The sequence below is a fragment of the Vidua chalybeata genome, chromosome 2 (assembly GCF_026979565.1).
Source record: "Vidua chalybeata isolate OUT-0048 chromosome 2, bVidCha1 merged haplotype, whole genome shotgun sequence".
In the NCBI taxonomy this organism is placed as follows: domain Eukaryota; kingdom Metazoa; phylum Chordata; class Aves; order Passeriformes; family Viduidae; genus Vidua; species Vidua chalybeata.
In genome coordinates this window covers 27,627,006-27,769,013 of record NC_071531.1, presented here as the reverse complement: position 1 = coordinate 27,769,013, position 142,008 = coordinate 27,627,006, and the positions used below count along the sequence as shown (strand labels likewise).

The window sequence follows — 142,008 nt, the reverse complement described above, 5'->3', positions numbered from 1 at the left end:
CATAGATCCTTTGAGAAGCTGTGCTCAGAAGGCTGGCTTCTGGGCAGGCCCAGTTCTGGACTTCATGTTGTGCTCTCTCCTCTCTGATGGTACAGCACAGAAAGCGTTGGTAGTTCAGGCAACATGCTCTGTAGGAATGCAAAATGAAGAATTCCATCTTCAGAAGAAGCTGTGCTTCACAATGTTCACTATGTTTCCATTCAGGAGAGTGTCCTACCATATGTGGGTAAGAGAAAAATTGTAGCCATTTAAGTTTAAAATGGTGGTTAACTTTCAGAATATATTTAATTTTCATTGTGAGAATTTCCAAAACAGAAATTCTAAATTTCAGTTAAGACTAATTGTGAGCATGTGGCAAAGCACCCTTTGAAAACATTTTGTACTGTCAAAACAAGACTCTGACATTGTGGGATTACACATGTCTGTAGCAGATCTGGCAAGGCAGTGGCAATGTAGCATTATACCATGTTAGCTTTTCCTTGCTGCCATTCTGGAGGGTGACAGCCATGAAAAGTCAGTCCACATTTATTTCTTAGCCCTTCATAGAAGATTCCATTAAGACATTAGCTTCTCAGGAGGAAGGTGATGGAGTACAAAGCACTTGTACATTTCCTAGCAGTGCTTGTACAAAGCACTGCTAGGAAGACTCTTAAATGAATTACAGAAATGGCAACCTCAGCTGCTATTGACAAGCTATTGACATTAATTGGTACAACATAATACATTAAGCCAGTCCCACGAAACAGAATTGAAGTGTCTGGGAAACACAGCACAGGAGATAGGACACATTAACTGTACCAGCAATACCTTTCATCAGCAAGGGGTGAAAGGGTGGATTATGCTTGATAATAAAATTTTATAAGAAAAGTTCAATCTCAAGTTGGACTCTTGCAGTTGGATGGACACTTGGCAACTTTGACCACTCTCTGCCTGTAGCTCATTTCCCCCACTTTAAATAAGGAATATTTAAATAAGGAAAAGGATCATTGAAACAAGGTTAAGACTTATGTCATTCTCTGTCACTTTCAGTGACAATGGTGGAAACATCACAGGTTCATCAAGTATAATTTTCTGTATTCAGTTTGGGTGAAATGTGTTTAACTAGGTCCCTCTGAATGACAGAAAGAGAAACACTGAATATCCAACTACTGCCCAACACGAGGTTCAGTGCAAAACTGTGTGTGAGCATATAATTAAAGATTTATAGTGGTTCATATGTGGAAGGGGCCATAAGGACTCTTTCGAAACTTCTGAAGTGTTCAGATTTGCAACTTGCACATTTTTAACAAAGCTATTTTTTCAAGTTATCTTGAATTTCAGCACAGTAGCACAGAAAGCAAATGAGCAAATGCTGCTCCTGACAAGATTGTCCATCTGTCATGGTTTCTCCATGTAATAGTGTTAGGAAATGTCAGCTGCCATTTGCAAGTGAATGTGTGCAGGCTCAGCTGCCTGAATTTATCACAGTGGGTGACAGACCTAAAGAAATTCATCCCAGGCTTTGTTTCTAGCAGCTGCCACAGCTTTGGATGCAGCATCTATCCTCTGTGGGTCTGACTCACAACTGACTCACAGTCTGTGTGTCTGACTACACATTACAAAGCATAATTGGGCAGCAACTAAACTTCAGCCAGCTCCACTGCCATGATGCAGCTCTCCTCAGCCAGCTGGGCACATGCAGTTGGGCCAGCTTTGCACCAACCAGTTTCTCAGGATATTTTGCTGATCTTGGCAGAATTACCTGTAAGACATTTTCTTAGACTTCCCCATAGAAGTTTTCCTCAGATGAGGTGTGTCACCTCATCTCATGTAGATTATCAAGCTAACCCTAAAGTTCCAAGTCAAAGGGATAGTTTTTAAGTGCTGCAAGCAATGTAGCCAGAGAAGGGGACACCACAGGACAAGCTGAGCATAAATAGCCAATATACTTATGTTCAATCTGAGCCCCTGTGGTGCTGTCCCAGCTACACTACCCAAAGGAGAAGCAAAGAATAAAATAAGGTTTTAGAACATGAGCTCTTCATGCCAGTGTTTATATTTGAGTTAGCATCTGTTTTTCTTTATTTCAGATGAACATAGATCCCTTAGGGCATAAGCATCCAGATGAATTACAAAGTATGACATTTTGATGCTTATCAAAGAGTGTCCTGTGAATTTAAGAATGTTTGATAAGCTTTTACCTTCTGTTTTATATTTCTGGAATTGTCTCTGTATTTTTTGACTTGCACCCTTTCTTCTATGCACTCCTCTAAATTTAGAAAGGAAAACATTGCAGGAAGTTCTTTGTAACTGGTGACAGCAATGGCTGATCTTATAAGAATCTTCATAAGATTTCATATACTGACTTTGCTCTGACAGATGAAAAGATACAAGTATCCACTAGCTTTTACTGCCTTAATGAACCTTCCAACAAGCCCATTCTGTGAACTGGAGAGAAAACAAGAGCAAAATGAAAAAAAATTAGTGAAAAGGAAAAAAGAGAAGAAATTATTAAAATGGGTATAGTATTTTAAAATTATTCCTGATCTTGTTATGAATTATTATTTCATGAAAGTGTCTGTTTTCTCTTTTTTGCCACTTCACATTTTGTCACTTCCTGCATGTTTGTACAAGGTTCTGCAAAGGTAATCTCAAGAGACAGAGCTCCAAGTGGCTTCCTGAATTTATTTCTGTAATAAAGCAACCCAAAGCTCCAGCCTCACACAGCTCTCTCTGAACTGGGGTTGTGTCCTTAATGCAAGATCCTGAATAATGACTGATGCATATTTTTGTTAGACTCTGCAAACTTTCTCAACTGAGGTTCTGGCTTCGTTTTTCAAAGCCAGATCAATATGCAGATATTGTTAGATAACAAGAGATGGACTACCACCTCCTCTCTCTTTGCTGGCTCCAGGTTCTCATAATTTTCTTAAATTAATTTCAAGAAATCTCTTCTCCAGTCACCATTTCCTATATGTTCAAGTGTATTTGGTCCCATCAGAGCCCATAAGCTGCAGTTTTTTGCATCCTTTATGCCTTCTTACCAAGGAAACACAGATGTTTCTCTGTTCCTTTCCCTCGTTTCCCAAGGAAACAAAAGCCTGAACATTTCAGTTTCTCACTTCACATAAGGTGATACCTACACGCTTTCTTCTGCAACGCTTACTGTTGGGAAAAATACAAAATCTGAAAACTCTGACCACAAATGGTACAAGTACAAAGAAGTCACGACAGTTTTTCCATATTTATTGCTTTTTGTCACTTTTCTACACTGTTCTCACATTGTTGATATGACTGTTTGATACTGCTGGCATGTTTATTGCGGTTGAATCTTTTGGTATTGCATTTGCAACACTTTTTTGCATGAATTGTCTTGAAGAAAACTACCTAATACTCTAAACAGATACAGCTAACTGAAAAAAATACACTCAATTTCATGTGTATGTATTCATCTGAGAGAATTCACCATCATTCAAGACATGGTACAGAAAACTGGGTTTTTTGGTGAAAACATCTGACAATCAGAATGGGATTTGCTGTGAATTTCAGCCATCAAACCCCTTCTGTTGGTCTGTGTATGGATGGACTCTGACTTCAAGAGCCACCACACACCTCAGTGCAAAGCCAGAAACTTTGTAACAGTGCTCAGAGCCCAAGCCTGCTCTCTGAGATGGCAGTTTTCCAACTTACATCAGTAACAAGGCAATTAGGAACCAGACAAATTTATTTATATGGGTTAGTAAAGACTTGTTATGTGTGGTAACTTTCCCACAGGAACAGCTTTTGAGATAGCTGCCAAATGAAAATTGAATGCCATGATATCGTGTTTGTTTATGCATCTGTTATCACTGATCTTATTTACATGATCCTGGTAAATTTTTCTGTTTTGCAGTGCAGACACATTTTTATTGCACGTTTGAAGAATTAAGTTCATATTGACGGAGATAAATGGTTAAAAAGCCATCTGTTCAGCCCTTTTGAACAGAATATGTGTTCACACCTTTCTCACAGGAGATGAGAGTTCACAGAACTTCAGAAGCTCTGCGTGCTCCTCTGGTTTCATTTCAGTTTCATGTCATTCCATTCTAATTCCCATCCATGTCTGCATCCATATTCCACCTGCAGGTGGTGCCAGGAAGGTGAAGGGAAGTGAGATATCAAAGCTATGGTGTTGATACTGCAAGTTGCTTATGATGAAAACTTCAAAACCCTTGGGAAGGTGTTATGTCGAAAGAACACAGCAGAAATTAATCTAACAAGGGTGATAGTGCCAGCTGAGAGACATATTAGGTCAGGCACAGCAACCCATGAATGTATCCATACTGTTCTTAGGTTCCACAGTTCAGAATAAACTCCACTGAAGGGATAGATATCCATAGTTTACATAGTTTAGTAAGAAAAGGCTGAGGAAGGATACAACTCCTCTGTTAAACTGCTTCTGTGGGGTAGATATTATGGGAAGATGAAACATTTATGCAAAAGAGGAAAGCTGGCATAAGACCAAATGCACAGATGCCTAAAGTCCTAAAGTTCTAAAGTCTATTCAGCCTTTTGAAAGGGTCAAAACAAACAATTTGAAGATTGAGTTATACCACATTATGAGAGAAGCTGAAATAATAGGTTTTCTAAGGAAAGCAGAAATGGAACCTATTAGATTGTTGAGTCATTCCAGAACGATATTTTCAGATGGTTCTGGCACTGGTAATTGATTTTCTTTGTCTCTACAGCATTATTTATATTCTTATGTTCTAAATGGTTTCCCACAGTTTAGTGGGAAAATTTTATAACTCAATTAAGAGTGGCTTGTTTTAGACAGAAGAAATTAACAGTAGTATTGTATTGCACTGGCTAAAAACCCCTGAAACAGCACATTCTTTTGGCTCCAACAAAGAAGAGAAAAAAAATGCCTACAGTCTATCAGATTTTCAAAAATACATTTTTTTAACTGGTTTTCAGGAAAAATATAATTTTAGCATATATTATTTCAATAAGTAGCTATGAGATTTGCAGTTTAGATTAAGATAAACTGGACCAAACAGGGTTCCCAAAGTTTGCTTTCTCTGTTTCATCATAAAAAATCCCCTAACTTAGTTTATAGGCAAAACTTTGTCTGCTAAAGTGCAGTGTGCATCAGATGACCGGTTCCTACAAAGATTTTTTTTCCATACAGAGCATCTTCTTGATTTGAGAATTTTCCAATTTTTCAGCATGAAGACATTTGTGACATTTATTTTAATTTTATTTTTTAAAGGCTATAAATGCTCCTTATGCAGGGTTAGCTCCAGCAGAATCCAGGCGTGAAGTTTTTCACCCACAGGAAGGGACAGAGCTGCATGGTGGGAAAGGCTGAGCTCTGGTGTGGCTGAAGACACTTGAGCTGGGAGCAGTCAGCTTTGGCTTTGTGTTAGTGAGGGCAATGAAAATTCCTGTAGAATGTAACAGCTGGATCTGAGTATCTCATTCACACACCATTTGCATTTTGGGGGGCTGTTGATGACTAGGCATGCTAGATATGCTCTGGCTATGTGTCTTTTGGTTTCCTGTCATCTGCAAGAATGATTCCATTTAAAATGAAGCACAGATAAGTCGTGAAAATTGGAATAATTCCTCCAAAAGCACACCCCTGACGTGAAATGGAACACAAACGCAGACCTTCTGCATGCATTGCTGTCATTTGTAGGAATTGAGGAATGTCTAAAGTTTTCTTGTCAAATTCAGAAAAGAGAAAGTGTTGGTATTCCTTTTCTCTTTGTCTCATATTCCATGAGTTATCCATATTCTGAACGCCCATGTGATGCCAGAGGTGTGGAGGTTTGTGAGCAGCAGCACAGGTTTCTGTGCTGTGCCTTGGAGTGAGCACCAAGGCTACAGGAGAGCACCTGGCATGACCTGCTTTTTCACGGTGGCAGGATGCTGCCAAATAGGTGACATTGCCAGCAGGGCATGAAATGACATGAAAGCAGGCCAGTGTGTGCCTCTGGCAGACTCAGCAGCTACAGCTCATGCAAGAAAAAAAGGAAATACAGATCTAGGAACATTTTTCACCTTCTTCTGGCATGACCTTATTTGATGGTATTAATTTATCAAAAAAAGAATCATAGGGAAGTTGTGAAAAGCTCCAATTTAGCACTGAAGTTGAGCCCTCTACTGCCAAGGAAAGTGGCAACAACTGCCACACCATGCACCTCCACCTTCCCACTGGAACTCTGCCTTGGAACAGAGGGAATACAAGGAGCATGACGTGTGAAGAGAAAGTGCTTGAAGAGTGCACATTTCATGGAGGAGTTGTTTGAGATTCTGCTTTTGCTTTAAACAGCGCTCCCTTCAATGTAAATGGAGAAGAAGGCCTCAAGGACCAATCCAGGAATCCAAGGACAGCTTCAGCTTGGATGAAGGCTCCTCCTGCTGAATTTGTTCAGGTGAGAACACTAACTTGTACTGAGGCAAAAGGGACTTCCATGTGAACATCTCCATTGCAGGGAGGAGTGATGAGGGCTGACTGGCTCAGTGATGCTAACCAGGCTGTGATAGTGCAGCTCGTTCCATAAGCAGCTCAGTATCTCTGCACTCTGTGCAGGGACAGCAAACTTCTGAGACACTGGCCTGTGTGAGCCACTCACTGCTTGACAAGCACTGCTCTGGATACATGCAGAAACAGAGCCAGAGAGGCTTGAGAAATTTCCCATCAAACAAAAGTTTGGAAGCCTTCTGGTTTCAGTGGATGTGGAGTGAAGGTCTCAGATTCACGCATTTGGCTGTTGCAGCCTAAGTCCTGCCAAGCTTTTCTTTAGATGTAAACTTTGTTTTCTTAAAGCATACTTGATTGGCCCTATCCAGTTCAATGGAAGTGGTAACAATGACTTCAGCACAGGCTTGGAGGGACAAAGTGCTTCTGGAGGAGAATATTGATCGCTACAGGAGAAGTGATTTCACCCTGCTCTGCTGGCCACCACCACTTTTAATTAGCAGCTGGAGTCACACAAAATCATCAAGAGTACATCTGACTAATTTATAGAAAGTTCATCTTAATAGAAATCTATGACTGAAACCATGTAATTTGGTTAAGTGCCTATTTTAGCTGTACTGCTAATGCAAATACTGTGAGGAAAGCTAAATGCAGAGAGACAGCAAAAGAAAATGTAATCTCTTGCTAATCAGATGGAATTTAGCAATCTATAGTAGGTTTTTACTAGCTTTTATTTCTCAGCTTAACTGGAGCAGTACTCTTTCACTTTTTATTAGAAACTGCAGACGTTCTTCTGACAGTCCTCTTGAGAAGACCAAGAGAAAGCAGCTATTATTCTTCATGATAAATGGAAATCTTGGAAATCTTGTCCTTGATGGATAGTCAGGTTACGAATGAAGTCAGTAGAACTTTGAGGTGGAATTGTAACACCTCTTTCTTTAGTAGTCTAATATAATATGGGGTGAAGTAATGGAGAAACAAGAACCAACAGTGAAATTTTGTAATGCCTATGGCACGCTGTACTCAGATTTTACACAAATAAAAGGTGGTTTGGTTTCTGTTCCAGTGGGGAAAACACTCTAGGTGCAATAGGCTGCAAATGAGGAACAGACTATGTAAGCATTGAAAATCTTGGATTAAATCTAGAGTTTCATGAATGTTCAGAGCTGTCTGTCAGTTTTCTCCAGTAATTATTTCTAAAAAAATAATTTCTAAAATTAAAGTGCTTGACACAAAATAACCCATTATAAACCCATATAAAACTTTGGGAATGAAAAAAAGTGCATCAACCTAGTTTATTTTTCCAGATGGAAGAAAATCAGGTTCTTAAATCAACACCCAAGTGACATGAAAACTTGGAAAGAAGAAGTTAGTTCCTTCATTTTTCTGTCCAGTTGCTTTGGTGTCAGGCATGAAATCGCAACTAAACATGCCAAGGATTTTTTCATAAGTGGCATTTTTTAGGCCTTTTTGTCCAAATCAAAATGCTACAACTCAGTAGATATATATACACACTTAGGACCACAAGCCTGTGACATAGAAAAATGTTTCAGAGTAATTTTATTTTCTGTTTTTTACCTTCTCAGGTTGCTGTCATGCCAGTGGATCCTAGGGGAAGACTCCCAATAATTATGTGTGTAGAAACCTTGGGTCAAATTGCATCAAGTGTCTATGTGTTCTCCGTCAACTCTGGTGTGATTCATATTCAGGAAAGGGTGGAATTAGGTTACAAATAGAAGAAAAACTGCACTGAAGAAGAACAGTTCTCCAGTCTGCAAAAAGAATAATGTGTTTCTTTCACTTTGCAGAAAGAGGGAGGTCCAGAGGTTTGCTTTCTTTCTGGAAAGAAAGACTTTGTTTGTGGCTGGAGATCTGATGACCCTAATATTCAGCTTCACTTGCATTCCCACTGGAAGCTCTGGCTGGCCAGACTCTTTATGCTCACTGCCCATCAATAAATCTCTAGACAATATTTTCTGTGTTGAGAATTATGTTCAAGTGCATTATCTCATTCCATGTGCCAAGGCTTTATTTCCACTGAGACTGTTATTTCAGTGTCACTAACAGTCACAGCTACTCTCAGATTTACTTTGACGGTTAAAAATAACCAAATTAAAAGAAACTGATGGTGTAGAAAACTTTCTAACATCTCTTGGCTTGAGTTTGATTTATTAACCCTTTTGGAACTCATAACCTTGCCTGTTTTCCCTGGCATCTCCTCAGCAGCCCAGAGGTTGACTGCTTAACCTCACAGGGCCAAAGCTCTGTGCATGAGTGATATTATTCTCCTTTGTCTCAAAGAAAAATGGGGCTGCAGTCAGACCCCTCAAAGAGTAAAAAGCAGATGATTGTGTCATCTTGGTTAGGTCACAGGTAAGGGATGAGGACTTACAGGACCCCTTAATTTCTTCTGCTCCTCAGGACAATGATTGTTCACACCATTGGTTCCTCTGCCTTGATTATTTTCAGTTTTTCTATAGCCAAGATGTAATGATCATGTAAACTTGAACAAGTTTTACAGATAATAGGGGTTGAGTAGCCTCTTACACACAGTGATCATATTTAACAAAGTTCTGCCATCAATAAAGTATGAAGAACCTTTTCGGTAGAGTGACCTAATTTTGTAGCATCTTATAAAATGATTTCCTGAAAAGCTTGAAACTCACTGCTTGTTAGTACAAGCAACTTTGGCTGGTCTCTCACACCCTGTCTGGATCAGCTGAAGATCTTTACATTCCCATGCAATAATTTTTTTCTCCAGTGCAAAACAGTCTGCCATTTGTTTTAAGCTGAAAGCATTTTTTCCCTAGTGTTAAAAGATTATGAAAACCAGTAAACAAAAAGATTTACTGAATGGTGCTGGTGAGAACCTGTTGCCCACAGTCCCTATGGGGACTCTGTAGTGATGGTAATGGATAATCTATGAGTTCCAGGCTGCTTGAACAGTTTTCATCTGAGTGCCATTGATGCAAGTGGCATCAGTGGCATCACAGGCATGTGCTCACACAGGCTGAGAGCTGGGACTGGTGCATTGATCCAAAATCAACAAGTGCAGACATCTACCAGCATCACAGATGAAGTATTCAGCGCACAACACCAGGGCTGCATTTACAAATTGAAAATAAGCCCTCTTAATTACTCTGATAGACCTCAAAACGTCAATCAGTATCCAGGAGGCTTTTTGAGCCTCAAGGCAAACAGACAGCCGACCTGAGAAGAATGTTTTCTTCATCTGAATTAGCCAAGTGACTCTGAAAAGCTTTAAAACAAAGCTAGACAAGCTATTGCACACTAATACCCTTAAATCTAAGTACACTAATGAAGTGCATGTATTATTGCAGTCATTGATTAGCTGGTTTACCTACAGAGGTTGCAAGATGTCACCTGGAAAGTAACTGCAAAGACTTTAGCAAAACCATTAGTGTTGATAAACTTGGGGAAAAAAAAAAAAACCTGGAGGGAAAAGAAAAGACTTCATTTTTTTTTTTACTAATTAAGATATAAACAACCTGATGTGTTTCATAGTGTCAGCTAAGCTACCTGTTTTGTAAAGCTAGTTGCAAGGGTTTGAGATCCCTTATAATGTGGTCCAGAATCAAAGGCAATTATGTACAGAAAGTTCTAGTACATCATGAGTCAACTCAGGCTGAGGTTTCAAATGTGTTTCACACCTGCAGGAGTGCTTTGTGGCATTTGGAAAAAATTATGCAGATATCCAAGTAAAGGATGCCAAGAAGGCAGCAGTTAAGAAGCTGGATAACTCTATTGGCCTCACTTTCTACATTTCTGTGATTGAAATAATGCTGATCTGCATCTCATGGGAATGGAAAGTTTGCTGCAAGTGATTATTAAACAAACAAACAAAAAAATCTATATAGGTTTCACTGCAGAGAAAACTCCTGTGGAGTTATCAAAATTTTCCACATCTCTACTTTCACATGTCCAAAATTATCAGATTGAATTTCAGGACTGACTACAGCTGTGAGTTGATGGGAAACACAAAAGCATGTGGACAAAATCTGATTCTAATCTCTCCAAATTATAGCTCAACAGTTTTAAATTAAACTACTGAAAAAATACAATAGCAATTATTCTTACTTACAGTATAAGCACATTTTGGTATGATTAATATTCAGCAAGGATTAAAATGAAATTCTATCTACTCCATTAGAGGTTGCACTTTTTTTGCTTCCTCTCAGAAAGGGTGTTGAGTTGCAGCCTGTGATTAATCCCAAGGCTACACCTCGATGCCGAATAAAATGCTGCCATCTTTTGGCTGCACTCAACAGGAACAGGTAGAAAAATTGCTACAAGATTTTACCTTCAGAAAGAGAAGAAATCATTGCTACTTCTGCAAGGGTATTGTTATTGGCCATACCCCATTATCTTTGTCATCTGTCATGGTCTGTAATTCCATAGGTGCTAAATAAAAAGTGTCCCTTTTTCCAGATAATGAAAAAAAACCAAAGAAGCGACCCAAAAGAAAACCCCTATCAACAAAACCAAATAATGAGGGCAGGGGGTATGGATTCATGGGAGAATTCATCTAAAGGCAGAAAACCTTAGGATATAAGGAAAAATGCAAGGCTGTGTTTCCTCTCCTTACATTCTGGAATCCAGCATTTATTTCTTTTATGTTAAATAAGGTTTTTCTACTGCACACTATGTCACTTCTCTCTCTAATAGATCTGCAGCATGCTACAGCAAAAGTATGTTTTCAGAGCAAAATAATCCATAAATCCAGGGGATATTTAAGCACTACCATTCAAATATTTGTTATCCTTTTGCAAAGGAGTGGATAGAAAAAAAATCAAATTGTCCACATTTTGTTAAAATGTAATGGTCAGTTGTAAACTCATCAGCACTTAACACCTGCCCAGCATATAAATATTTCTCAACCCTCCTTTTACATTCTAATACTGTCAAAGGACCCACTCTGTCAGAAAAACTAAAGCCTGTGCTTTGCAAGGATCATGGTTAATTAGGTTAAGGATTATTCCACATGCATATACCTGTATTTGAGGGTTTTGTAGAATTTAGTTTGCTAGTGGTTGGGTTGAATGCATCAGGGTTTGGCAAATTATCACTGATGTGCCTCCTGCAAGCATTTAGGGATCCTGTAAGGTAAGCTGATATATTTTGAGACAGACTCAGAATAACACTCATCTAGAAAAATGTATTCATTTTAAATATACATAGCTCAGATTTATACATGTATTATTCCATAGGTACATATTGGTCTTTTTCCTATTTTTACTAAACATAGCCTAATCTTGGTCATAAAGGCTAAAGTCTCCCTTTCCTACCACCGAATCTATAAGTCAGCAAGAGATGCTCCCTCTCAACCTGTATGTGTATCTATATCCAGGGAACACTGTGTTCCAGGAGGAAATAGATACTGTGCTGTGCTTCCATATTCCTGGCAGAAACCTGGCTGAGAGAAGATGTTCTTCCTTCAAGCCCTAGAGCCCAATCTCACTTCTTCTCCTAGCACAGCTCAGTTTCTAGGATAACCACAAAGAGGACATAAACTCAGTTCTGGGAGAATGAATCTAAATCAAACCCCAAAGAAATCCATTCTTTTTGATGCTCCAAGTCCAAAGACACCAACTTTTTAGTGCTCTGCTGCACTCAGGTCATGGAATTGAAATGAATGGCAGAAGCTGTGGTGGTTGGCACAGTAGTAATACCTGCCTCTGGCACAGTCCTGTTCTCACAACAGCTCATCAGGTGACTGGAGTTGAGTTCCATCACTGGCATAAATCAAGAAAGCGATATAAACAGAGCTGAATTTCAGAAACCTCAGAGTCCCAGTCCAGGTGCTTGAGTACCCATTAATATTTGCAGTCTGGGTCATTACTCTGGATTAAGAGAGGAATTTTTGTCTGATGACACATCCTGAGACATCAGAGCAAACCTGCCATCACACCTTGTAGCAGATCCCAGTGCAAGGGAAGTGGGTCCTGGCCTTCCACTGGGTCACTGAGGAGACAAGGAGGGAAACATTGGGCATTTCACGTGGTGTTTGCCACACAGGTGATCACATGGCTGGTTTCCTCAACCAGCCATTTCTACTGTGGATTTGCTGGTTATTGTTAAAGTTATGACAGGCTTGGTAGACATTTGACAGAGATGTCTGTTCCCATTTTCAGAAAGCGGCAATGCTAACTATGGAACATGACAAGTATTCAGCAAATTGGTTTTTGCAGAATGTGAATGGCGATCTCATTCAATTATGTTTTTGGCCAGGATTGTCATAAAGCCTCCAAAGTATTCTCTTAGGGATTTGTAATCACTAATGCCAAGGAAAAACAGCTGTCATCTTGCTAAAAAATCTACTGATTTCGTAAGAAACTTTGGTCTTATGGAACATGGCTGCTCCTGTTGGCAGCGTGTATTACATCTGCTGCAAAACCTTGTTCTACAGCTAGATCTAAAGGTAAATAGAAAGCAAATAAATATTTTACAAATTATGTCTGCTTAAAACATGCTTCTGAATGTGTAACACTGAAATACCTGTAATATGGTGGTTTGTTTTTTTTTTTTTTTTCCTGTAAATTAAGCACAAATTATTCCTTGGCTACATCTGAGAGACAGATGTGACCTGTGTGGGCAAATGCTGACAGACAACTTCTGTCAAAAGATGAACTTGATGCATAGATATATTTTTCATGAAGAATGAAAACTAGTGTTAGTTTTATAGGTATTTAATGAAATTGTGAGAGACTGTAGATTTCTAATTTTGGAATCAAAGAAATAGCATCTCTCTCATTTTCTCATAGAACAAAATGCATGCTTAGCATTGACCAATTAACACTGACTTTTAATTTAATAAAAATTAAGAGACCGTTAGTTTCACTGTTCATCATGTCTTCACAGACCAGCTGCAGAGTTATCACCTACTACAGCTTCACAAAAAAGTGATTCAGAAATATGGCAAACATTACTTTTCCTGAGTGGGAGAAAATTGATACTTTTGTAGGACATAATCTGATACATTTGTTCTGAGAGAAACATTCTGAGAATGAAACCATCTTTGTCCTCTATTTGCACCAGCTTTATGTTTTTACCATTAAACTTTCAGAGAAAAAAAAAAATCATTTTATTAAGCTAAACTGAAATTTCATCCTGAATATTGAAAGTCAAGATTTAGTCTCAATTCATCACAACAAGCTTATAAGATTTGAGGTTTTACCTGAAGAAGGATAACACAGGAAGAGTAAGGAAAAGAAAGTTTGGCAGAGACTATAGGGGAAAAAAAAGGCAGCAGTAAAGCAACCAAAAGACATATGAGAGATGTATTTTCAAATTCTACTTATAATTTTGACAAGAATGAAATCATTGGAAGTGATCAGAATAATGACAATTGTGGAGCTGAAAATATTCTTTTTAAATTCTCTGAGATACCAGTTCGTAAGAAGTTCAGTTTGTGTTGCACTGGAAATCTTGTCACTATGCTTTGACAGACTGTGCTTTGCTTTAAAGTGGATGGAAATAATTTTCATCCTCCAGAAAGAAGAATGTGTTGATGGAAAAACCCCTTCAGGACCAATTGCTACGAAAGACAAGAATAGGACAGCACTTTAGAAAAATTGATTCTGCTCCTGACTTATATAGGAAAATTTACTAGCTGGTAATTTTGAGTCCTCAGCCAGATTTTAAAATATTAATGAAATTCTCAGAATGACACAAAATGTGTCTTTTTACATGTGTATAAATCAAATGAGTATATCCTCTGCTGGACTTGTTGCACATTGTTCCATTTTAAAACCTATAGTTACTTCAAATTCATTTAATTTCTGAGGCTTCCAGATTTACATAATTTGACTTTTCCTTTATTTACCTTAAAAAAAAAAAAGTAAAGCATAATATACACAACTAGTAATTTTGAACCTCTTTTTCTGAAATTTTCATGTCAATTTAACTGGTGTCACGCTTGAAGCATCTTTAAATAAGTAAAAGCTATTTTAAATGAAATTTTTGATTGTCACGGGACCAAATTAAGCTGGACACTAGAGATTTAGGTAATAAAATAAGAAAAGAAGAAAGAAGCCCAATGATAAGCATCTCCTCTTACTAAGGAAATAATGATAAAAAACTACAGTACTCATCATCAAGAACACAAGGAACAAAAGGGCAAAAGTTATACCTCTACAGCAGTTTAAATCCTGAACATGGACATGACCCTTTACATCACCCAGAGCATAAGCAATAACAGCTGCTGATAAATTCTAAGGGGGAGATCCCAAAACGTTTGTGCCCTTTTTCCCACTAGCTCCATTACTACTCAGTCATGGCATTGACATGCCTGACTCCATATCTCAGCCAATCACTGCTTGCCTTGTGGCTTCTGGACATCCAGCCCAGGGATATGGACAGGGTAAATCAGGACAAGCAGCTGATTTTTATGCTTAGTTCTCCTTCCAGACCAGGATATAGGAGAAGGCAGTGATTGTGAGCTGAGATCTTGTGTGGATATTAAGCAAGGTTTATAGTCTTGGACCTGAGGGCATGGAAGGTGTCTGTGGGTCTGTAGCTTAGACAAAGCCAGAGTGTCCTATACATGCAAGAAAACCTACTGAAATTGAACGGGGCAGCTGCCTGCTCTAAAATGTACCTTATCAGTGATGAGAAATAACAGAACTGGCTTTAAGTGCATGGCACAGGTTCCTTCAGCAGTGAAAACATGGCATCATATATTTCAGGGTTTTATAGAACTTGCATGGCCCAGATGGTTGGTGCCTAAATCAGTGTCTCACAAAAAGCTGCTACCAAGAATGCCCAGGAACAAGAGGAAGTACCCACAGGGTACAACTGAGTTCCCCACTCTAATAAAAACAATACTTTCCAGCTACCAGATAACCTCCATACTGTGAAACAAACTGAAGATTCTTGCCAATCTTTCAATACATATAATTTCATCCTCCTCTGTGATGACCTCCTTTCCTGCACCCTAGTCTATTCTTCAGTACATCTGATCTTGGTGGGCTCTACACCTGCTTCCTTCCTTTTGCTGGAAACAGTCTGCCAGTTGAAGGAAACAAGTCTCACATCTAGTATGAAATGTATCTACTGTAAAAAAAATCATCTTTGATTCAAAGGAACAGCAAACCAGTTGCTAAGAAAACTAAGATGTAGCACTGTGGCCAGCGCATGTTCAGAAACACAAAACAGCTCAGAGCCCTACCTTCTCCCTGTGGCAGATCTGACATTTGTGTGCATTGCTAGCTTGAACTGACAAATTGCTCAGTATTTTCCATTAACATTCCTGCTGGCTTGTGTTATAAGTAGGGAGATAACAGATTTCAGCTGAGCTGGAGATAATGCTAGAAAGCAAACTGCCTCAGCCGCATACCAAATTACTGACAAGCTCTGACTGGTACCCAGTTGCCTCAACTACTGATGGAGGGTGAGATGGCCAGACAGAACAAAGCTAGAGAAAAGTAGTGCTTTGGTTCTTCATCTCAAGCAGTGCTTTCTGAATAAGAATTAGGAAACTCACAAGTTTTGTTCCCTTTCTATTGCCCAGGAGAAAACTTTTCCTCAAGGAAAAATCAGGTCAGAAAATGGTTCAGGGGTGAAGAGATCTGGATTGGTGTATTAGGCTTCTGCAGTCCCTTGGGCTTTGATGAGATGGATGCAAAATTCCTCAAGGTGCGAGAGGGACTGACACAAGAATTTGGGAAGTAGACATGATTGATGAAAATAACTGTTGGGTTATGGTATGACTATAAAGAAACAGACACAGTAGAGGCTGTTAAGGCAAAGTTTCTAGACAGAATTTCTAGCATCTTTTATTAGGCCAGATAATATACTTGGAAAAAATAGATAAACCTCATGCATACAGCTTCTAGCCTCTATTACAAATAATATATTCTATTAGACTGGTTTTTGGAGACCCACACTTCTCTGGCTTATCTCCTCTTAGAAAAGAGTTGGATGGGATTTTCAAGGATGTCTCAAACACATTAGATACCTCTGTGTGGGTAACTGAACTTAAAATTGTTTTTAGGTGAAGATACTTGGCTTTGACTCACAAATTCTCCCTTAGTTTATATGAAATTAAAATTATCTTCTTCCACTTTGAAATGCCTGTTCTGAAGGCATTTCAAAATCTTTTAATAGTGGTTTTAATATGATGTAACGTGTTCTTATCTTAATTCCAAAACAGGAATGATTGTATTTTTAATATATAATCCTAAATTTCAGTAGCTGCTTTCAGTCTTGCCTTCATATGATTTCTGCAGAATAAGGAGATTATGAGCAATTTCAATCTTGGACTCACATCTAGTGTTCTCTCTCCAAATTCACAAACTGTGGAATCTGTGCCATCCAAAACATCTAAATATGTAATCCAGGCCAACGCATTTGTCATCTACTGTGATTCTTTACAAGCAATCAATGAGTTGATTTCCTAGGCATAGGTTGTGGGAAACTGTGATAAATCTGAGGACACTTTGGTTTTGCTTCATTGTTAAATTCCATCACAGTAAGGATTTTAAGAATTATTAGTGCTTACAGCTATGGACAAGCAGAAAAGGAGAGTTTCCTTCCCTTTCTCTATATTTTCTCCTTATTTTGTTACTGTCATGCAAAACAAAATTATTCCAATGTTATCACAGTAGCTTCTTGGCAAAACCATTGAATGCACCCCCACTCTTTAGTGTCTTGGGTATGCACAGCATGTCACTGAGCCCAGAACTGCCCTACATCATATACTGAGCCAATGAAACCATAATGGCTGATGGTTTTTTTTTTTTTTTTTTAAGTAAGGAAAGAGTCAGGAAACTTTTTTTTTCTTTTTAGAACAGCATAACAGAGGTTACCCCTAGTGCTAACTGGGGTTAACCAGTTAGCCCCTAGGACTAACTGGGTCTTCCTCCACGAGTGAAGTTGGAGAGATTATAAATGAGAATATTAAAAGCAGTTCCCATAGGAACATAAGAAAGTAACTTAACTCTTACATGCTTTCAAATAACTGGACACAATTTCAACTTCCCACATGCTGTACAGATGTAGGTGAATGCAACAGCAGGTGCTCTCAGTACTGCTCCCCACTTGATTAATTTGCTGTCCCTTCTTCTGTATGATATTTGAGACTTCACTAAAACTCACAAGATTTGTTTGAAAGCGAGAGGTAAACAAGAAATTCATGGGAGATGCTGGAATTAGCTATTTTTTTTTTCAATTAAACCAAACCAGGAATTAAAATCAAATGCTCATGTCTAATTTCTGAAGCACCACCAGAATATCAGAATTACAACCCAAATGGACACTATCAGAATTACAACCCAAATGGACACCACCCAGAGCATGGCAACTCTTCAGTGACACACCCTGGTGATTAGTAATGCTGCCAAACTGCTCTGAATCTGTGACACAAAAAGAGATTCAATGAATGTAAACTGTCTGACGATGTTTTAGTATTGACAAGAGTTGGTTTTTTTTTTGCTACTACAATCCACTTTTTGAACTCTTCCAAGTTCATAGCAGGTAAGTTAATTTCAAATTACTTTTTTTTTTGTATTTTTAGTAAGCAGTTTTGTCTGACTTTGCACCAAGTAATGAAGTTCAATTTAACACCACATATTTTCATGCAGTTGAAAAATTATTGTAAATATGTGCAACTAGTGACTGTGGTTGTTTTTGTAACTAGATGCCATAATGAAGAATTTCAGAGGTAGGCATTTCACAAGTGACATTTTAAAAAATGAACACTCTTAATTTTAATTTTAGTTAGGCATCTTTAAAAGAGGTACACTCCTGCTCTCTCTCTGAATGTGACATCGACACAATATTTTGGGCTTCGTTTTTTTTTTTTTTTTCTGGGAGAAGCAGTTCTTAGTTTACAGTAGAATTCTAATCAGCAAAATTGTGATACAGTGTGTTGTCTGAAAATGATGGTATTAAGTATTTTCCTGATTTATTTCTTCAGAAAATTCTTATTTTATTTAATGAAATAGTTTTACTTAAGCTGAATTGTAGAACAAAATATTGCTATTAATACAACTGATGAGGTCTGCTTAGGCTTCCACTGGGAAAAGATTTTATGAGTAAAGTTCACACCACTTTTTTTTTTGATGGACTGTTTTTCTATAACAAGAGGTACATTGGCAGATCTGTCTTGAAGCCAGAGATGGTGAAAAAACTGCAAGTGTGATCAGATAAGAGGTTAAATTCAGATAGATTTAACCTCTTATAATATGACTATGATGATTACTTTACAGGCTTTAACTGTAATCTACAAATTTAAAAGACTCATTAGAAAATCAGCAAAAACCAGAGCTAAGAGATGTTCAACAAAGCAAAGTGTACTCTAGTTTTTCTCTCAGTGGTTTTATCTAGCAATTCGTTCCCCATGGGCACTTTTTTCCCCTCTGGAGGAAGACCAGAGCAGTATGTCTCAAAGAGCAGTATAGTAGTATGTCGGATTCACCCCCAGATTGGGGTGACCCCGGGTGGTGGTAAAGTCTCTCCTCCAACCCGTGCCTTCAAAGAAAGACTCAGTAGTCTTCAGTCGTCTGGTCTCAAGGCAGTTTATTGCATGTTATCTCAAGGCACACACACTCCCTGGCATTCTCTCTGACTCCTCCCTCTGCATCTCTCTCCGTCTCTCTTGCCCAGGGGGCTGGTGCCATCTTTTATATCACACATTACGTATTAAATGTTTATAGTTTTTCCCCAATGCCTATCACCTATATTGAACAGTGACTTCCTACTCTAAACCAATCTGTGAGTGCCAACATCACCAAGAACATGAAGGATAGGAAGGACTAAGAAGGAGGACAGGGCATGCCCAAATCTCTCCATCTTAGAACTTCTGACCCCCATGTACAAAACTCAGACCCCTCTGTCCAAGGCCTAAAACCCCCCTGTACAGCACTCAAAAATCCTACCTTTCACTTTGTGACTACTTCTATTATAATATCTAAACTTTTGTGATTTCTTGTTCTTCCTGCAAAGTTGGTAAATTGTTCCATGGGTCAAATTCAAAACCACAGGGGTTTCCAGCTGCCTACCAGGGTCTCAGAGGCTTCTGACCTAAACCCGGAACATCCAAGAGTGTCTGAGGGACACCTTGGGTTCCGATAGTAGTAGGCAGTAGTAGTGACAGTACACATAGCTTTTCAAGCCACATGCTGTTTCTGAGATACACAGACATATTTCTGAAAACATTGGTTCCAGCAAACAGCAATCACAGTGCTTGTTCAGTCTGTAAATGCTTAAAATGTAAAGATTTCTGGAAAACACAGACAAAGCAGATGACTGATAAATTACACACAAGATATTCTGGTTTTGGTTTTGTCAAGTCAAAATCGCCAGATTTTGACACGTATTTAAACTGCGTTCCTGATCGCTGCCGAGCAGGTATTTATACCTGCTTGCTTAACAAAACCAGAAAAAGTGCTTCCCAGCAGTAAGCGTGAAAAGAGCGCCCAGCCCAAGCTCTCTGTGCAGCCGTGCTGGCACCACCTGCGCTGGGGGAGCCCCGGCGCAGGAGGGGCGGCCGGGCTGGGTGCGGAACTCGGGGCGCTGGGTGCGGATCTCGGGGCGCTGGGTGCGGATCATGGGACGGTGGGTGCGGATCTGGGGGCGCTGGGTGCGGATCATGGGACGATGGGTGCGGATCATGGGACGGTGGGTGCGGATCTCGGGGCGCTGGGTGCGGATCTCGGGGCGCTGGGTGCGGATCATGGGACGATGGGTGCGGATCATGGGACGGTGGGTGCGGATCTCGGGGCGCTGGGTGCGGATCTCGGGGCGCTGGGTGCCCGCCGTACCGGGCGCCCCGGCTGCGGCACCGCCCCGGCGCGGGTGGAGCTTGCGGGGGCTGCGCCGGGAGCCGCGGGCGGGAGCGGGACGAGATGCGCCTCGCTCGTATTCTTTAACTTAGCAAAACCATCCGTTCACTCTCCCCCGCCCTCTCGAAGCTGGATGTCCTCGCAGCCCACCGGGGAGGGGAGAAGGAGAAGGATGTGAGCGAGCCGGGCGAGCCCGCCGCCTCCATCCCGCGCAGCGTGACCGCTCCCGGCAGCCGGCGACCACCGCCCGGGAGGGCAACCCGGGTACCGGGGCTCCTGGTGCCGCCGCTCGGGACGTGTTTGCCGCAGACTTGGGTGGCTGTTTTCCCTTTGGGTTGCTGTGGATGAAAGATACAGGTGGGTTTTTCTTCCACCCTCCCCTCCCCTCCCAAAGAAATGTAAAAAAGTTGAAGAATCCTCAGCGGAGGTTGGCTGGAGAGGCTTTTGCCTGGTGCAGTATTTAGAAGCCTGGGGTAAGCCCGGGCATTCAGGAGGTGCTTTCAGTCCCCGCTGCTGCCGCCGTCCCGGCTCGGGCTCTGGGACGCTTCTGATGGCTTCAGCCCAGCTCAGGAGTGGATGTGTCTCATCTACTCACAGCATAGATATTTCTGTGCATAAACTTCCTCTTTGTACGTAAGAGGGGTTGCCTTAACTTTCAATATACTAAATTAAAGTAGCTTCTTTTTCAAAAGCTTGGGTTTGCCACACTTAGATTTCCCCTTGAGTAAATAGTACGCCATTCAAACGTGTGAACTTCATCACACGTGTTTTGTACTTACGTTGTTCTCATTTCTATGTCTGTGTCATGAACGTGAACTGCTGAAAGTAAGTCTGCTGATCTGCATACAAGAGATTCTTCCACAGATGGGAGGTTTTGGGAGCTGGGAGATACCCAAACTTCTGAACCATAAAACCTCCTCTCAGTCTTCTAGCTTAGTTCTAAAGACCTCTCTCTGGATCTCTTGAAATCTTGCAGTGTGTCTTGGAGCATGGAAAAATAGTCCAGAACAGATGGGAATTCTCACTTCAAGTGCTGTGAAGTCCCATGAAGACCCCCATCTTTCAGCGGTGTTTTAAAAGAATTGTTTTAGATGATACCTCTGGTTTTGGATGTTTTCTGTTAAAAACAATTCCTTTTCTCATCTGAAAGATGAGGTTAAATATATGTCAACTTAAAAATACACTATTGCTGTCATAATTCTGTTAGCAGGTCAAAAAAGTGATTCTTCCTTCATAAAATTTCATCTGGGATTTTCTTTGAAATGTTATGTAAGGGGGTTGGTTTGGATGTTTTTTGTTTGTTTGTTTCTTAATTTAACTTTTCACTAGAAATATAAGTTGTTAAGTGAAGGAAAATAACTATGTTAAAATTGATTTTTATATGAAGTAAACAATGAGTTGATTTAGGTTGTGTGGATATGTAAATGTAAAAGGGTTTTTTATAGCTCCTTTATATTCCAAGAGAACAATGCAGATATGGTGGAAAAGGATAAGGGTGTTTTTAGTAATATGAAGTTTGATTTTATTCATTTTATGCATTTTCTTCAGATTTTAAATATTTAAAGTGAATTAAGCATCAGCTTTGGAATGTTGCACAATGTTGCATGAGAAGATGGTAAAGAATCCCCCAGCTGGAAACCCGTGAAGTTAATGTGTTCAATAAGTTATTTGGTAGCAAAGTGAGGAAGGAAACAATCCAACTTCACTGCTCAAACTAATGTGTGGTGTCAAGTGCGAAAAGAAGCCTCTCACTCTCAGTATTAAAGCCTGTGCTCCCAGAAGCTGATCTAACATCTTCTGAAACCTTATTTTTTTCCAACTGACTACTTCAGAGAAAATACAAGCAGTGATGGGTGTCTGTGTTGCTGTATCTTTAGACTTTTACTGTCAGAACCAGTTAACAGATGCAGCATTTCATAGCTGGTGACGTTAAACAAACTTTTGGCCCATTTCACCTGGCCATATGTTTTGTATCACTTTGGGTATGTTTTCCATTCCCTGTCAACTCTGACAAATTCAAGGGGACAAACTGGATGCTTATTTATTTGCACTGGGTGGAATAGCAGGTTGTATTGTTTTGGGATTTTTAAACATTTTTTTGAGAAGCAGAATTGGCAATCCTTTAAGCTCCTGAGTTTGCTAATAATTGGGAGGGTTCAGGTCATGGGTTCAGGTCCTTCTAGGTCATGGAGCCCTGGGGAGTGCAGAGTAAGACAGGGTTTATAGAGTTCCAGAGTAACCTCTATTAAAAAAGGAAAGTCAAGTGAAACTTTGAGCACAAAAGCTCATCTACAAATGTTTTTCAACAATAATGTGTATTATTTAGTTAGATGCTAACATTAGGTAAACTTGGACCCATTCTTCAAGGGATTAGTATGGGATTTTAGAAGCTTTTTTGAAATCTGAATGTAGTTTCTACCTAATCCACATAAAAACTTAGAACTTTATACATGAGCTTCTAAAAAACACTTACTCCCACATAGCCCAGATCTTCAGATGTCTTCCTCTGCAGACCTATGTCTCTTAAATTCACCCAGAACTTTTTGAAGCTCATTTTTGTGCATCATGTTTGTCATCTTTTGATGTCGAGTAATATAATTTTAAAATGTGTCTTACACTGAACTTTCAGGACCTGCATGTCTTCCTGTGCATTAAGGTATCATTTCCCAACACACCAGGGCAGAACTTGCCCAGATAAAGCTGTGTAGTAGTGAGAGTGTAAAGTGTGAGTAGAGTTCAGTGGAGAAATGATCTGGACACTGGGCTGGGCCTGCACACTTGGTGTCACACTGCTAAATTTTAGTCAGCTGAGTCCCATCCAGGGCGTAAATATCCTTTTATAAGCACTATAAATATGAACTCTTGATATGTTTTTAAGAATGCAGGATGACTGTATAATAGACCTACATTTTATTATTTATGTTTTGGACTAAATTTTTAATCATGGGATAATTTGTGCTGGAACAGACATTTAAAGGTCATCTAGTCCAACCCCCTGCAATAAGCAAGGACATCTTAGCTCAATCAGAGTTGAAGACTCTGTTCAGAGCCCTGTCCAATCTCACCTTGAACACTACCACGGATGGGCATCTAGCACCTCTCTGGGCAACCTGTTCCAGTGTTTCACCCTACCTTGTTGTAAAAAATTTCTTCATTATTGACCCTAAATTGACCATCCTTTAGTTTTAAACCCTTACCCCTTTGCTACAAGCTCTGCTAAGAAGTTTCTCCCCATTTTTCTGAAGTCCCCTTTAAGTACTGAAAGGCTGCAACAAGGTCTCTCCAGAGCTTTCTCTTCTCCAGGCTAAGCAACCCCAACTCTCTCAGCCTGTTCACATTGGAGAAATGCTCAGAAGAGTATTTTTAAGATTTGGGTTTTGTTCCACTAAATTTTTACTCTGTTCTTTTAAACACTATATACAATTTAGAGTATATTGATGGTGAGACCCAGTTAGTTTCCTTCTACAATCTGTAAACAGAATTGGGTAAGAGATTTTTTTTTTCCAAAATTGTAGGAAGAGGACTTAAAAAGTTCTTTCTCTTATATATGCTACATGGGAGCCTTTCCAACATAAATTACCATGTACCTCGTAAAGGGGGAGGAAAAAATCATAAAGCATCAGTGTTTCAGATTCTCAATGACTAAACAGTAGAAGGTCTGTGACGTGTACATAATTTACTCACCAGAAAAAAGCCTTAAGACAGTCTGTATATGTTAAACTTTAAAATCTCTGCAACATTTAGCACAGTGAGTTTGTGAAAGTAAAGAAATAGAAAGACAAAATACTTATTCTAAATTCTTACCATGACACAAAGATATAAAAGAAAAAAGCAAGCAACCACTGAATCTTCAGTAAACTGAACTCTCAATTTTCCAGTTGCTAAATACATATTTTTCTACAAGACAATTTCCAGAAAACAACAGTTAGGAGTAATATAGGAGATGCTTCATTTTAATGTGTGTGCAATCATTCTAGGAGTACGTGACACGTGACAGAGAATCTTTCAAATTTTTTTAGTCCAGCAAGCTAAGGGTAATCATGCATTTCTCACTGAGGAGTGGAAATTCATATATATATAGATATATATATACACGCACACATATAGACACATCTCCATTTTTATGGAAAATTCTGTGCAGAATTTGCCTGCAAGCACAGAGAAGGTAGGCTACGTAGTTATGGGTCCACATTAAACACTATTGTTTCACAAAACACACAAGCAATGTATTCACTGCATGTGGATAAAATTTACACCTGTGATATGAGAGATGTGAGGCTTTGGGTGTCGGGCTGCTTTGTAAATAATAAAGGAAGACATCTATCCACTGGTAAACATGGGAGGAGGGAGATTGTTATCACAGATCTGCAAACCTTTGTGTGCACATGAGAGCTTGAGGGACTGCATTTGATATTTTTCTTTCTGGGTAAAGAAATACCTTCTCCTCCTAAATTTGTCATCATTTTAATTAAGGTCAAGCCAAGAATGAAACTTCACTTGGGGTAGATTGACTTAATGGGGAGGAAAACAGAGTTCTTCCTCTGGGAAGCTGATGCAAAAGATATGTTTTGCCATGCATTTTCTCATGTGAGGAACTTTACTAGGAAGGTGCAAACAACCTTCTCCATGCTAAACTGTGAGCTAGGGAAAAATTGCTTAAAACATCAAAGGAAATGTAAACAAACAGATGTTTTGGTTAAAAATCAGAATAAAAACGGAAAAAAATTAGAGATACTTGTTACAGTTTAAAATAGGAGGGACTGTTAGTAAATTATGTATCTATTTTTTGGTTTTTGTGTGGAAAGAGCTGTAACAAATGGTTTTAACCATTTGTCTTTTCTGTATTTTCAGAACGACATCAATTGTCAGAGGAAAGGTGGGTAGCTGCCATTGATAGGGCTGTCCATCTGCTCTGAAGGAGGAGATCATGCTGAAGCATCTTTTTAAGATGCCTTCCATTCTGAACATCAAAAAAGATCATCTAATATTATCCTAGGTTTAAACAAGAAAGATGAATTTGAGGTGATTGTTCACTTGGTTCTGTTGCCCTGGAGTTACTGCAGAGCAGACCCCTGGAAAGACACAGTGAAGGAAAATAGTTCTGTGCTGCAATACAGTGTTTCACACCTGCATAACCATCTAAGAGATATCTCATCTGAGCAAAGATCACAAGGCTCCTGAGAGGATTTAATCTGTGATGGAATGACTTCTGGGAAACGGCCCTTTTGCAAAGGGCACCCTGCTTTTCTGCCCTCACTGATCCAAAATGAACCACACTTGGATGTATAACCTGAGCTTTGGTGCACCTGCACATCCTGTTGAGCCAAGGGCTGGACTCTCACGAAGTGGGCACACAGTAGTGGCTGTTTTTCTCGGATTAATCTTGTTTTTTGGTTTCTTGAATAACTTGATTGTCCTCATCCTCTTCTGCAAGTTTAAAACCCTGCGTAACCCAGTCAACATGCTTCTCCTGAACATCAGCGTCAGTGACATGTTAGTGTGCATCTCAGGCACTACCCTCAGTTTTGCGTCCAACATCCGTGGCAAATGGATCGGAGGGGACCATGCTTGTAGGTGGTATGGCTTTGTCAATTCCTGCTTTGGTAAGAGTTCAATGATGATTCTTTACTATTCTTCTTTTTAACACTGGTGCATTAAGCAACATGATTAGGGAGCTAAATGCTCTTCTGTGGTGAACAGAAGGATACTTTTATTACCTTGTTATGGTCAAGCACAAGTGACTTGTATCTTTTAAAACATTTAAAAAAAAAGACTTTATGAAAGGGTAGCATAGATCTAATAAATAATTCCAAACATATCTCATTCTTCAAAATTACTTATTTCTTAAGAGCTAAAAATGGAATCTAATAAAAGGCAAGGCACTGGAGAGAGTTTGATTAAGTGTATGAACATATATAATAATTCCCTCTTTTTCAGGAAAATCTGTGCCATTGCTGAACTGCAGGTCCCTCAGTGTGCTTTCTGTCATGAACAAAGCTTCCTGAAACTACTATATTTACAATTTTTAATTATCTCTCGATCTATAATATAAATTCCTCATGTCTCAGATAGCGAGTTCTCATTAGATGATTTCTGTTCTGCAAAGCAAAATATTCATTTTAGACTTGCAGGCTTGCAGCTTCAGTAGAAAATTAAGTTGCAGGAATAGATTTGTCAGAAGTGATGGAAAAAGTATTCAGTGTTGTTCTCGTGTCCAGACAAATTTTTTTTGCAACCATCCTTTGCACTGCTAGATGTAAGTGTTGTAAATGGATTTTTTTAATTATTAAAAGAAGATAAAGGACAGTGAACAGTCAGAGGGCAGTCTTCATCCCTCCAAAGATGAGACCTGTTGCTTGAAGATGCCTGTTGCATCACCAAGCAGTGACCCTTTCTTTGTTTATTCCTACATTCATAAAAAGATCCACTGAAGAATGAACTGGCCTGTGGTGCATGTCTAGATGTGACCCTTATCTAACCCAGACCAGGGGATTTGGCACAGCTCCCTCTTGCTTTAAATGCTTGCTTTGGTGCCTCCAGGCCAAGAGGACAGGACAAATGCATTCCTGGTTCTTCTTCAGCCGTGGATTGCAGCACATCTTGTGTAGGCCCTTTGACCCAAGAAGTGCTCCCACAGCTCTTGATATAAAATCAGGTGGTGAATTCAAAAACATGTTCTCTACCTGAATCATAAACTCTCTGCTACTTCCTGTGGTGTGGTCTCTAGTAGCTGTCCCTTGCTCAAATGTGTGCTCCACTCATGACCATTAACTCATCCTGGCAGCTTCCCCTGGGAAACTGCTGCTTTGCCCAAAGTGAAGTCTCAGGAGTTAGTATTGCTGTGTAACATAAGAACAATTACTTTGGCCATCCAAAAATAGACTTTATGGTCAACAGTACCTTGGCTTGTTTTGGTAGGTTGTTTTCAGTTTGGTCTGTGCTGAGCAGAATGACATGTCTTCCAGGTTTCATTTCCATTTTTCTGTGTTTTATATATTCCAATATTTCTGTAAGTGGTTTTCTCAGGCAGAAAGATGTCAGGACTGGTTTTTTTTCTCCATACTTTGAGCTTTCTTTTTATTATTTACCGCGAGGGGATTTTATTTACCGGAGGGGGGAATAACATTTGAAGAGAGGGGGAAAAAGAGGCAAATGTTCAAGGGCTTAGAAAAAAAGGTATGTTAAAGTGCCCTTTCGAGCCTGCTGGCTTCTGTCTGAATGTGAGTTACCATCCCACTGACTGTGGAATAATAAACCTGCAAATGCATAAGTTTCTCCCAGAGTGTTCTGCTTGTGGAATAATTCTTCAAAGTCAGATCTATATGAATTGGATGCATGGCAGGAGTGCAGATTTCTGTGCTATTGTGATACCTGTTTTCATGTGATAGTTTCTGCTATAGTTCTTAAAATTGATTAGATCATCAAGGAACACACAAGCAAACAAAACAGCAACACCCGGAATGCCAAAGGTGTCCCCAGCTCCTCTGAGGGATGTTGATGCTGTCAGTGGGGTATCCTGGGAAGCTGAGGCAGCCTAAATGCAGGTAGTTATTAAAGTGTGCATAGTTCATGTGAAAGTCTTGCAGCACTGACATGTGTTCTTTCATTAGTGTGTATAAAAGGCATAATGAAGAAGTTTGCTTGCATAGTTATAATTAAAAAATGTTGATTAGGATATAGCATGGGTAAAAGTAAATAACAATAGGAGTTTGCCTAATATTTATGTGTTTTTAAAAACAAATTTTATCTGCTGATAAATATCATTATTCATTCTTTAGCTATTCCTAAAAAATTCTCATACATTTATTAGCTTTCCCTCCTTGGTTCTTCGTGTCTTATTTTGGCCCATCAAAGATAAGAGAAAGGGCCCTAATGCTCAAGATCCAGAATAGAGGTGTGTAATAGGAAAGGTAATTAAGATGAGCTGAAGTTCAACATCAAGGTTGGTAAGAATAAATGCTTCAATATTCTTATCTGTTTGGGGTTATTTTTGTCATGGGGTAGATGATCCTATTAGGATTAACAACAGTATAGGAACATACAGTTAATGATGTAAAGTGTTAATGATGTTAAGTGTTCATGATGTTAAGTGTTTAAGGATATGGTTTTGGGGCAGTTACGGTGGTGCTGGGTTGCTGGCTAGACTAGATAATCTTGATTATCTAGACTCTTCCAATCTTGATGATTCTGTGATGCTCTGAGTTCACTGGCCCCGCTAGAATTGCACTTTTTTGTACTAAATGAAGGTATGTGCCTTTTTTTTTTTTCTAACTGCAGTATTTTTCTAAATCATGAAGAAACTTTAAGTGGGCAACTAATCTTCATGACTTGGTGATTATTTCATGATGTGTAAGACACACCTAAGCCATATTCAAACTGTTAAAATATTTATAAATGCAGTTCATTCTTGCAAATCTTCTGAAAGGACTGTATTTTAAAGGTCATTTCCCCTTCTCCGACTTGTTTTATGATACAGTGAAAGCCTCCTTTGTGTTTTAAACCAAATGGAGAGTGAAGGTGTTATCCTTCAGGTCTGTGGCTTGAATGAAACCTGAGGGAATGAAAGTAAGAAGCTGAGATTTGTTTTAAATGTGAGCACAAGGTGAGAGATCACTTTTTTTCCCCTCTTAACTGTCTTACCTTTTTTTAAAATCACATGCCTGGGAGGTGAAAGCAGATCTGATGCCCCTCCCAGCAGTATTGACAGTGTGATGTACGTTGGTGTCACTTGGTAGGAAATCGAGTAAGCTGTTTACCAGGCAATCCATTGCCTACCCCAGGCACTGAAAGACCCTACAAGAATGAGCACCAGGGGGTTGCCATGGGCACAGTGGACAAAAATGATGGACAAAGAGTAGTTTTTCGGTTTAATTATTCGCTGCTGTCCCTATATCTGCTTTGTGATTTCAAATCAATCATGTGGAAAGCATAAGGTTTGGAAGCTAATGGAAGTGCAGATGCTGATCAATAAGCATGTAATGGGGATTTTAAGGAGAAAATTAAGTACTTTGAGATCTGCTATGGAAGTATGAGCTGTTGGGTCTTGATTTAGGAAAGCACCAGGAATGGAGCTAGAGGAGAAATGTCATGGTCTGTTCCCAGAGTAAATGATTTTACCCTGGTGCTCATCCTTGGTTGCAGCTCTGTTAAGTAGGTCACTGCAGTGGAAATTGCACATCACTGAGCTGGGATGGATTTTTAAAATTTGCTGCCATTACACACCACTTCATTGCAGTTCAACTGGCTCATGGTTATACATTCAAGCAAACATGAAAAGTCACACAGGGACAGGATCTATTTTCACAGCTGAACTCTCAGTAAACTTTGCAGGCAAGGTGAAAAAAGGATGCTTAAATATATAATGAAACGTCTAAGCATTAGATTTTAATTTAGGAAAAATGTATTATTTTTAAGGCACTCCCATAGAGACCACATACACAGGAAGTGATACGCCATCCTAAGATGAGGATTGTCTTGCAGTTTTGATGATCTCACATGTAATCTCTGCACAGTGCCTTATTAAACATTTCAACCCTCTGGACAGATGCAAACTTTCAGAAAAAAAATTGTCTTTTCTCAAGATACTTGCACTTATGTAAACTTCCCAAACATGTAGGACAGGCAGAATTTGAGCTCAGAAGACTTCTGGAGTTCAATCTTAGAATCACTACTCTATGCCATGTCATATCAGGATTAAGTATTAAATAGATTGATACATATGAGAAAGACAAAGCTGTCTCTGGCTGCAGAAATCCAGCATTAGATTCTAATGCTGGAAAAGTTCCAAGGCACATTACTAGCAGGGAAATTTTTTGTGCCTGTTGAACTCTTAGCTCTTGTTTTCAGCTGATTGTTTTTCTCCTTCTTAACCTTCATGGTGGTTAAAATATCTGGCAGCTTGCCTGAGAAATTGTTTCCAATATTTCATTGTAAAAAATAAATTCTGATTAGTGTTGTGTAAAAGAACATCGCTATTCTAGAGGAGCCAGAGATGCCTATGTCATGCAAAAGCTGTATGACTTGGTGTCTGTGTCTTCCCACACAGCATCCTGTCAGTCCTGGGTGCAGCAGAGGGCTACAGTCCTATTTGAACCGAAGTAAAGCATGCAGATGTGTCCTAATGTCCATTGATAACTCAAGGTCATACCTAAATGAGGACTTAATCTTTTTAGAAACCCTGTACTCAACTCGGTGGGTAGATAATCTTTTCAGTCATATGAAAGCAGTTATCGATTTATTCCCTTGTAAACTGCCAGAGAACACAATGAATGAGAAATGGAGCTGCTCGTGATTTTGCTTTAAAGTTCAGCTGTCTCGTGACCTTAAACAAATAATTTTCTTCTTAGTATTTTACCTTGATTTTATATGCTGTGTCTTAGACTTGCTGCATTAAATTAAGGTACCTACATTTAGAGTATAAACTTCCAGCATACTGGAAACTCTCTGTTTATGGGATGCAGTTGAGATCTCAGATGTAATAAACGATCCTTCCGTGAAAAGATACAGGTTTTTCCACAAAAATACATCATCTCAATTGGCTTGATCCTGCAAGAGCTCATCTGATGTTTTCTGAGCTTTGATGCAGCAAGTACTCTTCTCCCAGTGCAAAACCACTATTAGCAGCTCCTTACCTGCCCACTTATTGATTGCTCCTTTTCCAGTGGGTTTGAAATGGCATTAAAGGTGATACTTCTATAAATAAAGCTGGTAGTAAACAGAACTAATCAGTATTGCTTAGGAAAACATAGTTCTGCAACAGACCCTGAAAACATTCTCTGTTTGAAGTACATAGACTCTGTTATGCCTGCAGTCACTGTGACCCATGCAAGCTTTCCTCAGTAGTTGGTCAGCATCAGAAATAATCTGCTGGTTCAAACAGAGAGGGGGAAAACCAGTGCCTAACTCATGGGCATAAGTCAAAAGTGTTTACAGTCCCTTTAAAAAAAAAAAAAAAAAGGAGAAATGCTGTCATGACCTAGAGGGATTTAATTATTTTAATACAGTGTAACAATTGACAGTTTATCCTGAATTTTTCTATGTAATCTCCGGCATCTGATATGTATTAGATTTTATAGTAAACAAAAACATAAAAGTAGTTATTAGGAAGATATGTTATCCGAATTCCTCTTTTGTCATCTCCTCTTTAGAAAAACGGAAGTTAGCCTGCTATACTTTTTATTTAAATAACTAATCAATGAGGTAGTTGTATATTATTAAATACACTTCTCAGGGCCATACTTACATTAAAAAAATGAAAGTCTCAACCCCTTAGAGACAGATGGGAATCTTCTGACTAAAACCAGACATTTTCCAATCCCCAAGGCTCTTCTATAATCAGTAGAAAACCAAATCTGTACTGCAGCATGCAAACTGTTCAACATGTCTGAGACATTCTCTTCAGGGTGATATGAGATGTGTCCTCCATATGTCCACCCCTTTATCTCCATGGACTATGAAAGGAGCCCAAGCTCAGGGGTAGATACCTGCTCTGTGCCTCTCTGAAGTAATGAGATGACCCTCACAAATGGGGTGCTTATTACTTCTTTTTTCTTTCTCTAATTTTCTTACTTTTGCTAATAGTTCCCTCCCCACTTCAGTATCCTCTTCCAGGATGTTTCCAGGAATTTCTATTTCCTATAGGCATTAAACACTGTACAAAGTTGAAATCACCTAGAATAGTTGTGCAAGAGTGAGCATTTTTAAGATGTCTGTTGTGTTTTCGTGAAGAGGTGTCCTAGTCCTCTTACCAGTTTTACAATCCCGAATTCGTCATGTAGGGAAAATGCTGTTAGCTCTTTCTACAGGTAATGTGTAGAGCATGAGTACTGGACTTCTGCATTCAATTTACATGCTTAAAGCAGGGAGACAATTTGGGCAAAAATTTTGGAAAACATGGTAAAGAAGGAATCATGCCTTGAAAAAGAAGGTGAAAATGGAAGACCTAATGTCCTGCTTTGAATGTTATTCCTGAAATCAGAAACTTCACTCTGGTAGGCACTTTAACACCTTCTTGAGATAAGAGAAAGTTTTGCCTTGGTTACAGCAGAGTATCACCCGAGATGTGTGCTGGGCTGGAGATGAAGCACTGTGCAGCCCCTTGATCAAGCCCTCCTCTCTTCTCCCTGTGGAATGAGGAGGAGAATCAAAGTAAAATATTTTGTTGAGATAAGAACAGTTTAATAACTGAAGATAAAGTAAAATTCAATAATAATAGTAAACAATAACAATTATGACAATATAAGAGGGGAAAAATTGGTGCATAATGTGGTTTCTCACCTCCTGCTGATCAATGTCAGACCCTTACCAGCTGCCTTTCTGGGTAATTCCTTTCAACTTATATATTGGGCATGTCGTTCTATGGTCTGGAATATCCCTTTGGTTAGGTGACCTATTCCAGCTCCCTCACAGTTTCATTTGTGTACCTCCTCAGTGGCAGACCACGAGAAAAGGAAAAAAAGAAATCTTTGACCTAGGATAAACATGATTTAGCAAAAATCCCCAAATTATCAGTGTTATGAACACCATTCTCATTCTGAATAGAAAACAGTATTATGAGAGCTACTGAGAAGAAATTAACTCTACCCTAGCTGAAAAGCAGGACAGTGTCATTCAATTTACCCATTTACAAGGTGTTACAGACTATAGCTGTTGATGCTAACAGTGTTAAGATCCTGTGGTATGCAGTAGGTTCTGTATTAGCAGCCATGGTTGCTTCTCCTTTCCCTGGTCTGGGTAGCTCCAGCTGGATCCCATCTCCACTCCAGAGTGCAGTAGGACTGTGAAGTGTACCAGAACCCCCACACTTCCCTCCTCTTCCTCCCTCCTCTCATCTTTCATCACTGCAGAAATTCAAGCAATGGCTCAAACAGGAGCTGGAGAGTGCTCTCCAAACATCCTCAGGTACCCTCAGTTTGTACCAGCAGCCACATGTAGATGGAAACATTGTTTCCCTTAGCTGCCATCCTTAATGTTTTCTGATATGTTCTGTTGTATGATCAAGAATCTAGAGTCCATTTTCCTAATGCCTGTACAAAAGAAAACAGCAAAAACATGCAGAAATAATAACAGTGAAGGATGGACAACAGTTTGTGTGAGTGTGTGTGTCCCTGAAAAGAGAGACAGAAGAACAAAAGAATTCTGTAAGAAAATCGATCACCCCTTTGGCATTTTTTGTGTACAGATGTCAGCTGTCAATGCAAAAAAGTGTTCTGCTTGGGCCCAAGGTCTGTTTCTGTGTATGTGCAAGCGACTATAGATTTCTGCCAATGTTTGATCCTTTCCAATTGGGCAGCGATGCCTGCAGCACAGTCACATACTTTTGGTTCTGTGTTATAGCCACACATTGCAGAATGCTGGAGACTTTATGCAAAGAAATATACAAACAACATCAGTTCACATGGACACCTCAAACAGGACTTTAAAGGCAAAGACCATGTTGGATTTCTTGCAGAATTATCCTGATGATGAATTTAGTCTAAAAGGTCATGGCTCTAAGCCCTGATGCAGACGATGAAACAGCATTTCTGTCAGGGTTCAAGTTTAATCGTTGATATTTCCAGGCCCTTTTCCCTAATCCTGGGTCATGACAGTAACCCAGACAAGGCTATGCCTGATGCTCGCTTTCTTTTAATTTCAGAAAAGGCAGAAACCAGCTCTTTTGGTAGTCAGGTCACATACATGTGAAAAAATATGTCATTAAAATGTAGCTGGCTTTTTGGCCCCTCAGTGGGTATAACAAAATAAAATAGAGGCCAGTAAAGAAGCAATAGTCAATCAAAACCCCCCCCATTTGAGAGCAATGGACTTTGCTTGTGAAGGGCTATTAAATCCTATTTTTTTAACTATGTGTTTAATAATCTTGAGGAACTGTTAAGACCATCCACATTCTGACAGATCTGAACAGAATTCAGTATATTTTGGAAAACTTTTAAGCTTTCTTTGTAGCCCCTGAAGTATGCCAGAGAGAAAGTATTATCTTTGGCTGCTCATATTCAAGTTATATATCTAATGACCATTTCTTAACATTAATTTTCTGTATCTTTTTCTTTTTAGGAAGCATTTAAGTGGAGTCTTCCAGTCCAGTAAGCACATCAAACTTACAGTCTTTTCAGTGATAAGAAGGCTACAGAGCCATTGGCATAGTTCCAAATAACGACACAATCATAGGTGATAACTATAAAGTTCTTGTTTTCCCCTCATCTGTGGCAATTTCTTCATACTTAGAAGTAATTATTAGGGTTTGTATTCTTTTTCCTTTTCCTTGTGGCTTTTTTATGTTAGTGTTTCTGCTATGTTTCTAATGTTAAAAGTGTATTAAGTGAGAAAATAATTTTGTTAAATTAGTGTGCTGACACTAAAAAAGAAAAATAAGTATATTTGAAAGCTGAAGCTATTCTGTTTACATTTGTGATTTTCTACATATCAATACTAGCTGAGAAACTGCTTCTGAAACTGAAAATTCAGTAATATCAATAAACTACAGCCTCTACTGAATTGCAGACCACTTAATTGCTTCTGTGGTTTTCTCAGCTAACATGATTCACTTCTTAAATAATCCAAATGCCTCCCAATACTGGGAGATTTGTGGATTTGGTTTTGTTATGGGTTGTTTGGATTTTTTTAAAACTAACTCAAAATTACCTCTGTCTGCTATAGACTTTCCCATAATTGATGCAGGCAGGAGGAACATTTGGAATCTGCAGACAGCAAATGCAAGGAGTACCACTCTGAGTAGGCATTTCACCCCCATGACATGCCCCCATCCCATTTCTGTGAGATTTTCCTTCTGTGCTTTCCCTCCTGAGCAGCGTGGGACCTGGTTCCCCTCTCTCTCCTCCATGCTATGCTGGCTCAGTGAGGATCAGGGGATGCAGTCAGAGGATCACCCATGCAAGGGTGAAACCTCGGGTTCCTGGGGCTGCTTGACTCCCCCAGCATCTCTCTGTGATCTGGATGGTAATGACTCTAATCAAGGTCACCTAGGTACCATCTTTTCTACCATTGTGCCAGACTTCACCTGCTTCAGCTGAGTGCTTCTCATGTCAGCTATCAGCATCAGGCTCAATTGCTCTGGGTTATTTCAGCCAACAAGTCTTCCCAGCATGTTAGTAAATTATGTTACTTATCCTATTTGTGGTTTCTTAAGTTTATTTCACAGAAGATTCCAATATGATGGAAGTACAGTCTCATCCTGTGGCCAGATACAAACTTGTGCTGTTCCTTAAGAAAGTATAGCAGCCACAAAGCAGAAGGCTAGGGACTCACTGGGCTAAACTGGAAATCTTTACATCTATTTCACATATTTTATGTATTTTATTAGAGGAAGACATTTACTACCTGCTAATTTTTTAGTGTTGTTTTTCTTCTATTGTATCTTCTATTGTTTCTGTCCCTGGCTCCAATTTTTTATTGTTTCTATTGGTTTCACTAATGCAATTAAGGGCAGAAATAGTAGATAACTATGGCAAGAAGGAATCAGAATCAACAGGCTTCAGATGAATCAAAAGAAGAAAACTTCTTTATGTTGAATTATTTTTATAGAGATTTATAACAGTAGAAACTTGTTCAGGACCAAGTGACTATCAGAAAACAAGGTATCAAAAAGAAGACTTGATTGTAAAAAAAAAATTATAAGGAATAGATCACCTTTACAAATCAACAGCTATGTAAAACTTTGCTTAGATTAGGACTTTGGTAATTTCTAAAATTCAAAACCATTAGTTAATTCACGTATATGGCATTTTATTGCTTAATATCTAAGGGTTGTCTGAGTCTAGTACAGACCTCTGAGTACTGGAATAGCACATTAACATCTGGCAAGATTTGCTTTCAGCTAAGAAATGGTATGAATTTTACAAAACCATAGATAATCCCATTTAACTTGACCTTATAAGAATTTTAGGACACATAATGGTTAGACTTAATCCTTCTGTGCATGTGCATACTGAAGCATTCTTGTTTTTCAGATTTACAGTTTGGGGGTTGTGTTTTGCATTCAGGCTGTTTGTGGATTTACCAGGGGACCTCTTTAGACTGACTATTTAATCACCCTAATGAAATTAGGCAAGCTGTTTGGGCACTGGCAGCAGGCAGCCCAAGGCAGGGGAGGCAGGCACTGCTCTCCCCTCACTGCTGGCAGCAGAGCAAGCACTGCATGGGAGGCTGATGGCCATCCCTGTCTGCCTCAGTGTGAGTTCAGCAGGAGTTAACTAGAAACAGTTCTAGGGTAGGAGTTAATATGGTAGTGATGACAAGTTACAAATTCTGCCTCTCAGTGAAAGAGTGGAGTATGTACATGGCATTTGCGTGTACATTTTCAATATGTTCTGTACACTGACTATGGTGCACCAAGTAACTCTTCTCCATGCAATTCTTTGTAACAAATCACAGCAGTTTAAAAATGCGGGTGTTGGGGGATGTTACAGCAGTTTTAATTTATCCAAACTTTTAAATTTTGCACTGTTTTTAAACTGCTCAATTTTCAGAGAAAAAAATGTGTGGCAGTGCAAGAGGGCCCAGGTCCAGCAGTGGCTGCATGATTTTGCTGAGGATTGCTTTACTGTGTGTACTTCTCAAAACTGAAAATGTATTTCTGTTTAATATCCTTGTGAGGTAAAGACCACATCACAGGAGTAGAATGAAAGGCTGCCAGGTAAATATGCCAGTCAGAATTTAAATAGACTTTTTCTAATGGGTAGAAAGCAGGTTATGAGGCAAGATAAAGCCTTAGCTTAATATACATTGAGATAAGAGCAGTAGATAGTAGCATATCACCATCTGGTTTGCTTCATGGAACAGTTTTTCTCTATAGGTCAGTGCACCAAATGGTGTTTAACAAGGAATTTGAGAATGAGTAAGAGTTTTACAAGTTAATATCTTTTCTAGAGTTGTGGGCACTCAGACCTTTGGAAAAGAAATACTGATATCAGATACAAGCAAGTATTAGCCTCTTACTGTACTGTAATTGTTTTTTCTTATCATTTTAATAACTAAGTTATGCCTTGCAAAATGTTTTTTGTATAGATATCAAGATTATGCCATTCACAGTATTTTGCCTAGCTATTCTTCTAGAATACTAAACTTAAAGCTGAGATAATTTTCAGCATCCAGTGATATTTTTTCCAATACATAGTACCACAGCCTGTGATTTGTGGTGTAGGGGCACCTATCTTCCCTGAAGCAGTACTTTTGAATCGAATAGGTTTTCCTGTGTTTCTCTTCCATTCCACTTGCTCTCAGGAAACCTGCAAAATTTTTGTATGCACAATATAATAGATAAAGGAATTCCACTTATTAACTATGTACTATGCAAAGAGAAGTACCTTCTCCAGTTTGTTTATTCTGAGTCTGCAACCTGATGATTTAATTTGAAAACCTACTTATTGTAGGAAACAATAAACAGTCTTTCCTTGTTCACCTTTTCTCTTTCTTTTCTCTATTTTCCTTTTCTAAGTTCTGATGTTTGTTTTTCTAAATGCTGCTGAGCATTGCTGCTTAGTGGAAGTGGTTTGTGTAAAGTTCTCTATCATAATTCTCTTTACAGAGAAGTAAGTCAGAAACAATTGCTGTGTATTCAAAGCCAGGTCTATTTTCTTCCACATATGGTAGTTTACATCAGTATTGCATCTCATCTGCTTGATGGCTCCGTTTCATGTGGTTGTGCTGCAGTACTTCACAGTCAGTTTTTGTTGATTTTGAGTTATTCTGTGTAGTATGATCTGAAAACTTGTCACTTTTCCCCATCTTTTCCAGATCATTTATTAATGTGATGAATAGCCCAGGGCCCAGGACAGATCCATGGAGAACTTTGCTGTCCACAGTTTCCACTAAGAAAACTAATTTTTTTCTCCTGTTTTTTATTTCCTACCTCTATTTAATTATTTATTCACATGAAGATTTCTGTTATTGCATGGCAGCTTACTATCCTTAAAAGCCTTTGGGCTAGTCAAAGTTGTTTGAAAATCCAAGTAGGTTTTATCCAGTAGGCATCAGCCCTATCTGCACGGTGCTGTCAAGGACTGGTGATGAATTAAATAAGGTATGGTTCCCTCCATGATAGCCACGCTCGCCCCAATATGTCACACCTCCACTACTACACTTTCTAGGGCAATTTCCACTGATCTATCCAGTGTTCAAGATTAGACTTATTGGTTGGGTGAAAATGTACTGCAAAGGATTTCTGTCTGCATCGGTTATATTTAGTTTTTTAATGGATGTAGCAAAAGATCTTTCTCTTTGAGTTCCTTTGGAGGGGTTAAGGAATGGGTTAAGGAAAGGGAAATACTGCTTTTCCTGTTTGCACATCCTTCAGCCATCACAGTGATCTTGGATAGAAATAGGAGCAGCCTTCTCCGATGTTTCAGCTCACTTCCCTCACCATGTGAGATTGTGGGGTTGTAAAACTGCACAAGAGCCAGGCTTTACACTGCCTGGTTCAGAGGCATTTTTTCAGAGGCATATTTTGAGACTGCATTCATAGTATCAGATATGACTATTTATTGACCAGGTAATATCTAATTAGAATAAAAACCAGTTTGACCACTAGACATTATGAAAAACTTGACTCAGAAGACTTAGTATTTGTATTGTGTTCCATCCCTAAGAATGGTAACTGCCAAATAAACCCCCAAAATTATAGAAAATCTTTAGAAATATACTCTTAGTATTAAAAATAAGCAGCTGGGTTCAGTGAAAAAGGAGGAGTTCATTGGAAGGCCATTGGCTGTGTGCTCTGGTGGATGCTTGGCTCACTGGCTAGCGGATGCTAACACTGTCATTTCACCTCTTAGCTGATTTGATGCTATGTCCCACATACAGAAACCCCCTGAGACTGCATGTTATGTATTACAGCTGTTCACATCCTCACCATGAAGGAGGGTCCTGGGGATGCCCCCACGTTTCAAAAGGAGCAGTCCTGGCAGGAGATGGGGGCCCTGCAGGATGGCATGGGCATGGGGATGCAGCAGTGAACCTGACTGCCCTGAGAACGTCCTCCTGCTACACCAGGGCTGCACATCCATCCCTGCTTTTCTCATGAGCACGAGCCCCAAAGATTTTTCCTGAGATGTTGCTGTACAGGAGCTCCATCTAGTGCTGACATTTCTTATTCCGATTCACTAAGGCAGCAGAATAAATATACTGATAAGGAGGCAGCCAAGTTAGGAAGCTGAATTTGGCACGGCCAGCCTGCTTTCTAGAATGCAAAGGGTCCTGCAAAACATATGGAAGTGAGACAGAAGTGAATGTTCAGGAATGATTTTGTATCATTGAGATGCAAAAGGGAATTCTTTGCACTGTTTATGCCACTGGGAGCTTGTTGTTTGGATGGATAGGCATATTAATAACATTGCAGAAAAATAGAGTAGTACTCAGTGATGCACATTAAGTCACCAGATACAACTAGGAATTAAGACCACTTTTAAAGCACAAAATAAAAACCTTTAAAAATTCAGCAAAGGAGGGGGAAAGAAAGTGGAAAAACCTGAGATATTGTGTTCCTGTTAAAAGTAATACATGCTGTCTGTATTGAAGATACCACCAAACTCTAAGGAAAGGGTATGTTGTACAAAGGATGAAACATAGAAATGACCACTGAGAAAAAAACAAGAAAGATTTATTGAACAGGATCAGTAATGCTCATTTTCATATTTATCCCAGCAGCATTGGATCCAACAGAGATTTCTCAGTGCAATGTTAAACTGTGACTCCCATTAGAGTTAAACAGGAAGATGATTCTTTGGAGAAGGGAATGATTGCCTGTTCTAATGGACTCATGATTCCAAGTCATCTTAGCAAAAGAGAACAGATAATTGCAGGCATTAGATAAATGGCAATTGGTGGATTTATTTCTATTCAAAGTGAATGGTTGATATCTGAGGTAGCTTGTATTTGGAAAATGGTTGTAACTGCTAACGTTCAACAAATGATTGTGGGAAATATTTTCTCGATTTCAAATAAGTAGAAATGCTTTTAATGCATTAAAAATCAAAAGAAAATTGTGCTCTGGTCACTAAAATGTGACAGCAACTAGAATAAGAGTCACCAAATTAAAGAATATTTGATTTTTTTACCATTTAGTCTATGTTTCTCATATAAATATTTAATAGGCATATCCAAATAAAGCAAATAGTGTTTTGGAAGCACACCCCATTCTCAGCTGCTTCTGTCAGTTTTTGAGGTATCCATCCACTCCTCTGTAGTTCATATCATTTATATTAGCCCTGAACTTATCAGTTATTATATTCACATTGTGGGTTTGCTATATCATGAAAAGTTCTGCTGTGATTTCTTTATTCACTGAACTTCAGGCAAGTCAGGCTACTACTGGTTGGTTGTCCACCAAGACCAGACCTCACTTTGAGTCCATTCATCTTAACTTTGAAATATCTTCTAGGTTCAGTGGGCTTTCTTTTTAGCTTTGGAAAGGTTTGGGGTCTTCTGCCAAAATCAGTTGGATGCAGGCTCATTAAATATGTATCTCTTTTTTTTTTTGTTGTTTGTTTTGTTTTGTTTTGTTTTGGACAGAAAAGGAAAAAGTGAAAAAATAGTGAAAATTCTGGAGGTTTAGTGAAGGAGCAGTAGCCATATATGTCTGCCACTCTCCAAACCTGTTTGAACCCTTTCTGAATATTAATTTCTATTTCTTATCTCAAAAAAATGGAAAAAAGCCCCTAACACAAACCGCCCCAACAAAAACTAAAACCTTTGATAATAATATTTTGTGAAATCCCATATTCACAATCTCTCATGTCTGTCTCTCAAATTTGCTCATTTTATGGTACCTTCCCATTAGCCCTATTGGTAACAAAAGTTGCTGTCTAACTTAACTATGTTCTATCAATTCAACTGAGTTTGTTTCATTCCAGGCTGCCTACCCCAGATTTTGCAAACCAATTAACATTTTCGCTGCCACTTTTTGGCAATTCCAGTATAATGGAAAAAGAAATGTAACCTGCAGAACCTCACTGGAAACCACATATGACATAGATTTTTCCTGAGCCATGAAATGAGACTCAGAGCTAGAAGGCAAAATGGAATTTTATTTTTTATTTAAACAATTAAAAAGTTTTGTTCTTTTTTTCCTCTGTGGTGCTGTGACTTAGGAGTTTTTCATATTTCACTAAAGTGCATATGTGTCCTGGTTTAGGGCAAATTCGGAAGGAAACCTCCCAAGAGGTCCCTCTAGAAAGCAAATTCAAGCAGCCCCTCCCCGCACTGGTTCTGGAGACATAAATCTCCTTCAATAAAAGTGGGAAAAACTGTTGATTTAACAAGCAAAGCATTCACAAACATGAGAAAATGAGTAATATTAAATAATGGAACCTCTCGTTGTTCTGAAGAGATGGCAAATTCAAAGAGAGTACTTTTGTAGTTCAGAGTCTTTGTTGTGGGTGTGTCCTTGGCTTTCTCAATCTCTCTGGGGCTCGGGTCCAGTGTCCTGGCCGCAGTGCAGCTTGGGGGGCCCCTGGACGATAGTCCTGGTGTTCCTGGGATGAACAATGGCTGAACACTTCCAAGAAAACCTTCTGGCCTCAGCTAACGAGAGAAAAAGCAGCGAAAACAGCAAAGGAAAACTCCCCATTTGTATGCAGAGCAGAGAACTCCGGGAGCACTGCTTATCTCTATGTTTTGAATACAGCCCCCCAAAAAATTCCACCGCTTTTCCTTCTCCCTGCCTTCACTCTCAGATCTAGTTTTAAAGGTGCAGAATTTATTAGTGGTCTAAACAGACATTATAATATTCTTACCTCCTCACTTGCAAAGAAATCTCTGATGGCAGCAGCTACTGGAGTGAGTACCACTGTATTTTTGTGGAAGAAATATATTGATTTTAATGGACGCAGAGCCCGATAGTTCTACTTATCAGTATTAACATTAATAGGTATAAAAAAATGGAAACACGGGTGATGATAGAATGGATTACTCTTACAAAGTCTCTGATGCTGTGGCAGTTGTTAGGTAAGATACTTCCCCCCAGAGCAACAAAATTGCTCCTGAAGAATAAGCAACCATTAGAAAAAGACTTTCTTTTTTTTTACATCTTGCTGCTTCTAAACCTCTCTTGTGAATACTAGACCTGCAAATCGTATTTCATGTGTAGTCCCTGGCAGATGATACTAAGATATGTTTTCAGAAAGACTTCTTAAGGAGATACAGAAGTACAAATATGTTGGAAATGCCATGACTTTTAAGTTGCTTAATTTTTTAATGTTTTATTTTCATGTGTGGAGTGTTTTATTTCTGTAGAGAACTATCAGAAATGCTTTCATTTATATTCAGGAAGGTTATTTCCCTTGAAAACAGTACTGAGTCACTGATCAAATTAGTTTTGTATAACTCAATAACATATTTATGTAATACCATTCAGTAGCACAACTTGTAATTAAGCTCAAAACTTGAGGTATTAAGAGGCTTCATTTGAAGAGAGCTTTTTTTTACTGCTTTTCTTTTGCGTTTAAGTCCTTGGGCAAGCACAAAGAAAGATGTCATCCAGAAGAAACAGCAGAAGAATACCTCAGCACAGGATTCCCCAATATTCCCAACTTGGGGTGTATCTCCATCTTACCTACTCCATCTTATTGTGCCACAGAGCTTTTTAGCATATTCTCCAGCTAATGGAACAGAAGATTTAGCAGCTGAAAAATGAGGGACTAGAAAGAAGGGAACATAGCTATGTTAGGATGCAAAACATTTCTGAGAGACCTACCTGTTGCTCCTGTTAGGTATTTATCAGCACAGCATTTGTAAGTGGAGACCAGAGCATGCCTCTTCCACGTCTACCAATGTCCTTCTGGCACGGTGCTCTTCCTTGCTTGCTGCCTCTCCAAGCTCACTGTTCACCACTGCACAGTGGCCTGACTTCAAAAGGAAAGGTGCAACTTTTGGTGGGTCCCAGCCTGCCAGCTGCTGGTTCACTCTCCTCTTGCACTTCCAGCTGCATGATGTTCTTCCCAGGTGTCCTGGCTGTGGAGAGGGGACACAGCTCAGCGGTGTTTGGATGTGGCCAGGTTGCTATTCCATAACATACACATTATCACTGCAGGCATGGTTTTGGGGGAAAGAAAAGGTGAGTGAGAAAAATGAAAAAGAAAGAGAAAAATGACACCCCAGAAGTGTGTCATTTTGTCTCACTTTTCACTGAGGGGATTGCTGGGATCAGCTGTGTGGACCCTGTCCTCTGGCACCACTGCCTGTCTCCTTCCCAGTTCCTCCAAGTCATGGCTTGGAGACATGGTTCTGAAAAAGGGGCAGCCTTGGCTCTAAGACACTGGGCTGAAAAGCAGCACTGGTGCCGGAAGCATCTGTGGGAAACAGAGGGGTGGAGGGGAGCCTGGTCCCAGCCAAGCTGAGCCGAAAGGAGCAGAACGAACAACTCCTTGTGTGCAAAGCACCTTCTCTTTTTGTATACCTATGTTATTAACATTGCTGCTATTACTGTGCTTTTCTTGTTCCATTGCTACTTGCTTTCAATAAATTATCTCAGCCTATAGTCCCTGTCTTTGTCCTCTCTTGCCAGAACGGTGGGGGGAAGAGGAGTGGCTTATTTCAAGATTCATTTCTGGCTGGTGTTAAATCACCACACCAGGATATTAGGTGAAAGCTGCCCCCTAGGAGTGGGTATTACATGCACACATATATATAAATGGAGTCTTGTGAATGCTCCATTGTTTTCTCTTCATTCAGCAACACATTTAAGCAGCAATGGTAGGAGTTGCTGTTGGTTAACCTCTGCCACTGGCAGGCCCCTCTGCAGTAATTAGAGGATCATGTAGATGGCATGTGGGAACTTAGTATCACTTACTATCCCCTTGATTCCCCCTCTGCATTTTGTACTGGCAGATGGTCAGATGCACCCCAGGGGTGCTCAGCTTGCACCACCCTGCAATGGGGCTGAGCAGCAGAACAGCCAGGTACACCCTGATTCCATGCCTTGTACCAGGCTCTCTGCTGCATTTTGCCCTGTCTCTGTCTCAGGAGCTAAGTTTGGGCTGAATGTGGGCTGCAGTGGTACTGGGGCATGTATGGACTTGCTGTGGGGGTGCTGTAGTGGTTTTTGCTTCACTAATCTGAGTTTTCCAGACAATGCACCAATTAGTGTAGTGGGTTTAGTGCTGGCCAAATGCCAGCGGACCCACTAGGACCCACTAGAATTATTTACTCATTTCCTGCTGTGAGATATGGGTTAGGAGGAGGGCAAAACAAGTTCAAAACTTTAAATGGTGTAAAGAAAACTTTATTAACAGAGCTAAAAAAAAATAGAAATCAGAATAAACCTTCAGAACTCTTCTACTCCCCCACACACCCTCTTTTCTTTCCCATTGACAACATAAATAGACAGAACCTAGAACTTGCAGTCAGTTTACCACCTCTAGGATAGTCTTTCTTCAGTTTACTTAGGGAGGGGAGTCTCTCTTGCCATGCCACAGAGCCTTTGCCACAAGAAACAGTTCTCTCATGGCTTCAATGTCACAGAAAATCAGCCGCCCAGGAAAGGAAAAAATCTGTTCGCAGTGTTAAAGCCCCTCCCATGCCTTGCAGCTTTCCCACAGCTGCTTTCATGGGCCATGTCAAGTTATTGGGGTGCTATTTTAAGGATAAGTTGTTCTAGCATAAAAACAAAAGTTCTCTTCTTTTATCTCTAGGAACACAGGATTTCTTCTTGTGTCCCTGGGGCACTGTTTCTCATCTGTCTCATCTCTCTCTGTTCAACTTCTCATTGAAATCACAGCTACTGCAACATCTATTTATTTCAAGACTGGTTCTTCTGCTCACAGCTGTAGTTAGAACACTACATCCCCTCAATGCATTCCATGAATTACTGGGAAAAACAAAGTCTGATATACCAAATATATCTTCACCATAGCCTTACAAAAGAAGTTCAGCCCAAGACTAAGGTATCTCCTGAATCCCATCTAGCATTTCACTCCTTCTTCACTGACCTCAGTGTCCCATGTTATTTCCTCTACATGTCTTCACCCTTTCCTTTTCCTGATTCAGGTGGGAATTGGTGTTCATAAGTTTGTTTGTTCTCGAGCTTTATCAATTGAAACAGTTCTTACAGAGTTCTGCAGCGTTTAAAGGTTGATCTCATCCAAGCCCTGCAATAAAGGAATCACTGTGTCTTTTGCTGCCAATCCTGTGGTCCCTGCTGGCACCTTGCAAGCCACGCTGGCTGCTGGTGCCACCCCACACTTTTCTTTCATGTGGGGTGCTGGAAAAAAAGAAAAAAAAACCTGCTGCCACTGCTTTTGTCCTTCTGTCAGCAGCATAGCTGGCTAAAAGCAGCTAAGCAAACGAAGTCTATTGCAAGTCATGCCGAGATAGCCACAGCTGCACAGTGCTGCTGCACTTGTGGCGATTTTGGCCACTCAATCCCGGCAGTGTGGCCACTGCTGGACCAGGCCGGTGGTGGCCACTCCTGACCCTGGCTGCTCCTGGCCTTGGGGCTGCCTGCAGTGCTGGTACCGGAATAAACAAAGTGCACTTGCGAACCATGCTGAGATAGCTGCGGCCGCGCGCCGCTGCCCCAGCCGTGCGATTTCAGCTGAGCAACCCCAGCCGCGTGGCTGCTCCCAGTCTCGGGGCCACCCTCAGCACCGGCCGTGCGGCCACTCCCTGTGCTGCTCCTGGCTGCATGGCTGCTCACAGCATTGGCATAGTCCCAGTGGCATGGCCTGGCATGGCGGCAGCAGAAATCTCAGCTGAGCCATGCACTGACCTGGCCATGCAGGGCCGGCCTGGCCAGCGCCACAGCAGAGCCCAGGCAGGCCCTGCCAGGCCAGTGCCCAGTTACCTGCTCAAAGGCTGGAAGCCAGAGAGCTTTTGCCCAGGCTTTGTTCACTTTTAAATGTGCTTTTCCACAGAGGCGTGTTCAACTCTTTTAAGTGATTTAACCAGGCGTCAATCTTCAAAACTAGCCAGGTGATCAGCTCTGCCAGGTCCCCACAGGGAACCATCCCTGCAACCTGTGGACTTTGTCCCCCATCTGAGAGCCAGACTTCATTAAACCACAGCAGTTACTGAGATCGGTACAGAGGATGCAGGGAGGGAAAGGTGCTGCAAAGGCCTGAAGACAGCACAGCAGAAGAGTGAAAAGAGCTTGTGCAGGTAACAGAGAATTCTGTTTCCAGCAGTAAAAGGTATTGACTCAGCCAAGCCTGAAGGATTGTGTGCTGCTAATAACAGAGTATTATTACTTGTGGGTGGAGGATCCTGCACCCACCAAGAGGAGCACGACCTCAAGGAAATGCCAACAGGGAGCAGCAGTCTTGCCTCAGACATACAAGATTTGTACGGGCAGGATTTGTGAGCAATGATGGGTTTCATGACAGTGGACTCCTGAAGTGCGTAAAAGCTCTTTCCAAAACTCCATTTGTTGCCAGGGAGGTACATATAAGCAAGGGTTTTTATGAACTGATATCTGGAGTCTCTTGTTCTCTCTGTTGCACAAAAGAAATTCTAGAGAAGACCTCTTAAGCACAGACCCTGTGGGTGTGAGATTGTGAGTGAATGAAAACTGTAAGACAATGCCTGTGAGTGGGTAAAATCAACCTTCATGGGAGTTGGGTGTGGGAAATCTATAGTGGATTTTTGCAAGCCCTTGGATTTAGTTTTTTGTCCATTAATTTCTTGTTGAAGAAGGTGCTATTGTATCGCTTCATTCTCAGTCTGCCTAAGGTTACCCATGTTTTCTTTTCATTGCCCCTGATCCTTGATAACTGGAACATAGTGCAGGTTATCCCTTTCAACATACAATCAGGACTGCTCCAGGAAGCCCCAGGACTCTAACCATGATATAGTCTAATGACCTGCAGGCTATTTAAGAGGGCAAATATATCTAAGTTAGTAGTCAAAATGTTGATCCAGTGTAGGCTGAATTCCTGGGATTCTCAGCTTTTCATAGCCTCCAGACCATGGATGAGCTGCATCCCCTTTCCAATTACTACATCACTGAGCAGCATAAACCATCAAAAATGAATAAGAAAATGTAACGCTTTTAGCTAGAACCCATGGGAACAAAGTGTAATGATTTGCAGTGTCTTTCACAGCATACTCTCTGCTATGCTGCCAGGGAGAAATGTACAGATCCTTAAATAAAAGTAAATAATAGATAATGTCTCAGATTATAGCCCTATAAATAGATGTCTGTCCTGGTTTATGACTTGAAATTTAATTTCTTGTACTCTACTCACTGCACCTAATTGCTGTGTAGCAAGGTTTATGCTCCACACCCAGCTACTCTCAAAGTCACTTATTTCCATGGTTAACTTTTGAATAATTATCTATTCCTGTAATGCAATCTGCATACAGGAATTTATGACATTTTTCAGTACTGTTCAGTGAGAATCTCATTTTTGTTCCTATATATGCATGAAATTTTGGGGGAGCAAATTACATTTCTCACTGTGATTGAGTCCTGTGGAGTTATTTGTCTAGGTACCAGCTTGAGGCTCTAAATATTTGTTGGAAGCAAATTCCATTTAGATTTGCAATTTGTGAACCTAATTTTGTTGCAGTTGTAGAAAAAAAATACTCATTTGAAATTAATATACACAGTCTACACAGTCATAAATGTTACTACTCAATAAGAATGAAATATTGGCATGAAGAATTATAATTATTTTCTTCCTTTTATAACTTGCATTAATTTTTTTAATTTGTTTTTTTGGTAATTAAGGCTGTGGAGATTGTACTCAAGTCTTTTCTTCAGAGATAATTCTAAAGTATTTAATTGCTTTTTGTTTTTAAGCTGAGATTCTCACTAGTTCCTCCTACTGCAACAGATAATGCATGAAATAGAATACCAGATAACTGCAAGATTTCTAACAAAGGTCACAACAGTTAAATGCACCAGGCATTAAGAAAACTCTGTATGCAAAGCTAGGAGGCATAATGAAAACTGGGAGGCTTTATTCCACTTTAGCCAAAAGAGATTACAAGAAGGACATGAGGAAAGGCTGTGGAAACTACAAGCCTGTTAGTCTAAAATCAGTACCTGGAAAAATTATGGAAAGGATGACACTGGGTGCTAAAGAAGAGCATGTAAAGGACAAGGCAATCAGCAGTTTTTTGCAGCTCATTCACTGCAAGCTGACAGGTCATGTACACCTGATCTTCATATTTTATTTCCAACTATTGTTAAATTAAGTACTGAACAAAAAACCTGCTTTTGCCTTTTTTATGAAATAATGCTGTTTCAGTCCAACACATGAGTATCTATCATAATTGATGAAAGGATAGTGGTGTATTTCTAGAATTCAGTTATTGAACTAATAAAAGAGTAAGATTAAAAAACCTGTTTGGTTGGGGTTTTTTGTTAATTAAAATGGTGAAGATATTCGTAGCAACCAGGGACACTGGAGCTGCTCTGTCCCAACATTGCAACAAGGTTACTCTTGATGTGGTTTGTTTTTGATCAGTCTTGGCTTCTGTGTTAAGGTGAAATGCCCTCCATCAGCAAGGTTAGATGGAGATGTAGTGTTGGGGCACATCTTGTGACTTTGTGTTCACTGCCCAATGTCACACAAAGTAAACAGAAAGGGTTACAGTGGCCTCTGTTGTTCCTGCTTCTTCCTCACCTGGGTGTTTTAATTACTCGCAGCCAATTCAACCAAATGTATCTCACTGTTGAAAAAAGCTACTTGCACTTGTTCATTTTTTATTTGATTTTGGATTTGAATTTATATTTTTATCTTTCAAAGCACTAGTTCTTTCAAAGTAATTCTAATTTTTCTGAAAAGTTAGCTGGATTTACTAAGTTTGAACCATATAAAGAATGTTGAATTCTTTTATCCCTTATGAACTGCCTCTTCAGTGTACTCATTTTCCCTTGTCTTGAAAGTAATAGAATTCATTGTGTAGTGGTATTAAAAAGTTCAAACCTTGAAGTCTTACTGTACCAAACTCAAAAATAATGGAATTTTTTTCCTGAAATGTTGTGGTCTGGGATTCCATAAATTACCATTTTTGTCCTACAGAGAAAAGTGTAGTTTGTGTCATGTCAATGGGACTCATGGTGAGTGAAGATGAATTGGCTCCTGCCAAGATGTGCAATTAAATGTCATGAATTTTCTTCTGTATAGAGAAGAAAATTATTTTCTACAATTTAAGGCAACTTTTTGTCTGATTGCTAATATTTGATTTATTCTTGACTGACATCACCATGATCTTAATTTAATATCTGAACATTAATTCTGTGCTGGTGTAAGACAGAACTTTTCTGCATCTGAAAACAAGTAATCCTGCATTCATGGTCAGTTGTCTTCAGAGCCACACCATAGAGCCATCCATCGTAAATACCAGTGTGAGAAAAGCTAAGCATCTGCCTTTGGCAAGAGGTGAAGATAAGAGGAAGTGTAAATGATGCCATAAATCATGACAATACACACCAGTGGAAGCTGCTGGGCAGTAGCACAGCCACGGGGATGATCGGGCAAAGCTGGCAGCCAGGCTGGACCTGAGAGCCCAAAGGTGAAAGCAGAAATCCAGGCCCTGAGCTAGGGAAATCTGAACATCCTGTCTGGGTTTTCTAGGCAGCCCCACACATGCAGGAATGTAGGATATGCTCAACAAAAGTACAGCTTACTTGCTATATCATCAAAGTAGGGAAAATGCAGTTTCAATTGCCATGAGAGGTACAGCAAGAACAATAGATCCTTGCTGTAGAGCACTCAGCTGGGAAGGGAGAGATTTCTTGTTCCTGAGACAGTTTTCTAATAGTCCATGATTTTCTAATCTAAAGTACAGAAATAGATCTGTAACACCTGACAGAGGCCTAAGTTTCAAATATAAAATCTGGATTTTTGCTTTAGGTGCCTACATGAGCTAAATGTTTTTGATAGAGAGGAGCTCTTTAGTCAAGCAGATAAAAACATGGAAAGTGGCAAGACTAAGAAAGTGAAGATAATTAAGTGTGGGCTGGGAGCATGAAGAGAGTAGTAGATTCTTTGCTTTCAAGTCCAAGGGCTTTCAAGAGCAGTGTTATGTAGGAAATTAGATTAGGTGAGGGATGATGAGAAATTCTCCCCTGTCTCTAAAGTAGCCTAGCCTTAAAGCAAGTTTATAAGTCAGCTGAATTTAGTGGAGCTGTTACAGCTATAAATGTATCTCCTCTTTAGGACTGACTTCTCAGTAATGTACGGAAAATAATTTAGTAGACTCTTGTAAAAAGAAAGACATTTTCTTCTTCAAAAGTTGCCTTTTCCTCACACCCTTTTGCTTTCTTTCCCCCTGAGAAATAAGGCAACCTATTTCAGCAAGCAGTGCTTGCATTTCCCATGGGTCCTTTGCCTACCCAGCTCTGCGCTAAGTAATTGCAAATTGTCAGGATGACAGAAATAGCTGTGCCTGCATCCAGTTAACTCTGAAATGAGTCACTGAATTGTAAGGAAAAGTGGAGCAAAATTCTGTGCCTGGGGAGAATATCCCACTGTGCCCTGTGTGGGTCTGTGTGTGGGTTTTTTTCCCAGGTAAAGGATAGAGTAGTGCTATTCCCAAGGGAAGTCTCTGACTCACCTCTATTCCATGCCTGGGAAGGAGCTATAGGAGAAGCTGACAGTTAAATGTAGAAAAAGGATTACAGCTATGGATTCCCCTGAAGAACACCTTTTCTTTTAACCCATTTGCTGGGAGTAGGTACCACTCAAAAGCAGAGAATTTTAGCAGGCTATGTATCTCAGTGCTACTGTGTAGTTGGCTGTTGCTAATAGCAAAGATTAAGAAAAAACTCACGGAAAGAGCTGGACTGACATTGATCTATTCAGGTTTTTCTTACAGGACCCAAAGGAAGGGGACTGGAAAGCATTGGAAAATATTGTTTTAAAGCTCTTCAAACAAGTTCCTTCTGTCATAAATCCTGGAAGTTGTATCCAGTGTTGTGTCACCAAGAATTTCAAGGAAGCTGCAAGGAGAACAAAGCCATAGGAAATAACAAAACCCTCTCCATTGAGTTGTGACTAACAACCTACCATGGAAAACGATACAGTTTTGAAGAGGGGGTTGGGTCCCAAACCTTGAAAAAGGGAATGGAAATATCCTACGACCCAAATTTTAAAGCCTTCCTCTGCAAGATGTAATGGGTTTATGACCCATAGGTATATGACCTAGGGCTTAATATGAACCAAAATCACGTTTAAACCTGATTGTGTAATATACATGTAAATAAAGTTGTAATTTACCATATCCCAGTCATGATGTGATTGTATGCTTTTTTCATATATGAGTGGTCAGAACTGAAGGTTCATCTAACTGATGGGGAGAGCAAAAGAAGCAAAAGCTTCTTTCACTTTGGGGCTCCCTGTCTTGAATATATGGTGCCTTTTTTTTCTTTTTTTTTTTTTTTTTTGCCTGTAAAAGTCAATACGCTATTTGAAAATGCTCATGGATTTTAAAAATTGAGTAGTTCTTATTAAGGGAATCTTTCACCATTTTATTAGCTCATATAGAAAATGGATTTCCCCTGAGTAATACTAAAACAGATAAAGCTGAAAACCTGACTAGAAGATGAATATCTGTCAAGTATAAAAATCTTCCAATGTAAGAGAAATCTGAGTTAAACAAAATTTGACAAGATGAACAGAACAACCAGGAGCAGTGAGGATTAATGCATAGAGAATAATGGAAATAGTTTTCACTGTTGCTTCAAATGATAACCAAAAATCATCTGCCTACTTGGGATTTGGAATACATGCAAAATAATGGAAGTAAGCATTTTTATTGCTTGGTTTATTGCAGGCGTTGTGTCCCTGATCTCCCTGGCTGTGCTGTCCTACGAGCGCTACAGCACTCTCACCCTGTGCCACAAGCGCAGCGATGATTTCCGCAAGGCTCTGCTGGCAGTTGGTGGTTCTTGGATTTATTCCTTGGTCTGGACCGTGCCACCTCTGCTTGGTTGGAGCAGTTATGCGGTAGAAGGCGCAGGCACAAGCTGTTCAGTACGCTGGTCCTCAGAGTCAGCTGAGTCCACGTCCTACATCGTCTGTCTCTTCATCTTCTGCTTGGTTGTCCCCGTGATGGTCATGATGTACTGCTACGGGCGCCTCCTGTACGCTGTCAAACAGGTAAGCAGCTGCCTGCTCTCATAGTGCAGACTGCTCTCAGGCATGTTCTGCATTTCTATTTCATCAAATTTGGAAGTTTTGATGGTAGAGAGAAAATCAGCAAGCCAAAATGAAATTGGAAAGACCACAGAAATCCTCAAGGAAGGAGCATGAGGTTTTCAACAATCTTAATTCTCCTGAAGCTCCCAGTCAAAACAAAGAGATAACATCATACAGATATGGATTTTGTGGTTGGTAATACTGTGGAAAACAGTATATGGGAAAACCAGCATATCAGAGTGAAGTTTGCATTTGTGATGAAGTAAAAATACATGTTTACCTGTTTATGAATTAGACATCCATGCAAATACTTCTTCCTGGTTTTGGAGAATAACATTTAATAATTTCTGCTCCTTAATCTCTGGAATCTTAACTCTATAGTAATGTAATTCAACTGTGATTTTTTGAGTTATCCCAAGGATCAGCTTCTCCTTGTAATTCTAGGCCGCATTTAAATTTTCCTTCTAACTACAACCACCATTACCACTACTACTATTACTACTGCTCCTCCTACTACAATGATACTTCTCTCGGTGGTTTAAGGTGCATTGCAGATATTCCAAAATGAAACAAGAGACCCTGAAAAGGGTGTGGTACTGTGAAGTTTGAATACTCCTGGGACAGTAATGAAATGGTTTAATGATGAATGATGAGAGAGGAATTAATGTATAGGTGTTCTCTATAAAGCAATTCTCTAAAATGTTCAGATGAATTAACCAAGGGTGTTAAAAGGAAAAAAAGCAGTAAATCCCTGAATTGAGGCTCTCCTACAGAATTAAAGTGAATGTAGTTTGCTTTGATTAGTCATAAGGAATTAAGTTTGATTGTTTTACACAATTTGTCAAAACTTTGAGAAGAGTTAAAGCCCAAATGGGAAATCTTTCCCTCTTTGAGTACTGAGTGGGCCAGTAAAATCCCTTTTATGAATCACACATTAGTATTCTTCTTAAAAGTTGTGTAATATTAATATGGAAAAAAAAATCCTGTGATTGTGAACCATTCAAGTGAAGTATCAGTCCATATCTGACCTCTGGACAACAGTTTCTTTTCCCATCACCTCAAAGTAAGAAGCAGGATCTTGGAATATGTGGTACTAAAAACATGCAGAAGATACATGTTTCTTAAAATTTTGGCTTCTCTTTCCTTCAGCCCTCACTGCCCTTGCTGACAACAGTCTTCATCCACAATATACAGTTACTTGTATGGATGAAGCTTCTGTAGCACATACTTAGCCTCATGCTAAATGTAGACTTGTGTTTTTCTCTTCACTTTTTTTTAATATAAATTCAGTTATATCAAAGGCATTCATAATCTCACTGATCTGCCTAATTGGTCTCAACAAATTGTGACAAACATTCTGAGGGAACAAAGTATTATAGAAATTATATGTGTACTCTATAGCCATTTTGTATTTGGTCATGAAGACTGGGTATACTGGGTGGAAGATTAGGTTGATTGATGAATCAACTGTCCAGAGGAAAAAAAAAAAAAAAAAAAAGGGGGAAGGAAGAGCATTTTCCACAATTCTCTCTCCACCATTCTTCTCATGCCTTCCAGAGTGATCTGCAAGCCTGTGGGGTGCTGAGGTAAGACAATTCTGAGAAATTTTGTAAATGGAGGAAGTGAAAGAAAATTGAACCTGATCTTGCATAACCTGTTGGAGGGCCAGGTCTTAGGGACTAATACTTGTTAAATGTAAGGCACTTCAGTGAGGATTAGACCATATCTTTAAAGTTGTTATGACTAGAGCTCCTAAGAGCTGCCTGAGTATTTGTGAAGTCTTGAATAGCTAAACCCTAAACTTTTACACAAAATGTCTAATGTTTTCTTAGTGCTTATAAAAGATTTTCTTGATAAGTTATATTCACCAAAGAAAATCTAAATCAAAAAACTTACCAGTCCTTAGCTTTCTGTGATGTACCAAGAGCTATTTTCACCACCATAATCCTAAAACCTTGCATTTCATATTTTTTTTGTGACATATATAAAAATTCTAATGAACATACCATGACACAGTCACTGAAGTACAGGCTTCTTTCCTTTTGGTCTGAGGTCCTTTAACTGCTCTGTAATAAATGGGATAGTTCATGAAATGTCTAGTATGTCATGTTTCAAACTAGAGGAAGAGATGAGCAATATGCAGATGAACATATAGTAGTCCTTATATAAAAGTACAAAGAGTAGGTAGGATAATTTTAAAAAGGTTGAGAAAGTTACAGTCATTGTAATTCTGTAACTTTCTGGTGTGGACAAAAAAAAATTAATTATCTTGCCATTTTCTGGCCTTGTACATTAAAGTCCTTCTGTTAATACCACAAGGACTGTGGTATGTATTTGAAGAAATATGGGAGCATGACAAACATTGTAAGTGCATTATTCCAAATTCAGCTCCTTGCTACATTTTCTGACTGCATTTCATAATTTTGCCACCTCTATAGACATTTTCTATGTTAGAGCATTGAAGCAATAATGGTATTACACCCAGAAATCAGGAGTTATGTCATTATTAATAGTACAGTGTAAATTTATTGAGGTGGAAGAAATATCTTAAGATATGTGGGATAGTAATGCAAGAATTGTCATGGTGCCTTCATTTTTTCTTTGTGTGGACAATGATTATAGGTCTGCCTTTCTCTTTTTCTTCCTAAATTTAGTCAGATGCTGTAGCATATTGTCACTTGAAGCATTAATAGATCCCATGAAGTCAGATGCAACCTGTGTAATTGTATAAAGGATTTCGTTAATACAGGTTTTATGAAAGATCATCTTTTCAAGGAATTAGAAGTCAATAACATCCTTGTATAAATGGTGTTAATAACAAATGCCATTAAACAGCATTAAAACACACTCCACCACTATCTCAGAGCTCTTGCCATTTATCACGCTTGAAGATCCTTAGGTATTACATTTTTCTTTAAAGTTATGGGGTTTTTTTTCCAGACTGGCTTTATCTGGATGGTTGAATCTGATCAAAGGGGCAAAGTTTTCTCCCTCACAAAATTTATTCACATGTGTTTTATTCATGCACATTCTACAGCACAAGAGAAGGAAATTAAAGATGGTTTATTTTTCCTTACACAATCATGGGAATATTTTTTTGAGTTTTTGGCTTATGATGCATCTCTGTGACTCTACTCTTTCATTCCCTCTGGAAAAATGTTCTTTCTGAAGTCAGTGTCAGTTGTTTACACTTTGAAAAGTGGGCTCCCAAATGTGGAATTACAGAGATTAGCATTGTGATCACTGTAGCACAAAAGACACGATGTGATTAAAATCCTCCACTGAGGGGCCCAGAGAACTCATGTGAACCAGCCTAATGAAAATTAGGAAAACTTTTAAAAAGAGATCTTTTCAGCCCACATTATCTCCTACTTACATGCAAAAATCCTGCCCAAGGACAAGAAGAGTCCCAGAAGGATGTTTCAAGAAAAGTTTTCAGTTTGGTTTTATAAAAGACTCTCATTTCATTGTCAATTTTCTTCCATTGAAAGTCATGCCTGAACAAAGCTTAGCAACTTTTCATGAAAAGTAGCTAGGACATAGAAAACAATAAAAAGGACTGTAAGCAGAGCACAAAGACTTAAACATGCAATTCTTACTCTGCAAGAGACTGTGTGTTGAAGTGGGCAAAGGGCCAATATTTTATGGGGTTCTGGAGTAGATGGACTTACAATGCGACCTGATAGTCCAATAGTGTGAAGGTTATTGTTTTGTTTATTTTTCCTGTCATTATTCCAGTTCTACTTTGAGTTCGTCTTTGAAAAACAAGAGAAAGAAAACAGAAAAAATATTTAGGGAAAATTTAAAGACTATATGAGGCAGAAGTTGGCCTTACCAGTATGTCTGGTCCTCTATCCTGTGATGCACCTGTTCTTGCTTAATTCCTCAAAAAATTCTATTTTTAACTAGTGACCAAAATGTGAGTCCAGGTAGTGGAATTACCCAACTATTTCCCTTTACAGCACTTTTTTTTGTTTCTTTTGAAAAGTGCCACATGATTTCTGACTTCCAGATATCATAGGAGACCCAGATAACCTTTTATGGTCCATCTCCTGACATTTATGAGTCTTGTCATCTTACTGGGGAGCTGGGAAAGTCACAGTTACACAGTAGAGAGCTGTCTATTCCTCTTTCTTACTCCTCTTCCAGATTTCAAAGTACCAAATTTAGTGGATAAAAAGTGCTTCCATTTCTTATGTAAGAAGTAATGCCCTAGAGTGAAATTATCACTTGGTTATATACTCAAGGAAACTAATTTTTGAATCTGTATGGTGAGATTTTTGACTCCAGATCATTTTTTAAAGTTTTGGGTATACACAACAGTGGTGGTTTTGAAATCTCCTGTGCTAACACAGGAAGTCTAAGAGAAAAAGGGATGAAGAGAGGTAATTTTTTATCATTTCTGATTCCTTAATCTTGTTTTATATCTGTACTATTTGGAACAGTTGAACAATATCTGTAAAAGCATTTATTGTATTCATTAAAGTGGTCAGGAAAGGACAAAAAAGTGGAAGGACCATGCCTGTGAACATTTCCAGTTTTCCATCTCTTTTGGAAGAAGAGAGCACATTGGGGAATAATGCCTAGTGATTTAACCTGAAAAAATTTTCACATAATACAAAGAATAGGATGGGAACATAATTATTGTTCCATCCTTCCTTCATGTGCTTCATATGCCTATTTATAGAGAAACTTGATTTTCTGAGGGTTCATTATTTGATGGCACTGAAGTTATGTTTATTTTGAGAAAACTGATAAAGCAATTAGGCACATTTAAATCTTAACATCTTTGAACCCTAAATAAAACCAGGTTTGTAGCCATAGAAGTAAAATTCAAGTTTTTTCTAGTTGTTTAATTAAAAAAAAAAAAGTCCTAAGAGAAGTAGTTCAGGTGAAGATGATGTAGACCTGGTTGTATGGTTCCTGTAGATGGTCCCTTTCAAGTGTGATTAAGTACATTCAGGATTTTACTTAATTTCAAATATGTTTGACCCTTCCTGCATCTAAGCCTAAACACACAACTAAACTCATTAGACAGCTATATCTTGTTATTTTTTACCATATATTCATAAATTTTATTTCTTTCCTTTAGATCTTCATGTACCCTTTCCCTCCTAGCTTCTGGGGGCATAGAAGAAAAAAGGATAAATAGTTTTGCCTTTCATTTTTAAACCTTGCCATAAATATAATTACATCTCATTCAAATCAAAAAGAGATTTAGCTTGCAAATGAATTAATTGATGTTTTCTCTCACATCATCATGAAGAAAAGGGAGCTTATTAAAATAGAAGTCTCAGTTTGTGAGAATTTTAATAAACTTACAAAATGTAATAGAAGGCATTGGCTGGACTATCAACTGCTGTAATATAGTCTATAATAAAAAAATAATAAAAATAAATATTTCCAAATTTCTGTACAGCATTCATCAAGCACCTAACAGTAAATTTTCAACATCTGCTTACGAGGCAGTTGTTTGACCTTTGCCAAATGTGCGAGCCACTTTACAGCCAGAATGCAAAGCTGGCAACAGACCATTTTTTGGATTCTGTGATAACAGGAATATTTTGTGATAACAGACACTGTTTTTTTATTGTTTGATTCTATGGTATTTGAATGGGCTTTAAGAGAGCAATATTATGGTATTTTAATGGGCTTTAAGAGAGCAATTTACATTCCTGTGTAACACTGTATTGTTTTCAGAATGTCTAGATCATATCTCCAGTAGAAAAGCTGACTGCTTTTTGTTGTTTCAAAGTAGAGGAGCACTGAAAGACATTAGACTGCATATAGTATATATCTGTGATCAGTGATCAGTTCTTTGAAGTTCTGATTATTTTCAAGACTTCTTGGCTTCTAAACATGATAAAAATTATTAGAATTCTGTAGGTGAGCTGATATCTGGAATAAAAAAGTCATGGAATACTTGGGAAAAAAAAGCTGTGTTTCACGGTTTCTTAATAAGTTATTAAATTCTGTTGAATATATAATTTATTTAGACTGAGATTGCAATCTGTATTACATACATAAGAAATCCTTGCATATAAACTCTTTCTGTTTAAATTTTTTTCATAATTTCTGTAAGCACTCTCATCTTCACTACTCATGAGTCCCATTGCTTCTTTTATCCTTTACCCTCACACCATTCTTTACATAGAATGATCTCCTCCTTCCTTCCTTCCATTAGTAATTTCCATACATTTTTTCCTTTGATGGTTTGAAGATGCTATGAATATACACTGATTTTCCAAGGCATTGCAAAGCTGATACTACTATTTTTATTGTGCTGAGAAGAAATTTTGAGAAATTACCTGTGAGAATTCAAGGCATTTTAAGATTCTATATAGCCTATTTTTTTACTCTGTGTTCTTTCTGTACTCAGTAGAGAAAGAAAATCATGTCAAGGAGATTATTCTCAAAACCAGCAACTCTTTTTCAGCTGCTGGTACATAAGATGAGTAGCATTAAAAGAAGCAAATTATAGCAAAACAAGGAAATAGTTTGACCTTGAAAAGAAGATATGGTGTATCAATAATTATTATTTTTTTATGGTACCTGTTTTCAATTATTAAAAAAAAAGGCTGTAATAGTTAAATTATTATGCCATTATGTCATTGTTATTTAATGCCAGGTCATAACATAAAGTACAAACATAGCATAACTTTTCAAGCAAAATCTGTAGCATTCTTATACTAACTTCTGACATTCATACTTTTACATTTTTGTTCAAGAATATTTCAGTGAAGCAAGTGCTGATTATTCCTGTTAGCTGATTTTTTTTTTCATTTCATTTTAACAGAAAACCTGTTTGAATAAAGTGTTCATTTCATTAGCTAGGAAGAAGATTTACTAGCATGCTTAATTTGTAAAGCGGTTACTTAGTCTTGTACTCTTTCATAACTATCAGGGTTTTCCCAGGAGTTGAAGTGAATATTAGGTAGCTATCATGAAAACACTGTAAATATATTAAGTTTTGGGGTTTTCTGCTTTCAACCGTAAAAAATATTTCAGTTTTGTGCACTACATTTATACCAGTTTTTATTAAAGGATTCTGTCTCAAGGAAATAAAGTTCAGTGTTTTCTGTAAGAGTGGAGAAAAATGTCAAATCTTGAAAAATAAAGGAGAAAGCTCACATTTTATTTTCTTCACGTATAGCTGCAAGACTTATAAGTCCACCATCTCAGTTTTTAGGAGAGTTAAGATACAGTGAATCAATCCTACATAAAATACCTTTCAAAGTCTTTAAGGACATCAACAGCTGTGCTTGCACAGACACCTCTAGCTCACAAGTGACACGTATATTCACTCAGGGTTGTTCTCAGTATTTCTGATTAAAAAGTGTTGACCGAATGTTATAGCATGTCATCAGATTTGTCTTTGAGGTCTGATCATTCTGGAAGGGAAACAGATATGAGAAAAGATGATTATCTTCTTTCCCCTGTCCTTGCAGAAGTATAAATTCTTAGTTAATTGTCTGTGTTTTGCAGAGAAGCAGTGATAAAACTTTAGTGTAAATCAGGCACTGTACAAATTCATTGTAAATCAAATTAATGGCTGGTCAGAAAATAGGAATTCATTATGTTTGCCACTTTTCATACTTTAGATAAACCAGGGAGAAAATAAGTCTGTCATAATCTTTAATAACAAGCTAATAGAAATTTAAGACCTGATCCATTAATCTCCGGATGCATCATGTCCACAGAAAACAGCCTGTGGTTTCATGAGTCTTTCAGTTTATAGTAAATGATGTATATCAATACCAAGCACTCATAACAACTCAGTTCAACAGTTCAGGGTATGATATAGTAAAGCTTTTTCCTGATAAGAAAAAGCATGAGCTTTTTTTTTTGTTTGTTTGTTTGGTGGGGTTTTTTTGGTTGGTTTTTTTCTGTTTTGCTCACCACTTATAAAACTAGAAAGGTTAAATGTACAGAAGGGTGTTTTGCACTGTAAAACATGCAGAGTTTTGTACTCACATTTCAGCATGCGAGAACTTAGCTACACTTATTCTTCTGTAGTTTAGCTCCACTTCAGAGACTAACTTGTGACCTCAGGCAAACTCCCTGACCGAAGACTTGGAGGAAAATTAATTGTCCGACATGTAGCAGCAATGTGGCATTGTCCCCCAGAGAAACACTTCTGAAGGTGTGTCTGCAGACCAAGGCCACTGCCTTGGCCACAGCAGAGAATTGGCGCAGTTTGTGGGGGCCAGGTGGCTGCTCCTGGGCAGATGCTTTCCTGATGGGAGAGCAGCTTCCAGCAGAGTGAAACCCACCCTTGTGAACTATGTAGAGTAGAGGCTTCTGAGGCTTTTAAAAATTAAATACTAACATATAGCTTTTCAAAACTTCTGCTCCTGCTGGAAGAAAAGAGGTACAGTTCAGGCACTTTCCCGTTTGCCCCTGATACTTGCTTTATGGGGATTTTCTTTTACTGAAGGAGAGTTTGTCCAAACCTGCCCAGGAGAAATGATACCCATCTATAACATCATGCAGACAGTTTTACATTTCTACTTATTAGGTAGATGTTTCATTTGAATTTTACTTTATTGGTAATGCAGTTGTTAGATGAACTCTTCAGCTGCTTAATTATAAAGATCTTCATATTAAAAAGCTCAGGAATCCTTATGCAGTAAATCAATCTCCCTGTGCACAGGTAAAGGATAGGAAAGAAAAAGATAAGGTCTTAATTAGCCAATGTTTCCTTCAGAGAAATATGCATAAGGTGTTTTACTCTACTTCTCAAGTTATTTTTGATCTCTTGGCTCTCCAACTTTTCTATTTCATACAGTTTTCATTGTAAGTTAACCACTGTCCCCTTTGTGCTCTTTATTCATTCTTCCCTTGTTATTTCAAGGTATAAAACTAAGGAGAGTGAACATTCACTCTTAATTTTTAATGTTTAGGGTCCTGAGACTTCACTTCCCTGTTAACTAAGCATCCTTTTTTTCCATGGTTCTTCTTTTGAAATGTCTACACCACATGCATCTTAAAACAACAAATAATGGTCTCTGGTTTGAGGTGGAGTCACCTGGGTTTACAATGAATGGGTGATTATTTGACTTTTAGTAGTACAGCTGACATCTGCTAAGCACCTTAATTAATCACAGATGAATAGGTGCTACAGTTGCCTTAGGGTATATTCCAGACCTTCTCCTGTACTTGGGAGTGGTAACCTGAATTTAAATGGGAGACCTGTCAACTAAAAAGCTTCCAAGGTAACAAAATGCATGTAAGGTATTTTCTAAGGGGAATCTCAGTAATATTTGTTTAGTTTCTGGTCACTTACATGGCAGAAGAAGCACAACATTGCAGTTTCAGAAGGCTGTAATATTAATTTTATCTGGTAATATAACACTTCACTTGAAATTGCCTCAAACATGGCAAGATAGATTTCCATTTACCTGAAATCTTGCTACTTATATCTGTCCTATTAAAGATTAAATATAAACTAAGTTTGAATAAAACTGACCTGCACAGAAATTAAAAAGGAGGAAATTAATAAATATTCTGAGACTAAATTAAAAATAACCAGACAAACAAAAATCGAGCAAACACTCCCATACAGAATGGAAATTTCTGTACCTGGATCACACTGAAGTATACACATTTTTTTATTCCCATTAAACATACTCAAAAATTTGGTTATATGTCTGTAAAACACTGCATACAAGCTATTGCCTTGCACAGAAAATAGAATTAATATTGCCACTAGTTCCTGGTTGCATCTATCCCTGGTTAAATATCAGTAGTACTCTGCTCTCCTCTGATGCCCTCAACATGGAGCTGGGCATTTAAAAACACCTATCTCTGGGAAAGTTCATTTAACAAATACACCTTGAATATTTTTTTTCTACTTTCTCTATTGTTATGGCGTGCAAGAGCTCAATAAAAGTCCTTGAAGGCCTTACCTGATGCTTTTCTTTCTCACTTCCTGAGCAACTTCAGGATATTAGTTCAGTTAAAATGTCAAGTTGAAACAATTTACTTTCACATTGCCGCAACCTGGCCTTTCTGCATCAATCTTTAATCTTTCTGAAGAACATTTGTAACTGTGGTTGGTAGTCTGGTTTTGGCCTTTTCTTAATTGCATGCTACTGCTGGGAGAATTTTCTTTTTGTGTGTTTTCTTTCACTATTCAGCAGTGTAAATGCTCTTCTGCCCTGCTTACGCTTCTGTGCTCCAGGATGGTCAAGGCTCAGTAGGTGCTTAGTCATGTCAGCCTGAAACATTTTGGATTTTCTCAATATATAATTAAATGGATTTGCTTTGGTCTCCATTGCTTGCAGAGTAAGTTCAGGATGTTAATTCAGTCTAAATGTCAAGTTAAAAGTAATACAATTCCAGCCTGCTGAATCATCTTGTTAACTCATTCTTCCTTTTACTTTGACCTTTCCTTAGGTAGGTACAGGTATTGCTCGATTAGTTTCAGCCTTTCCAGAAGAGTGGTGGAATTTTATATGACTACACGATCTCTGAGATCATTAAATTCACACCGGACAGGTTTTATACTGGCTCTAACTATATCTATCCCTACTTACTCATTGCACCGCGAAGAATTCTTCAGTCCCAAAACTCAGAAATGAAAGTGCTGCTCACAAGTGAGCTGAATGTGCAATATCTTTATTTAATAAATACTGACTTGAGAGGAACCATTGCTAGAATAGTATGGGCGCTAATTGTCCCAGATGCATTGACCCTATTGAAATTAGAATTAGAAGGAATCTTAGAGAATTATTAAAAATATCTGTGTAGATTTTTCCTGGCTGTAAAAAAAAAAAAAAAAAAGCATTAAAGCATTAAAAAATTGTTCTAGTGCCAATCTCTTCCTTGCAAAATGAAGGATATATTATAGAATTGGAAGTAGAATTAACTTGCAGATTGAGAAAGTGAAACACAGATCTGACTGCTTGCCATGTACAGAATGTCCATCCTTAGTGTGTGACATCCTCAGTAGTTACTGAGCAGACTTTAGTTACTTTAGCAGAATTACAGTAAATACCCATGGAGGTCATCAACTGGGAAGTGAGTGAAATTGATTAGGAAAGCAAGGCACAATGGCCAACAACAATTGCCTGAAGTAGGAAAGCTGAGAACAAAGCATGTGAGTAGCTTTGTCAGCAATGTCACAGATCAAGGGTGAGGTGGGCAATACCAGGTGATAACAGCACCTGAGGTACAGTTATTTCTGCAAAGTAACTCTATCATACATCATATATATACATACAGATATGATAAAAGGCTCTTGGTTACCACCCTTCAAAGACATGGCAGAGTTCCTCTATTCAGGAAAATCAAAATAAATAAGATGTTAGAAATTGCTAGGAAAAGGATTGAAAGAAACATCCCCAATGTTTTTATACCATTTGTATAAACTTGAATATTGCAAGGAGTACGGGTCATTCATTTGAAAAGAATATAAGAAAAACAGAAAAGGTACAAACAAGTGCAATCAGAGCAACAGAAATAGTGTTCAAGGAGAGATTAAAAATGAGAGAAGTCTCTTCAGAAACCAACATTCAAATATTACCATCTTTCAAGTATGGTACTACATTTCAGACACTCAAGGTGAAATCCCAGATTCCAAGATTAATATAATATGATTAATATAATATGATCCAAGCTGGAAAGCATTCTGGCCCATAGAGAGTACCACTGAGAAAACTGTGTATATAGGTAGTGTTTCAGAAGCAGAACATGAGCTCTGAATTTCCAAATACAACTCTGTAAGTGAGCAGGAGTTGACAGTATCACACCAATTCCTTCCTTCCCCTTCCCTTACCATTTTCCTTTCCTTTGCTCCTCCTTTCCCTCCCCCCTCCACCATTTTCCCTCCTCTTCCATCCTCTCCTGTCCTTTTTTCTCCTTCTCATTCCTGTTAGTCTCAGGAAGAAGCTTGCTGATAACAATTGTTTTCCTCCAAATTAAAGCACATATTAAGGTATAGCTACCTGATCATGTTTGCTGACTGAACCATTCTAATGGAACCCCTATATTAGATTCCTCTTAGATTGCACCTGAAAAAAACCTGCAGCTGTATGAACTGATGCCTTCTTGGACACAGTCAGTGGTCTCACTGGCAGAAGACCAGTTTGCCATTTGTTCAACTGCCACTTTACTCTTTCAGGATTCTAATCACTACCAAAAATAAAATCAAAACATGCTAAAGAATAACCACCATAATTCATAACATTCTTCTACTGCACCTTTGTCTGTCCCCTTGGAGTATGTGACAATACATGGCAAGTAGCTCAAATGAACCATTACAGAGTTACAGTGATTATTCTACTTGAATACAAAATTTGGAATCAATTTGGTATTGATTGTTTTCAGTTGTCATCAGTACTGTGTTATTCATCGTGTTCCCCTATAACCCAGAAATCTGCGCTACCTGAAGAAATAATGTATAAAAATGCTACCTTTTGTACAGCAGCAGAGTAAAAACAATATAGTTGTGTTTGCTATACTGCTCCCCTTCAACAAATGAGGAACAAATTTCAGGGAAAAACAATATTATTTAGAAGTAAAGTTCCAAACCCAACGTATCTTGTATCCCAGTCATCTTCTAAGAGGTTATTTTGTTTTTTTTTGTACTGAAATAATTTCTTTGCTAGAATAATACTCTTTTACAGGCTCAGACCTGTCAGGATTTAAAAGAATTTGTAGTATCAAAGCCAATATAACCTGATAGGCTACTGGTGATTTTCACTGTTTTCTTCCAAAGTAAGTATGCCTATCAGGAAGACGTGTTTTACTTTATACATGGTTACAGTTCACATATAAAAATGAAATGGAGCTTGCCAACTAACCAAGTTTTGCAAAGTTGCACATTTTATTTTTAATATGTAATCTATTTCTCTTCCCTATCAACAGTACAATTCAGCATCAGTATACTTTACAATTTTGTGTCCGCACTATCTGTATTGTGCTCTTTCTGCAGAGAAATGACAGGGATTTGTCTAAGTCTGGTGAAGTTAACACAGCTCATCACTTTCACAAATGCCTGGTTTTCTCCTAGAAATGCCAGTAGGATGCCAGCTGGGCTATTAGTGCTATAAAACTGCCACTTATTGCCTAAGTGATGATGGTGACTATAAAAATGACTGACCTGCCTTTAAGCAAGCTTGGTGAACTTCATTTCAGTGAAGACCATTGATAGCCTGTTGCAAAGTCAGCAGGAAATACCCAGTAGATCCCCACTTCTCAGACGAATGCTCTGTGCTATGGCAATTTTAACACTTACTCAGCATTAACCGGCTTAGTGGTGGCCTACTAATCCTTAGTAGGATTCATAAGAGAAAAACTTTATTTTCTCTCCATCAGTCTGGCCATTTACTGCAGAAATATCAGTCAAGGAGTTTTGTTTCTCAATGATCCACTACCTGGACATTTCCAATTACCTCCTTTCTATGGACACCCCATTAAGTCATAGTTTGGCAACACCAAAAAGGAGGCAGAATGTGTTTTTTAAAGTTTTTTCTTCGTCTCACTACTCTAAAATAGGTTTGAAGTCTTTGTAGTTGAATATTCTGAATCAGAACTGCCAAAATGAGTTGCTCAAAACTTGGCCAGAATCAACTGTACTCACATTTTGACAAGTAGAGGGTGAAAGGGAAACTAGCTGTGATGCAATTCAAGTGCTTTGTACATGACATGCCCTTAGCAACTAGGTAAATACTGTCCTAGAGGACTCCCTTTAAGGTGCCTATTTTGTAGAGATCTGTCAAGTGCTTTCAGCACTTTCATTAATGATATTGGCCTATAATTAAAATTCAGTCAATGCAAGTGCAGGGTTTTGCACAACAAGAAATCATGCAAGATGAAGAAACACAAGCTGGGAATCAGTACAGTCTAAAGGATCTAATTTGAATAGTGAGTCCCACACAATGTGTGGGTTTGGGAACATTATACCTTTGCAAATAGAATAGATCTTATTGTAGGACAGGTGAGCAGAGGTGTGGAACACCTGACCCTGGTTGTGCTCTGTTCTGTCTGCTTGGTTTTGTTAAACCAAGATATGCACATTTTGAGAATAGATATGTGAATAGTTTTCAAATGTAAAAACACTGCTACTAAAGAGAAGCAGTTGTGACTTGTGGTTGTGTACCATTACACTAATGGAAAGACACAAGGAAACACTTTCTAGAAATTAAGGTCTAGATCAGATGTTACTCAAAGGTTTGTAAGGATATAAATGCTGAAATCATGGAGAAAGTTGTTCAGGGATATGAAATATCTTTCTCTTAGACAATAAATCTCAGGCTGATTGAGGAGTATTTGTCTTGCATTTAGTGCATATGGGGGAAGGGGGAATGATGGACAACACCAAATCTCTTGAGAATCCTTCCAGCCCTCAGGCTGTAAGATTTTAAATGCATTAAAATTCATGGAATTCCTAATATTTATTTGCAAAGATAGTAAAACCACTTCATCACGGTAACAGGAAATGTACGGCACTGGAGTAGTTTATGACAACATGAAAATGAGACAGTAGGAAAGCAGAGAAATTCAGTCCTATGTCTCCACCAGCTGCTATTTATTTTAAGGTGCATCTGACAAAGTAATATAAACTTTCAGAGTGCCAGATTTGTGAATATGTAACAACAGCTATAGCCCAAAACTTCGCTGACTGTCACACTTGGCATTTGTTTTCGCTTAGAGAATATTTTATGGCATGTTTGTTATACTTTGGGATGCCCCATACATATATCTGGTTTTTTATACTCCTTTGCTCTATTTTCCAATGATGATGCTGACTCTGCAGGGAAGACAAGGATGGCTCCACTTTAGGCCATAATTTGGTGTAAAGACGAAATAAAGAAAAAAAATGGCATATATATCCCTCCCTCAGCCATATGTATCTAGAACTTATAAGTTTTCAAGCATCATTGCTTCCACAGATCCACAGTCTTCCATTAAAGAGGATACTGGGACTAGAAATTGGAAGTCTCTCAGCAAGCTAATCCATTTGAGCATCTGTAAGTATTTGGAAAATTAGAATGTTTTGAGCTATACAAGAAAGCATCTTATTTTTGTTAGTTTTGTTCAAAATTCTAGCAAGGAATAGTATCTATCTGCCTATTCTGTATTATGTTGGAGTCACAGTGTGTTTTTACACGTCATGCTGCATATCACAAAGCTGTGCTCAGAACATATAAATGCTGGATCTTGCATGTGTCAGAGTACTGGGCATGGATAAACTCTGGTCAATTCTTTTAGACTGGGAACTCTGGGACTTGTTTCTCTAGTCCATTTTTTTTCATGTCATATTGCTGCCTACCAACCAGCTGCCTTATGCTATATCTGACACCTTCCAAGTCTTTCCCATCATTTACATTGGGGTTTTTTTCTGTCACTTTTGTGTATGGCATGTCTTAAATTCCTTTAAAAGGTTCCTAAAAATTGAGTTTTTGGATTTCTGCAAATAGATCCATATCACATTTCTGAAGGCATGATGATTCTGAGTGCTGCAGGCTTGGAGGAGTCGCTCCCACGCAGTTTCCTACATCTTGCTTCCAGTGAATCAATGTCTGGCTGCCCACAGTGAACATAATACCCCCCTCTTTAAAGAACATTTCTGACAGAGTATGTTCATTCCCATCAAAAGGTTGAAAAATGCTGCTTTGAAGTGATCCTCAAGGTAGTTAGAGGGGTACACGGAGTAGATGTTCCCAGACTGAAGTATGAGGGTTCTCCCAGAAGGCTGCAAAGTGCCAGTGGGAAAGGCAGCATCACAAAAGGCAAAGCCTGTAGCACCAGACTAGAAAAACCTTTGTGGACAAATCACTAGAAAAGGCCACATATTTGCTAGAGAAAGGATGTTACTTATTCCATGTCTAATTATTTGTTCTTTCCTTACCTATATCCTGATCTTTTTCTTATGCTGTCTTCACCTTGTAATGTCAAATTTTGGTCTAATGCTATGAATATCCCAACTCCAATAGAACTTTTTTTAAAATCTGTTTTGTGGGGGCAGGAATGAAACTTTTAACAAGAAAAAGGAATTTTGTTGTTAGGTAGTTTTTGGTTTGGTTTTTATTAACTGAACTTATTCTAGGGGGATGTAAAAATCAGCCAAAGTACTTCATGCCCTGGTTATTTCCAGTAGCCACTGATTTTACATAATTCATAAAGGACTGTCTGTAATCCACAAGCGACAGAAAAGGAATTTATCTTCCTTGTCTTCCTTTTCTGTGTGTGAAGATAAATAAATGGTTATGAACACCAGGCTCGGTGCAACTCACTAAGCCTTGCTTACCCTCTCACCTATCAGAGTGAGGACTAGAGACACTTAACTTCTTCAGGTGCAACACGGTCCTGAGTACACCTCTCCCAAGGGAAAAAAGTATGTATACCTGAGCTTCAGTCTTACTGATTAAATTTAATTTGTCTAACTTAGCTGTATACATTAATTTCTATGTCCAGTTTATCATTCTGTGTTGAAAAAAAGATATTATGTTGTAGACTGGGATTTAAAATCAGGATGGTATCAAGGGTCCTGGTAAGAGAAGAAGAATTGAAGACTTACAGACTTTTCAGGTCAGGTTGGTTTTGTTTTGTTTTTTTTTATGAATACACCTGTGCCATGGCAAATGCATAAGAATTTGAGGGAAAGTATCTGGAGGAGAATATTTTCAGGGTATTTTGGCATGATTCCTGTATTTTTAAAGATGCCAATTAGATGAGAGCTTTGAAAACACTTTGTATTTATATTCTTTGTAGAGTCTATAGGATTTGACAAGCAGATCAAAGCACATCTATTAGGCTTATTTAAATATAAATAGCTACATGTCAAAAGCATACCCATGTGTCCTTAATAATTCCTTGCTTTATGTCAGCAAAAATTTTCAGGAAAGTGGAAGGGGATCCCTCAGTAAACTCCACCCTCTTCCCAGAAGAAAGGGTAATTGTGGTTAGGTACTGAAAGACTGATGATGCCTGAGAGATTTTATCATCTTATTTCACTGTAAGGAGTGCAGCTACCAATCCAAAGGAAAGCAAAGCTCAAGTTCTCACCCACATATGCTAGCCTGGTGAAAAGTAGCATTAAATGTGAGTGGGAGTTTACATACCCACAAAAATGGACCTAGGGGAATAACCAAGCTCCATTTTCAGGGAAAACATTACCCTGACACGTTTTTTTTTAAATTCACGCCCCAGATTCAAAGAAAGCATTGATATTTAGAGTAGAAAAGGTTGTGGTTAATTTAATTAATGAGGTAAAGAGGGTAGTGAGTAATACTTGCATCACAGCTTGCTTTTTCCTAACTTTCTTCTCCAAACTTGGATGATTCTGGTGTAAAAAAATTCACATAATTATGGAAATATGTATGTGGGTGTGTGTGTATATAATGTGTATATATATATTTGTAAGATATATAGTGTGTGGTGTGTATATGTTTTTTGCACAAATACAAATACACGTATATACATATTTCAAAATGTTATTTTTTGTCATTGATTGAAAAAAAATTTTCCTTTAGGTGCAGGAAAGTGTGCAGTCCATTTTCTATGGTAGATGGTAGGATATTATTTTTTAGCATAAAGTAGCCTTGAAAGAAACCTGGAAAAAAATTTACACCTGTCAGTTGATCTGCTGTTGAACAGTTCAACTTTATTAGTGATGTTGCATATATACATACTACATTTTGCTGTCTCTGGAAAAAAGAACACAGAAACCAAGAAGGAATTAAGGTCTGACATTTTCCCTTCCTGCTTCAGAAATTCTTCAATGCAAAATACATCAAAGTCAGCTTTAATTTTCTTTTCATTTTTCCCTTCCTTTATTGTCAGGTGGGCTGTTCAGTCAGTCAAAGCCACCACAAATGTTTTTTAAAACAACAATAACAAAAACCCTAACTCAAACCAGAAGATGGTTATTAAATTATTGGTTAAAAATATAATTTGTTGGCAAACTTTTCAAGAAGAGGAATGTTAAACTAAATTATTACCTTGATTTTCCGAAAGCAATCTCAGCACCTTCCACCTTCATAATAGCAAGTTGTGTTGCAGAGCAGCAACACATGTAGGAATGTTATAATACAGGTTCACATCTTCCTTGTTTTAGGGACTCCAGGACTGGATGCAGCACTCCAGGTGGGCTCTCATGAGGACAGAGTAGAGGAGGAAAGTCACCTCCCCCAACCTGCTGTCCAGTCCTCTTTTGATGCAGCCCAGGATGTATTTGGGCCTTCTGCGCTTAGAATGCACATTGCCAGCTTACCTCCAGATTTTGATCCATTGGAATCCTGAATTCCTTTTCTACAGGAATGGTCTCAAGGACTTTTCCCAGTCTGTAGTAATTTTTGGAATTTCCCCAATCCATGTGTAGCACCTGGCGCTTGGACTTGTTGAATTTCCAAAACTTTGTTTGGACAAATCTGTCAGTCATATGGTGCGATTATTTGAGCTGCCCTGTGCAAGGGCAGGAGTTGGACTTTGATGATCCTTGTAAGAGTATCTAATGGACTTCTCTTTCTAAACCAAACTGTTAATGCAACCCAAATGATATTGAGCATATACACCGTTAATCTTCTCATGCACACTAATGCTAGAAAATACACAATAAACAAAGAAGGTCAGGATAAAACATGAATTATCAATGACGAGAGCGACACCATGAGCTTCTTGTTTAATATATGGGAATGTGTTCACTGTGATAGTCAAATTGCTACTAAAAGCCCTTTAGCAGTAGAGAAAAAAAAAAATCCTGCATCTAAGAGGATTATAGTGTTCCTTAAGTCCACAATAGAACTTGGCTGATTTTAGCATCAATAGCAGTTATGTTTTAAGGGCAATGTACAAAGCCATGAATTTTGTATTTAAAGTATCACTTCACCTTGAGGTATTGAGGCAGCTAATTCCTATTTCAATAACAAAAATTTACAATAAAACCAGTCTTCAGCTGATAAAATATCCTTCCTGTGGACTTAAATTCCTACACTTAACAGTGACATAAAGTAATTAGCTATATGGCCCCTTGTGTGGTTTTATGGCTTCTGCCTTCTGTATTTGCTGCTATTACCTCATTATGTGGCTCCAGCTGAGCAAAATGTTCATGTGCATGTTTAAATCTCAGTTTTCTCACTGAATGTATAAGTGTAAATGCTTTGCAGAGTCAAGGCCCATTGAATTCTAAGATGACTCAAAACAGATGTTTCTGTTCACTCTCCATTTCCACAGGACAATACATCTCTTCAGTGTTCACTCATTTTGAACTGAGCTACCTAACTACTAACAAAGGAAGCATTTACTTTTTAAGCCAGTGAACCCTCTTTTTCCAGGACTGCCTATTTTAAACAACAAAGTATTTAATCCCTCTTGTTATTAATCTGTACAGTACTGGATCTGGGGTACCTCACACTAAGAAATAAATTACTTGGTAGATAGATGTTTCCTACAGCTATTTGGAGCTTTACATGCTTTGGAGGTGTGGTTGGTTTTTTCCTCCTTTTTTCCTTGTTTTGACCAAGGACAGAATCCACAGAGATGGGAGAGGAGAAAGCTCATCACAACTGACATTTCAGTCACTGCTTAGTTTGACTACAAGGTTTAGTAGAGGTTTATTCATACCAATAAATGGAGGCCATATCTGTTTTTATTTTTCTTTTTGTAGTCTTACTTGACTGGCTCATGGTGGAAGAAGAATGATCTTTTGCCAGCTTTTTCCTGTACTGCAGCTTTTGCATAAAAAGTCTAGATGCCTTCTGTTCATTTCAAGAACCCATAGCAGACTAAATGTTCAAAGATTGGCAGACTTCCCTCAGATGGTTATGAATATTTTACTTATGTCTGGTTTTGGTAGTACTGTTGAATACTTGATCATGTCAAAACAAGTACTTATAGCTGATACTGAAAGATGCTAGTGGCAACAAACACTGCTGCTCATAAATAGCCTTTTCTTCACTGTGCAGTTCTGAAGTAAACATGGTTATATGAGTGTAAGATGCACAAATACAGATCCAGGAATAATGTATCAGCCGTGATGAAAAAAGCCCTTTATGCCCTGTTTCCATATTGCTTGTTTAGAATGAGCTACATAAAGGATGTTTACACCATCCACTATTTAGGTACACAGAGTATAGTAACTGATACTATTTTCTGTCTTAATAAATAGCTGGAGAAAGTGACTTGAAGGACAAAACATACAAACAGGATCTCTGATTTCTAAGATGTTATGATGTACATGTGCCCTACTTGAAGTGGCTCTGGATGGTGCATATTCTATCCATCTAGTGGTTAGATGGATGGGGCGCCATATATTCTTCATAACCTTTCAAGATGTTCACAGATGAAAATGGGTGCAGCTAAAATATGAAGGAAATGCTTAATGAGAAAAAGCACATAGCTGCATTAAGTAAGGAGGAGAGACTAGGGTAAATGTGAAAAAGAAAACACAGGGGAATTCAAAACAGTCAGGTTAGATCTTCATCATTGAAGCTTCCCTTTCTTAACAGCTCAGTTTGGCCCAACTCCCTTGCCTTACATATAGAAAAAAACCCAGCTTGCCCATGGGTAATGGGAATATGATGGACTGACTGGATATGTGCCTCTGGCACTGTGGGCCTTGCAGTTGCCTCACAATCTCAGTGCACAACCATTCAGATATTTCCTGGCACCTGTGCCTTCTTCTGAGTGGAGGAAGTGCCACCAGTATTCCCATAAGTCATACACAGATAAATCCAGAGAGAGCTGAGCAAGGGGTTGCAGTAGGTGAAACTTTTGGCTCTGGAGCACAGGAAGGGCAGGCTGTCCCCTTGGGTAAGGCACTGCTCATGGCTCTTCTCCATATGAAGCTGTTTGATGCCTAAAAACATATATTTAAAGCAGTAAATCCCTGCCCAGAGGCAGGTAGCTGCTGTCTTTTGTCTGGGCTGGAAAGCTCCAGTGTTTGGCCTGACAAAAGCCCATGGACTCAGCTGTGGTTGCCAAATGGCTGCTGCCTCCAGGAACAGGCTGACTGAACCCATTGACTTGGACACTGACAAGGTCTAGACTGACAGCCACAATGTCTAAATTGGGTAACCAGAACCTGTTACCTTAAAATAATTTCCTATGACCTACAGTCCTTTTATTATCTCCCATACAATGTACAACTGTACAACAGTGTTTATGTATTTGGAAGGTTTACTTATTTTCTGCAAAGACAGACCCATCCTCTTTTCTCTTGAAGGAAAAGACAGACTTATTCTCCTTAGAGAAAGTCAAGCCTTCCTCTAGGTCATACATTTTCTGTGGGTCCTTGTTGTGACAGGCCCATACATTTCCTTGCATCCAGTTTAAAGGCTTTTCTCTCTCCTTGCAGAGTACCTGTCACAACAGATATTTTGAATCCTTTTCTTTCATCTCCAGCCTAACAATCTCCAGTTACAGCAAAAGCTCGTTGCATCTCTTTTTACTAACCCCCTCCATATCCACATTGTAAGGTCCCCTTGTCTTTGGTTTATGACCTCTCCAGATTTTCACCAGTGCTGTTGAAATTTTCTATGCTCTTTTGCAAAACATGGAATAGTAATGCAGCCCATCACTTGGCGAGTAATGTATCTGCTACATCTTGTCAGCTGTGGATGCGGCTTTTGAGGTCAACCAATCAATGTGTCACTTGGCCTCCTTCTGAGGACACTTCTACCATGCCAGCCTCCTCACTGAAGGCCATCCTGGCTGCCCCCATACTCTGTGGCCTGTCACATCTAATGTATGTGCTCAGCATGCTGCCCTAGTAAGCTACGTGGTGGTATTTTTTGTGTCAGATTGACTCAAAAAAATTGTTGGGCATATGTGAGAGATGTAGCATGGCTGCAGGGCAAATCCAGAGCAGAGCTAATTGTGCCACTGTTACACTCAGTGCCTGAGATTAGACAAGCTTGCCTGTCGCTGCCTCCAGCTGAGTTCTGAAAAACCAAAACATTTCTGCTACTTCCCAGGATGAAAGTAGGGGATGAACACAATTTCCTCATTAAAAACCCCTCAACAGCCAATCCCTCAATCTTCTTTTCATTAAATATAGTGGGAATATATATTAAATATAGGTTGGGAAACAACCTTTATATTGCTAAATTTGGCAGGAGATGATCTTTGTCCCAGAGAAAACAGCTGAATTTACAGCAAATCCTACATAAGTAAAATCTGATCCCAATGGGCCAGTATTTCTTGTGCCACTTTAAAATGTGGTTTAGATCTTCTAAGTATTTTAAATTCATATTATATATACCCTGTATGTTCACATTTAGAGAGAGATTTACAAGCTCAGCTATTCTAGAATATTATTTGAATCTATTTTTTGTCATTACTATCTGATACTCTTCTACCAGCAGGATATCCAGGGAGGCATTTCCATTTGACTACTGAAAATACAATGTAGCAATTGTGTTAAATCATCCAGTAGTTTTAAAATAACAAATAGAATTATTTTAACATTAAAATTTCTGCTGCTATTTCACCTGCAGAAGTGTAATCTTTCTGTAGGTTACCTGAACCCGAGTTATATTTTGCTGGATGCCTTCCAGTACCTATAAACTGACAAATTTTTAAGGTAACACCTTCTAAAGGTAGGCTGCAAAACTACAAAGACAATGAAACCAAGAGTGTGAGGACAAACATGGTACATGATTTCAAAACTTCCCTTCCTATGGAAATGACCTAAAGATGTGAAAGTGGAAGGATACATGCCAAAATCACATCCATAGCCACTCTACTTTTAGGCATCTTTCCTTCCTTCATTTATGGTCTCTATTTTGTCTGTGCAGATGGTAAATTATTGAAAACTCTTCTAGACACGTATTTAAACTCAGAGGAAAAATGTGTTACCTGATCCTTCTGTGTTTATTGAAGATCTTCAGCTGTGGATGCCATGGCTAACTGGGGATTTGCATTCCTTGGTTAATATTTAATTTGTAGCACAGCTGCAGCTTACATGAGATCCTGGATTCATCAGTCAGAGAAATTTCCCATTAGTCATGAAAAATTTAGTTCAAATAAACAATACAGGATTGGATCATTCTCTATTATTAGTCATTTTTTCAAGCTAAAGTAATTATAAGAAAAACAGGTTGCAGTCTTATAAAAAAAGTAGTCCCAAGTCTTCTCAGAAAGGATAGACTTTATTTTGTTATTGTCTTTTTGTGGAAAATCATTAAAAAACAGTCAGGAAAAATATTTAATAGTTTTGGGCAGGCAAAGTTAGTGTGTGCTTTATTTACAGGAACATTTCCACTGAAACTCCACATAGAACCAAGCACTCTAGAAACCTAGAGTCATAATGAACTAAAAAGAAACTGTAACCATATTACTTTGCCTTATAGAGTCACTATATATGTGTTTAACTCACAATCTGATACATAAACACATACTTTATGCAAAAAGACCCACTCTACAAAGAGGTAGAAAAAGCTCTATTTCCTTGGCATGCACAAAGTATGTGTCAGGTAACAGCAAATGACATCAGACTGGGATGGTTGGTGGCTTCCACCTTAAACTGTGCTCTGTTCATTTACCTGTATCAGTTTAAACCTATTGATTTAAAACTTTTTTATTATTATTTGATTAAGTAAAGTTTGGATGTGTTCCATTACACAAAGCAGCTTTTTTGCTTATTTGTGTTTATAGTTTTACATGGGCTTAATTCCCATGGGTGCAATTTACTCTCAAGTGCTGAATTCAAGAGGCAGAAAGACCTTAAAGTGGACATAAATTAGATTTGGCTGAATAAAAGGCTCAATCAATATAGTTTAAACATTTGAATAGTCCCTGAAGTCCTGCTGGCACATCTGGGTTTGCTAAACACATGCTGGGGTAAAGCTGAGGAATCAACTATAACCTCAGGAGACCAGTGAGCTGAGTTTCCATCCAGAGTCAGTGGAGAGGGAGTCTCCAGAATTAACCTCCTTGCAGAGTTTGCTTTTGATTTTTAGGGAATGAGCATTCCTCACTCTTGCCACCAATGCACTCAGCTGCCCAAACACTGAGTTGGTTGCAACAAGAGCAGTGTTGTCTACAGAAAAATGTATTCACACTAAGGCTTAAAAATAAAAGTTGGCTATTATTTTAATGTTAAAATTTTATCTTAGAGCTCTAGACTCCCAAAGGGCGTGATGCTTCAATCCAGAACAGGTTAAAGGAGAATAAATTTTGAAGTACAGATTATAAATACTTCCACAGCAGATTTGCCTACACGCTGTAACTACTAGCAAATTCATAGTTACAAAATAGACTCTTGTACCATCATTTTGAAACTGCTTATTTACATCTGCTTTTCCTGTTTAGCCAATTCTACTCTATTTCCCTGAAAAAAAACAATGAACAACAATGAATCAGCATTCAACACATTTTTTTTTAAAAAGCACAAAAACCTATTTCTGATCCTTATGAGGAGTGAAGCTCTTTTACCAAAATGGTTAAGTACCTGGATAAAATAGTCTAGAAGGAATGAATCCTACCACTTAAAACTTCATCAAGTGATTCAGGAAGGCTTCTCTGGTCTCTCACTCCAAGTATGACCATGGCTAACACTATGCCAGGCCAGCTGAGGCTTTATCTGGTGTTGAAAAGATCCAAGGACAGAGATACTAAGCACAGTCCCAATGTTGCTCTGCTATTTCCACACCCTTAACAGAAAATATTCCTGGTGGTTCAGATGTGCTATGTAAAGCTTCTTCATCTCAAGCAAGTTCTGTGTACTGGCATAATTTGAATGAAAACATGGTACATTTACACAAAACTCCATACCTTAAAAGCAACTGCAGATGACTTAACATCTGTTAAGGGCTAGATGGTTTGACACATTTCTACATTTGCTCCAACCTTCAGTGGGACTCTGGTTTATGCTGGCATGCAGTGTGATCTCTGCAAAGCTTCCCCTAGTGCCTGATGGAGATGATGCAAGCCTTTTCACTGCATTCAATCACTTTTGGGTTTGTGTTCGTTTTGCTTCTGGAACTACAGTGTTGATTGTTATTGCTGATCCGAGACCAATAGTCCCAGGTTGCTCAGGCAGTCAATCCAACAGCTCCGCTTGTTAAATTTTATCTCTTTTTAAACCTTTCTCTAGGTTGGAAAAATCCACAAGAATGCTGCCCGCAAAAGGGAATACCACGTCCTGTTCATGGTGATCACTACAGTTATCTGTTATCTGGTGTGCTGGATTCCATATGGGGTTATAGCATTACTTGCAACATTTGGCAAACCAGGTGCTGTGACTGCAGTTACAAGCATCATACCTTCCATCCTAGCAAAAAGCAGCACTGTTTGCAATCCCATTATCTACATACTTATGAATAAGCAGGTAAGACATGCATTATTTTTAACTTGTATATTCTTCAGGGTCTATCAGACATTCTTGACCATTGTGACTACCAGTCTTATAGATGTATCTTTAAGGACATTGAAAGCTTGTCCAAACAATACTACTGGAGTCTTGAGGTGGAAGTGTTTGCAAACAACAGCATATTGCTAGATAGGAAGAAAAGAAAAATGATGAAATGTTTGCTTACTGAAATTGCTTGTATTCTTCTGAGGGCACGCTGGGTATTAATTTGTATCCTTCAGAGTTAGTTGCCAAAAGTATTTACAAGAAGAATACTCAAACATTTGGTGAGGTTGAGGAGTGTGGGGGGGAAATGGACAAGGAGACAAAGGGATTTAATGACCTAGAAAACAAAATAAAGGGGACCATTTGTAAATACCATTATCATGATAGATCCCCTTGAAACCAAATATAATTGCAGTTACTGGTTTTGTGGACATCTACATCCTTACTGTTAAATTCACAGTTCAGCAACATGCCAAAATACATAATGAATTTTGTCTCATGAGCACCAAGGCATAGTCTACATCCAATTCAGGTCCCTTATTCCTGTAAATGCCATTGTCAGTACTCCAAAGTGAGCCTCCTAATGTTTCTGTGTTGACAATTCTGACTCTAAGGTTTGATAACGGCAGATCTGGAAGTTTTGAAAGTATTTGCAGTAGGAAATCTGCAAAAAATATGCATAGTTTATGAACACTTTTTTTTATTAGATTACGTTAGAGGTTGTTCTCAGTTTTCTTTCTTCATTATGTCCATTATATTATTCCAAAGCGAAGAAACACCCTTTATCTTTTCTTGCTCAGTGTATGCTGGAGCCCACCTTTAGTATTTATCAACAGCAGCAATATATTATTATGGAACTGAGACAAGGGAAGAGTTAAATTAAAGTTAAAAAAAAGTTAAAGTAACAGCCAAATATATTAAAGTTTTGCTACAGCCTGAGATCATACCTGGCCTGCTTCATCTAACCTAAATTTCTTAAACAACAAAAGAATCTACTCTTGGAATTTGAGGGCAAAATCTCAAGCAAGCTGTGAAACCTCCTTGAAATCAGAAGGAGAAAGTTCTATTGCCTTCCCCAAGACCAGGGCTTCATTTCCAAAGTCTAGTTTGAGCTGACACTGAAGCAAATAGAACATTCAATTTGAAAAGTGTTAATGCTGAAGAAAACCAGTAACTGTTCCCCCTTACCTTTTATGATTCTTATGAAAACTTCTCAACAGCAGCATGTGTCTTGCTTCTTTATTCTCTGAACACTTTGTCTGAGGTCCTTGACTGAGAGATAATCTGATTGTGCTGTGATCACTGGAGCAGGTTATATAATATTGATAGCAAATACATTTTTGCATTGTCTTTACACATGAAGATGTGATAAGCAACCCTGAAGGGGAGGCAGTTGGTCAGTTTTGGGATAGATACTTTTTACTAATCAAACCAAAATGATAACTAATGTACAGCATTAACCTGCAGCTCTCCTCTGATATGCCACTGTGTATTAGCAGTGAAAATAATTGGTTTTAACTCACACTGAGAAATGTGCTTCACTCAAGAAGGTGAAACCCATCCCTTTTGTCTGTTCCTCCTCCTTTCACAACGGGAACAATAGTAACATCCCCATACAATGCATCATTGGTGTTCTTGGCACCTCTGTAGTTGTTCTCACACTTTCTTGTAAATTTAACACCTCAGGAAAAGAATCTTCCTGGTTAATCTTCCTGGCACTCAGCTTTCCTCTCTTCATGCTTAGCTGAGAATTGTCACGGAAGGCTGGTGCCTCCTAACACAGAAATTATCTGGCCTGCATTTTTCACAGTTCCCTGTTTGCAGATGTGAGATAACACAGTAGGGTATTTTCTCCTGCACCTTAAAAATAAACAGAACATACGGCATAATTTTTAGCTCTCTATGTATTAGTCTTTTTGCTTTGGGAAATGCCCCAAAGATTGGAAAATGGTGTTGGTTGACTGCAGTTGTGGTTTTAGCTTCCAGCTGTCATATATCTGTGCAGAGTATTGTGAACCATCAGCCTCTGAGTCAGCTTTAAAACTCATCCTACAGAGCGCATCTTTAAATTAACTCTCAAGCAGTCCCTGAGTCACTTTCATGGTCCTGGAAATCTAGAGAAAGAGTTTTGTCTTTGGCATTGCCTACTGCACTGTCCTGAGGTGGTAAATCACTGAGGAAAATAGTGATTTTTTTCCAGCTGCAGGAATTCCCTCAGATGGGATGGCATGAGGTGTGCTGCTGTCCTCCTTCCTGTGCTGTCCTCCAGGAGAGAGATGCACTGTTTAAGCTGGAGTGTTACTGGGCTCATAACATGCCAGGCAGACATCAAGATTCAGGGACAAAATTAAAGCACTAAACTGTCTGAGACCAAATGATGCTGGGGTGAAGCTGGAGGAGATGGTAGAGGAGATCCCATTTTCCCTGTTGTCTCTTTATGGAAGGCTCTTTTGGCTCTTGGCAATATGACTGTTTGTGCCTGGGGCAGCTTCCCCAAGGGTCAGGTCCCAAAAAGGCTGCACACAGCCAAGTAGCTGGGCAAGGTCAGTGTGCTTACACTTTCAGTGCATCAGTCCTTTATAATTATTAGTTAATGTAGTTGTGCAGATTTTGTTTCATCTTCTCCTACCTCTCTCAGTGTCTTTTATTCCCATCACACATCTCTGTCAAGTTCCCATTGTTCAAACTTCCACCCATGCAGCCACCCCAAACAGATTCTTAATGACACCTCTGACTACCTTCCTTTCACCGTGGTGGTGCTGACAGAAACCTACTCTTTCACATGTTACATGCAAGTATTAAGCATTCACTCAGGAGATAGGGAGTTTCTCTGTAGCCATGAGTTTGCTGCTGAGGAGGTGATCACTGGGAGAATCCTGCTGTTGCATGTTCCACAGAACAGCACGGGAACCCCAACATGGCTGGTATAACTGTGCATGAGGACATACTGCACTAACAGGTATTATTAGCTGGCTAGCCTAATGGTGTGGCAGCTTCAGAGGTGTCACAATCTGCTCATGCGGGGTTGTCAGGGTATCGTGATGGTTCGTTAACCGATCCCAAAAGTGCAAAAAGGCAAACAGCAGGGGACCATCAGTTTAATCAATGCAAATGCACCTCTATTTAGGTACCAACAGCAAATGAAATAGAGGGGACAGAAAAGGGAAATAAAGAATAGAGAGAAAAGAGGGGAACAGGAATATAGATACCACTGTCAAGAGGAGATCCTCAATGGTCCAGCCACATAGATTCGCCGTCATTCATGGGGGTGCACCAAAGTCTTCCCAAAAAGTTACAGTTTATATAGTCTAGCCAAAGCGAGTGGCATCTGGCCAGAAGGTGGGGAAGATTGATGGGCCACTGTGAAGAGCCCGTTGGTCTGTGAAGCAGGTGCTGGCACGCAGGGACAAGCCACCACTTGTCACAACCTGTTGGAATGCAGCGTTCTGTAGAAGCACAGCGAGTGCACCTGCTAACAGTCACTTGGCAAGTGTCCGTGTCCAGCTCGGCCAGGCCAGAACTCCTGTCAGGGGTCTTCAAGGTCCTTGCGACGGTCGTGAGGCAAATGAGGGAAACTTCAGACCATCTCTCACAAGAGGTTAACCTTGTTTTACATACCAGAAATTAATTTTTTACTGATACAGAAGTCAAGGTACTAATAATGAGTGTTCAAGAAGGTGTGGTTATGGATGAGATCACAGTGTGATTGAGTGAATCTCCACTTATTTCACAAAATTTGAAGATGACACTCAGAGAAAATAGAAATTTGCTGCATTGCTAGTGACAGCCAAATTTAAGTCAAGTTTAAACCTGTGTCACTTATAGATCTTGGGAACCAATTGTTTGAAAACTACAGATGAGATTACATGTCAGAATCTTTGCTGAAGCAAAATAGCCTTGCTCCCCTGCAGCTCATGAGCTTTACACTAATTTCTTTCACATTTTTTGTTGCTCAGCTAGTGTACCTCAGTCTCCCTGGACTACTGAAACTCAGGTTAGCACATCACTCTATTGCATATTACAATTGGATAAAAGGTCCACTCACACCATGTGATCAGTAATGTGCTATTTTTGGTGTCAGAAAGTGCCTCTGAGCAAAATAAGGAGGGAGAGTGTGACTAAAAGGGATGTATTAAATGTGAATATAAGTCCCTGATTAGTGATTTGATTTCTAGTGTCTGTTTTCTTGTATTAAAATCATTGCACTTTTAAAAAATAGGTGACCCTGTCATTTTCCCCAAGGATCTTGAGAAGTGATGCTCAAAAGAATATACACATTTACTTGAAAGTCATTACTACTGTGACCTTTCCAAATTTTTCATGTAATGGAGCATGATGGGTAAGGGAGAAATTAAGGAGAATGATAAAAATAAGACTTTTTTTTTTTTTTTCCCCTGAAGAGATTTGAATAATAATGATAATTATGTACTTAGGGAATCTTCCTCAATGGGACCTGAGCCCAACATCACACATCAGACACCTCCCAGGTGCCTCTGCTGTGGCTCTGACAGCTCCCAGGAAGCTATGTCACCTTCTCTTACCTAATGAGTAGCTTGTTGCTCAGGCCAGCCCCCTCTTCCAGGGCCTTCGTGGAACTTCCCAGCTGCCAGATGAATAACAAAGAGTTTTTCTGTCCATAATAATAATATATAAACTAATGCAGATGAATGATGAAGAGAAATACAAAGAGGATAAGCACATGTTTTAAACTATATAATGATTTTCAATTTGTGGCTAGGGAATGCAATAATGGAAATGAAATCCAGTTAAAAGATCCTTCTTCTGGAAGACACAGAAAGTGAAGGGCAGCAATATCTCTTTAAATCTTATTTTAAACAGGATCTAATATGTTAATGTCTCTTCCTATGTTGCTCCTTTCATAGCAACAGAGAAACATGAAGCTTCACAGAAGTGGGAAGACACCTCCACATTAGACAAGGGGAAATCAAGGGGAAATGCAGTGAGCAGGGTTTGTAGCAAAGACGATGGGATCCTTTTGTAGTCCATATCCATCCTGCAAAAGGCATTTCTGAAAGGAGAAGAGAGGAGACTCCAAAGAGGGTGAAGCTGAGGTGTTGAATTTGAAGTGACTATAAGGCAGACAGATGGAGACTTTTCATCTGGGTCTGTAGTGACAGAAAAAGGGGTAATGCTTTTAAACTGAAAGAAGGTAGATTTATACTGGATATAATTTTGTTTTTTCTTTTTTTTTTTTTACAATGAGGATGATAAGAGAGGTTGTCCAGATAAGTGTGGATACCCTGAATTGTTCAAGGCCAGGTTGGACAAGGCTTTGAGAAACACAATCCTGTGAAAGATGTCCCTGCCCATGGCAGGGTGGTTGGAACTAGATCATCTTTAAAGGTCCCTTCCAACCCAACCCATGATAACATTCTATGATACAAGAAGTAATCTTTTCATATAAGGTATGTAATAGGTCTTTTCTTGTCTCTTCCACTTAGTCTTTAAACCTGGATGGACTAACCTATTGCTCCAAAGGTTTAAGTGATCAGTGTAATTTAGATTAAGCCCCCTAGGTATGACGCAGGTAATCATTTTGTTATATTTGGACCAGGCAAATTTCAAAACAAAAGTATAGCTGTTTCTCTGTTTAAGAGGTTGTGTCCACTCTAGTGGATGTTGATTGTGACTAGCTTAGAGAAGAGGGAACATTGCCTCAATTGCTTCCTGACAACCTGGTAGGCCATGCTAGTCAATAGAAGGGGTCAGAGTCACACTAACCCTAGCGGATACAGGGAAATAAATCAGCATAAACTGCAATGATTGAATGACAGGAGATTTACATTGCTGCCTGTTTGAGGACTAGCAAGGAAATAGGTGTAGGCAAAGACTTGACCTCTAGAATCATTGTCACTACTCAAAAGGCAATAAAACAACAAACTCTTTAACCATTCAGATAAATTTTAGGGTTACACATCTCAAATTTTCTCCAGTACAGGGAAAACAGCTTCAGTCAAATAGTTTGCCCTTGCCTATCATGATCAGCCTACAGCTGTGCTGGCAGTTCGAGAACTACATTTACAATCAGCTGTTTTTCATACTCTTCCACCTATAACATTAAACCTGCAGGATAGATTGATAGATAAAAGGAAATTTCCAGTATTCAGAGCTTACTGTAGAGCAAGAAATGTGGCATGTTCACAGCTAAAAAAAAAAGGTGTTAGGATTTTTGTAAACAAGGTCCCTTGGTAGCCTCATTGCTCTTGCAATAAGACTTCATAGGAAGCTCGGCCAAAGTGGTGTTTCTTTGCTGGCTTCACAGGTACATCTGTTCTCAAGGGAGAGTCTGGATGGTCAAGAGCTCAGCCAGTCCTGAGAGAAATACAGAGGGGAAAAGGATGAAATAATAGCCATTGTGCTTCACACTTTCCATTACTTCAGTGTGATCTAGAAGTTGTGTGAAAGCATTTGGCAGTTAAGTTTTTCATTCTGAACTGATTTCCAAGTTTGGTGTGGACAGTTAAAGTCCTACAAAGGCATATGTGATCCACAGGTAGTCTAAACTTGAGCTACTTTTCAAAATGCCATTGCCAAGCCACACTGAATGGATGTCACAGGATCTTCTCTTGCAGTGGTCTAAACTGCAATGGCAGGTCAGGGATCAGACTCAGTTTTAGCCCACAGCTTGCTTTGATTAAGGTCAAGCATTTATGTAGCCTCAGAGTTCCCCATTTCAATTCTAATATCCCTGTTTTTCTATAATATGTCCAATGTTATGTTTTATAAGTAGGACTCCAGTTAAGCATTTGGTGCTACTTACCATTTCAAAGCTGAATATAAGCACAGGTCAGGCGAAGAAAACAGAAAGCAACATTCTGTAATGCAGTGCAATACAGCATATTAGATAAACAAAGAATTTAGTTGCTTTATGAGGACAATCAAATTCAACAGATGAAAAAGTATTGAAAAAGTGTAACCCTGGCAGTGACAGAGCCTCTAATTTACCTCTCCTGTTCAATAACAGAGTAATCTGTTGTCATATGGTAGTGGCACAATACTAAAACTGCAGCACATTTTTTCTCCATATTGTGCCAGTTGGGATTACGTCTCAGAGTTTTACTGTGGGTACCAGGCATATCTTTACAGTCATGTATCTTACTACAAATTGAAGCAACAATTGTTTCAGATTAGATGGATGGAAAACAACCAAAATTAGTTTTCCCAGACAGAGAATATTTTTCAGCATTTATGTAACTTTCACTAAATAAATATTTTTACTTGAGTTAATCCTTGGTATCCTTGTGAAGCATATGGTTATCATCATCCTAGTCTTATAGCATGAAAAATTTGAGGATTAAAGGTTAGATCAGTGCTCAGACCCTCACAAACTTGCTTGACAATTCTAATTCAAATCTGTAGAACTTTATTTTATGATTTTATCCTAATATCCTTCTTCCTCCAGGGCAAAAAATCTGCTGTAGTCAAAGAAATAATCATTGACACAGTGTGGAAATTACAAATATACAAATATAAATACAAATATACAACTGTACTGGGCCTGTAATTCATTAAAATAACCCCCTTTTCATTATAAACTGCATCTTTTAATGCAATTCAGAAATCTGACTGTGTCCAAAGGAAAATAAATTTGAGGTTCATTGTCTTTTGAAGTAGAAGCTATTACAGAGTTTTGTTCCCCTGATGTTTAGTATAATAACTGCTCTCAAACTAAATGCATTTGTATCTAGTTTATAAACCTGTATTCCTCAAAAAGCCCTTCTTCTTTGATAGTTGTCTTTTCCTCATACTGGGACACCATAAACAGATCACTTTCTACCCCCACATTGCTAATGTGAACTAGTTTAGTTCTTTTCAGAATTTCATGTTCAAAACAAATATTCAGATAATAATCTCGGTACTCATGCTTGGAATTGGGTATTTCATTTGGGAAATGTTTTAGGCATTCACTGGATGTTAATAGAGAACCAACACCTCAATGTAGTAGGAGTTATTTCTTGTTTCTGTCTTGTTTGCAGTCTAACTCTGTCTAACTCTCTTGATTATTATCTTCAGAATCTGAACTGAAAACAAGAATATCGGCTCTACAGTGGCCGCTTAAATCCCTTTATCTAAATTAGAATCAGATTTTCAGAAATGGCTGTACAGAAATATACACAAGAGGTCTGCTACATAAGGAACAGCTATTGTATGCTGAGTACTTTATGGATGACCTTACTTCAGATGTAATGTTCAAATCCTGCAGGGAAAACACTTATTCAAGACCTTACAACTCACCCAAGGCTTTACAGAACTTCTGTGTTTGCTGGCTTTAGGCCAGTAGAAATTCACTACAAGTAGGATTCAAAGGTCAACCAAAAATTTATATCATTTGTCTTCCATTTCACTTTCACCACTCTTCACCTCTCTCACAGCAAGCACTAGCTTCAAAATCGAAGAATTTCTATGTGAATTCGAAAACAAAAAAACTAGGCATGTTTGTCACTTGTTAATCAATTAGTCAATTTCCTAGCAAAGCATTTTCTCAGTGTGAAATGCAGCTTCTTCAATATTAGAGAAGCTGTTAATTTAGCCAATTTTATTTTCAGTGGGGAAAAAAAAAAAAAGGATATTTCAGCCCAAATCTCATGCTTAAGCTGCTACACCTTGGTTCTTGTCAAAAGTATCTTCAATGAAGAACACTATCCTTCACCCAGCAGATCAAGCTCTCTTACCAGACTGCATCCTCCATGTGCAGGAACAGCAGTGGCTCAGTGAGGGGCAGGAAATGCAGTGAAATGTAGCCCAGCCTAGTGATCTAATTTATAGGGGAACAGTCAGAATGAAGTTGAGCTATAGATCCATAAAGACATCTACTGGATATTTTGACAGTCTGGGGTTTTTTTCTGGATTTTTTTTGATAATTTGTTTTGGTTTTGTTCAATAAGAGAAAGAAATTATAGAAGAATTAAAAATTCTGTCAGAAAAGAAATTCTGATTTCTCAGCCCAATGGATTCTATTATTGCATTAGTCACACATAAAACCAAATATCTGCTACTAAAACACAGTCACAAATCAACCCCCTCTCAGTAATTTCTAATTCTGCCTTAGGTAAAACCAATACCTAATTGCCTGCAAACCTAGATAAAAGTAAAACCCAGGGAAGACTTAGTCCTCATCCTTTATACCACCACTTTCTCTACTATGGTTCTCATTTCTTGATAAACTATTAAGTGTCCTCATCCAGCAGAAGAATGCTTATCTGGCAATTAAAAGGTTCTTCCAGCATTCCCATATCAGAGAACTTCCTATATCTCATTCATAGCAATTGATGGAAATATAATTTTGGGCAACAGAAGCAACAGGGCAGGTAGTCAGGAAATCTGGGGGAGAAGGAGGCTTATAAGAACCTATGTTTTAGCCAGAGGTAGGATTAATTAGTGCCAAGGAAGAAGAATCAGTAGGTAAAATGCCCAAGAGCTGCTGAAGTTTCTCTTCACACTTTGGATTTCTTTGTGCAGTGCTCTGGGTCTCAGCCTTAATGAAACTCTATAAGGAACACCTGGAAGATTTACTTTCCCTAAACCTGTTACATAGCCAAAGACAGGTAGTTCGTAACCTACTTCCCCCAAAAAGAAAACCACCTGATCACAAACAACCCCCCCCCAACACAATAACATCACATTTCTACAAATATTTAGTAATGTTCTATATTCATAGCAAGATTTGGGCAGGAATATACCAGCATAAACCCATCACAGTCAGCTGCAGTCTTCATTTTAATCCCTTTGGGCTGATCTAGAGTCCATGTCTGAAGAATTGAAAATACAAGAAAAAAGTGGGTCAGCAGAACAGCATATTGACGGCAACTAAACAAGCACATCGATTTTTCAAGTGTCAAAATACTTCTCATTGTTATGCTTTGAACTTCCAGCAAAATGTGAGTTATTTTAAAATTATCTGGGAATCACTCATCCCATATTATGGTGGTAATAGACCCTTAATTTCTCCTTACAAAGTAAAATGTTACTGTAGGGACCGGTACATTTGCTGCTGCCTCTGTTAGTCAGGTTCCATCAATCATGCTGCAAAACCCTAAACAATTCTAACTTATGAAATGGGAATATAAAAGAGAGAGAGGATCCATTTTTTTGCTATTCACTGAAGTTCCTCATCTTCCTTTAGGAAACTCTTCTTAAGTTTCTTTTAGGTAAGAGGAATTAACTTCACATGCTACTTGTTTTGTATACTGTATGGGGTTTAGTTACTCTCTTAAGGCCAGAAAAGAGCATTTATGAGATAAAGATGACAACTGGTCTGTTTTTCCTGCAGTGATAAAACCATTGAAAACAACCATGTGCTGTCTTAAACCAGTGTGCATTGAAGACACAGTAGTATTGTTAATATTTGCTTTCATGTGCCTAATCAATCCCTTTGAAGTTCAGCAGCCATGCTGATTACACTTAAGTATGGGCAAAGAAAAGTTTCTCCCTGTTTCCTCTGACAAAATAACTATCCTCACTTTATGATCCCTTCAGCTTTGATCTCTCACTTTGTTAACTTTATATGAGAGTACATGTTTCATGGGGACTTACCTAAAAGGAGTATTTTAAAATAATTATCTGAATAGCATGTTGTAACCATGAAAATAAGGTAATATTTCTCAGATATGGGATATGCTCTGTTGTTTCTGCCTTCCTTACTCTTCTACCATGGAACAACTTTGTTAATATTATTTTGGTAACAGCTTACACATTTTCTTCTTATCTCTACTTCTTGGGATGCTACAACTACTCATTAAAATGCTGAATGTCCTGACAGCTACCTTCAGCCCCATGCATTTGTAAAGTCCAAATTAGGTCCATCAGATAGCTTATAATTTCATTTGCAGAGACAAAAGCAAGTAGTGGAAATAACTGAAAGACAACCCAACACTTCCAAAGAGGAATATTTCTAGGGGAGAAAAGTAATGGTGCTTGATCCAGTTGGAAACATCAGCTAAGACTCCTATCCCTTTTACTGAAAAAGCAGGCTCGGAAACAGGTCCAGAACCAAACCTTTCCCACTTTCCCTTTCTGGTCATCTGTCTTCTTCATGCTCAGGATACAGCACTTTATATAAACCTCGTGGCTCATGTGCCTCATGGGCAGTAGGGCTGGGTCTAGGCATAGACCTGTGGCACTTTCAGCTCGCTCAAGACACACGTTCATGTTTCTTGCCTTAATTTGCCAAAAATTTTTCATTTAGCAAAGGAAAAATTGACATTTTGCCTTAGTCCAAAGTGTAAAAGCTTTAGATTGAGAATGCTGCCTAGTTTACAGAACATCAGACAACTCACAAGTCATGAACTCTAACTTCTTGAGGCACGTTCACTCCTACAACTATCACTAAACAATACTTAAAGGTAAAACAAAGCCTTCTAGATTTATGCAGAATTACCCAAACCTCTTTCATTAGCAACACTCCCATCCCCCCACCCCGAGGGCCTCACTTCCCCAGGAGACATATCTGCTGCACGTGGTAGCAGTAGTGCAGGATGCAGCCAGTACAACCTCTCCATCAGTGCTCCAGGAATGAGAGTGGAAAACAATTACTGTTTAGAAGGTGGGGCAGTAAAACATTTTAATCAGGCAGCTCAGTTGCAGTCAGACAACTGTCTGGGAGCAAGGTAATTAACAGCAGCTGACATAGCCTGGAGTCAGCACTGGCAGTAGTTTTCCCCTCTGGCTGCTTCCATAAAATCAAGGCACCTGTGATGCCTATTGCCTGCCTTCCATAACCCTCAGGGTTCTGGAGTCCTCTCACAAGCTTATAAGGAATTGTTGCTACAGTAATTATCCCCTTCCTGTCAGCATCTTGGAACCAAGGGGAAATTTGATTTATCTATGTGCAGAAACAGGTCACCAGAGGAAATTAGTTGTCTTATTTCAGTTATCATACAGATGACTATAAGCACAGGGAGGAGGTGGTTCAGAGTGTAGCAGTGTAACCCCATTAGTCTTTTCTCAGTTAAATTTGTGGGATTCATCTGTTTACAAAAAAGCTGAACTCCAGCAGAAGTCTGTTGTTAGCTCTACAGTTCTGTAGTTCTTCATTTTAAGATCACATCCCAGCACACTAAACCTGACAGCAGCAATATGAGCACCTACAGATGAGTTGGATTTCTTTCAGATGTGCAGAAAAAAATATAAGAAAACAAAATGCCAAACCCAAGTAAGTGACTATTAGGAAAAAGCAACAGTCCTGCCCATCCGTTATGGTACATCTTCTAGCTGTTTCTTTCTGTTTTCTTTATGTCTTTTATAATTCCTTGTCTCTCCCCCTTCCTTTTACTGGACCGTCTTTACTTTAATAATGAAGAATCCAGCAATCACACCAGCAATGATTCCCCCTGTGATCTGTCACAACCTTCTTGTGCTGCCAGTCTTCTGGTGGCTATTCTGCTTCCAGTTTAAAAATACACCCCTATATTTCTACATTATAGTTACTTTTCAGTCAGCTTAATATAATCAGTTAATATTTTCATCAAACTAAATAAGCATCTACTTAGCTTATTTTTAGGAAAAAGAAATAACAGGGCATGCACTTCTTACTTGCCTTGGTTATCAAGGCATGAAGCTTTGGAGTCAGACTATACTTCCATAAGAGTACTGCCATTTCTTTGAAGTGTATCCTCTGGAGTAACTTACTGTGTAAGAAAGTAGAATCTAAAAAAACAAGGAAGGATACCTATATGGAGTATACATTGTTAAGTTTTGGGGTGCAGCAGATAAATCCATGCTATTCTGATGAAGCAATCAAATTTGTCACCCTGGAAAGATCAAGATATCAGGAAAGCTAGAACAGAAGTCCAAACAAACCACAAATGTTAGTGCTCTGTTTACATTAATTGATGCAATCCCACAGTAAGATGCTGTTTAAGCACTGCTGCAGGTGCAGTTATCTGCAGAAGATGGTGGATGTGATTATAGTAAAAGACTGACTCCTCCCTTGCTTGTCTAGCTGTTCTTATCACAGTACCACAGAATAGTTTGGGTTGGAAGGTCACTTTTAAAGCTCATCTAGTCCTAACCCCCTGCAATGATCAGGACCTTCTTCAAATCAGACAGGTTGTTCAAAGTCCCATCCAATCTGACCTTGAATATTTCCAGGGATGGGGCAACTACCACCTCTTTGGACAACATGTTCCAGTGTTCCACTGTGCTCATAATAAAAAAAATCTTTCTTATATTTATTCAAAATCTACACTATTTTAGATTAAAACCATTACTCTTTGTCCTGCTGCTACAGGCCCTACTAAAAAGCCTGTCCCATGTCTCTTGTAAGTCTACTTTAAATACTGAAAGGCCACAATATGGTTTCCCCAGAGACTTCTCCAGGCTGAACAACCCTAACTGTCTCAGCTTTTACTCATAAAAGAGGTGCTCAAGACCTCTGACCTCTTTGTCAGCCTCCTCTCCAACAAGTCCATGTCCTTCTTATGCTGGAGGTCCCAGGTCTGGATGCAGTACTCTAACTGGGGTCTCACCAGAGCAGAGGAGAGGGGGAGAATCACTTCAACAAGTTCATGCTGCAGTCAAGACAGCAAGCTGAATTAAAAATCCTGAGATATGTCTTTCAGCCAGATCACAACAGGCAGATACAGACTGAAATGCCTGTATGAAGTGTCACCTCTCAATAGAACTATGCCCCTAAGAACTACTCAAGTGAAACACAGTTGGCTTCTATGAGTAAAACAATAAAAGGCATGTTGTTCAAAAAAGGGCAGTGCAATTTTGGGAATAGACCTGAAAATGAGTTGCCTCTAAGGCTCCCTGAGATACTATCAGATACTATCACACCTCCCTGCTGAAGAATAGCATGTGAGCAAGATATCCTCTGTACCCCACATAATACAATTCATGGATTTACACCTCATACTGAGGTACAGTTTGAATGCAGTGAGACAAGAATGTCCTCTCTGATGTCACAGAAGAGTAAAGATGACTGAGCATTTAATAGACAGGAACACATTGATCATATTTTCTTGTTAGTTTTTTAAACAAAAAAAACAAAGTTGCTGGATTTAAAAGGTATCAATTAATTGCTTCATGTGTAGGTACCAGCATTCAGCTTATTCTCTAGCATATCTCACTGATTTGAGTTTTCTGGATGGTGTTACTTGCATATCATGACAGTAACTAGCCCCACAGCACTGCCTGTCAGGAGGTGCTGTAATACACAGAATGAGCTGCATGATTACTTGTCTGCCAGGAGTGTACACAATGGCAATCCAACTTTTATCATTCCACTAATGTGCAACCAACTGTCTTGTTGGCATGGACTTAAGATGAGCCCCCGGGATGAAAACACTGATTAGCACCTCCACTGGCCCAACTCAGGCACCTGTGTAGTTCAAGTACTACCAAAAAGCAGCAGTATGCTCCACATTTAATGGATGTAAGCAGGCTTGTTGTGGTTGAATTATACAGTACTTATCACAGATGAAGGGCAAGTTACATTTTCCCTTTGGTAAGCTGTTTTTCATTTTAATTAATAATTTATTAAAAAGCTTCTCCCTTAGACATAACACTCTTCTCCCTTAAACACAACACTGGATTCCTTGACTGGGTAGCACAGCCATTTAGCTGAAGTCTATCAACATTTCAAGTACATCACCAAGTCATCAGAGCATGACCTCCAAACCTGACAATCGACAACCTCCTTGCTTGACAATCACCAGGAATTTACTGCTCAGAAATTGACTGAGCAGTATGGGGAATACATTCTCCCAGGGAATCCTAGCACATCTGCTCGGGTACACATGTTCACTTTAGAATAAAACTGGCTTTACAATATTTGCCTCTTTTCTGTATTTTACTGTGATACCTCAGATTAACTGTCCATTTCAATTTGAGATTTCATTGAAATTGTGGGCAGAGCTGACAGGCACCTTCCCTCTTTTGTTCCACCTGTATTTCAGTGTCATTCATTTAAAGCAATATGAAAAGACCAGCACTCCTAAACATGAAAACAAATGTTTTATTTACAGGAAAAGATCTGTACACTGTGTATACATAAAAATATACAAAATCATAATAGAAAATATAAAAAGTGTTAAAATGTATACAAACACTGCTTAAAAATGTGACTCCTGTAAAATCTTAAGGTTTGTTATTAGAGTACACATTCATTTAAAAAAATCATCATACAAAATAATTCTCAAAGCTATTAAAAAAGTACACAGTCTATATTTGAATAGTTCAATGATTACATATTTTAAGAGTGATGAGATGATATGAAAAAAAGTAAGGCTTTTACACACAACTCTTATTTCAAGAACAAAATTCTGAATCTGATTGCTAAGCCAGAGAGAAGACATCTGCACTGTCAAAATTCATTAAGTGATTCATCTACCCCTGGCATGGGTTACTTTAATTTCAAACAGTTAAATCAGGTATTCTCCTTGTGTGTGAGAGGACAGATGCTGGAAAAGATTAAAATACTTTTAACAGCAGGCTTCTGAATTACCTATGTCAAAGCAGGATTTCATTTAAATATGCATCAACTTTAGAAAGCATGAAGGGAAAAATAGTAACCATTTATTGTTGCAGTCAATTCATTTAATACTCCTTTCATAGTACATCTCTGTCACTGTCCAAATGGCATTTTCCATCCTTAAAAACTTCTGAAGAAAAAAGAAATTAAAAACCCCACTAGGGATTGCTTCACATGTGTTTTGAACTCCTGTTTAATTCAATCAGTCTCTAAAATGACTGTGCTCAGTCTGTGCAACGAGTGTAGACACTTGTCTTCATTTAAAAAAAAACAACTCTTTTGGCTTTTCTGACTTTGGCAAGAGATCTACAGCAACAAGTTCAGAATTTGGATGTCTTCACCAAAGAAAATGTCATTACCAAAGACAAGGAATGCTTAAATTAAATTTATACAGAGAGAGTGTATATTAAGAGTGTTTATGTCACCCCTATATCTCTCCAAAGGTACATCATGGTGCTTTCACTGAATTTACCAGAGTTTCTACAGCATAAAACTGCACAACAAGGTAAAAAACATGTAATAGTTTAATCCAATGAAGGACTGAGCTATGAATTTATGCTGAGGTAACCTTTAGAACTATAGAGGAATGGAACAAAACAATGTTTTTTTCCTAGTAAAAAGATTTTGGCTCTAAATGAGGCAAAATATATTGTAATTTTTTCTTGATTAAACAAAAGAATACCTTGATTTTACCACCCAAAACTGAATGCATAAAATAATAGAGCACCACAAGTCAGAAAAGTTACAGAATTCACAGTGGGGAAAGAAGAGCATAATTAGATTCAGCATAAACTCAGTGCATTTCCTTAAACTGCTGCTGTGTTTCTGGTTTGTTCCAGTTAACTTTAACTGTTGTCCACAGCACCAGGGCACAGAAATGAGGCTTGATAGTGTTTGAAGGCAACTTGTTCCTACTTGTCAGTAAAACTCCATAAATTTAAAGCCTACAAGTGCAAAGGGAGCTCAGGGGCCCAATAGCAGAGGCAATTGCTTGGCTGATGATGCACCTTGATATGCATCAGGTTTGTGCAAACCTCTCTTGTCTAGGTGATGTCCCAGTCTGTTAGTGTGTGACAGCCACATGGGAGAGCTATGAAGCCATGCCTGTATCTTTTCCCCAAAAAGTCCCATGATCTTGGTGAAAAAATACACTTCCTTTCACATTGCTGCATTTAACATGCATCTAAAACCAGCACTCTCGCCCATTATTTTTAGAAGAGCTGTGGTTCAGAGTTATTACACATTGACTCTTTTAAATTTACTGAATGTGGTTCTTTGCAAACATTTCTCTGCCCTCATAAGGGATGGGGAAATGCCCAGTAATTCAAAAACACTTGGAGGGCTCTTATAAAAGCCAGAATGCCAATGCCACAGAGAGTAAGAAGTGGTGAGAGAAGCACCTCTGCAGGTCTCTATGTTTCCCCTTTATTTCTGCCTCTTCCCCCCTTGCAGCAAGTGGAGGGGAGCCCTCAATTAGCAGACCAAGCACACTTGCACATGTGCCAGAAACTGAAGGAGGACAAGACAAGGTAGGAGAGAAAATGCTCTTTAAACAACCACAATGTGTTTGAGCAGGCAGACCAGTAAAACATCACAGTGGAAACCAGTGTTAGAAAGCCATTCCAGGCTCATTTTTTAAAGGTGGCATCACAGGTTGGTCTTCCTCCTCTGTGAGCAAACGTTTGCAGCACAGCTCTGCAGCATCTTCTGAGGTGATGGTGCTACAACAACCGCATTTGCACTTATGGAAGGAGGTCTGACTACCATATAAAGAAGGATATGGCAAAGAAAAAAAATTTGGCTGCAAAGGCTTGAGTGTGCAGTCCAGTAAATTAAAAATATACAGGGTTTTTTTCTGTAACTATTTGCAAAGCAGTAATAAATACTCAGACCTGGTTCTGCATTGGTATATAAATCATGTACTAAGTAGGCATGCTTAGCACTTGTTACATGAAACGTTATAATTTGCCTTGTTCTGTATAAGCAACACCTGTGTTGATTATTCTGAAAAATTATTGAGAGAATAAATAATACTATATAATCTTGCTGTGGGTGGTTGAGCAATGCAGTTATTTTTCTTCTTTGTGAAAACTGAAGTTAAAAGTTAGTGGTTGCAGGCCAGTCAAAGTGATTTTTTTTCTTTTTGGATCTCTAGAAGTTCCTGCTTATCGAAAAGTAGCATATTCACTAGTCTTAGAAAGCTAAACTCCCTTCCTTTACAGTTATGTCATAGCTAACACAGGGTACAGCAGAGAGGAACATATTTGATTGCACTGTTCAGACTGCTTATGTTTTCCAAACAGGGTACCAAACATATGGAAAAATAGATTAGTTCTGTGTTGGCTCTTTATCCTCCATGCATTTAAATAAGAATGTTATTAACTTCAAGAATAAAAGTTGCCATCACACATAACATTAAAAAGAAATTGATATGTACTATATCCAGAGTCCAAGCCTAGTATGTGTAAAACTTATTAATTTTGATATGTACCAAAATGCATAATGGACATAACTATCCATACAATACAGAAGTACAGTTATAAGATCATCAACACATGATTTCTGTCAACAAGAAGAATCTTAAGATCATCATAAAGCCCAAAAAGAAGGCTAAGTCCTATGTAAGACATTTATTCTTCATTTTGAGGAAGGAGAATAATCCTTCCAAAAGATCCTTCCAATACTGCTTCCCAAAGAGCTGAGCAAGAGAAAAAAGATTTTGTGATTATCCGTATTCACAATTGAAGGTGAAATAGTCATTAATGCTGTTTACTTTTCTTTGCCTTTCTAGCAAAACGCCTTTTGCTTAAGTCAAAACACAAAAACCACTTTCCACCACAACCAGTCAGCTCTTCTTTTCAATGCCCCTTTGAGCTGTCTGCTTTTTTTACTGGATGGACATGAGTAGGATATAGCTGTGCTTTTGTGTACACATATTCCTGCTGAATTTACTCTAAAAGAAAATGTACAGTCAGGTGGGAAAAAATCAAACCAAACCAAAAAAAAGGAGAAAACTACTCCAGACCATTAACTTTTAGAATTGCCTCAAAGAATATTGTCCTTGTGTGTTATGAATGAAAATATCAAACCATCTCCATATGCAATCTGCTGTCAGGTTTTTTTTGCAGGCATTACAGCTTTTCTGGGTTATAGTCTTTCAAGCATTAAGTAAAAAATGCTGATATGATCTTCTTTTGTCAGAAAACTTTTTTCTGAACAGCAAGAACTTGTGAACAAGTGACTTTGATTCAGATACCAATGAAACACCTAAAAATAATGTCTCTACTCCTGAATGCTATCTTTGTTGACAAGTGGTGAGCCCCTCTATGCTTGCTTTTCAGTGTAATGGGTGAATGCTGCACAGCCTCCCTTGGCTTTCTCTGGATATTTTGTATTTGTGCAGACTTGGGGAAGGCACCATTTCCATCTCACACCTTCCTGATAGTCCTTCAGGGAGATTTTTTCTTCCTAATTGGGTTACAAATATATTCTTTTCTCTCTAAAGAAATGGTTTCTCTCTTCCCTCTTCAGTCAGTGTGAGCACGGGAGACTGGCAGCCAAAAACACATCCAGTAGTTTAACTGGTTTAGCTGTGTACAGCCATCTCCAACTGCACACACTTCAGGGCTACCCTAAGCCCCTGTTCAGCTGGAGGCCTGGAACTGAGCCTATGTAGGAACAGGCATTAAAGTCTGCTCTAGTGAATGATTGCACAGCTTGGAGTAGCAATTACTTCATTCTGGGAGACTGAAAATCCCATGGAGCCATGGGAAATGCTGCATTGTTCAATCGGCCGCTCTGTACATACATGAACAATAGAGGCTGTTTCACAATGCCAGGTTTAACAATTAAATAAATTCATTTAAAAAAACTTACAGTCTAGCATATGTGGCATGAGACCACTGACAAATTCTGACAGTCACACTGACAATGACACATTATATTTCTGCCTAAGTATGTCCTTTGCACCTTCATGAGCTAAGCCTTTGCTTTTTTTCTGTAACTATTTGCCAAGCAACAATAAATACTCAGGCTCAGAAAAGAAATATTTCTCATGCCTGCTACTTAATTACAATTTATAGACTCAAGACTAGATTGGTCTAAGATATATTTTTTTCAAGTATTCTCTTCTTGTTTATAGTACGACAGTAGTACCTTATTGCACATTGTTTCTGAAAGACTTACTTCTACAAGTGTGGAAAATTATTTCGTTTGGGGCACTTGACAGCTTTGAACCCTGGTAAAATGACTTTCCCCTTCCGATACAGATCATCCTGCAAACCTTTGTTCATCCTCTGCACCAGGAGCTTCTCGTAGAGCAGTGGATGGTAGGCCCCTAAGGTGCAAGCTGCATCGTAGTAGAGTTCATGGTAGTGACACAGGTCGGTCTGTCGCACTGAAGGGATGTACTCGTACACGTGCACTTCATTACACATGGACATCATGATGAGGATACCTGCAACAAGAAGTGAAAACAAAAGTGAACACCAGCTTTCACTTTTCTAGCAGAAATTTCCCTGCAGTCAGTCCATCTATTTTTTCTTTCCTTCTTTTCTTTGCTGTCACACATCTTAAGTCTGCTGTAAAATCATTAAGTGAAGCAATCGTTCCCTTTATTTGAGCAGCTTTCATTTGTCCCTGATACATAAAGACTGTGATCCCTGTAGAGTCAACAGGGTAGGATAACAGTCATAAAGAAGGAGTGAAAAGCCTGCAAAGAGCACCATCAGCCTCCTGAGTGAGAAGACTGCTCTTTACCACCTCCCCCCATTTACTCTATGGACTGTCCACAAAACATTCCCCACAAGAATCTGTGAAATATCTCCACCTTATTGCAATGTTGGTCTCTCTTAGTCTGAAATTGAACCAATTCCTCTTTTCCCATCCACTTGCTTCTCTCTAAGCAGCAAGACTTAGCCAAACACATGCAGAAGGGCATATAAAGAAACATCACCCATGTAGTGGTGGCACAGAAGCCCACAGCTTCAGACAATTCTGTGAAGTCTCATGGAGAGACACCAGAGACAAATTCCTACTTAAAGCAGTGCTGTCATAAGGAAAAGCCCCCTCACCACCTACTTGCTCAGCAAGCAGAAATCTACAAAATACCAACCCATTATTTTCTGCCACGTGACAATTGCACACTATCATCAGCACTATCAAGGTCTTTATCGCCTTGAAACAAGAGAAATATTGTTGTTGCAGCTGCACATTTTCAGATGGACTAATACCAGGTAATGATCAACAGCATTGCCTAAATTACAATACTTTCACATCAATCACAGCTCCTGGAAGCCTTTTCTGTTTCACAAAGCCATGCAAAAGGAAAGTGACATGAAGTAAGTTTTGGATGCCATTTATTTTTTTTTAAGATTTCACTTAAGAAATAAATTTGTGTAGAAAATGTATTGAGGCACTTGTAGCACTACTGGTATCCCTATCTGTGGAATAGGACTGTCAGCTCTCAGGGGAGGTGGCTGTATAACTCTGCTCACTTGGCATTACAGATGAGAACTGATGTAACTGTTGTTTGGTGGGTTTTTTTCTGCACAACAGCTTTAGCATCATCAAAGGTGTTTTGGGTAGATCTCAGAAGTGAAATGAATTAACATAAAAATTATTTTGGTTTCTTAATTAAGCAAAGCCATTTTCTGAAGTTTACTTTACAGTTTGGGAATGCAGGGATTTCAATGGCTTGCTAATGAAAAGAACCTTATTTTCTCCCTGCTGTGTATCATTAGATTATCAAAATGACTTTTCCCTGCCTGATGTGTGAAGCAACTGAAAACAAATTACTTCTGTGATTAAATCTTTTATCATAAATTAAAGGTTCTGAAAATATTTTATAATTGTTCTACAGCTTTACACTCTACAGAACCTATAGTGTTAGAAAAGCTAAGCATATCAATTCTGAAGTTCTCAAATTTGTGTGAATCTCAGTCTTAAGCAGCAAGAAACACATATCCACGGTGAAAAAATACTTAATCCCTATTTGAAAAAAAAAAAAGTACAATCTTAATAAACCAAGTTTCCTTGCATTGAAAATGTTACAGAGATACTCTGAATTGTAACCTGCCAAGCAGTTGTATCTAGAATTGTTTGGTTTTTTGTTGTTTTAGTTTTACAAATGCTTTCGTCAGCTTTTCCACTGCCAACCTCCTCCCTCCACTGATGGAGAGCCGACCTGCCATTCCAAGGTAACCGTTATCCAGCTGGATCAGAGGGTGGATGGTGGCAATGTGTGCAATAATGAACCACATCCAGAAACAGACAGTAAAATGACTTCTCTCCTGTGCCCAGAGACAACTTCAAAAGCTACACCACCAACATCTTAAGAAAGCGGGCTCTGGTGGAAAGTACAAGCCTTACCCAAAGTGTATTTCATTATTTCACTGCCACATTACCATGTTAACTCTACAAGTAATAAAGGAAGTTGCCACTTGTGGGATTGAAAATTGTCAAGAACAAAAATTGTGACTCCTTAATAATAGAAAAATAGCCACTTCAGGTATGGTGCAACCATGGCAAAATTTTAAACAGTGTCATTGACTTTCCTGTAAATTAGCTCATGGAGTACTTAGAAGTGGTAAAGTTTTACCTTCTAGTCATCAGTGGTTCAGTGTCCTCCAGAATCAACCTAAAAGGCACACTGAGCTATCTAGTTTAGCTCCTTACTTTTTCTGTCTGGTTCCATCCAGACCCATGTCTTGGGATTTCAGTCTAGGTTGCTCATAAATAACCGTAACTTCTACTTACATTTTTGCTCATGCTGGACCATGATGTTTGGCAGGAGGAAAGACATTGACTTGACAGACTATTTTGGAGTGGTAACCACTAAGTTATGGCACATTCTTGTGTTGAAGTCTGAAAGATGAGCTACAACAACAAGTAGAGATTACCACATACAGAACTGTTCCTGTGCTAAAGGCTGATCTGCCCTGGTGGAATCAGGAGCAGTCCTGATACTTCCACCAGGCCTTGTATACATGTCAAATGCTTAAACCCTAGTCTGGGCAGGAATGGTGGTCAGTGCCAGGCTGTTCTTCCTTTAGCACCTCTAACACTACAGACCTCCAGCCCATAGGACCAGCAGTGTGGTACAACCAGGACTTCCATCCAAACCATCTGTGGGTGAGATGCAGGATAACACATGAACCTGAGGAGCTAGGGTCCTCTACTTAGCTGGCAGAGGCCCCAGATTCTCCCTTGAAATGATCTGCTCCTGCTGTTCTGCACTGCATTAAAAAAATAAAACAAGAAAACAAGAGGATGGAGAAGGAAAAAAAGTTATTTTTGGAAAGGAAGCCATCTTTTTTGTACAAATACAGTTCTCTCTAAAATAGAGAAGAAATGGTTTCATTTCTGTCTCATGCCTTGGAGTATGTGAAACCCCTCCACAGGGGACAGCCCTACTGTTGTAGAGCCATTACTGCAAACTCAGTTTACAAAAAAAAGTTAATTGAGCATCTTCAAAAGAATAGCAGCAATTTAGACCACTAGGACATTTACATCAGTCCATGTACTGATGTAAATATATTCATATAGTCCATATATTCAGGTTTTATTCTATTTTTTTCCTAACACCATGTGTCTAGGTTGTTTTTCCTAAGTCCCTAAAAAAGCACTGCCAACAGAGCTCCCTGGACTACATGTCTCACATTTTATCCCACATTTTTTCATACCACTCTTTAACTCAATTCCTCTCTTTGCTTGGTTTTAACATTGCAGGAAGCTACTGACATCTGTATCCAGCAGATATAAATGTGCCAAGCTGTCTATATTTTCATCTACCTTCCCACCTTCCCTTCTCTCCTCCATTTAGCTTCAGTGATAGTATAATTTTTTTAATCATCAATTGTTTTTTGCCACTTACATGATCCCCAAAATATTTTTTACATTATGTTTGAACTTTAATGTTTTGGATGCAGTCTCAGAGCTAAAGAAGAGGAATGTGCCTGTTTTCAGACTTCATCTTGGTTCCATTAACTCATTTTGCTTGCCTGTCTATTCTGAGAAGTCCCATGTTGCTCCCCAGTTGTTATCTTTACACATTTCTTTCTGTGTTACTGATTTCTAAGTTTCTCTTTTGTGGCTGAATTTCTTGGCATTTTCTCCCACACCTGTAGTGCCAAAGTGTATTTTGTTTACCTCCTAACCCTGTCCTGCCCTCGGAGTATGTCTTTATAGTTATTTATTTTGTCTGTGTACTTTTCACATCACCACCCAATTTAACATCATCTGCATCAACTTTGTTCCCTCTCTCAACACTCCTCCAGGATTATCAGTATGAATGAACACTTCATTGTTTGATATCCTGTAAGGTGAAGAATTTCCATATGATACACTTCAATATTTGTCTTTGCTAACAGTCCTTACAACAATTTTCAGTCAATGCACAATTATTATATATATAAAACAGCACAGGCTTGTCTTACATGGAACCTAAGGAGCTATTAATAAACAGGATGAGACAGTCATTGTCCCAACACAATATAGAGCCTGGACACAATTATTTTTACAGAGATGTTTATGCCCATCTCTGACCTTGCTGGTTTAAAGCATTCTTTACAGACAATGCAGGAGACAGGTATTTCTAGAGCAAAAGTCATCTGACTTATTTTAGATGTCTGCTTTAGGATGTGTTGAATTGTTCACTTACAGAGAACTTTTGTTTTAGTGTTGTTTCTCTCCACTGACTAGAAACCAAAAGTAAGAGTCTGGCACTTTGCTGTCAAGAACTTTCTCCTCTACTCTCCTATGTAAGTAGCTTTTGGAGCTTCATGAAAAATAATATAATTGGCTTTTCCAGAAGCACAATGTGAAAACAAGGCATGATCAAATGTGGCCCTGGAGCAGTTACCCACACCTGAGATAGGTATCACAAGCTCCTTTGCTGTCAGCAGAAGAAAGTGGGCACTTTTAGGAAGCAGTGCACATCTAATGGATTATACAAGCCATTCCCCAGAAGTTCCTGGTTTTTTCTGTTGGCTGTAGGGGAAGCCTGAGTGGCAGCATGGATAGCTGCACTCCCAGAATGGGATGAAAATTTCACACATTGAGGGCAACATGGGGCTCACAGTAATATTTAAGAGGCACCTATTTTTTGCTCTAATAATTCTGAGGGTGACAAACATAAATACAGACCTGCACTGGAAACAGCTGAAGTCAGGAGGCACAAATCCTGCTCTCTGACTGACCCAGACATGGACCATACAGATATGGCAAATTTATGTGCAAGGATTAAGCTGAAGGGAGATGTGGCTTTTTTCCGAGCGTTCATAAATACTATGGTATGGGAATGAGAGTAAAAGCAGAGAATTACAAAGTATTTAAGGAAGGCCAGTAGAAATGCACAACTTGAGAAAACATAAAACCTGAAAAGGAAAGCCTATAGGCTGTATGTAGCATCTGAATATCAAAAAGCTTTTAAGATCTTAAATATCTAATCCATATTTCACATTAAGGGAAAGGTCAGAGTATCCAGCCTGATTTTTGACAAACATAACCAGTGCTACCATACATTCAAAATCACAACTGAAGATAATTCAGCATAGGCCACTCAAATCTAATTCTAATATCCTTGCTGGATTTTTGAAAGTCCCATTTGGATTTCAATTACAAAAATGGAAAAATGCAAAATAATTCCACCTGCATTGTGGTAGAACATTCAAAGGTGTGCCTTGTGAACATTTTATAATTGAATGGCAATGTTCCTGAACACCCAACTGAACATTTGAAAAAAAAGAAAGGAAAAAAAAAGAATTGTGAGCATACTCTTTTAAAAATACTATAAAATATATTATTCCAAAAAAATTATGTGGTTTTCAGAGAAGCAGACAAATGCAACTTTGTTATAACAGTGCAATTGTAGATGCTAAAACACTATTATGTATTCTGAATATTATATAGTAGTATTTCAAAATCCTTAGAAAAGTGTGTTATCTCTTCCTAGCATTTTGGGTAAGATCAAGTGTAGTGTAGTACTTTTATTTTTTCCTATTTGGCAGATACCTTTGGTGTTAGGAAGTGTTTGGTATAGTCTAAACTCAATCCAAATGTCACAAATAAACCTAGCTTTTACAATCTGCACTGAGAACATTTAAACCAGAATTATATTAAGATTAAATTCTTTGCATGGGTGGTTTTTACAAATGAACATGTTCTATGGATTCTAATCATAAGGAGAAAATGTTTTTTCTATTTGTTCTTGGCAATTTGCACTCTAATTTAAAAAAGAACGTTTTCTGGTTTAAAAATAAATAAAATATGGTTTAATATATCTGAACCAACAGATGCTGTATGAAAGCATCTAGAATTATAAGTGTAACTCAAACATTCATCAAGAACACAGAATCATTATAACATAATGCAAGAGATGCTGAAAACATTTAAATACACATAATCTGATTTATTCTCATAATGTATCATTTCACACATGTAAATTCAGTTACAGAAAATAATTTACCTAAATACACTAGTAAGTTTGTGTATTTCAAAGCATTACAAATAAGCAGAAAGCATTTAGAAGGTATAGACTTCTATATGATAGCCTACTACTATAGTCTCTCTTGAATGGATTGCATATACCACAGGAAACACCTTGAAACCAAGGGCCAAATGTGCCTCAGTTATTCTTTGGTACATGCAGCAAAAGTAGCTCCGGCTTTTTAAAGCACTTTGTTTCTTAAAAAGGGTTCTTTTACCTCTGTTTAGTTCATGAACTATGTAAAAATATTAACCACAAGAAAATCAAAGTATTTATCAAAGAATTGTCACCAAATGGCCCTGTGCCTAAGCTTAATAATTTGTGCAATACTTGTCATCTTTGATGTATAGATACTAGCACTACATAATAGACCTTGAAAATTACATATTTATAACTTGGTGAATGCAAAAAGCTCTACATTAATCACAATAATGCATTCTGTAATATGAGCATAAACTGGAAAATACTGACCAGTAATATAATGTAATTCTAAATGTATTATTTAATTTTGGGTGATACACTGGAATAATAAATTTTTTAAAATGTGATTTAAGAGGCGAGCTTGTTCTTTTATATTTCCATTTTGGGAAGTGAGAGATACTCAGATTTCAGTGCACTTTTTATTAGAGTAAGAATAATTTGAAGCTTATGTATTGGAGGTATTATTTATTTGTGTGCTAATATGAAAAACACTGAGCTGGCAAGAGTGAGCACTATTCTGTTCCTGCACCAACTGCTGTTAAAATGACTGAATAACAGCAAGAAAAGCAACTCTTAATATGTCCAATTGTTTCTTTCAGTTCATGAAAGCGCATTTTTTCTAAGCAGAGCTGGAGATCAGCTATATACTGCTATACAACATGATCTCCAAAGCTGTTTTAAATTTAAGTTCTTAATCATACAACGACCTGCTAATGTTGCAGTGTAATGATAGCCTTGCTTGTACTATTGTCTTGATGCATGCAAATGAAGATTAAAATAATGTTATTGACTATTACTGCATAACTGTTAAAACTGGAATGTCAACTGTAAAGTCTCAAACAACATTTCCCTTCTCCCAACAATAAAGTAATCTGGGCTTAGTTGTGTTCAGTGGACTGTATGTTATGCTAAAATTTCTAGCACATATCAAAACTACCACCTACACAGACAACCTAAAATGTAAGAATATACACAGGTCATGTTTTGATTGAAAACAAACCAAAATACTGCAGTCACAGCTTTCAGCTAGCTTTTAGAAAGATAAAAGTCACTGCTCTCTAACAGTACACAAATGTGAATTTCAATTAGTCACCTCTGAAGAGGTAAATCAGCAAAGTGTACTGATGGGCTATGGTAAGTAGGAATTGATAGAAAATCCACAAGTAAACAGTGGACAGGAGCAAAATCTCCACAGAAAAGCCTTTATATGATCTTGACATAATTAAAAAGCTCTCAGAATTTCCTAATGCTAATGTACCATCCCATCCAATGAGCACAGAATGCTGCTCTTGGGAAACTCTGCAGTTTTACTCTTGCTCTTCAGATGACAAACATTTAAGGTCAGAATAGGCTATTTACATTGGCTAACAAAGAGGGTACAGGAACAGTCAATTCTTACAGCAGAATGGTAACAGTAGAGACTGACACTTTATATATTATCAGATTCAATTAAAAACTGAGCTTTGATATGTACAGAAAGATAGGAGGAAGACTGAGTTCACATTTTACAGTGAAAGACTTATTAACAGGAAGTAAGAGGTGACTTCTGTTGCCAAAACGTAGGGCAAACCCTTCCCTAGTAACTAAGTGCTAATTTAGGATTTGCCAGTGGAATCCAAGACTGAGGTTTGGTGGTTGGATGCTTATATATCTTCCAAGAAAAATGGCATAGATCCAAGTCCAAGGTGATATGTAAACATATCAATGCCCATTTAGCAAACTTATTTTCAGCCAAATGTGAACCAACAACTTTAAATGTGAAAAGCCACCATGGCAATTGCCTAATGCTAATGTAAGATGATGACAATACTGTGCAGAAATTTGTTTAGAAGCATGAAGGCAGCAGCTGCAAAAGCAATGCAAAAATATGAAAGAATGGCTTCTCAAAGCTCTTATAAGGATTAGACTAGGAAGAGTAAATGGTTTATTATGAGGAGTGACATTAGCTAAGCTATGACATGCCACATAAGGCAAAGTTACAAGCCAGCTGAAGTCCATGCTGGTGTCTCAGGAAACAAACCAAGAGACTCCCAGAATAAAATCAAAAGGTTGCTTTACCCTGTTGGACCTCGACCCACAAACCTTCCCCCCACCCCTCAATTAATCCTGCTCTTCCCATCCTCTTGCTTCCCCTCCACAGCTGGGACACGCCCTGTGCTTCTCTCACCCAGCCACCAGCTGTCAAATGCTACTGCCTCTCCTCAGCAACACTGAGCTGGTGCAGAGCTGACATAGCAGGGTTTGAAGGAGGCAGGAGGTCCAGGCAGAATTTATGCAGATATGAGGCAGCCTATACCCCAAAGGAAATGCAAAAAGCATTATTTTCCCTAGCTCCCATGCAGTGAAAAAAACAGAGGAGAAGTTCTACCTCTTCTCTCTCTCTCATTCCTCTAAAATCAAAGCATGTGAGAGGCTACCTCTTTCTCACTGGCTCCCTTTCTGAGAGATTTAATAATATTGTGACTTAATGATGCTAAAAGATTCCCCTGACATAAGTCACTGTGGAAGGATGCTGACTTGTTGCTGCAGAAGAACACCGTGAGGACACATTCCACCAACATCCTCCCCTTGGCAAGATTCAGTTTCTTATAAATAGTGCTAAGTGGCAGGAGTAGATACAATTGTCAGGAGAAAAACATAATTACTGAAGAAACATTGTAAGACCATGCTAAAACATTCTTGACATTTGTGAAAAGAAACATTCTGATGTTTCCATGCTTTAATTTATACATTTGTCCAATTTTGTAAACTGGGCCTAATGGAAGCGAAAAAGCTTGAAACGAAAGTGCCTTGCTCGACTCAGAACCATTTTTGTAACCTTTTCTATATTAGAATAATCATGGTCCATGCTAGAAATTCCTCAGATTCAGGAATGTATATCTCTGTAAAAATTCATGTCCCCTATTTAACAACAGCCTATTTTCCTTCATATAGCTGTTTTAAGCATAGTGGCATTTAGTAGTGTGGTAATTTAATAAATTATTTTCTCTTCTTGAAATTAAGACACTCACATTTTATGATGGCCATCACTTACCCAATCTTTCTACTAATTCTATAAGAAATAATTTTATAGATTTTATAAGATCAGGTAGAAGCTCAATATTCAGCATACCTCTTTCATACAGGTACACTAGTTGTGTCTGCCAGATTCAGTTCCAACAGGATTATTTGCTGCATGAGTGATTGAGAGATACCTGAACTGAAGACCAACATGACTTTGCATCTTTCTGCCAAGCTGCATTATATTTTTTATGCTTTATCTTGCCCTTTATGTCCCTGACAATATGCATTTGCTGTTTCTGTGCTATCTCTGTATTTAGATTATGTTACATGTACAATGCATAGACATTAATTCAATAAACAGGAAGAATCACCCTAATAAAATATTTAAAATACATCTACCAGAAAAGTTGCTAGTTATGAAATGGGGTGGATATGACATCCAATAAGCTCATCTAAGCTCATCTTAAAGTTAGTAACAGCCTACCAAAAAGCACTGCTCCTTGGAAAAGGACAATATAAAAATAAAATTCCCACTAGAGAAGAAGGCAAATTTGCGTCTGTACACAGAGTATATTTATCTTTACAGCTTGTGTTGTTAAAATTTGGCTTGTTTAATGGTTTATATTTTCAAAGCTTTCTCTGCTTGAAGGATATTTTTGTCACTAACTTTTAGATTTGGGATTGAAGATTACTGTTCTATTCTCATAGTGAAATTAATTCCATTTCTTCAAAGAAAGGTTTTGAAGTGTTTTTTATGTATGGTGGAAGTACAGATTGACAGCACAATGATCCTCTTCAATATTCTTACAATGAGCAGCTGTTAACCTATTTTTATCAACAACTTCATTGCTACAAGAAACACTTTTGCAAAATTCAGTTGTGAGATCATTCCACATGAGCTGTCTTCTCCCTGTGAATTTTTACAAGCATGTTCCAAAAAAACCTCACTTCAAGAAGTAACCAACTGCCAAGGCCCCCTCCGACAACACACCAGGCCTCCTTTACTTTCCATTCATGTTCCAGGTATGCACAATCCACTCAAGGCATAAAGGTCTCCCAGAAACCTTTATATTCTCCCTCTGGGAGCTTTTGCACCCTCTCTAAGGCCTTTGGTGTGCTCCAAGGTATCCTAGGATGCCACTTCTGCATATAGAATCCAAGATAAATGCTCACAACCGGTTTTCCCATATCAGATGCGATCTCAGGTGTCTTTGCTTTCAGATTCAAATGCAAAGGAAAAAACCAAACCATTTTCTGACTGCAGCAAATACCTAGATCAATATCATAGTGTCAGTGAAGAAAGGATGGAGTTTCCAAAGTGGAAGATGGTATTTGAAGCTCTACTGCCCTCTGAGTCTAGAAGCATAAGCCAGGATGACCCTGACTCAGCCTTGCCACTCTGCCTACTTGCATCCTTTAGACTTGCCCACAGTCAGGACCTGCTGTACATCAGATAAGTTGTTCTGCTGTATGAATTGTGGGCAGAGTGCCAAATTATCCCCCCAGAAATACTAAGGAAGGACCAAAAAGTACAGCTAATCACTATTGCTTCCAGTGAAGAAGAGGAGTGCTCAGACTGAGCACTGGAAGCCCCTGGCCTATATAGGGAATACAGCTCAGCCTGCCATTGATTTCACCCTGTCTATGTGATATACCATCTGCCTTCATTTGTTGTCTGAGGATTCTCTGCTTTGTGATTCCAATGAGGGACTTCAGAACTGACTAAGTCCTCAAAAGATAAATTAATATGGAATAAAACAAATTTCTCATAGATATATGCATGTTTTATAGATATAGTAGGCATACTATGAATGTGAAGGGCAAGAAAAGCAGAACACCAAATTCACTCAACTATTTTCTAGTTCTCATACTGTGTGTTTCTAGTAGTCATTGTTTCTGTATAAAGCACACAGTACACATTTATGGACTTGATCCTCATGCAATGTATACATTTGAAATTATTTTTTAATCTAACATGTCTATGGGGACCATCTTTGGTACACCTACCAATGAACCCTGAAGAAGGAGGGTTGGGCTGTATCTTCTCTTTAGTGTTCTCCTGAATGATGTCCCAGAGCTGCCATATAAACTTTGGATGGAGGATGTAGAACGGCTGGGTTGGATTCTTCCTGCGATGCTGTACGTAGGGAGTGAACAGATTGTAGTCTGGCTTCTTATACCACTGGGAGGAAAAAAGTCACATGTTTTTTAATAGTAAGAAACATGTTTTGAACACTACATGTAAAATAACATAAACTGACTTCATTTGGGTTCTGCAGAACAGAAGCAAATGTAGCAAAGCAGCTTGCACTGGTGGATGCTTCTGCTAGAAAGGCATTCCTCACTCTGGGCTATTCTGTTTCTTCTCTTCATACAGAGACTCCCAATAAGTAATTGACTGCTGTGGGATGAGCCAAGACCATTTTTTCCTCACAGATCCATATTAAAGAAGAGGTTCAAAGAGCATTGACATGATATCTGGGCCTGGGGGTGAATCTTCCTCTGAATGTGTCCCTGTCCCTGATGGAGGCAGCAACAGCGCACGACGCGGGCTGATGGCAGCCTGTGTGGGAAGCAGGCAGCCTCTGGCATCTGTTGCTAAGGGAGTTCAGCAGATGAAGGCTTACTTTCTGCTTTGCAGCCTGCTCAGCTCTGAGCTCCCTCTGCCAAAAGCCATCAGATCAACTTCTCTGCCGGAGCTGCAGCAACAGCCAAAGCAGAGACTCCCTCAGTGACAACCAGATGGACATCTGCTGCTCTCAGACAGGGGGTGGACAGCAGGGCACAGATGGCTGTGGGACACTGGACATAAAGGGAATACTGGTGGGGAGGAGGCCTGAGAAATGGGGAAGATATCCAGAGAGATTTCACTAGGATGTTGTCTTTTGTTTGGGAAGGCAGAGGGGAAGATGGGGAAAAACGGATGCAGTTTTTCACCTTTCCTGATAAAACCTACTTCTGAAATTGAGCAATGTTCCCTCCTTGGCAAACATATAGAAAACTCACTGTTATGTGAAAGTACTAATAGTTTATTAAACAAATGCCACCATTCATCTGTCCTGGCATCACAGAACAGTCCCTTCCAGTATAATTGCTGGCTACTAAAAAGTTTTTGACCAATAAACAAATTCCTATTGACATAGCATTCTCCACTCAGATAGAGACAGAACCTGGGGCTCATGATGAAAAGGGAGAACCAGGAGACTAAAGTAGTAAATTAATTTTTTCCAGTACTTTCAAATAATTGGGAAGAAAGATCCAAGTGGATATCTTACCACATTCAGATTTGCAGAGTAGGGAGCAGGATCCCAGGCTACTAAGATAACATCTTTATACAAGGAACTGTCGACAAAGTGATGGTTTGGATTGGTGAGAATCTGCAAACAGAAATGCAAAGAATTCCACAGCATTAAAAGCAAGTGGGACCCACAAAAATGGCAAAATCCTTCTCTCAAGTGAACAGTCCTACCCACGCTGTTGTTTGTTATGCTTCAGTTCTGGTTGACTTTAAGCATCTTGTTTTGTTAAAAAAATATACCAAAAAAAAAAAAAAAAAAAAAAGCTTAGCCATAAACAGCACTCACTACAGTCTGAAGTAGCAGTATGCTGAATTATTCTCCATCTGTGAGGGATGTGATGGTACCACTTGAGATGCTGTGTTATTGTGTATCAAACATTACCTTGTATTCTGGAACTCGAAAACCAAATTATTTCAGATCGCCTGTGGGATCCTCTTGGACACAAAGCAGCTTTCTTTGAAGGGCTACAGCCCCCAAAAGTAATTCTCTGCCCCCCATGCCCAGCCACCTTTTTCATGATTTTCTCATTTTAACAGCAAGTCAGTGTCATTTTAATCAAAAAAAATGCAAAATAGACCATGACTGTACAAATTGGAATACCTAGAGAAACAATTCCAACAACAGGCATGTTACAGGGCTATTTTTGAAGGAACTGCCATTTTGCTCTAATCTACTGCTCTCATATAACTCCTTCCTGCATCTCCCAGTACTTTGCCTGATCATCCCACCACACTGGAAGTCTACTCTTCACTCCTGCGGGCTCACCCCTTCCAGAACCCTCCATGTCTAACCAGATCTCTTTGATTCCTGGTGCATCCAATGCCAGGCAGTTCAACATTGGTCAAAGCAGCATGAATTTTCTTCCAGCTGTTAAAATAATCAACATTCTAGATAAATAAATTCATAATAATTTTCATTTCCCTTTAGGATCCAATGAGCCATATTTAATTATGCATATTTTTCTTCAGAAAAATAATATTGTTGCCATAGCAATATTCTTCCTACTATAAACTTTGAGTTTAATGATTTCCATCAGCCTTCTACAGTAAGAACAGAATTAGTCATGCTGCTATCAGTATCCCCAACTTAATTTCTCAGAACAATTTTCACCTCTGAATGTAAACACCTTTTTTGAGTATACAGAGCAAATTGACCAAAAGGCCAAGATTTTAAAAGCTTGGTTCCACACTTACCACACAAAGGAGCTCTTACTTGCCTTACAGTAAACAAGAGTCCTCTGGAGGTGTGGTCCACACAAATTTCACTTTCAGTGAGTCTGCATTCATACCTATGAGTTTTTTCTGCAGTAACAGTATTTGTTGCCACTGCACAGGCCTCCTTCACGTCCTTTGGGCTTTCACAGTGGAGAATATGAAGAAAGAAGGGGCCACAGCAGCTTTTTAATTAACTGACTGCAGGAGTTTCCAACAGTGAGGAGGGGAGGAGGGTCAGTAAACCTGTACAGGTAACGCAGCTACAGTATAGGCAGGGAAAGCAACTTCCATCTAGTGGCAGTGCAGATTTCACTCTCAGAGAGGGCAAGGCTAATTTCTCAGCAGGTGGACAGACCATCATGGATGGCTTTGAAGGAGCACAAAGCTGGTGGGAATACAAGCTCTTGTGAGGAAGCCACGTGAGCTGACCTGGCCAGAACTTTTCTCTCTGTTTTCTTGAGAGGCCTTATGGGGAGCAAGACTGACACAGTGCAGAAGAGAAGACCACGGGACCCCCCACTACCATCCCAGTGGGAATGTACTGCAGCAGCTCTGGGAGCCAGAAGACCCCACTCTGCTCTGCATGGAGAGCAGCTAATTTAACCACAATTTCTCTGAATTTGCTGGGGAGCTAAAAAGCTCAGATCACACCCTGAGAACATTTCTCTCTTCTATAGGGAGCCTACTGAATCTAATAAATTATAAAGAGAGTTTCTAAACCTTTATCCTCACCCAGTTCAGGAGTTCAGGCATGGTCAATGTCAGGACATTTTGGCTAACAGTAAAATGGAGACTCGTCAAAGAAAAGGAAAAAACCCAACAAAACCAAAAAAAGTAAAATAAAATACACGAAAATCCATGTTCCCTGATACACTGATTACAGCACTTAAGGCAGAATAAGATATTTCTGCTTTCTTCTTGCAAACAAAAGAAAGGGGGCATATTTAACCCAAGTCACTTCAAATATCTAGTCTGTTCTGCAGCCTAACAAAGACCTACAAAATGGGTGTGAAGGGAATGACAGTGAACAGTCCTCTTTTTGATGGCAAAGAACATGAACTTATACACATAAAAAACACACCCACCAAGAACAGACGTAGCATGGGCAGTCACTCAAAGCAGAAGGAATTATGAACTCAAAAAATTACAGTAATTGAAAATTTTGCTCTCCTTCAACAAGAATCAATATGTGCAGAGCATGCTACATGGCCAACCATCCTCCTGGTGTTGACTAAGTAAACATATTTCAGTATGTCATAAAATTTCACAGAAATTCTGTTGCAGATTTTTTGTCTGCATTTCATAAAGAGCAAAGAGGTTTGGTTTGCCCAAGACAGGAATTGAAGCAATAGCATTTTTGAACTTGAAAAACTAATCTCAACCATAAGGTGTCACTGTAGCTTAAGTCACAATTATTTATTTACACCCATACACAGAAAATCCCATTTTCTCTTATTTCCATTCAGATGAACAAACTCACCTGATGTGTAATACCCAGTACACACTATAGTTTTTTGCTAGTTCATTCCAAATTTTTAAACAATGACTTGCCTAGTGTTACACAACTCAGTTCCCATTTCTTTTGCCTTCCAGCAAGGAAATAATCGGGGAACTGGAAAATATGAGAAAACGGCTTTGGAATCACCACAGCCTGAGCTTCAGGAAAATCCTGGAGGCAATGACTTCTCCAGGAGGTCAAGGTCTTCTGTACTGACAGCTCTCTGGCATCCTGAAGAGCCTTTACAGATTAGTTCACATGAGAAAATTTACAAACTGGTTCTTTGAAATGAGGCTATCCAGCCACTCTACTGACAAACATCCCCGTAAGGGAAAACTTTCACCTTCTCTGCATCACGACTGTTGAACCACTAACTGCTTCCCATATTACCCAACACTTTTTCAGAGGTTATTAACTTGCTGTCATATTGTACAAAAGAGACATTGACTTGAACTCTGAAAAGGAAGATCTTACCTGAGAATTAATGATCCGCATGGTTGTTTTATTGCCAACATCTTTTTCATAGCCACGTGTTGGAGCAGAATTAAATCTTAAAACGGCATCATGAGAATCTAGGAACACAAATGAGGGGGTAACTCTTTTTTCTTAGTATACAGAACACTAAGATAAAACCAGTTATCTAAACTAATACAAAACTTACACAATTGTCCTAATCTGGATATTCTAAGGATGATGAATGTTCTGCTATGCACAAACAGAAATCCTCTTGCATCTGCCATATGTTATTAACATAAAAGCTCACTGGGAAAAAAAGTTCAGAATCATCTATTAATTTAGCATGCAATACTTAAATACTTCTCTTAATTGGATAGACTTACTGTGGGAAGACTATTAGTACACCCAGTACACACAATTGCTCACTACTACTATCACAAAATTTACAGAGAATTACTCCATGCAAAAGCATGTAAACTGCAGGGATATCTAATTGCACATTTGAATTAATAACAATGCTTAACTATAAGCTTGTGTTTCACAGTATGTTATAATACCTGAAAATCTCTGACTACCCCAAATCTATTAATCATACTGTGTACTTACTCTCAAGCTCAGTACAAATCTTAAAAATCTTAAATCTGGCTTCTGTATGGAAGCCAGCCCACACATCTGCTCATACAAAGAAACCTCAGGATCCCTTGGTAGCAAAGATCTAACAGAGCTGAACTGTCAAAGTTACTCCACAAGCAGTTGACCTTGGAGTCATGGAGAGGAGAAAGCAGCTCTAGGTCAAGTATGGGTTGAGGGTAGACACCACATGCAAGCCTTCTTTGGATTAGAGATAATCAACCTACCAGTGTTTTTTTTAAGTGGATCTCAAAGTCCAAAAGGTGTGAAGGAGAGCAAAACATTTTATCCACTGTCTAGAAACAATGGCTCCTGTTGGTAGCTGGTATATGGTCTGTTCTTATCCCTTCTGTCCATGGAAGCTGAGAATATGAAATGCCTTAACCCACAGGTAGGCTGTACAGCTGTTCCTCTCTAGTAATTTAAAATGTGTTGTCTGTAGCTCAAAAATTGGAAGAAGCAAAAGTCTCCAAAGATAACCAACATGCCTCAATGGAGTCTTGGCTTGATCCTATCAAACTGGGATCTTCCATCATTTCCCTCCTTTACTCTGCATTTCTTGTACTCCATAAAGGGAAACACGGTGTGGCATGCAGCCAGCAGTCTGATCTCAGATATACATGTTATCATTAATATGTCATGTCTGAAAAGAAGGATTTTGCCAGATACCCACCAAACCCAACTTTTCAGAACCTAAGGAGTGGAAGTTTTTTCTGTGTCCCCATGCAGGGACAACCTTAGCTTCAATACCTAGACCTTATTTGCCAAGCATCTTGATTGTGCAGGAACTAAAGGAAATTAATAGAAGCTGCAGGTACTTCACATATTTGGAGAAGGAAAAGAAAAACACAAGTTTGTTGTAATGAATTTAAGAACATAAACTTGGATCTGTGATTGACAACTTTTAGACAATCTGTTGACTGAGAACTGGATTATGAAATGGGAATTTTATGATTTGCAGCTTAATTGAGAGACAGTGTGATGCATTTCCAACAACATTCATGCTGGTTCTTCATATACAGATGAAAAACTTCTCCTTTGCCAAAAATAGCTGGTTTTAAATAAACTGATTTTAATGTTAGTATGTGTTTGTAGATAAGCATTTTAAAGATCAAAAAAAGTTTGGGGTTTGATCACAGACCCCTGTTACTTCCTGTGATGCCAAAATAATTGGTTCTCTCAATTAGTAGCATGATCACAATGGGAGTGTTTGCTATACTTGCACAGTATTTCCATGCCTACTTTCATTTAAAAATGTCAGAGGGGTGGGGGAGAGGAGGGCCAAAGGCAGAACACAAATTAATATTTTTGCTTGTGTTTCTAATAGGAACACAGAAGAGGGAGCTAAAGGCCTATAAAGGGAAATGTCCTTTGCTACTTCTTTCATAGGGATTTTTTTTCACTCTTGGGAGAATAAACCATAGAATCACAGAATGGTTTGGGTGGGGAGGGACCCTTAAGGCCATCTAATTCCAGCCACCCTGCCATAGGCAGGGACACTTCCACTAGACCAGGTTGCTCAGAGCTCCATCCAACCTGGCCTTGAACATTTCCAGGGATGGGGCATCCACAATTTCTCTGGACAATTGGTTCCAGTACCTCACAGCTCTCACTGTAAAGGATTTCTTCCTAACATCTAATCTAAGTCTCCTCTCTTTTAGCTTAAAATCACTCTCCCTTGTCTACCACTGCTGTAAGCAGTCACTTGGCCCCCCCACCATCTGGGCCAAATCCTCTCCTCAGTCACAGGTATCTGCCCTGAGAGAGTCTTATTTAAAACCTTCTGTGATTCCTGGTTCCTCAACATCTCCTTGCACAACATGTATGAGATCTGAAAATTCTATGTGGGCTTTTTCAAACCCAATCTTCCTCCCTTTAGGTGGCATCAGATGACAATTTCCCATTTAAATCCGAAGTTCTTCTGTAGAAGATGACATGAGCTTCTGTGCCCAGAAGCTTCCTAAGAAAATGGGTACACACAGGAGCAAGCAGGCCCCAGGTACCATGTCAAGCACCCAAGTCCATACCTGGGCTGCACCTGAGTGTGCAAATATGACTTGAAGCATGTTGTAATATGCAATTATGTAAATACATCACAATATACTGTGGATTCCACAGTACAGCACTAATCCATACTGGTGTAAACTGGGTGTACTGGGGAACACTGACAGAAGATTCTGTTTCAGACAAAAGACAGCATGCTGGAGAAGGTAGAAACTGCTGAGCTTTTTCATCCCAAAGATTTCTACATCAATGAGGCTTCCTATGGAATTAGGAGTTACCCTGGTGTGATTTTAGCTGCAGGCTAGCTGGGCACCTCTGCTGTGCTAGAAGCCTATTGCAGTAGTTTGATAATCCTAGAAGCTCCAACATATCCTAGAGATTTAAAGAAAACCTATCTGTGTCAAAGAGATGATACAGAGTGATGAAGCAAGTATTGGGATGTGAATCCTCCCTGGCAGACGGGGAGGATTAATGAGTGAACATCAAAAGGTTTTTTATAGAGAGCTGAAGGAGATAACTCTTCTTGTTTCAGAAACAAGTTCTGAAACCTTTCATCCTTCTTTCAACACTCTTAGCATACTACACATATACTACCAAAATGAAGAACTACATTAACACAAGGAGTAGCAATTTTTGAAAAGAAAAAAATAAAAGTGACCTGGATTAGTTTTATGGTCCCACCGTCCTTTTCTGAATAGCTACTACAAAGTCACACCTTGAGGTGGGGGATTCGGAGTGACACTGAGATCTCAGCACACCTGTAACCTCACTGACTCAAAGTAGCAGTGGGAAAACACACTTGAACTCATTTAGATTCAGTCTCAGAAAAGAGGCCAGAGGACTTGATCTAAGTGCATGAAGCTACTCAAGGGTCTGAATTCTTTATGTCTGTGAACTCTGAACCAGTAAGAGATGAAGAGGACACGCTACTGCTTCTTGACATGGAGACAAATGTCTGAGACAGCCATACAACAGCAATTTCTCATGAGCTACTGCAAAATAAAGACAAGTATAACACAGCTTTGCAGAATAAAACCTGAACATAGCTCTAATCTGCTGAAGAAATAAACACATGTTGCATACAAATATTGACTATGGCAGATCTGATGAAACCAGTTCCGGCTCCCTCCTACAAGCTGTAATATGATAAGAAGGCATCATTGTTTTCTTTAAATTAGATTATGACTTCAGGCCTGATTTTCCTTTCAGTTATATTGTTCTGAAAGGGAGCAGCTTCAGTGAAGTCCATCAGTTTACATTCATGCAACTCCAGTGAGAGAGAAAAACCAGACTTTACAGATCTGTGCTTGAGAAGCACGAACCTTTTGAAATTTAAACATGAACAAACACATATACATAGACACACACAAATAAATGCATTACACCCACCTATTTCGTCCCCTAGAGAGGAGTTCAGTATTGCACCAGCAGACATAACTACTGCACAGCTCCCAAAGCCATGTGTATATAATTTGACCAGTGGAATTTGGGGAACGTGCTTTTCCCATCCAAGAGAGGAGAAGGGAGCCTCCTTGCCATCTATTGTTTTCACATTCACTCTTTCTTTTAGCTCACAGAATAGCTGGTCTCCTGTCAACTTGGAGTTTCGTTTCCCCTTGAACCGCACCCCATGCTTATTGGTACTCAAATAATCTTTCATCGCTTTCTGCAGTCGAGGGTTTAGCATCTTGGAAGAGACATCCCCTTTCCAAAGCTTGTAAAGAAAGGATTTCGACATTGTGGAATACAGCCCATCCCAGTCATCAGATTCATCAAGCATCTGGCCTCTCCTATGTTTTGTGCTCCTTCTCCTCATTCTTCTCTGATGGCTCCAGTTGTTCTGTAAAATATTTCCTTTTGGATTATTCACGTCAGCCGAAATGAATTTTTCTATCTCTTGAAGGTGGTTGTGTGACTGAGGCTGACCAGCAGCAAATAAATAATCATCATTCACTTGGTAGAAAGCACTTTTTGATTTTCTTCCTAATTGGGGTGGGAAAAACTCATCTTCATTTCTAAAGGCCTCTTCCAATACAGTCCATTTCTTAGAATTTACAGTCCCCGATTTAAAAGTACCTAGGAGATCCTCATTAAGAAGTACCTCATTCCCATCAATGGTTTCAGAGAATGATGGGTCATGAATGGCTCCCATGATGACTCTCTGCTTGCCCTGAAGGGGTAGAAGTCTCTTAGTTTCAATGTAAGAAAAGGAACTTGGAACTGGTTCAGCAGTGTTGCTATCTGTAAAATAGATGAATATCACCAAGAAAAGCAGGCCCCATGCAAAAATACCAAAGAGCATGAGTTGTTTCCATTGCTTCAAGTTAGGTTTCATGGCAATGCCTTTACCAGCTCCTCTGTGCCTTGAAGTATTGGTGAAGGAAAATAAAACCTGTAGAGAAGATCAAATGCTATTAAAAATCATTCAAAAAATAAATGCAACTCAGAAATACCTTAACACATATTGATAGATGGTGCAGAATTAATCTCCATGCAGTAGCACAAAGGATTCAGTAGCAGAAACAGAACTCCAGAGCCCACAGACACTGTAGGAGTGACACGCTTTGGCTGTAATCGCACCGTGACAGCTGCTAGCTACAAAAGAAGCTGGTGGCCAGTTTCTACAGTAACACTGGATACTGCCTTCGGGGAGATCATGTGCCTGCCTGCTTCTGCTATACCGAGCGTAGAATTAAGAGAGAAAAAGCAAAGCCCATGCCTGGCTGCATGCACAGTGGGTACAACAAAAGCTGTCTTCTCTTTACCACTGAAAGTCCTTATGCAGGGGAACTGTGAGCAAGCCTGTCTCCAAAGGGACCAGGCAGGGAGCACAAGCTCTAAGTTGCAGCCCTCCTCTGCCCACAGCCTGGAAAGGATAGTGTTCTATGCATATCATCAGGGGGTGAATGGTAGAGCATCACACAAATGGGTCAGAGGGGAACCTCTTCCTCAGCTGGTGTGAACTGGCACAGCCCCCGTGTCTACATCATTTCTTGCCCAGTATCAGACTCCAGTAAGAACAACTCCTGTACCTCTGCTATGGATGCTGCATGCACACTGAAGTGGCTTGAAGGACTTGTGCACATCAAGGTGCCGGGGGTTTGGATTTTTGAAAAAGGAGAATGGGTGGCACAACTACCTAAATACATTCCTTTAGGATAAGATAGAGATTTACATAAAGAGAGTAGGTAGAGAATGTCAGATCTAGTCCGGGAAATATGTGCCCTACTAATACCTGGGGGTTTTGGACAGCTTGTGCATTAGTGGAGGGATGCATGGTCCAAATGAAACAAAGTTTGACTGAGGGGGCTGTGTTCCAAGGAAAATACATACCACATTGCTAGACTATCGAGCACACTATGCCCTTACACGAACTCACTTGCTTAATCAAGTGGTGTGACTATCAGTTACAAGCCTGACTGAAGCAAATCCCCACCATAAGCCTTATCATTCACCTCCCTGCACCACAGTCATCGTCCTCAGTTGCTACACCGCAGTGCAACTCACTGTACTAATTAGTGACAGATCACTCACCTGATCTGAATTAAAAATAAGCCAAGCCCCTTCTTCTGGGGTTTTCTTTCTAACCCATTTGTTTCAATAGCAACTTAATGGTGGGACTTAAGAGCTGCTTGTACCAGCCAGCTGTGATCAGCAAAGGGGAATGGGAGCAGGGGCAAGCTTGGATTTCATTACCAGCCTGTGCCTCAGGAGCCACCACCTTATCAGACCACATCCAAACAGCTTACACACCTGTGATAACACACTGCCTGCTCACACTGGCCATCAGGAGGGACCAAAACCACAGTCACCACACGCTATCACCTTTCTGCAAGCTGCTGAAATACATCAAAGCTGAGTGGAAAGTTTAAACCGAAGGTATAACTAAGACTGTGTTTTCACATGAAAAAGAACCCAGCAGTAACCCCATGTAAGACGTTCTCTTTCTGTCCTTCATTCATACACTGTGCCTCTACTGCTGCCAACACCCCTGTGCATAGAATTGATACAGTAGGGAAATACATGTTAGAGGGTTTTTTTGGGGTGTTTTCTGTTTTGTTTTTTTTTTAAACTGGGTCAGCTCCTTTATCCACTTCAGTGTGGTCCCACATCCAGTTGTTTCAGCACAAATGGGGAAATCGCCTACCACAATGCAAAGGCGAGAACAAACCGCAGGTGGTATTAGCAGAGATAGTTCAGGCTGTGTTTCTGCTGACCTCCTGAGAATGTGAGACCGCACTATTACGTTTCCAAACACAGTCTATTTTAATGATCTTGACAAAGCCTAGAACATTAGACAAAGACAGCTGACTTTGGGGCTTAAGGCAGTGTCCAAACGGAGGATTCATAAAGTCACGCTCAGATGACCAAATTTCATTGCAATTTCTAATACACGAAAAAAAAATCATGACTCTGATAACCCAGTGCTCCACATACATTTGCTTGGCTCAGCTCACACAAACCACACAGAAGAAAGCTATTACTCCAACTGACCCATTTCCTACTTGCACTCTGCTGCTGCAAGATTGCTCTCTGCAGTACCTCAACACTCCCACACCTTCCAATTTTAAATCACTGCAGGTGATGTCCTGTGGGAGTTGCCTTTCAGTATATGGCTGTTATGCCAGTTAGGTCTGCCCTGAAGTTATTGCAACCTGCCCACTCATCAGTGTTCAGATGGTTCGCATTTTAAAATCAGCATTCCTCACCCATCTGAACTGCTTTCATCTCTTTTTATCATTTTCCCTGATGTGTTTCCCCAGCACTTTTCAACATGTGGCTTCCAAACCATTTTGTAAGTTAGTCTTTGCTCAGTCAGATGTTTCTCCTGCTGAATATACATTTCTTACAGGATCTGCAATGGAAGCATCTCACATGATCTTTTTAACAGATAAGCTTGCAGGAAGTCAAAGTCATAAAGGAAGAGGTCACTGATATTTTCCACTGAGTCACATAACAAGTCCAGACACAATTCAATCTATAAATCTTACAATTTGCTCATTCCCCCCCTGCCAAGTTTTGTTGTATCTTATAACCAGAAGTTGCTAAGAAATAGAAAGGTTTAGCCTTAATTCAGGTGTGAGACTACAAATTTCTAATTGTCTGTGATCATATGTGTTTGGCACAGCAGACTGCCACAGCATAAGAAGTCAAGACTCAGTATTCAGGCTAAAATCTGAAAAAGGACTGAGATGCATTATTGACTATTTTTAAATTAAAGCAAACAAAAATCTGCCCCCCCCCCCAAGCCCTCCACAACACTTATGTCATGAAAGCACACTCATTTTGATCAGCACACACATATTAGCATGCATATGATTAGCTTCTTTGTGCAGCAAAAAAATACCCACGTAAAACAAAAAAACAGCATCCAACAGTATATTTGTCAACACTACAAGCAAAAAGAGAGGCATCAGTGAGAATAAATCCAAAAACTTTACACATTAACTACTGCAGAAGCTTATCTGCAATTCCTCATTGCAAGTGGGGCCTCAGAAAGGATACCCAAATCTCTTGAAGACTGGAGCTCTGCAGGCAAATCTCTATGCTACTTTAATGTTTTTTTGCTCACAAGAAATTCCTTGTCCTCCAGCAGTACAGCTGAGCTGGAAGAAAATTCAAGGTCATTACTGTATTAGTTGCAAGAGGACCTCTACAACCTCACAGGATCTTGAAGGCTGTGTGTCGAAAGCTGCACTAAATTCAGAGAAATATCAGTTTATCTTATCTCCCTCTACACTAAAAATCCAGTCCTCTCCCCATCAGCCCTTGCAGCTTCTCACACCTCACAGTCCCTGGCTTTGAAAATGTTTGGGAGGAGAGGGCAGCCCTTCCACATGCTCCCCACCATCCTCCTGGTGACAGCAGACCCCTCTGCTGCTCAAGGGGGTATCTTCCTCAGCACCATCTGGGGATGCCCTTGGATTCCTGCCCTGTGCTGCCTTCAGCAGCACATCTCAACTGCAAAGAGAAAAGCATTTGTGTAGGAAACCAGAAATGATGATTGCAATGAATTACACTGGCTAAATAAATAAAAACAGCTGGTTTCATGCGTGCAATTACTGAAGTCCACTGGATGCTTCAGGAATAAGCTTCCATCTCTTTTATCTATGTTCAACATACAGCTTTTAAACTGTTAAAGCAATTCTACACAAGTTTTGAAATTATCATTAGCATTTCTTATTGTTTCCAATCTCAAACCCCCCCCCCCCGTAATAATCCTCCCTACTTACAGACTGCTGGAATCAAAGCTGCTGCAGAGGAGGAGGAGAGGAATAAGTCTACCCCTGGGGGAAACACTCAAGACTTAACCCAATCCAGCTTCCTCTTCAGCAGAAGTGATAAGCCTGTTTTGCCCCAGGGCTGAAGACCTCATTTTCCTATGTATCTCCCTTCTGATGGGCTCCTTCAATCATTAACTGATTTAAGTTCCAACTACCATATGGAGAATGGCTTTTCTCCTTTCCCAGTCTGGTCATTCACACAAAAGCCTTGGAAAACATGAGGCAAGGTACAAACCAGTCAAGTGGGCAGAAAGGGAAGACTTATTTGCTTAATAGAAGTATTAGCAGCAGCTATGAAAAAGAAAGGCAAACCCCAATGGTATCTTTGAGGCATCCCAGGAAATAAAGGCAATTCCCCAGTGGAAATTAAAGGCTGATTTTCCAGAAGCAGCACCCACTTGTGGGAAATTTCATCTTGCCACGCTAAGATGCAAGAAACCAAAGAGTTCCTCCTCCCTTTATAAAGCCCATTGTTTTGCAACAAGGAGCACTTTTCATTTTTCTAAAGTAGGCCTCCTGACTATTTCTTAAATGAGAAGAGATGGATAAGGGAGATTTTTTTAATTCCTTTGAAACATTCCTTCCTTTCAACACTGTCTATTGTGAAAATTAATTTGTACAGACCCTGGCAGCTCAGAGGTCAGGATGGTTCAAGTTGATGTGCTAAGATGTGCACTGTTATGTTAAACAGGGTTTTTTTTTGGCTGCAGCTTTGCAGCGAAGGTCACCACGGGGTTATTTGGGGTAGCAAATGTTAGCTGTTGGCAACCATTCCCAAAGAGTTGAGAATCAAACCAAAGTTTATTTGATGGAAAGCTTAGGCAGCCTGAACAGATAGCAAACACTCCGTTAGTTTGCTTCATCTCTTAGTCAGCTAATTCCAGAGTATTAAGAAACCTCTGGCATAGGGCAAGACAGCTGGAGGCTGCATTTCCAGGGTGGGGAATACACTCGTCCTCTCATGTGGAAAGTGCCAAATTGGTTTTAGTGTTATCACATCATTTCTGCGGTGGAAGCCATACAGTAGGCAGCAGCAGACAGGCAAGCCTGTGGGGAGTGGTGACTGCCAAAATATGTATATTAGTCTGTGGATAGCCTGTGCATTTGTCTTATTGGCTCTGATTAGGCCTCCTAATTAATGAATCTCTTTTGGACAACTTCCTTGTTAGTCCCGATAAATCTGGCTCTTTCCTTCAGAGGAGTCAAGCTGCGTCCTGTATTTTTTTGTGGCAACCTAAGAGACTGTCTTCTGAAATAAAGAAAAAACACCCAAAGAATTCTGAAATAGGATTTTTTTTTCTGATATTGCCTTTTAAACCTATATTTAATTATCTACTTAGAGAAAATTCTTTAGGAGGTATTCAAATAATGGTATTGCTAACCTGAATCACCTAGTAAATGTGAACCAAGTGTCCCAAATCAGAGCATTTGGAAAGACCAGTCTCAGGTTGTTGATTCTGAGGATGCAGGCAGGCAGTGTGCCTGTTCTTAGGTCCTCTGATAAAACCTAGGTTTTCAAGTTAAAGGGGTTGGGAATGAAGCAACATTTTTATTTATTTTTACTAATGACCCATTTCCAGGAGCTTAGGCTGTAAGAAAATTGCCAAATATAGTGAAACTTGCAGTAAAACTCACTCAAGCTGGCAACCCGGCAGCTGGAGAAATGCTCAGTGGGGTTTCTGCCAAGGAACGCGTCCTAGATTATTATGTAGGAGCATGGAGGCTTGGATGCATCAGTCTCTGGGGCTTAGTGGAAAGTCAAAGTTATCTTCTATGCATCTGATATCTAGTCTCCATGCTCCACCATCAAGTTCAAGCTTCCAGGCATTGAAGCCGGCTATCACTTTCCCACAGCCCACAAACCACATACAGGTTGTCCGAGTGCAGGCTGACAGGAGGGAAGTAAAAATAGAAAAGAAAAGCTGTATCAACTCTGACTCTTCACATGCAGACTTTCCCACCACCTGTGGAAATGTTTAACACAGCAACAATGGCCAGGGAGAACCTGGTTTCCAAGTGACTGCCTGCACCTTGTAGGTCAACCTCCACCTACCCAGCCTGCAGCAGCTTTTCTCAGGAGCCAGGAGAGGAGCTCTCATTCTGACATGCCCTGAGATTCACCACTCTGGCCAGGATTTCCCCACAAATTTCAGGTCAGGGGAGACAACTGAACCTCTCTGGCTTTTCCAGACTGGTTATGAGCTGAGCACAGCCTTGTTAATCTGAGTGTTTCTATAGAAAAGTACTACATAGCATTTCATGTAAAATTCAGTACAACTTTAATGTAAATCACTTACAGGCTCTTTAACCAAAACTACAAAGGGGCAGAAGTGTCACACAGTTGTGTGAAGACAAGCAGTTTTCACAACATCAATCATATCCCACAGCCTCTCAAGGAGTGTCTCACAGAGCCATGTACCACCTGTACTCAGCCTTATCTTACTTCTGACCCCATTTTTTGCCGTTTGCTCTTGCGACACCTTTGCTAGGCCCTGGCGCTGTTCACAGCAGGATGCGAAGGTTCAAGGCTGCTTAAGTTGCTGCAAATGCCAACGGAGCTTGCTTCCACCACAGGACATGGGTGCAGAAACTACCACTTTGGCCACAGTCCCTAGCATGCCCTCACACACAGTAAAGAAGCAGATGAAGTATTTTTACTGCCCTTGCAGATCTACCAGCTGAGTGTTTTGGATGGGTTTTGGTCATATTTCAGCGTAGCCACAGCACTGTCTTGATCCAGACAGCAGGGGAAAAAATCCACTTGTACCCACATCAACATAAAATCACTGCAAATATCCAAAGACAGTGCAAAGTGAAATTCACTTTTCCAAAATGAAATTCAGGATGCCACTGTATAGTCATGGAGGGATCTAGGTTTGCACAAACACCATCCCAGCAGGCTCCACTCTTCCACCTCAGTAGTTCCTCTGCAGATCAAACCACAGAGCTTCACGTGGTTTCTCTGTGCTACCTTTGTGCAGCTCTTCTCCCTCTCACAAAATGCAGGTTGCAGAGGAACTGCAGTTGTTCCCAGGGGATCTGATCACCATGAAGGTCTTAGAAAGCTGAATGCTGTGCAGACTGAAACATCAAGCTGGCTGGAGATAAAAGCCAGGTGTGGAAACAAGGTGACCAGACTGATGGCCATCACTTACTTGTGTATCCTCCATTCACACATAACCACTTGATTAAGGTATTTAGTTTTATTGCTGCAGTGAGGTCAATGAGGAGGAAGTGAGTTGTACATCAACACAGGGAGGAAGAAGCAGGGGCTGGGGGAGGCTGTGGCACTGGGCCAGGAGAGAAGGAAGCCTGGCTGCAGGGCAGCAGAGAGGGCAGGAAGGCAGAAAGACTGAAAATAAACTATGCCCATAGTGCTAGTGGAGGAGCAAAACAACACCTGCCAGAGAGGCAGCGACATCTCAGCACCAGAGGGATGAGAACTGGAAGTGAAAACTTCCTCCCACCAGAATGATCACACCCTTCCCTTTGGAGAAGCAGCATGAGAGCCTTGCTACTGCTGAGGGAAGGCTCTGAACTTAAGCATCCTACCCTATTCCTCCCAAGATGGGAAAGAGGCTGCCATGTTCCTTCAGCAGAGGGGAAGCCTGGGTAAGTGGCAGGACCCATGCTGTGTCTTTCCCCTTTACTCTGGATGGTCACTCCCAGGTCAATGTGCTGCTTTCTGCCACCCCTGTGTCTGGGACAGGGGACCCTGGAGACCCTGGTCCTTGCAGGTGGAGCACAACCCTTGCACCAGGGCACTTTCAGACTGAGCTTTGCAATGGATCAGCACCCAAAAGAGTTGTACATATTTTCTCCTGTGAAGGTTACTTCATACCCTATGCAGGGATGCTCCAACATACAGGCACAGATGGTGCCTGAGGACACACAGCACAAGCAGGAGTTTATGCCCATCTTCAGCACAGCCTGGCTTTCTGTGGGACTTAATCCCCACCCACAGAATAAAGTTTTAATCCCAATCACCCCTGCAAAAGCAGAGTTCAGGAGCAGCGTGTGCTTATGTTCTCTTTTCATGTTTAACTGAACAGGATGGCAGGAACCTCTTAATGCACCAAAACAAGACAGAGAGGCACAGAGAAATGGATAGTACTACTAAGTGTCTAATAAAACAGAATAAAAAAAATCCAGCCAACATACAAAACTGTATTGGGTTTCCCTCCCTCTTTTTAAGGGACAGCTTTTGATACCGTACTTGCAAAAACACATAATTCAAAAAAGGAAGGAAGTGCTTTGAGGGTTTTTATTTAAAGCTTGACAGGATAAACGAATCACAGTCTCATTAAATCACACAAATCTCAGGCTGCACACAAGACTAAACCACGAGAAATAGGACGTTACAAATCCTCATGCAGTTCTACACTTCCAGCACAACAGCTCATTTTATTTCTGCTCTTGGCAAGGTTAGAATAAAAGGCTTCTTTTCTTTGCTCCATAAATGTTTTTAGATGCTATATTACTTGAACTTAACACAGCAGTAATTGCCCTGAAAAAGGGCAATCTGAATTGCTTCCTTAAAGAAGAAAACATTTATACTAACACACTCATGAACAGAGAGTACAGTTACAAAAGACCTGTTTCAATCCCATCACAAAAACTTGACCAAATTCACTAACTCTTCCAGGCAGAAGTGATTGGAGAATTTTGATTTTCCATTCTAAAGCAACATTTCTGAGATATACTGATTATCCACATCTCTGTGTAGCAGTGTATTTTACATCTGCCAAGTATGTTCTTACTGTATGTTTCTAACACCGTAGGCACTGTTTCGCTTTCCTTTTAATTACTAACTTCTTTATTGGGCTGTAGTTTGTCTTTTTACATTTGTTCCAGAAAGAAAGCAACTCAGCCCTTGTTTAAAAGCACTAATATAGGAGAATGTTAAACAAATTGTTCCCTATTTCTCAGCTCCATCTCAGTGCCAGTTTCCATTTGTTTATGTTAGCAAAATAATTGTAGGAGGATATTTAGAAAATTATCATTGTTAACATCTCATTTCTGTATATTCATATATATACATACAAACAACTTGCTTTCTATGTGCTTATTTGCCTTAGCCTAAAAGCCTAAATGAAAAAATTCACCCTGGAAGAAGGCTTGCCAAACTGAAGGATGAAGTCAGTTCAGCCCTTTGTTACATTACATTCTAAAAATGAAATTTCCTGGACTGAAACAATTTTCCCCTCTTTTTGTGTATTTTAATACTTAACATGATCATGCTGATAATAAGCCAACCTACACTAGCTGGGATATTTTGGTTGGCTTCCTAAAACAAAATGAAGTGGTATTAGTATTCCCCCCCCTACCCCCTTTCTTTCTCTCTCCATTCTGGCACTGTTTTATGTATGTCTGTGGGCAAAATTAGTTTAAACTATGACTAGCTCAACAGAAATCTCTTCTGGTCGGGATACAGCTGTTTCTAACCTGACATGAACCACCGGAACCTGAATCCTATTTGTCTGGAAATTTTACAGAGAAACAGGATCTCTAACAAGTACCAGCATGAAACTAGCATGAGCAATAGTGACAAACCAAGGTTGTTGGCTGGGTGCTTCATCCCCTTTGTCAATCACTGATGCCCATGTGCAGCTCACAAGATGTCTTTTCCCCCAGAACTTGCCATTCACTCCCTACAAATACAACTGACTTTTACAAGATGGAAGGTAGCACAAAAAGGATTAGGTTCTCTGAAAGCTCTGACACCATTCAAACAATGAGACATGGAGGTAAGTGAGAAGCCAGACAGAGCTGGCCAGCACCCAAGATTATTTGCATTAGTTGTTTTTGTTATAAAATTTAGAAGGATGGGATATGATATCCTCATTGGATAGAACTGTGGAATTACCATTTGATGGTAATTTTCACCATCATAAGTTACAACAAAACCTAAAACCTTGTATTTTGAGACCTACAGGTTACTACAGACAAATCTATGAAAGAGTAAATACTTTAATTTCCAAGATACTTGGTAGAGTTGTTTTTTTTTTTTTTTTGGTGCCTTTATCTCTAGAATAAAGTCTCAATTTAAATACTGACATTAAAACCTGAAGCTAACCAGTATATATGCAATATATTCCCTTCCTTCAATTGTTCAACAGGTGGCATAATCAAAATTTTCATTTAAATATTTCTTGGTATTTCAAATGCTGGCTATGCATTTCTTGGTTTTCAGCCAACAGGAATGCCTTTGAAATACCACCAATTTCATTAAAAAGCCCTCCTTCTAAGATTGCCTTTAAGCAGGCAAGACATGCAAACCCCTACCTGCCTTTTGCACACTCTGTTTAGAAGACGTAGATGCATTTGCTGAGAAGATGCTGATGAAACGCATCCTCTTGCCCAGCACAGAACGTAGCCATCCTCTCATCAAGATGTCAGAAACATCTGAAACTCTCTCTCTCTTGCTGCACACTGACAACTCAGCATCTGTGGGAACAGATGCCCTCACACCTGCAGCGAGGAGCACATGGGGTGTGTCCACAGTGCCCTGGCAAATCCACTCTCTTGATTTCCCAGGAGCCTCTTCTGAGACCCTGCTTGCTGCTCTTCTGGTTCGTGCCCTTCCCAGCAAACAGGAGTTTTCCCTCACCATGGTAGCATTTGCCATTCAGGAAACCTACTGCAACACTCAAACCAGCCACTGGGAGAATTAGTAAAAAAGGTTTGCAAGGGTAGAGATGAAATATTTGTGTGATTTTGACCCTTGCCTAGGATAATACAATCCTAACCCTTGCCTGCAGCTCTTAAGTGCTAAAGGCACAAGGTAAGCAATAAAGTAAAGCCAATTCACTGCCCTAAATCAATCAGAAGAAGGTTTCCTCTATCAACATGAAAAGAGACTGCCCTGAAAAAGAAATCCTTGTTTTAACATAGATTGACTCCTCAGCAACACCCAATCCTGTCAAACATATTCTGCTGGTGGGGTTTAGTCTTCCTTCAATCCCATTCAGACAGTAAATAAATGGGGGAAAATGTTAGTCTGATCTAAAAATTAATGTTTAACTTTTCTAAAATTTTCAGGATTTTTGCTTTTATTTCCTGATTTACATCTATACTTCTAGTCAGTGTGATAGTAGAGATGTTTTACTAACAGTTACAACTACTACAGCAGATATAGACTACACTACACAGGATGACTGCAAGCAAAGCAAAATTTACCTACTTTCATCACACTGGATTGTTAGGTTTTTTTAAATGTTGGAGAAAAATGCCTTGAAGTTCATACTAAAAACAAGTATAAAAATGCAAATAGATATATTAGTAGGAATCATAAATGATGTCAAGCAGTGACAAGACTCTTGTTCTGATTTTCAGCTGTGTTCAATCTGCTCCAAACTCTTTCAAAATTTTCAGTATCTATGCAAAACAGTCTGTTGTGCTTGCTCTGCTATAGGAAAAGAGTAAAATCCTTACAAATTAGTATTTGGATATGTAGCAGTACAGCAAGGTGCTGGTAATCAGGTAGGTCACCTGCCACTAGGAGTAAACCTATCAATCACCAAACCTGACTTGGTGAATTGATTAAACCAAATTTACCATTCCAATAAAGCAGAAGGAAATCTATATGGGAACAGCATATATGTTTTAATCAATTTTCATACATTGTATGATTTCATAGTACTTTCAGTAACTGTAGTGACTTTTATTATACAAACCCTTCAAATGTGAAACCTGATATTAGATCTAACAGACTCTGGAGGGTCATGAGAGACACCAGGTTATTCCCAGGGAGTAATGGCAGAAATCTGTGTGTTCCCATTACCCCACCAGTGCATTGATGCAAAGCTACAGGAGAATTCTGTAGCACCTCACAATTCTGAAGGGACTTTCAGGAAGAGGTCTACAAAGATTTTAAGATTAATTTAGGAGCAGCTGTTGGCCAATCTACTTACAAACCACATTTATTCAAACATTTCTTGTACCTCAAATTCTGCTTTTCCACTTAAAGAGCCCAAAGCTGTGAACAGTAACAGCCACATAATTTGGTTTTTTTGACTTCAGCATAAGAAAATGAGCACCACTGAGCTTTTCTTAAAAAAGAAGGCAGACAGTACGTTATGCCCTACAAGAACCAAGAGAAATATTGTTTGAAGTGAGATGGGGAGTGAAGAGTGAGTACTCACATCCACAGATCTGAGGTTCAGCTCTGGATCCAGAACCCCACTGACAACATTTGCACACAAGCAAGATCTCATTGCAAGTCAGAATCTGGATACTGACATAATTTTGTCTAAATATACTGTGCTATTACAGATTTTCTTCTATTTTAACTACTTTTTCAGATTCCCAAACCCCTTCAGATTGCTCCAAAAGCAGCAGAAACTATTAACAGTGAATTAATTTATGATGAAATGGACTTATCATACTAACTAGAGATAATTTTTTTAAACTTTAATTGTTCAGATTTGATACAGCTCTTTAAGAATCCTATCCAATGTGCTTTCACAAATCTCAATGGATAATATTTATCTGACTTATTTACTAATTACTTGCAAATTACAAGTGTCCCTCAGGTCTGAATCATTTCTGATGAAAGAATGAGCAGACTTTTATACCATGAGGGAAGAGAAATTAAAGAAGAATTTGTATGGTTCATGCTAATGGCAAGTTTGATTTCTTTAAAGTCTTTTCTAACTTTATCACCACACGTAGTTAACAATTTTTGTTTGCTAAGTCTACAATGCAATTGCCTTGCCTAGATCTCCTAGGGGTTTTTTAGTAAAAGGAAATAATCACTAAAAGCTATGGCAAAAGCAGTATTCCAGACTGCAGATACAGTAAATGTCACAGTCTCCATAAACAAACTGAGCGTGGACAAGCACATGAGAAATAACCACGTATTTTCAAGACACTTAAACAGAACATGCCCAAGGGCACACTGTAGAGGAGCCCATGTTTCCATCAGTGGGTAACATACAGTTTCCTTTCCAGGAGCTGAAGAATCCAAGTTTATGTGAATTCTAATACATCACTTTTCTGCCAAGCACACTTGTACAAGACAGGCACACTTCAGTTTAAAATCAATTCACTTGGCTTGGGCATTAGAGAATCAGAGAAAAAAAAAATAGACTTTCGGTATACGATATTAGCTCTCTAAAAGCATTGCCTTTCTTGGAAAAAAAATATTGTTAATATAATAAATACTTTATGTACTCTATGTTCTTTCTCTACTGCTACTATTTCTCCAGCATTTCAGCCAGTGACTGATAACTCCAGATTACAGCAGTGTGTCTCCTCTGGCATCACCATATCACTATAATCACCCCTTGATTTCCAAAATTCAGGAGTAGTACCTCTATTCTGAACTCCAAGACCTATGAACCAGTCACATTGCTAGAAGTCTTGACCCAATTTCTCTTTCTCTTGATGATGCTTCTATTTAGCATGGGTGTTTCCAAGTCACTTGACATTTTCCCTACGTACTTTGCATACATGGGACTTTCAGAAGTCTTCTTTTGTAACCTCACTTCAGACGGGTAGAAAATAAACGAGGGGAATCTTTTGCTTTAAAAGACATTACATTTCAAAGAACATTTTGTTTAGGAACTCAAAATGAAAAAAATATGAAAAGTATTATTTAGAAAACAAGAAAATTCAGAAACAGAGTTAAAGCAACTCAGTCAAAAAGCAAACTGCTGTGGGAAGATGCCTTTACTTTCTTGAGCTGGATCAGATGTCTATCTTAGCCATGCTGAATTTCTCAGCAGTCAAGGCTATGAATTACTATTGGCTGCTTGACTGATTAACCATGGTGCTGGTATGCCTGAGACCTTCCAAACACAGCAGGGTTATTGCAGCAGTAGACAATACTACAATATTGCAGTATTACAGGCTTTGCAGTTTTCTATTCCTTCTCTCAGCTTGTGCAACGGGTTTATGACACTCCTTGGAAACTTTCATCTGGGAGCTCAGGATGGAGCAGCACCAGTAGTAACTCAAAGCTTTGCAGCTCTGCAGCCTGAAGAATGCAGATAAACTATTTCTAGAAATGCCAAGAAGATAAAAATTCTTTGGGGTGACCTCCTCCTTCGAGGTCCTGATTACTGAAGAAATCATGCAGAGAGTCACTATGCAGGCACTCCAATGCCATGCAGTGATAGATATCTGAGCTTACTTAGGAACCAAAAGATGCATCTTCCTATCTATGTATTTTGCTTTGCATTTCCACTTTGATGGCTCTGGTTTTGGTGCTATCATCACCTGAAGAATTCTCAGGGCACTTTCAACTGCAACTATTTATTGTTTTACAAAAATAAAGAGCCTAATGTCACACAGGACAGAAGCAAAGTTCCATGTATACAGTATGCTCTACCTAGTGCTAGTGTCCCTATTCATCTCATGATGACCTTGCAAGAGCAATATATATTTCAGAGACTGTGAGAATTAATTATTTTAATTCTGTGGTCCAGGAGTTTTCCATAGGGTTTTGCTCGTGCTTGAAGATTTTGCAGACTGTAGTGGTATCACTGGTTTAAGTAGCTGTGATCACATTACCTGCACCCTTCTCAGTGGCTGCCTATATAGAGGCACATTGATTTTTAGCTGACTCTGTTGGTCTTTCCAGTGCTCCCAATAATAAAAGGCCTGAGCAAGTAGAAAACCTACAGTTTGCTATTTTATGCAGATACCCTTTCACAGGAATTAACCCATAGTAAACTAATGTAACAATTGTATTTTTGGTGTGGGGTGTGTTAGGCAAGAAGCAGGAATGCCCCTCTGCTACAGCTGCTAGCCAGGAGCAGTACAGATGGCAAACAGGACAAAGACTGGCCTTGCACAGACACACAGAGCACCTCCTGGCTCCATTGACTGCAGAGTTGGGCAGGTGCTGAGTGATCCAGCCTAAAAGACAGCCCTACCAAACAGTGATGCACAGCACCCTGTCTCGTCAGGAGCAGCACCTCCTGACTTCTGCCAAGTCTCTCCTGGAGCTTTATAACTTAAGCCCCAGAAAGAAAAATACAGACAAGCAGTGACTTCAAACACTCTCAGCCCCTGCCTCAGGGTGAGGGCTCGTTCCAGCCTGACATCTGCTCGACCCCTGCTTGCTCTGTCTATACAGTGGCTCAATCAAACTAATTCAATGTCTCAAAATACAGCATATTTAGAGACTTTTGCTCATTTGGCTCCATCTAGCAACAGCAAGTATCTGCAATAGCATGCTCTGGTCTCCTCATCATTCAGAAAACAGCGGTCAGAGCAAAGGAAAGGGCTGGTGCACAACCAGGTCCCACCCTGGTACAGAAGTCACTGCTAAGGTGCCTCTAACTTGAAAAATAAAAGGTACTTCCAGGCCCACAAACATTTTCTCTCTGTTTTCTAATGCCTGTCTGAATTCTTGCAATTTTGAAAGCTAGACATTTCAGCCTACAGATTTTTAGACAAGGAAAAGCAGCTCAAAAGCACACATGGAGAATACTGATCCTCATCTTAGGCCATTGCCACCCTCACAGCTTTCCACAGCAGGAGCTGCCACTAGGGAAACCCTAAATGCCAAGCTAGCCATCAATCAGAAACATTTTTTGCCTCGAGGTCAGAGTATTACTAGGTCAACAGAGATACTCTCTTCTACCAAGCAGAGAGGGAAAATCTGTACTAAATAGTGGTCTCTCAAATCAGACACTCCAAAAGGCTCTCAGTGTCAGTGTGGTGGCAGTAGGACTCCAAATGTAAATCCTTCTCCAGCAGTTACAGGGCTAATGCTTCTGCCTTACCACATGTGCCTATAGCCAGCCATGCACACTTTGGCTCCAATCTACACTGCTCTGAATTTACCCTTGAAAAAAAAAAAAAAAAACAACAACAAAAAAACCCAACCCTGAAATTAACAGCAAAAATAGAATCAATCTGAACAAGGAGTGAACAATGACAATGGAATGAATACTAAATATGCACAAATATTTCTAATGGAGAGATTAGCTTTCTATAACAAACTCTGGTTTTAACCTTCATAACTTGAACAAAGTAAAACAAGCCACATGAAATTTCAGTCATGGTCTCATGCCAAGGAAAGCTCCTCTGGAAAGTTTGAGGTAGATCAGCCAAGGCATCTTGAAGATATGAGAGTTCCTGAAAAGTGAGGTGTTCTCCATTTCTTGGACCGTGCCCTAATTTTTTTTGGCCCACCACAACTTAAAAATGGTTGGCTTACACATTCCAAATTTGCCTGGCTACTGCTGGTGCCTTTGACTAGTTGCAGGCTATTTTATTACTAAATGTGGGTTTGTGCAAATTCTGAGCGCTGCAGTTGTTAACACAACATGTTGGCTTGTGCATGCTGCAGGCAAGCCAGCCTGGACCACTGCAGGCTCCTCCATCACCTCATCAGCTGTGCTCAGGAGGCAGCCCAGAAGCCCAGGACCCTTCCCTCAGGTCCAGCTGGGTGTAAGAACTTGGCTGGACTTTACAGATTCCATGGGGAGACATTCTGTCAAGCTGGAGAGAAATGGTCCTGGGGTGCTTTGCATCCTTGCCAGTAGCAAAGTGCCTCTCCTGAAAAGGTGAGCAAATACCAGACACAGATGGTTTCCTCCCCTTAGTCTTGTCCTCTTCCTGCTCCTTCAATCCATACTTAGCCTTACTCGCTGATGAACCCAAAAAATTTTCTCAGTGAACATCCGCATAGTTCCCAATGTTTTCCTCCATGGATTACCGATCCAGTCTATTTTCCATTTCCATGCTGATTGCAGAATCTGTGCTGGGCTCTGGGTGCTTCTACTGCAGCAGATTCCCCCTCTCTGCTCCACTCTCTTGGTCTCCAAGGCCCTCTTCTAGACTAGGAACCTTGTACACATAGACACAACATAAGCCATTAGACTTCTGGACAGGAACACCCAGGGGGAAGATTTCAGCCCTCAAAAAGCAAGTTTGCTCCCCTGTGCAAACTTTCGTCTGATGAACCCTGGAGAGACCGTGGGTAAGGAATTCACTCCTGATGGGGACTGCTCTGTTCACAATCTTGATTCTGATAACAGATACTATGGCAACCACATGTATCACTTGACACAGCTTTCAGCATGGACAACTACTTTAAACAATTCTCCCTAATCTTTGATATTTTCTTTGACAATGACTATCACTTGCTACCTTGCCAGGAAAACAAGCAGTGCACAGCTGAGTAGTAGTGGGAAACATTAGGCTATTAAAACACTTCCCGGTGAAGTATGTTTCTACATGGAAACAGTGTTACAAAGAGACCTATTCTTTTTCAGATGCACACATGCATGACTCCCATTCACAGGAGCTACATGAGTGAATCCAAAGTAAAATAGGCTCGAAAGTGTCTACATTTACCAAACATTGATCCCACACAGAAAGCGCCTTTTAAGAATGACATATCCTTTGACCTTCTGCATCTTACTTTTGCTCTTCAAAACCAAAAGACTTTGCAATGACCACGACTCCTACATTAAAAACCAAAACTGGTACTATCATCACCAAAAACACCCATAAAATAAGAATTATCTACCTAATAGACAGTAAGAACAGAAGTTTTTTTCCACATTTCTTATCCAATTGGAGATTTATCAGAGCTCTTGTATTTGAACCAACTTCAAATAACTGTTCTTTCACCTTTAAAATGCAGATAATCTAACTCAGAGGTGTGCTCTTCTCAGCAGAGACCACACAATGCTCAATCAAATTTTACAAAATACATAAGCCTGTGCTGGGCCGGCACAAACCTGCAGAGCATGAAGGAAAAGCTACAGGAGGAGAACTTCTCGCAGTCTCTCTGAGAGCTCCAGCCTCCGCTGCCCTTTGGGAAGGGTGCTTCCCAGCTCCAGCCCGCCTGCTGCCCTGTGAGCTAATGAAAAGAGCATGAGGAGGATCCGCAGGCACTTTCCTCCCCATCTCAATCCACAAAGGGTGAGTCACAGTCTGACCCTAACTTAACACTCATGCTGTAAACTTACTTAACACTTGTAGAAGAATTTATATTTCGCAAACATACTGATGGCAGCATATGGCCCATCGACAGGTTTATTATTATAAGACACTTTTTCCGCCAGGTTATAGTCTTTTTTATAAACACATGTTTCAGCACATAATAAAACCCCTAAGAACTGTTTCTGAAATGTGCAGGCACAGAAACTACTTTTCAAGGTTTGTCAAGACAATGAAAGAAAAAATGTTTAAAGAGACTTCCATTTTTCTAAAGCTCTTTCTCTAAATGTCCTTTAAGTCCAAGGGTGTCTGAGAGACACATTTAAAAAAAAAACAGAAGAAGGAAAAATGAGTTCTCTTTGTTAATGCCACATTCTTCTCTATTTTGTCAAAGCAATCATTTTTATACTTAGTAAACTTTCTCCTTCCACTAAATTGACCTTTTAACTATGCTTTATATTTATGCATAAACCTATGTGGTTTATAGGTGAACGATAAGATTCTGAAAATTAGGTGGAATATTATAAAGAAAATGTCAACACCACTCTGCTACAGTCACACAAACTCATTGGTGCAAAGCCACCCTTGGTACTCTGTGGCCTTCAGCTGTGCTAATAAAGATCCTAGCATGAAGTCAAGGTGGTTTGATCACAAACTTCCATCCATCTGCAAGACTGTATCCAATTAAATGCCTAAAAACAAGTCACGACTTGATTTTCCTACAGGACACATTTGTGTTCTTAAGAAGGTTTCTTGTCTATCCAGCTATAATGCAATTTCTGTGCTAGCACCACAATCTTTAGGGAAAAAAAAAAAAGCCACATAGGCACTGCTTTATTAAGAGCACTGCTTTAATAAAAAAAAAAATCCTACACTCCTTATTCTTAATGCTTTTCCCCTAATATCTCACAATATATTTAGCCCAAGCAGGCTTGATTTTAAAAGCAGCTTCCTCAATACATCAAAATATGATCCAACTCAGGTATGTTTGCTGGGAGCTTTTTTCCTACCACCCACACTCAGAGTCTCCTGTTAAAAGGAGCCTGCAGCTAGAACACAAACTAGGATTCACTGGGGTCTAGACCCTGAGCCCACTTAAAGGCAATACAAAACCTTTCACTAGTTTTATGGGACTGAATATTAGATCTGTAGTTCACTGAAGACACCAGAGGCCTTACAGAATGTATACGATATATTTAATACTCCTGAGCACTAAAAAGGAATTTTGCAATTGCTTTGAACATTTCATTGGTATTTAGGATATTTTGTGAAAGAAAGAGCACTTCTTTTCTATGTGTGTTTGTCCTCTTCCCCCAGTATTCCCCACAAAAGGCAGATGCTTTAAGACACTGGAAAAAAATAATCATACATAAGCAGATTTGAAGCTTAAAGAATAAAAATCTCCAATTTTATACATAACATAGGCATAACTGTTATAATTGTCATGCATGAGTTTGCATTCAAAGAAAACTCCTTTGTTAAAATTAATCACTGACTTCTCAGCCAATTTGTCAGCTAACTACTACCACGTCTGGACATGATTAGTTAGCTTTACTGGGAGATACAGGGTGCCCTCTATAATGCTTCCACAGGATGAAATCCTAAACCCAGTAAAGCCTTTGAACATTTTGTAAGCAACTTATTCACATGGAGCCAGGACCTCATGGATGCTGCTGTAGGCTCTACTTTTTTCTGCTTTCACACATTAAGCCTTTCTAGGAGAGAAAGGCTTCGACAATAAACACACTCTTTCTCCACCAGCACACAGAGCAATCACAGATCCCCGGGCTGTGTTTGGAAACACTGAATTGGCGGGATTGGTTTGAGGCATGATGTACGAGGCTTCTGACAAGTGGGCTGGCTCTGCTCATCTAATTGTGGTTGCTGCTCCTATGATGTGGAAACCTGTCTATTAGAAACCACATTTCACAGGTGACTGAACAGCCATCAGATGGTAACAGCTTTCATTTGTTACTGACCTCCCCTCCCTGACACAGCATAAGGGTGAATGGCCCGATATTCCATTGTCAGTTCAGAGCCAAACACCTCTTGCTTTGTACAGTGAATTATAAAATATCTGCATTTTTCAGCTTGTTTTGAAACAGCACTCTTAACTAGCATTTCCTCATCTAGGCACCAACGTCATAAGAGAATGGCAAATTCTTCACTACTCAATTATGCAAAGTTTGAGGGCATTTATGACTATGATTGTAGAGTACATCACTACATTTTTATACACAGAAGGTATTTACTCAGAACATCATGGGCAGATGTGACTTGGTATTTCACAGAGACAGGATCAGAGCTTTTGATGAGACACCAATATGCCCATATGACAGTGACTAGACCAAAAGTAGCCCTTCCAGTGATGACAACTGAAAGACAACTCCGCTACCGAAATTACATACAGAACTTAGCACAGTTACTTTAAACTGAGGATCCTATAAAGAGACCTCATCAAATTTTACACCCTCCAGACCTCTGGCTCCATCAACGACATAAGGGATGCAGAAAGTGACAGAACAAATCTCTCCATATTGCTAAGCCCTCTGTATCTGGCTGGCCACATATTTTCCAGCCAGACAAATACATATCACAGGTGAAGAAGAAACTTTCCTTTCCAAAGTTAACAGCCATTTAGTTATTTCAAAGATTTTGTGTTCATACCTCAGAGCACTCACGGTCATTTCACAACCCCAGCTATGTAACACCCTCCTCTGGGATAGCATTGATACAATTTAATACAATAAGCAGGGACTGCACCAAACCCACGGTGAATCCTGCTCCGATGACAACCGCAGAGCTATGCAATGAATAACATTTCCTTTTAATTTACATTTAGATTTCTTAAGCACACCTTCCAGAAAGCACAGTGTGCTAATACACACACAACCAGCGGTATAGCTGCATCTCCAATGAAATGTAACAGCAATCCAGGCCACCACACCTCACAGCTAAGCTCTGTTCCACCTCCCTGGCTCCTCCAAGCCTCTGGCCATCTTCAGCAGCATGGAAGAACTGGCATCTCCAAAGTGACTGGTGTCAAAGAGGGCTTTGAAGGTCTGTAGACCAATAAGGTCTGCCAGAGCATCTGTCTGGTGTGAGCTCCAAGGTCAAGGAAGGACCCTCATCAAGAACACTGGGAACAACTCCCTAATACTTAACTCTTCAAGAGTTTATCCTTCTGGAAAGAGACAATCTCTGAAAGATGCATACAACAAACAGAATGATTTTGGCATGCTTTGCCCTTGAGGCCAACTATTGAAGCACAGATTCTAGTCTATGTAAAATTTTCAGACCAGATAAAAAGAAATTTGAATTTCTTTACAAGATTATATTTTTAGAAGTGTTACAGATCAAGAAAATCAGTTTTCTATGGTTGCACCTTAGAAAAAAACGGATCTAAAATACAAAATGTTCACAAACCCAGTAATAAGTATCAGAGATTTTTACAGGTATAATATGGTAGCTGTACTCAGCTTTTCACATGATCTTGCATTCTAAATATGTCACCATGAGTTCTACTACAGGAAGACAGCATTTATTGTGAAATTAATATACATAATTAAGCACATGAAGAAGAACTTGCTGAATCTCAACCCTTTATTGTAAATCCTTTGTGGTGCTGATTTCATCCCATGCCACTCTTTTCACACTTTTAACATAATTTTCAATACATACAATGTCACTGGAAAAAATACGTTTAACTTCAGTAACCATTTAAAAACTTTCAAAAAAAAAATTACAACTTTCCCATTTGTGTCATGGATTGATTGATACCTAAATATGAATTAGAGAATTTTAAGGAAGCTCAAAACACATTAACATATGAATGGCATGCAGAAAAATTGCTCTGAAATACTACCAGCAAAATCAAAACACAACTGCTTTTAATTATGCAAACGAAAATGTAGTGTCAGGACTGCAGAGAGCCTAAGAAGTGCAAAGTTCAAGGAAAAGCCATGTATGCAGCTGCTCCAAAAATAACTATAGTCAGATAAAAGTCTGAAAGCAATTATTTGGGGTGAATATTGTACACAGACCACTGCACTAAGCTTCTATAATTAAACAAGGCAAAAGTTCAGATGGCACCTAATAAACCATTTACTACATTAATTATATTCAAGTGTGGCAGTCTAATGCTTGGTAATAACTAACAACAAGGGAAATAATTTAAAGAAACTATCTGATGTAAATTTCTCTCTTTTTCATTCATCGGCACCAATGTTGCCAGCCAGCCTTTCTAACACACTTGAAGCACATCAAAGGGATACTGCTTAGTGTCAGGAAGAGCTATTTAAGGGTTGTAAACCTTTAGGCTGAGGAAGCCAACAGCCTTACTCAACAAAAATGATCCCTTCACTACAAAAGTAGCAGTAAAGTCAGATTTTCCATTCCTTGAAGTCCCTGTCTTTGTTCCAAAGTTACAATGCCACAGGAGCAACCAATTTTTTTTGCAGCAACAACAGCATCATAGCAAACCTTTGCAGATCAACAGATTTCCCACTAGCCCTATTCCCTGAATTTGCCTTCACACTGATCACACAGCCCATGTACACATCTGTGATTTTAATGGTATTTTCAGCAAATTCTTAACAAGATAATTAATATTAGAGAGGTATTTAATGTATTTTGGCTTATTTTAATGGCATTAGTAGCTAAATACATGGAAAATTAGCCTATACCATATGCCCAAATACTTCTCTGCAGACTGCTAGCCAATTCCCTAGCAAGTACAGAGAAGTTTCCAAATCACAGTCTGAAAATTACTGCAGAGAGATTTGCATACTATTTCTGATGGGCCAGTAGCATTCCAACAACTCATGTAAAAGTCAGCATGCCCCAATAGTTTATGCAGTAGGCAGCACACACAGCATCACAATTCACAATGCAATTGTTAGGATGCTGGTCTACCTTATTTAACTAATCTGCAATAAAAAAAAATACCCAATAAAATTCTGTAGTGTTAGTTATTTTTCAATTTTGCTTTCTTGATTTTAAATTAGGAAACAAAATTGCCTCATTTTACTTATGCACAAGTCTACATTTAACCTAAGAGGGCATATAACAATCATTTTGCAGATTCCAAAGAACAAGAGATCAGATGAACATACAGCTTCATCCATGACGTCTTTCCAATATGACATTTACATATGCAACTCTAGCATCTCTTTAAGCTCCCTATAAAAATTTTTTGTAACATTTTCCCCTACTGTTTGGCCTTTCTTTTCATGTCCTTGGTAGAAAACACATAACAAACCATAGATACAGAAATCTGTAACCTTGCAAGAAACCTCTAACATTTTGTATACATCCTCCAGCTCTGAATGTGCAGTGTGGACAATGCTGGGAAATCCTGTAGTCTGTCCAGATGAAGTGTAGAACAGAAAAGGGTTCTCTGACTACCACACCACAAGTTTTAGACATCCTAAACTCAATCAGAAAAGACTTCTGCCTACAAATACTTTGAAGTCTTCACTTACTAGATCTCAACTCCAGCATTTCCACAGCAAATGCAAGAGGAGCCTGTCTCCTACAGAAGAGGTGTCCACAAAGTTGTCAGCTGCAGAAATCAGTGTTGAGTCCTTGGGTTTAAGTACACAGATGGGACCTCACCTCCAGACCCTTTATCACAGCTTCTCATTCAGCAAATATAGCACATATTTTCCCAATAGTGCAGCAGTTGGTCTTAGCAAAATACACACAAAATTAGTAGGTATCCATGGCAGGATTTCCATCAAATAGTATTTTAATCAGAAACTGCCCATGAAAGAATAATACTTCTAAACCATACTTCAGATTTACATAAATAATAAAACTCCCTGAAAAAAAAAGAAAACAAAAATAAACAAACAAACCTCCCAAAAAAACCACACAAAAAAAACA

General features: G+C 39.2%; 2 protein-coding genes across 2 annotated transcripts; one reads left to right on the top strand and one right to left on the bottom strand.

Moving 5' to 3' along the window:
- Positions 1-25,513: 25,513 nt before the first annotated feature.
- Positions 25,514-99,477, top strand: LOC128784711 (pinopsin-like). The gene is made up of 4 exons (XM_053936546.1): positions 25,514-25,850; positions 51,979-52,304; positions 77,386-77,619; positions 99,262-99,477. The coding sequence occupies exons 1-4, from the start codon at positions 25,514-25,516 to the stop codon at positions 99,475-99,477; spliced, it is 1,113 nt and encodes a 370-aa protein (XP_053792521.1).
- Positions 97,330-118,283, bottom strand: ST6GAL2 (ST6 beta-galactoside alpha-2,6-sialyltransferase 2). Its single transcript, XM_053936545.1, has 5 exons — positions 117,323-118,283; positions 113,318-113,415; positions 110,108-110,209; positions 108,840-109,014; positions 97,330-97,598 (listed from the first exon to the last, which is right to left on the bottom strand). Exons 1-5 carry the CDS (start codon positions 118,266-118,268, stop codon positions 97,330-97,332), a joined length of 1,590 nt encoding a protein of 529 aa, XP_053792520.1. The 5' UTR covers positions 118,269-118,283.
- Between the last annotated feature and the right edge of the window lie 23,725 nt (positions 118,284-142,008).

Excerpts from the sequence above, each read along its gene's own strand:
- LOC128784711 (XM_053936546.1), top strand. The coding sequence starts at position 25,514 with ATGAACCACACTTGGATGTATAACCTGAGCTTTGGTGCACCTGCACAT. Across the intron at positions 25,851-51,978 it reads CTTTGTCAATTCCTGCTTTG|GCGTTGTGTCCCTGATCTCC; the intron begins GTAAGAGTTCAA and ends GGTTTATTGCAG. Across the intron at positions 52,305-77,385 it reads TCCTGTACGCTGTCAAACAG|GTTGGAAAAATCCACAAGAA; the intron begins GTAAGCAGCTGC and ends ACCTTTCTCTAG.
- ST6GAL2 (XM_053936545.1), bottom strand. The coding sequence starts at position 118,268 with ATGAAACCTAACTTGAAGCAATGGAAACAACTCATGCTCTTTGGTATT. Across the intron at positions 113,416-117,322 it reads CTCTCTAGGGGACGAAATAG|ATTCTCATGATGCCGTTTTA; the intron begins GTGGGTGTAATG and ends TTGTGTTCCTAG. Across the intron at positions 109,015-110,107 it reads ACTCTGCAAATCTGAATGTG|TGGTATAAGAAGCCAGACTA; the intron begins GTAAGATATCCA and ends TTTTCCTCCCAG.